The sequence below is a fragment of the Barbus barbus genome (genome assembly GCF_936440315.1).
Source record: "Barbus barbus genome assembly, chromosome: 25".
Taxonomy (NCBI): domain Eukaryota; kingdom Metazoa; phylum Chordata; class Actinopteri; order Cypriniformes; family Cyprinidae; genus Barbus; species Barbus barbus.
Window position 1 is genome coordinate 10,249,347 of NC_136753.1, and position 144,179 is coordinate 10,393,525.

A 144,179-nucleotide genomic window follows, 5' to 3' on the forward strand; every position below is an offset into this window, starting at 1 on the left:
AAACATGTAAAAAAATTACAAATAAATTAAAAAGAGTGCACATTTAATTTACCTATTTACATTTAATTTATCTATTTATATATACATTTATGTAGTTTTCTTCGCTTGGCTGTTCCCTTATAAAGGTCCAGAAATTTGTCAAGTTTTTCATCAGGTGTCTTTTTTTAATTATATGATGTCATTACGTTGCTGTCTTGCCGCCAGCCAATCACAGAATTGCTGATCGGGGTTTCGAGTATCGATACTTATTCGAGTATTTTCGGGGAACACGAGAACGCACAGTAATCTTAGACAACTTAATCCAGATATGTTAATCTAATCCGCAAATTCGTTTGAAGAACCAAATTAGCCAGAGATCAATTATCACAATTAGAAGATCTGGCATCTTTCAAATCATCTCAGATGCATTAAGTGAGGTACGAAGAACGGAACCCTGGGGCCCGTTCTTCGTATGTCGCTAACTCAGTTAACTGGATTTCATTTGATTGTTGTCGATTTCACTTGATCTTGGATCATTTGGTTCTTCAAAAGCGCATCCCGGAGTTGCTGTCAAAGCATCAGGTCTGTAAGTTTAAAGGTGCTGTATGTAGGATTGACAGCGGTTGAACTAGGTATTGGAGTCCAAACAATTGAGTAAACCGGCAGTGGGCGGGTTTTGCAAATCAAAACAGAGACCAGCATTCCGGCCCGGAATGCACATTTTCAAAGGAGAATAACTGACTGTAGCATTCTTTTTCAGATAAACAAGTATGTTAATTTAGCATGTTTCTTAAATATCTGCAAACATAGTGTGGTATTTTTATGCTTTAGTAGAGTCAAATACTTACATACAGCACCTTTAAACCTGCTCGGGAGCAGGCTTATTTCATGTAAACAGGATTAGATTGCATCTTTTTAAGCAGAATTGGTACTTAAAATCTGCCCCTGCCACCGCTACTTTATTACAAGACTAGCCTACTGGTCCAGGGACAATCATTTAAAATAATAATAATTTAAAAATTAATTTGAAAATAATATAATAATGTTGTGTAGTATATAATACTATCGACACAGGCAGTTCCCTATCAAAAGGGAACTCCCATTAATTTCATTGACGACTGCTAATGGGGGAAACTCCTGTTTACTCTTTTACTGAAGACAGATTGGTTAACGTTTGTGTACTGCACAAACCAATGGCGCTTGAGCCCGCCTAAGGGGGGGGGGGGGGGGGACTTGCTATATAAATCGGGCCAAAGCGCCATTTCATCAGAATCTTCTCTTTCAGCGACGAGACCATCTCTTCGCTGACTCTACAAGAAGCCGAAGAAAAAGCTATAAAAGCTTACCTGCTCTACGCTGCTCTTCACCACTCCCGCCGTTGAATCCAGCCATCGGCAGTGGACGATTTCCCCTGCGGCCATCCGGCGAGGAAATTTCCCCTGCACGACGCAGACGGGCACGACGAGTGCGTCGCATGTCTGGGCGTTGCCCACGCAGAGGCTGCACGCGCTGGCGCTTAGTGTCCTCACTGCGAGGATATGAACCTTGCTCGTCTTCGCTCGCGGATTGCCTTTTTCCACGAGGGCGATCCTCTCCGCTCCGTTCCCCCGTCTCCTCTTATGAAGAAGCAGCGGAACAGCGGGAGTTCTCTCTCAGGTACGAGCGGTGCTGCGTCGGCCCAGCGCCTGTGCGCTCCACTCTCCTGGCCCCGGAAGAGCCCGCCCCGGTCTCCTTGACAAGTGGTTCCTCAAGGATCGCCGTCAGCCTTCCCGTCGACAGCGACCAGCTCCCTTCATGCCGGAGGTCCACGAGGAGCTCACTAAAACCTGGCGAGCCCCTTATTCGGCGCATGTAAATCCTTCCACTTCAGCAGCTCTCACCACTGTTGATGACGCTCAGGAAAAAGGATATTGCAAGCTCCCCCCTCTCGAGGAGGCGGTGGCTGCACATCTGCTTCCGCCGACGAGCTGTGGGCTGAAGACGGCAACGCATCCTTCAAAGCCCTGCAGGATGAGGTCATCGCTCGCCAACAGAGCCTATGCAGTGGCTGGCCAGGCCGTTTCAGCCCTGCATACTATGTCCGTACTCCAAGTATTTCAGGCCAAACTTCTCCGTGATTTGGACGAGTCTGGCCAAGATCACGGCGCGTTCGCTGAGCTCCGAACGGCCACGGACTTGGCTCTGCGCACTACCAAGGCGACGATGCAGGCGGTGGGCAAGGCCATGGCCAACCTGGTGGTGCTGAAGCGTCACCTATGCTTGAACCTCACGGATATCAAGGACGCAGAGAAAATGGCCTTCCTTGATTCTCCGGTCTCGCCCAAAGGACTCTTCGGTCTAGCTGTGGATGGCTTTACGGAGCGCTTCTGTGAGGCACAGAAGACGTCGCAAGCGCTGCGTCATTTCCTGCCCAAGCGCTCCAGCACAGCGACTGTTTCAAGCCGCACTAAGCCAGCATCCACTCAGCAGCCTGATAAACCGGCGCAGCCTCAGCTCTCACAAAAGCCGGAGCCGGGGCTTCGACAGCGTTCCAGATCGGCGAAGAGGTATCCCTTCTCCAAGCGTCAGGGTCCCTGCCCTCGCGTAACGCTGGACCCTGGGCCTCAGAAGCCATCCTGATCTGCATGCGGAGAGGAAAAGGAGAGGGTTCATTCTTGTGGATGCCGGAATCCCCTCGAAGACAGCTCGCAGTTATTCCCCACCCCTTCAAATGCCTCTGAGAGGTGGAGGTATTGTAATAGGGCACATCCTGTCACGTCAGTATGTGCCCCAAACTATCGCTGTGATAGCGGACCCACATACAATAAAGAGCAAATTTCCTCTCCCTACACTCACACATGTCAGTTCTTCCCCTGTCGGCGATGAACTGTCAGTAATAAAGCCTCTCGTGCATGTCTGTTCTCCCCCTTCAGGCAGCGAACAGTCATTACTAAAGGCAAAATCACTCACGAGGGCCAGCTCCCCGCAAGGCGAGCTGCCCTCGATGAAAGTATCAACAAATGTAATTTCTCCCCCTACGGGCGGCGATATGTCATTAATAAAAATAGAACCTCTCGCCTCTCGGCTGTCGGCTTGGAAGGCCATCCCAGGTGTGTCGAGCTGGGTTCTAGGGAGCATAGAACAAGGCTACTCGCTCCAGTTCGCACGCAGGCCACCTGCATTCTGCGGCGTGGTGCAGACCTTTGTGCAGGACAATGAATCTCATGTTCTCCAAGCTGAGATACACACAATGCTTGCAAAGGTTGCCGTGGAAATGGTCCCCTTAGCGGACAGTGAGTCAGGCTTTTTCAAGCTTTTTCGCTACTTCCTTGTTCCCAAAAAAGACGGTGGGCTCAGACCGATCCTCAATCTCAGACTTCTGAATTGAGCCCTCATGCGACGGCCGTTCAGAATGTTAATGCTGAAGCAGATCCTCGTGCAGATTTGACCCGAGGACTGGCTCCTGTCTGTGGATCTGAAAGATGCTTACTTTCACATCCAAATAGTGCCCCGTCACAGACCGTTCTTGAGATTGGCGTTCGAGGGGATTGCCTATCAGTATGCAGTCCTCCCATTTGGACTGTCCCTGGCCCCCTGCACTTTTACGAAGTGCATAGACGCGGCTCTTTCCTCTCTGAAACAGATGGGAATCCGCATATTGAACTACCTCGATGACTGGCTGGTGCTGGCTGACTCCGAACGGCAACTGATCGCTCACAGGTCGTCGTTGCTCGACCACCTGGAGCGCTTAGGGTTGAAAATAAACCCTTCCAAGAGTTTTTTGTCTCCGAGACAGTGAGCATCCTTTCTGGGAGCAATCATAGACTCTGGGCTAATGCGGGCTTGGATTACGCCAGAATGCTTCCTGACAGTCCAGCGAGCGGCGGCATCTTTCAAACTGGGGACTTCACGTCCCCTCAAAGTCTTCCAGAGGTTGCTCAGCCTCATGGCCGCTGCCTCCTCAGTCATTCCTCTGGGCCTGCTGCATATGAGGCCTCTCCAATATTGGCTAAAAGCTCGTGTTCCGTCCCACGCCTGGCGCCTGGGCCGTGCTCGCATCAAGGTAACCCACCTCTGCCTCAAAGCTGTGGCCCCTTGGACAACTTCTCGCCCGTTTCAGTCAGGCATTCAATTGGGGGCGCAGCGGCTATGTACCAAAGGTGCTCACAACTCCGTTCAGAGCCCAGGTTATCTCCCTTCTGGCACTCTCCACATCAGACGGTGAGCAGGGACCTAACTTGCTATGCCCAGTCCAGGCAATGCGAGTGTACTTTGAGCATTCTAAGTCGTTTAGACAGTCCAAACAGCTCTTTGTGTGCTTTGGAAGCCGCTCTAAGGGGCTGCCGGTCACAAAGCAAAGGCTATCCTATTGGATAGTAGAGGCTATTGCCCTGCCCTAACCTCACCAGGCATACAGTGCCCTATAGGTGTGAGAGCCCACTCCACAAGAGGAATGACCTCTTCCTGGGTGTGGTCCAACGGAATCTCTATTGGGGAGATTTGTGCGGCCGCCGGATGGTTGTCGCCATTGACCTTTATTAGATTCTACAGTTTGGACAGCCCTGCCCTGCAGGCACGGGTGTTATCAGCTTAGTACTCTTTTCTCCCCCCTCAGGTGGATGAGGCTTATGATAAGCAGACCCTAGTTGTTTCTCGGGTCTCTTATAGCTTGGGACTCATGGGGCCCACTCTGAGTGTGCCTGAGCTGAGCTTGCGGAGCAGGCTTAGTTCTGCTTCTGCTTATAGCACGGCGCTACTTGATGCGCTCCCCATTATCAGTCGTCAATGAAATTTGACGACGCAACGCTCATTCCCTTATCTCAGGGAACTGAGGTTACGTGGGAAACCAGAGCGTTAATGCTGTCACGTAACAAATCTGTTTCAAAGATGCAATTAAATTCATTTTTAATTACAACATTTGAGTAAAAATGTAAAGCCTGTACAAATACTAGAAATTGTGAATATAAATAATTGGGAATCATGTAAAAAAAATAAAAATAAATTTTAAAAAGTGCACATTTCATTTATCTATTATAACATTTATGTAGTTTTGTTCGCTTGGCCGTTTCCTTATAAAAGTCCAGAAATTTGTCAAGACTTTCATCACATGTCTGTTTTAATTATATGATGTCATCACATAGCTGTCTTGCGGCTGCATTGCAGTTCATGGTTTCGATACATCTGCCCTTTTCGTTGAACACGAAAACGCATAGTAAATTTATGGCGCTGTTACCTGTTACTTTTTTTAGTACCACCTCGGTTGAGGTTCCAAGCGAACCGTACCATTACCAAAACATGATGTGTAAACTCTGCTGATCACTGATTGGCCGGAGAAAATCGTCACTGACTGCGTTTTTGACCTGCTAGATTTAAATCAGCACAGCCAGCGAAGGATCAAACGCAACTTTTTTGAATGAGCGCACCTGAGCGCAACCAAAAAATGGCTGTTTCGTTGTCTGTTGAGGAAGTACAGACTGTCCTCTTGTTGATAGCCGATGAGCGGATCCAGCAAGAGTTTGATGGAGCAATGCGGAATTAAAAAGTTTTTCAGGAGTCACGGCAGTAAAGGCGGCGCAACTATAATGACACAGGGATAATCCCACCCACTCTAAAGCGGTACTAAACTGCAGTGGAAACGCAAACCGAGCTGAACTCAGCCCTGCTGTGCTGAACCGTACCGAGCCGAGTCGTACCACGCAGTGGAAAAGCACCATTAGACAACTTAATCCAGATATTTTAATCAAATCCGCAAATTCGTTTGAAGACAAATTAGCCAGAGATCAGTTATTAGGATTAGAAGATCCGGCATCTTTCAAATCATCTCAGATGTACTAAGTGAGGTATGAAGAATGAGCCCCAGACATTGATAGTAATCCATACATACAAAGAAAATAAAACAAATAAGTTCAGATATTAAGTTATGTGTAATAAAATGGAATGTCACAGGGAAAAAGTATTGAAAACATAAAGAAAGGGAGCTGCAAAAAGGCATGGAAATCCAAGACGCCATCTGAAATCTGTCAGTAATTAGAAAGCAATCCTGCCCCTTGTCAGTGGAAATTAATATTTGCTGGTTCAGTCCCAACACCAGGGGCCTGTACCATGAAGCCAGTTTAGCTGGTTAGCCAGGTAAGTTTCAGTTTAGTTTGCATCAATCCTGGGTTTTAGGTACCATGAAAGTGGCTTGGCTTTTAGCTGCGCTCATTGCCATAGTGACTTACGCTGCACAGCTAACCTGCTCCGGGGCAAGTTATGGGTTGTGGCTAGAAGGGATACAGCTCTGACCAGAAATGAACAATGAAATTTGTCATGGTTCAGGGTGCCTTCTTGGCTCCTCTTGCTGTCTGTGTTGTCCTGTCATGTTCGGCAGCTCGTGGTCTGGGCAATCAGTTCTGATCGTGCAGTGGGAGTGCACGGATCACGAGCTGACTCTCCCCCACTTGTCGCTCATTCCCCCAATCCCTGTTTTTCTGTTCCTCGTAGATTGCTTTGTCCTTGCTCGTGTTCTGTGTAGGAATCACACATCATTATCTTACCGTCTGTTCCCTAGTGCTGCAAGACTCGTAGCACGGAGATCTGGTAGCTTGTGTGGTCCGCAGACACTGCTGGCCAGCTCTGGAATCTCTGCTTCCCTAAGCAGCAGATAAATATTGTTTATGTTATTTTGTGTTTTGTGGCGAGAATAAAATATGTCCTTTCTCTCAACTCTGCAACTCTGAGTCCTCTATCACCCACACCCTGACAGAATCTACTCATCAAATTATGGATTCAGCAGAGGAAACGGAGTTGCGCCAAGCCCGCTCGCAGCAGGGCGTTCTACTGGGTCGGCAGCAGGAAGAACTCGCGGCTTCTCGTCGCTCCTATTCATACGCCTTTTCCACCAAGGCAGTTCCAGTGCTGGTTCGGAGCCAGAGCCCAGTTTCAAACCGGTTCTTTGTTTTTCGACGCCCAAAGCACCAGCTCTGAACCAGGAAAAGCGGTTCGTAAGTAGCACCAAAACATTGCTGGGCTAGAAGGAAGAACCGCTTGCATCAAGGGCTGGGGGTGGGGTTACCGTGACCAACAAGATGAACAGAAACTTTGGACCGCCATATTTGAAATAGCAGCTAAACGCGAACACGTTTGATTCGCCGTGTTTGGATGCCGATGTAGGTTCGCAAAGCCCTGAACATCAATAGCAACGCAATGTCCGCCATTGTTGATAGTTTGTTTAGGCTTGTTCGGGATGGATCGGCGCTGCGCGGACCGGTCGGTATGAGGCATCGGGGTGCTGCGGGAGCGACTGAAAAGCAGACGGCTCTTTATGCTTTTGGATCGCGGTGCTTTAGTGTGTTGTGTGCCGATCGATCGATCGGTCTGCGTGGCACTGATGCACCTCGAACAAGCCTATTGTGCCGTGCTAGTGAACCGAAACATGAAACGTATTGTGACGTAAGACCTGGCTCTGTATTGGCTCTCTAGCCTGTGGAAAAGCAACCGGTCCTTAAAGGGCTCGCCAGTTGAACCAATTAAGAACCGGCTATAGCACTGGCTCTGAACTAGCACCTGGTTCCAGCTGATGGAAAAGGGGTATCAGAGGTTTCGCTCCAACTTAACCAGCTGGTGGATCGGCTGGACCAGCTGCAGGTCAGCCCTTCTGCAGCTCGGGCTGCAAGACCTGCTCCTGGCCCTGAAGGAGCAGTTGCTCGCCACGCGGAACCGCGGCTTAATCCGCCCGCTCCTTACTCAGGCGAGCCCAACTCATGTTGGTTATTTCTGTCCCAATGCTCGCTGATTTTTGCTCTCCAGCCTTCCTGTTTTCCCATGGAGCTTTTCAGGGTAGCGTACGTCATTACGCTCTTGGGTCAAGCGAGGGAGTGGGGCATGGCCATGTGGGATGGCGAGCATGCCTGCTGTGAGTCGTTTGAGGCATTCTTGGAGGAGCTGCGCAAGGTGTTTGATCACTCGGCTCAGAAATGCAATGAAGCAGTGAAACAGCTGAGCACTTGCAAAGACAACGAGGAGAGATTGATCGCATTTAAGCACTTGTAAGAATTACAGAACCTCAGACACTTTGAACTTCTGTATTAACATACAGACATCTGTCTCCACATCCCACTGAGAGAAAATGCAGGAAAACGCCTCTCTCACATATGCATCGGTTCCTTTTCATCCCCTTTCTTCCCCTCACCCATCCTTCCCTTCACTCAACTCACTCAGAATGGTCAATAGTAGAATGGAATGTTCTACATTAATGCAAGTGATATTTACAGTCATGTTTGGTATCATTTGAATTGTCTCAGGGCGACTGGTACAATGGTCTCATTCTTATAAGAAGTAAACTAAAAGGTAATACAGATCCTAAGAGTTCAGAGATATTTTGCACACTGTAGAGGGTGGGTCAGTTCCCAGTGGTTTTCATGCAAAATTACCTTTTGTCCCAAAAGGTGTTAACTCGATCAATGCAAATTACAATTGTTAGTTCCTGTTTCCATCTGTTGGTCTTGGTCTGAAGTACTTAAGGAAATGTTGCAAAAGGATCGGCGGGATTCTGTAGCCAGAAGCCCGTAGTGTGGTGTGTCTCTATACTTCACACTATGTATTTCTATAAAGTCAGGTATGCATCTTTTACTCGTAGATTTATCTTTGAGAATTCAATGTTTTCTATTGATAAGATTTGATCTTTATGAATTGGCTATGTAATTGGCATAATACAGTATTTACTTGACTGATAATAAATTGTTACATTTGATCTTATTCTGTTTTACTTTGTAATTATTGACTTTAGTAGATTATGTTGTATCCTTGACATGAGGACCCAAATGAATGAGTAAATATAAAGTAAAGAGTTAACCAGAATAATCAAATAGCAGAAGAATACTAATTAGAAATAGACAAACAACCAATTCGCATTTCAAACTAAATTCGAGGTCATAATAAAATGTCAGATTAGATTTGAATTTAAATTAAAGAATTTTGCGCGCTGAAGAGACCAAACATGCAGGAAACCTTCATCCACCATTGGATACCTTCTTTGGACACACTTGTAGAGGAACACGATTCTTCAAAGAGAAACAGGGGTGCTGACAAAAAGGAACAATATCAAAATCTGTTTTTCAACATTTTAGACACCATTGATTTGCATATGGAGAAGAGACTTTCTTCACTGGAGAAACTGGCATTTAGCCTGCTGGATTTTTCTAAATTTGCGGAGATAAAACCTTCCCAGACACTGCGTTTAACTCTTTGAGAGAAACATACGGATATTTTTTTCGACGATGTTCTTTTGTGTAGCGAGCTGAAAGTGTTATATGCGTCTCCTGAACTTGCATAGGCAAACGTCTCTGAGTTGACCTTGTTCATGCGTTCCACTGACCTTTGCAGAGGCATGACCCAACTTTACAAACTCTGCGAATTGTTTCTAAAGCTGGGGACACACTACACGATTGTGAGGCCGATTATGAATGAAATGTATTACTGGCAGCTGATCGTGGCCAGTTGGACCAGGTCTGTTCCAGTTGGGCTCAGTCGCTGTATGCAGTCGGCAGTAAAATCACATAGTGTGTGGTGTCTAAAGATGTACTTTAGACACTGGAGAGCCCTTGCGAGGAGCAGGCACTGGGCCCGGGACAGTAACGACCGGCGGGCTTGCCACATTCCTTGCAGGCGGGCTTGCCATACTCTCTGCCGGCGGGTTTGGGAGAGCCCCGGACGGCAGCGTGAACTTCCCCGCGAACGGCAGGCTTGCGTTTGCCGCGAACGGCGGCGGGCATGGGAAAGCCGCGGATGGCAGCGTGAACGTCGCCGCGGACAGCGGGCTTGTGTTGGCCGCGAACGGCAGCTGGCATGGGAAAACCGCGGACGGCGGCGGGCTCGGGAGAGCCATGGGTGGCTGACTTGCGTTGGCCGCTGACGGCGGCTGGCTAGCGTTGGCCTCTGGGCTGAGGACAGAGGCGGTGCTGGGAAGAGTTGGGTGGTCGGAACCTTTGGCTGGGTATGTGTAGGGTCCTGGTGAGGGGCGAGTTGGTGACGTCGGGTGGTTTTCAGGTGGGGTTGGATGACGATCGTTCTGATAAACTGCAACTTTGAGATATACGCCATTTACATAGAGAACATGATTAACCAGCTCGATCAGGGAAAAACTGGACGTGGGAAGATCGCAGCTGATTACATCATCATCCAGCCCCAACCGAAAACAGACACCGAGCGAGGCGTCAATCCAGCTCACCTGGTTGGTAAGCTCTAGGAACTCCTCTACATACCTCACCAACTCCCGACCATCCTGCCGCAGGCACCAAAGCCTGTCTTCAGCCGTTATCATGTTTATCGGTCCGGTCTTCTGTCACGTTACGTCAGAGGAAGAGAACGATGGGACAAGGAGTTCTTCACAAAAGTAATCTTTTAATGACCAACTTCAGGAACCGTGGAGCACAGGAAAGATAAACACTGAATGACAATTAGACCGGACACAGGGCTTATAAAGGACAGACTAAACTAGATAATTAACAACACACCTGGAACTAATGAACTGATAAATACATGGAACGAGGACAGGAACAGGAAAAACAAATATGGGCACGAGAGAAGGGGAAACACAAGACAAAGTCTGACAGTAGCCTAGCCTAAATTATGTCAGTGATTTCTCTCATTTGAAAGAATATCAAGAATTATTTTATTTCGATCTGCAGTCCAATAAAAGTTTTTTTTTCTTAACTTTGAACTTCTTAAATTTATGAAGATTTTTAAATCAACTTAATAACAAATATGTTAGGCTAACGAATTTTCTTCACAACCAATATACGAACAACGAATAGCCTATTTCTTCTATTCTTCAAAATGAAGTTTTCATTAAAAAAATCATTAAAAATTAATATGACGAAATTAAATTATTATATATTAATTATATATAATGCGTTTATTTGGAAAACCAACATAGCAGGAAAACCGTAATATTTCTGCCAAACGTGACACCTACTGGCAGAGAATGAATCAGTTAACACGTTAAACTAGTGCACGTAGGAGTTTCACTGCACCATTCAGTCTATTAAAATACATTTAGAATGATCACATAATTTAACATATGGGGGCAGAAAATGTATAGCCTATATTTATATATTTTCATATAGAAGAAATATGGCCTACTTCCTCTTTAAAACAGGAAATCATTGGAAAACTAAGGAAAACCCAAAACTAAGTAACAAAATAAAAGTCCTTGTTGAAACCGAAATTTAAAGTCCAGCACAAATATCACACGAAGAGTGCCATTTTTTCTCCAAAAATCAGCATGATTACAAATGTGATATTGATTTTATGCAACAGTTCTATAAACAAGAAGTTAATATTAAGAGACTTGTTTTAAACACCATATTTCCTGCTTTTGCTCTATTGTTCCAACAAAAATAATTCCAAACACAGTCACAGCACTGTTTTGTGTCTCTGAGCAACATGACGGTGATTCGTTCCTGAATGAATCAACCTTTTAAATGATTCGGTTCAATCGCAATGACTCCCTTATTAACAGTGACTCGCTGCCACCTGCTGGCGTTTTTAATTTCACATTTAAAGTATCTTCATTTAAAAAAAAAAATAATTTCAAACATCAGTTTTCAGTGTTTTAGGTTTCAAATATCAAAACATTATTTATGCATTTGTAACTGCAGGTTAGCATTCTATGTCCCTCTGAGCTGCATTAAACAGTGTGTAAATACATCTAAATGCCTCTTCAGATTTCAGATGCATTGCAAAGATACATTTTGTTGATATTGATTTCATTTGCTTGGTAACAGCCCAAATGCAAGAATTTGACTCAAAAAATGATGCACACTTTTAGAAAAAAATGGCTTAAAGGTAAAAATGCCCATAAAACTTGTTGGAAAAGATTAATTTCTATCACTGCTGTGAACTGACCACACAGAATATGAAGAATATCAAAAAAATTCAGGAGTCGGCTGTCCACGGTAATCTTTAAGATACCAGCACAATAACACTCTCAGCAAAGTATCGTCTAATTATCGTTATCGATAAAATCCCAGAAAATATCAAGATATAATTTTTTGTCAATTTCGCACCCCCCTAATTCATGTTATTTAATTTATATAATAATTTATTGATAATAATTGTTAAAATCAATAATACTAATACTTTTGACTTATCCATTTTCTTGAAAACGGTTTAAAGGCTGAAATGTAAAGTTTATAATTTTATAAATGTTTTTTTTTTTTTTTTAAACTTGTATCGGAATTATAAATTATGCTTTTTACAGTCATTTTACAGTTTAATATGTTACTATAGACATTGTCCTACCCCACTCATATGGTATTAATTTTATTTGTGCAGGTCTTAAACAGTCTTAAATTTGATCTTAAAAATCCTGCAGAAACCCTGCCTGGAGTGTGACGTATGAGGGGAACCCCAGTATTACAGCACAGCGTCACACAAGCCATGATACAAAGTTACAGAAACTAAGCAACCGAAAGCAATATATGTCTTCCTCAGATGTAATGTTATTTCTGTACTTCAGCGTTGGGTAAAAAAGCATTATAAGTGATCGACCGATATTGATTTTTTTTAACCGATACCAATTATTTGCACGTTTATATGCCCGATAACCGGTATGCAGAACCGATATTTATTTACTGTTATAAAGTAAATAAATGACTGCGTGAAGCAAGTCCATACTTCACTTTGGTTTTTCCTCTTTTCAGTCATCTTAACAAAAAATGTTTTGAGAATTAGCAGTCTTTCATGCAGGGCTCTAGACTCATTCTTCCCACTGATCTCACTTTTGCGACTAACTTTCTCAGTTGGTCGCACGAGCACATAATTTGGTTGCAATTTGTTTTTTGTTTTTGCACATTTGATTAATCAATGCATGCTGATGAACTTTTATCATAGTTTATAGTTATATGGTAACGAAAGTGTTCAACATTCAACTCGTTCTTTTTGCAGAGAATTTCCATAGAGTTGTATTAATTTAGATGTTTATAAACAAAATAATGGTTATATAGTAAGCGTTAAATACAATTTAGGGTGCTTCAAAAAGGTGAATCTTGTTAAAAGTTACATGCGGTGGCCGTGCTGAGCATTTCTTGAGCATCAACCGCTGAGTGAACTGCAATATGAAAGCAGCTTCACAAGACTAATGATGAGCATATAGACAACAGAGAGAGAATTAAATTCAATGCTTTTATTTCCAACATGCAATCATTCATGGCTGTACTATTTAATTCATGCAAAGTTACGTCTTTATTTGGAGAGGACTTGACGGATTATCTACATGACTCCGACTTCACGAGACTAATAGACCACAGAGAGAGAATTCAATTCAGTGCTTTTATTTCCAACATGCTCTAATTCATGGCTGTGTTATTTCAGGCAAAGTTATATCTTTATAGGGACAGGGCTTTACAGAGTATCTTATTTATCATATTTCTTAGAGCCAAGTTGCATAAACTATATATCAGGCATTTATGTAATACATCTAATTTGTGCATTAATGACTGTAATATTAAAGTTTACTAACTACAGCAAATCAAGTACCTGCACGCCGTTGTTGTTGCTCCCCTCAGATGCGCTGCAATTGCAATCCTGCGCGCAATTCTCAAAACGTCCACACGATGGCGGTGTTTATCGGTGAATCCGATATTACAAAACCGATATCCGATTATGGAAATGCTTAAATAAAGGGGAAAATATCGGTAAATCGATATATCAGTCGATCTCTAGTACTGTACATCTGTAAATAACTCATCAAACCTTCATCTGTACATAGGAAACATGCACATTCACAGTTCTGTCTATGGTCATGTCTCTTTTCTGTATATTTTTATTCTTTATTACTATTGTTATTCTTAATTATTGTCTATTCTCTTCATTATTAGTGTTCTTTATCACCTTAATTATATGTTGTCTGCACTATGTTTGTACTTTCTGTACTGGAAGCTCATAACACCAAGACAAATTCCTTGTGTGTGCAAACACACTTGGCAATAAAGCTCTTTCTGATTCTGATTTCTGATTCTGATGATATTTGTCCCTGATCTTATTCATGTCGCACCTCAATTGCAGCAAAAGTGGATTGCAATACCATAAATAAGCAATAAGCACATTATACCTATAATCAATCAATCAATTATGCATTATTGATTGACTGGGAATAATTCAAATTATGACAATGTTTCTTGTATGACAGGCGATCTGACCAATCAGAACCTGGATATTATGTGCCGATGCTGCTATCCGCCATCTTGCCCGACATCTACGGCTGGTCTCTATAGATATCCATGTTAAAATGGGGTAAAAAAGATTGACTGAATTGAAACTTTTTCAATATAACTAAGTATAAATAAATGCGGAGGGTGTGCTGTTGTTAGCTGCCACAGTAACGGATATGTTAAAACGTGCTCTTATCATTCTGTGGACAAAATCCCGTGAACTTCACCCCAAATGGGAGCTGTATATGCACATGTGCGCTCATTTGTTTTCAATGCAGCTCTGCTCACGTCGCTTCATGTCATCTTCCCACTCATTAAACCATGACAGGTCCTTTACTGCAAAAAGACGGTCACTGCGACACTCTGAAGTGATGAAACTATGGCACCATTTGCTTTTTAAAACCATTTTCATAGGTTTCACATTATATTTAGATTAACTTCGGTGGACTTAAACTTGAAAAATGGTGTTCCGGGATTGAAATAAAATACTTCTAATGTTTATTTCTGTTCATTTCGTGCTTTATGCAAATATGAAAAGACCATCAGTTCACATGTTTGAACTGAGGCAATACAGTGATCTGTCAAGACACAATAAAGAGCCACAAAATGGTATTTGTTTGAATTTCTTTAAAAATGACCAAATTTGAAAGCTGGGAGTCCTGAGACCTTGTTTCATAACAGAACTAACCTGCTCAGTATTGTCTGTCTGCATGTTGTCAAAACGCTCTGCGATGAAGTTCACGGGACTTTCTCCACAGAATGATAAGAGCACACATTTTAACATATCATTTTATTATTTCACACAGTATTTTAACTTAAGCGCCGTAAGCCATGCATACAGCACCAGCCATGACAGATTTTCTGGTATACAAAACAGGTACTTTAAAGGAATTCCTTAGCTTATTGCCGTTACTGTGGCCGCTAACAAAAGCACACCCTCCGCACTTATTTATACTTAGTTATATTGAAAAAGTTTCAATTCAGTCAAACTTTTTTCCCCATTTTAACATGGATTTCTGTGGAGACCAGCCATAGATGTCGGGCAAGATGGCGGATAGCAGCGGCAGCACGTAATATCCGCATTCTAATTGGCCAGATTGCCTGTCAATCAAGCTCCCTGCGAACAGTCAATATAAGATAACAAAATAACAGATAACAGATAACAAAATTAGCAAGATAAGGGTAACCTGGACCAGTCCCAATGCAAACGTCAGGAACAATGAAATAAGGAGCAGTTGGCTTAGGAGGGGGTAACTGTACTTGCAATGACTGTTAGTCAGATGTAATATAGCTCATAAACTGCTTTAAAGTGTTGTGTTAACCTTTAAACTATTAGGTCATCCTTTTATTGTCAGACTGACCTCCTCTTTTTTATGTTAAAATGTGTAAAGTAAAGGAATGTACAGGAAGCTCACTCAGGAAACAGGAAAGGTGTCTGCACACTCCTGTACAATGCAATAGTATCTTGAAGAGGTTGTTGGGGAGGTTTATGCTCAGAAGTATTGTAACGGCAATACAGAAAATAGCTGGAGCTGAATTATTATCTTTAAGAAAGGTATGTGCATTTTTAAAAATACTTTTCTTGATTTTCTGAAGAATTTAAAAAAAGAACATATTTTGTTACCTCAGACAATTTACTGGAACAATTGGTACTGTGATCTTTCTTATGTATTCTTTATTGACTTAACATTATAAAATGCAACTTCTGAAATGAAGTGATAGGTTAAGATTGTATTCAAAACATTTGCTATCTTACATTTAATGTATACACTGACAAAAAGTTAAACAACTATATCATTTATTTAAATAAAACTTTTGTATTGGTCTAATCAATAGTTATTGTGACGATTGTTATTAACTTATTTTTTATAGTAACAAACATTATGCATATTTAAAAAAATAAGTTGTCTTTATACTAAGTAAACTAAACATTGACCAAATGTATATAAAGTGAAAATTCTACTAATATAATATATTGACGTAGACTACATTAAGTAATAAATAATTTTTGATTTATATCTAAAGAAAAAAAATATATTTTCATACATACACTTATCATATTTATGATTACATGACAAAATTGTTTCTATTCTAAACTGATTGCTAAATATGATTGCTTTTAATTAATGTAATTTTCTATGTGCAGTCTATTAGATTGTAGGGCAAAACCAATCAAGAACTCAAAAATAATTTTTGAAGCTGACATAAATTGCATTTCCCAGCATGCTTTGCATGGGATTAACTGGGAGAAATTTTGAAATTACAGTGTTACACAGGGTTACCACTGTGGTGAACAGTGGAGCTTTTGCTTAGGGTGAAGGCAGGTACATAAACAGTGTGCTCCACTGTCAAAACAGTCATGGTGGATGATGTTGCAGGCAGCATAATGCTCCCCACGGCATCTCCAGACTTTTTCACGTCTGTAATCCTCAATACACACTGCACAATTTTATCAATCCTATAAAATCAAAGAAGGGTGAAAGTACACACACCCGGAAAATATCTTAGCCAGGTGCAAGATCAAATGGTATCATCAAAAAAGTGGAAAAAAGATCTGCACACTGTTATTCCCTTTATTCCAAATTTTTTAAAATAACATTTCGGTCCAAAGACCTTCGTCAGGCAAATACTGGCTATCACTGATTATTGGCTATGACGTGTGTAGACTGTAAGATGATGACACGTATTGACCTGTACGCTACAACGTACGTTACTATATAAGAATAAAATGTCTTCAGCATGCGCAAGTAAAATAAAGTAAATAAAGTAAAACAAGTAAATAAAGCATGTGCAATTAAATAAATCAAACATTAGCAGTTGTAATTTTTATGTTTGCTGAAAAAAAAGTGGAAGCGGTGAAAGAGGAAGGAATAAGAACTTGAGCTGTACAGTCCCACATGTGGGATTATTATTTCTGTGGCCCTGGGAGTACGGTCCCACATATGGGATTTAGAATGTTCAGTGACCTCACATAACTGCCAGATTCAACCTGCACTTTCATGATTTGGCAGGTGCTGAGCCAGAAACATATTAACTCAGCACTTGTCATATCACAACTATGCAGTGTTTTCAGCCACGTTAAATGCAGATAAGTACTAGTAAAACAGTACATTTAGATTTTGAATAATACACACTGATGTCTATCGGAGTAGCAGTAACAATCCATTCAAATATAATTTGCTGATGTGTTTCATACACATAAAGTAACATCTTAGGTTATGCATGTAACCATGGTTCCCTGAGAAGGGGAACGAGACACTGCGTCCCCTAGATCAGTGGTTCCCAACCTTTTTTTCAGGGGACCCCTATTTTAACATCCAATTTTTTCACCGACCCAAAAAATAGGTGATTATATTATTTTATCAGATTTTTAGAACATTAGGTAATTTTCATCAACCGGTTAAAACCGGTTTGAACAATAACGGGAGACAGGTCAAAGATAAAAATCTTTCTTATTAAAAACTAAGAACAAAGATACACATTACAAATACATTTAATATATAAAGAAAACAAACAGTGCTTTATTTCCAGGTGCAATAGGTGTATTTAGCAGGAGCATTCAAGAAATTGAATGAATAAACTACAGTATATAGACTGATTCCTAAATCAACTGTATTCAAGTTTTTCAGTCAAGAGTAGTGAGTGATTTTTCTCTTTGCGTTTTATTGTTTTATTAACGTTAAAGGAATAGTTCCCCCAAAAATGAAAATTCTGTCATCTGTCTGTCAATTCTGTCATGATGTTTTATTTTTATACCATCATTTACTCAAAAGTTGTTTTAAACCTGAGTGAGTTTCTTTGTTCTGCTGAACATAAATGCTATTGTGAAGAACGTGGAAAACCAAACAGTTGCTGGTCCACAGTGACTTCCATATGATTTTTTCCTACTATCAAATTCAATGTGGACCAGCAACTGTTTGGTTATCCTCATTCTTCAAAATATCTTCTTTTGTGTTCAGCACAAGAAAGAAATTAATACTGGTTTGGGACAACATGTGAGTGAGTAAATAATGACAGAATTTAATTGTAGGGTTAACTATCTCTTTAATGACTGTCGGCAGCATGTTTAGTACTGTCCCTTTAAGACCTGCACGCATCTACAGAAACGTATCCATTTTTCTCTCAACAGTTTACTTTCATTTTAGACATAACCGAGTCTATATGTAAACCTTGTGTGTTTTGACAGTATTAGGCAAGGCAAGGCAAGGCAAGTTTATTTATATAGCACATTTCATACACAGTGGTAATTCAAAGTGCTTTACATAAAAGAAAGTGAAATAGACATTAAAATCAATAAAAACATGGAAATAAGAATAATAAAAACAAGGAATTTTAAAATGATATAGAAAATGATTTAAAATAAATTTAAAGAAAATTATTATACATAAAATATATTGCAGTCAGTTCGGACATATAGCACAGTGCTCATTCAACAAATGCACAGTTAAACAGATGAGTTTTGAGTCTTGATTTAAATGTGGCTAATGTTTTAGCACATCTGATCTCTTCTGGAAGCTGGTTCCAACTGCGGGCCGCATAATAGCTAAACGCAGACTCCCCTTGTTTTGTGTGAACCCTTGGTATTTCTAACTGACTCGATCCTAATGATCTGAGTGGTCTGTTCGGTTTATATTCAGTGAGCATATCAGCAATATATTTAGGTCCTAGGCCATTGAGTGACTTATAAACGAGTAAAAGTACTTTAAAATCAATCCTAAATGTAACTGGAAGCCAGTGTAAGGACCTGAGGACTGGTGTGATATGCTCAGATTTTCTGGTTCTAGTCAGAATCCTGGCAGCAGCGTTCTGGATGAGCTGCAGTTGTCTAATGGTCTTCTTGGGAAGGCCGGTGAGGAGACCATTACAGTAATCCACCCTGCTGGTGATAAAGGCATGAACAAGTTTCTCCAAGTCTTGATTGGAAACAAAACATCTAATTCTTACAATATTTTTGAGATGATAGTATGCTGATTTAGTTATTGCTTTGACATGACTACTGAAACTAAGGTCTGTCTCCAGAATTACCCCAAGATTTCTGACTTGATTTTTCGTTGTTTGACCCCTAGAGTCAAGGTATGCATTCACCTTGAGAACTTCATCTTTGTTTCCAAATGCAATGATTTCAGTTTTCTCCTTGTTTAACTGAAGAAAGTTCTGGCACATCCAACTGTTAATTTCATCAATGCATTGGCAGAGGGAGTCAATGGGGCTGTAGTCACTTGGAGATAAGGCTAGGTAAATCTGGGTATCATCAGCATAGCTGTGATAGGCAATTTGGTTCTTCCTCATTATCTGACTTAGTGGGAGCATATACAGGTTAAACAAAAGCGGTGCAAGAATTGAGCCTTGTGGGACTCCACATGTCATGGCCGTCCACTTAGACTTATGCTCTCCTATACTCACATAATAACCTCTCCCTTCTAAGTATGACCTGAACCATTTGAGTGCCATCCCAGAAAGCCCGACCCAGTTTTCCAGTCTCTCTAAAAGTATGTTATGATCGACAGTGTCAAACGCAGCACTAAGATCTAGTAGTACCAGCACTGATATTTTGCCAGAATCAGAATTTACGCGAATATCATTTATTATCTTAATGAGTGCTGTCTCTGTGCTGTGATGTGCTCGGAAACCAGATTGAAAATTGTCCAGGTATCCATTTGACTTTAAGTAGTTGTTCAGCTGATTAGAAACTACCTTTTCAATAATCTTACCTATGAAAGGAAGATTTGATATGGGTCTATAGTTGCTCAACATGGTGTTATCAAGATTGCGCTTTTTCAGAAGGGGCTTAACAACTGCAGTTTTAAGGGAGTTTGGAAAAGTCCCAGAAAGAAGTGAGGCGTTCACCACTTCTAAGAGATCAGCTTCTAAACAGTTAAGCACATTTTTGAAAAAGGATGTGGGAAGTGTGTCAAGATAGCAGGTTGAAGATTTAAGGTGCTGTACTATTTCTTCCAAAATTTTGTTATCAATTTCTTTAAATACACACATAGTCACTTCTTTTTTAAATTGCGGTCGAATCTGTGTGACCTCTGCATAACTTGAGGATGTGCCAATCTCCTTTCTGATATTATTGATCTTCTCAGAAAAGAAGGAAGCAAACTCATTGCATTTGCTGTCGGAGAGCATTTCACTGGGAATCTGACTTGGGGGGTTTGTCAGTCTCTCAACAGTCGCAAAAAGAGTGTGGGTGTTGTTTAAGTTACTGTTTATAAGGTTTGAAAAGAAAGTCTGTCTAGCTGTGGCTAGTTCCACATTGAAAGCATGAAGGCTGTCTTTATAGATGCTATAGTGGATTTCGAGTTTCGTCTTCCGCCACATTCGCTCAGCTTTTCTGCATTGTCTTTTCATGCTCTGAACTGCTGTTGATTTTCTCCAAATTGATTTCTGTTTCCCCGTCTTCTTGCTGACCTTTATCGGGGCAATATCATCAATAACATTCTTAATTTTTGTGTTAAATGATTCAAGGAGAAGATCAACAGAGTCTGCAGAAATGCTTGGTGTTAATGATATTGCCTCCATAAATAGCGCACTAGTGTTCTCGTTAATGCATCTCTTTCTGATAGAGACAGATCTAGATTCAGTGGTGACCGAGATCAATATATCAAAGAAAATACAGAAGTGATCAGATAGTGCTACATCCTTAATTACAATGGATGAGATGTTTAGACCTCTACTGATGAGTAAATCTAAGGTGTGTCCACGATTGTGTGTGGGTCCGTGCACATGCTGACTCAGGTCAAAAGTGTTTAAAACAGTTATAATTTCTTTTGTAGTTTTGATTTCTGCATTATCTATGTGAATATTAAAATCCCCTGCAATAGCAAAACAGTCAAACTCTGAGGAAATCATTGATAACAGTTCAGTGAAATCATCAACAAAGGCTGGAGAATATTTTGGAGGCCTGTAAATAATGATAAACAGGGTGCGTGGAGCACCTTTCAGCACAATACCTAGGTATTCAAAAGATGAATACTGACCAAATGACATTTGCTTGCACTGATAAACATATTTAAACAGAGCAGCTACACCTCCACCTCTCCTAATAGTCCTGCAGACACTTATAAAATTAAAGTTAGGAGGGGCTGTTTCAGTTAGGACTGTTGAACTGCAGCTGTCTTCTAACCATGTTTCATTTAAAAACATAAAATCCAGGTTGTTTGTGGTTATTAAATCGTTGATCAGAAATGACTTATTTTTAAGTGAGCGAATGTTTAAAAATGCTAACTTGATGGAATTACATTTTGTCTCTACAGCAATCTTAGATTGATGCATTATAGGCCGCAGGTTAGATGGGTCAGCCGTACGGCTTGAGAAGGCCTTAGACTTTCTATTGCTTAATAAAACAGAAATAGAGGAGGCTACAGGCACACTGGGTTCCCGCTTGTTTTGTAAACATTTGTGAATGTTGCTGCTAATATAGCGGGGACCCGACACATATCACTGAGAGCTGTTATCAGTTGTTTTTGGTTCACCTACACCAGATGGAGAGGGGTTTGGGCCCTGGCGTTGTGGCAGCGGCCGGAGAGCTCTCGCAGGAGGAGGAGGGTGAGCTGGGCCTGCAGTCTTTGGTGGTTGTGGGGCCCGCCGTTTTTTAGTTGATATCTGGGGGCTTGAAGCGAAAGAGTGGGAGAGTTTGGTCCCAGCATACACCAGTTCCTCCATTTTCTGTGAGAAGCTTAGAAGTGGAGATTCAGGGGAGAGTGATAGTGTATCTGGTGAGCAGGGCTCTGGCTCTGGTGTTTCCGGTGGCTGTGAGATGTCGTTCTGGCTTCCCTGGCTGTTTTCCAGAAAGTCGTCCTTGGGTGCTGTGTCTTGGAGCTGTTGTAGTACGTCACAGTCTGCATGTGATGAGCTCTGTGGGCAGGGCTCAGCTGGGATGTCCATGAGCAGTGCTTGTTGTGGCTGCGTGGTGTTATCATGTTGACTCAGAAGCTGACATGAAGTCCTGTGGAAACTCATATACTGTCCAGGTGTGTGTGTGCCATTCAGGCCGAGTAGATTGGCACATACCGCTGAAGGATGACGGAGGGAGAAATAGATATTGTCCTTAAGCACTCTTGCACCGAGTCTGTTTAGGTGGAGGCCATCCGGTTTAAACAGTTGTCTGTGGCCCCAGAAAAGATTGAAGTTGTCGATGAAGTTGACTCCTTTTATACTGCAGGTCCTTTGTAGCCATGTATTCAGCCCAAGCAACCGTGAGAACATGTTAGTTCCCCTTGCTGGGAGTGGTCCACTGATGAACGACTGAACTTCAAGACTTTGAAGCGTTTCAAAGAGTTCACTGAAATCCTTCTTAAGGAGTTCTGACTGCTCCTTCCGAATATCATTCTTCCCCACATGGATGATGACTCGATTTGCAGTCTTGTGCTTCATCAGAATGTTCCGAAGTTCTTTGTTCACATCAGAGACATTTGCTTGAGGAAGGCAGTATGTTGTTGTAGTCCTGCTGCTGATGTTTCTGATAATAGCATCACCCACTATCAGAGTCCTGGGCTCGGCTGCGCTCTGAGCTGAAAGCCGCTGTCTGCTCGACCTTGAGCGCCTGTTAGTAGCGATGTTAGCTGCTGGCTGATCCGATCCGTGTTTAGTCACATTTGCAGATTTCTCACCCACATTCATTAATGCTTCAAATCTGTTCTCAAGATGTAAAGGGGGTGGTAAGATACCAGTGTTTACAAGTCTTGTCATAGCCGTATCTGGGGTAGAGGATGCTACGGCAGCAATACGAGATACTCGTGACAATCTGATGTCTCGATTGCCTTTGGGTCTCGCTCCCTGTTTGTGCCATCGATTTGTCTGTCGATCTATTTCGGCTTTTTTCTCTACACTTTGTATAAACTTTTGAGATTCAGAGGACTCACCAGCTGTATGCTGAGGGGGTCCCTGATGACCGTCTGCTGTGTGTTCCGCCTGTTTTGGAAGTCCAGTAAGTAACTTTGTTTCAAGAACCGCAATCCTTTGTAGAAGTTTGTGGCAGTTCATGCAGCAAGTAGATTCCACGAGAGGCATTTTCTCTAGTCTGTTTGAATGTAGACAGCTGTGTTTTTCCGTCTCTGGAATGTAAACTGCTGGGAGAAAGTCTTAAGTCTCCCCCAAAAATGTGTTGTCTGAGCACTGTGCTGATCTGCTGAAGTTAAAGTTAAAATCTTGGAGAGATATGAGAAAAATGCAAAAATAGGGAGCAAAGCGGAGAGCAATAAGCAAGAGCGTCCGAACAGTAGCAAAGCCGGAAGTGTGTATTAGCGCAAAAGACAAGTTCAGTAATCAGGTGCTGTTTGAAAGGGTTTTAGCGTGCGAATGAAACATTTAACCGGCAAGGCTTGTATGCAAATAATGTACTAAAATTAGCTTGGCGACGACCCTTTGTAAATCTTTAGCGACCCCCAGGTTGGGAACCACTGCCCTAGATGACACTGTGGGGAACGCCTTCAGCATAACCAGTGTCTGAAGTGCATGTGGAATCACGACAATGAACTTGACATTAGTTGGTGACAGCCTGTGACGTATTTCTGGTGTAACCGAGAGTATAAAAGGGCACCTGTGGAACACGTTATCAGCTTCCTTATCTGAAGGAGACATGCATAGGAATACCTGAAAGGAAAGGGAAAGGAAAGGGAAGTGGTGTGTGGCCAAGTATGGTGACCCATACTCGGAATTTGTGCTCTGCATTTAACCCATCCAAGTGTACACACAGTAGTGAACATACATCCGGAGTAGTGGGCAGCCATTGCTGCGGCGCCCGGGGAAGCATGGAAAAGGGACACCAGTGTTGGGGAAAATTACTTTTAAAAGTAATGCATTACAATATTGCATTAATTAATTTTGATGAATACTAAATCAGTTTTTTTGCGAGTGGGATGAATTAATGCACATTCACATTTAGTCTAGAACTAAATTAATAAGTAACTCAGATATTTTCTTGTAAATTAAAAAGTAATGCGTTACTTTACTAGTTACTTGAAAAAAGTTATATTATTACGTAACTCGCGTTATTTGTAATTGTTTACCCCCAATACTGGGGGACACAGTGTCTCATTCCCCTTCTCAGGGAAACATGCGTAACCTGAGACGTTCCCTTTTGATTGGGAACTCGCGCTACATCCCCTAGAGGACACTTTGAGGAACGAGTACCCACTCCACCATGCTGAAGGGTTGAGTGATGTGTTGGCTGGCATAAGTCAAAAAAGGCTCTAAAGGACGCCCCATCCCTAGGTACACATCAGCAGCTGTCACAGAAATCCATAACACTGTGAGGATCATAGCTGTAGAAGTGGGAATTGCCCAAATTCAACACATACATCTCACAGCATTAAGTGCAACACGGAGGGAAAAACTTCCCTGCATTATTGCACAACATAATATAAGAAGGGGGCAGGGATGGGCAGTATTTCAGATACATGTATTTAAAATAGTATTTGAATACAAAATACTATTTTGTGCTTTGTATTTTAAAGCCTTTGGGGAAAAAAGTAATTTATATTTAAATACATTAAAGATTAGTATTTTTTGTATATTTAAAATACATAAAATACTTTGTGCTAGTCAACCTGATTTTCTGCATCAACTAGTTCAGACTAATTCATGCACGTGAGCTGCAGCTGTACAATTCTATTCTTGATTGGGTGAGCGACTTTTCTGGAAAAACGTAAGGTGAGGATATCATGGTCAATTGTACTTGTCAATTAACAGGAAAGAATAAAAGAGCACCGGAAAGGGGAAAAATAGCATTAGCCAATCAGTTTTGATAGCTAATTGTTTTTTTTGTTTTTTTTTATCAGCTAGCTTGTCAAATGCGTTTAAAACATTACACCATGTTAGGAAATTCAAATTCACACTCGTACATTGGCAGGCAGTATTTTTGTGTGTGCCCTCTGAGACGGAGTGGAAAGCCAACAAGTAGGCCTATACTTTTGATTTAAAGGGATAGTTCACTAAAAGAGTCACATGGACTATTTTAATGATGTCCTTACTGCGTTTCTGGGCCTTTTTTGTCTATGACACCATAGGGAAAAAGTAGCCATTTGTGAGGCTCTCCGCGCTATTAGAATAAACATAGCCCTGAGTGAAAAGCAGCAGTCTGCCATTACTGGAGATATACACTGTAATCTCCAAAGAGACAATACAATACAATACTCCCTCCATCTGAGCCACTAAGGACACTGTGGTTAAGTTTAATTTTCCAAGGAAATGTACTAAAAAAATTTGATAAAGTCATGTAAATAATTTCACAAACGATGGTCATTTCAATGCTGGATTTTTGCAAAGTTTGATTCTGAAAGAGGGATCAGTACCGATGCTTCGTGTGTGAACATCAGATCCAGATTACAAAGTAAGAGCTTCATATTTTGTTTTTAAATTGCCTTTCTTAAGAGCTTCTTGGCACTCTGTAAGGCTAATGTTGCTAAAGCTACCATCGTCTCTGCCTGTTTTCACTGATGCTGTCTTCACGTGCTACTAGAACAATCATAAATAGGAATGTGGTAGTTAAAAAATGCATATGAAAGCAATATGAGTCAACCGTTTGAGAGTTTCTGACAGCTTCAGTGCGTGAGATTGTTGTGTGTTGCAAGTGTGCCGGCGGGAGCATTAGCTTATGAAGCTCCACCCTCTTCTGAAAAGGGGACTGAACAACCAAAAGAATTAGTAATTTAATTATTTATATTTTTTTATTCTTTATAATTCTTTATTACCTTATAAGTAATATAATGAATAATCACTGTCTGTCATCATCAGTTTAGTATAGTGATTGTGTGCATTTGTGAAGACACTGATGAATAGTACACCACAAAAAAAAAAAAACATGAAATAATGTTAAATGCTATCTTAATATTCTAATTTTACAATGTAAATTTTTGATAAACTTTCTAATTTGAATAAACTTTATACAACAATATATATATATATATATATATATATATATATATATATATATATATATATTAGGGGTGGCACAGTACATGCATTCGTACCGAACCTCATTCGGTGCATGAGGCCTTACAACGAATACAGGCAATTCACCCCCAGTCCAGAAGGGGGCGCCCGCAGTAATGCAACGCTGTTTGATAACCGCCAGCAGAAGAACAGCGAATGCCATGAGTTGCGCACTTTAAAACAAAGCCCACTAGACAGTGACCATGTGCTGATTCTGAACACGTCTCGCACATAGACTGACAAAGGAGTATATTTTAAAGGCTTGCGCTCTCAACTGTTTGCGAAATGGGGCTTTGTGCTTGTGTATCCTATTTCTCTCATTCGGCACAAATCCAAATATTCCATAATATTCCCATATTTGCGATGTAACGTATCTGAATGCTAAACTATTATTTATTATGTAAATTATAGCCATTGTACTTCAGTCGCGTTCCAACGGTGACACAGAGGCAGGTGCACTGATGTTTGGCTCAATGTATTTTATTTTGATAAAGTACCAATTGCGCTGTCAAGTTAGCAATGCTGGAAGTGATATGTTGTGTGTGTGTGCGTGTGCTCTGGCGCGATCACTTCAACTGTTTCCTTATACCAGCAGAATTAACTTTAAACACTTATCTTTTTTAGATTATTGTCTTATTAATAATCACTGTATAAAGGTCTGCTTTTATTTGTGTACACTCACAATGAAAACAAAACAGATTTTATATATATAACATGTAATAATATTTAGTATTTTCCCATCTAGATGGAAAAAAATTGTAATTTGCACTACTGTCTGTTCAAAATAAATGAAAAGAAACGGAGCATAGTAGATTTCTTTTTTCCCCTGTTGTACCGAAATCTTGTACAAAGTCGTTATTTTTGTTTTCTTTGCATACAAAAAGTATTCTCGTAGCTTCGTAAAATTACGGTTCAACCCCTGATGTCACATGGATTATTTTACCGATCTCCTTGCTATGTTTCTGGACCTTGATCGTGTATGGACACTTTTTGTAAGGATGGAGCTTTCAGATTCCATCAAAACGATCTTAATTTGTGTTCCGAAGATGAACGGAGGTCTCACGGGTTTGAAACGACACGAGGGTGCGTAATTAATGACAGAATTTTCATTTTTGGGTAAACTAACCCTTTAAGCATATTACTCTGAAAAATGTGTTGCTTATTGAATACTGTTTCACACACTATTCTTTAGAAAATAGTAGGCAGTATGCACTGTGTACTGGGCAGTAAGCAGTAAGCAAGTGTGCCATTTCGAACACAGCCACAGTCAAAAACTCTGGTTCAAACTTCAACTCTGGTTGTCTTCCGCTAAATCAGCTGGATTGTTTTTTGTTTTTTTTTCTGTTACAATATGACCACGATTCAGGATTTTTGAGATTCTGAATCTCAGCTACTCTGTTACCTACAGAGTTAATGTTACTATTGTCCACACTGTCATTAACAACAGACTGCTTGTCATTTTTCTCACAGATGGACAAAATGCTTATGTTCACACTTAGTGCAATTCCCTTTACCCTACAGAACTTTGCTATATGTTTAGGTCCCAAACAAACAAAACATTTTCTCAATTTTTTTCAGCTTGTCTTTTCGAGCAGACACTAACAATTCAGAGCAACTTTCAAACTTACGATTCAGATTCTCACGATCTGCACAAGCCTTGGGAACATGCCTTGCTGTGTGCAGGGCGGCTGCTGAGGACATTGTCAATTTTTTGAGCCTTGGGAATCCAGCGTGCTAGCTATCTCCCTCTTCAAATTGTCCATGGGAGTTTCATTTTCAGTGCCTCGATCAAGATCCACTAAACTGTCCTCCTTCGTTGATAATCAAACAACTCACACAATTTATCACAGTCTGGTGGTATTTTACCAATCTCCTCTTCTAAGTGCATCAGCAGTTTCTTTGCTGAGCTACGGATCATTCTCCTCTTCTTTTTCATCGGCTCTGAATGTTCCACCATCTTCATTCAATTCACTTTCACTTCCAAATTCCATCTAAGTTCAGAATTATTATGCAGCGACTATCCCGGGTTTCAGTACCAAAAAAAGTTACAGGAATTGAGATGCTTACATGGATGTCATGTTAGTAAACGTTAGTTTACTTCGGAGTAAAAGGGCTCGGAGGACTGAGGTGGAGCCATGGGGTTGACACCCCAGGATGGAGATGGAGACTGGAAGATCTGAGGCTCATCCACATTGCAAAGTGGAGAACATAGGCGGAACCAGTGGAGACACAAGAGATTCAGGGCAGGGCAGAAAGATGGTAGCAGTGTTGGGAGAAACAGATTTGGTGCAAGGAAATGACACTGGCAGAAGACACTCACTCTCCCAATCAATTAGCACTTAATTATTAGCCATTGTTGAGGGCAGGGGCGCAGATGGGATTTTTTAATTGGGGGAGACCAAGCTGTCAGCAGTTCAATATTTTCAGTCCAGAAAAATCACCAGCTCTGTCATAGACGATTGTTTATGATCATACAAATATTGTGAATCCATATTCAGAAAGGGACGGAAAACAAATAACGATTGCTAACGGTTGCCTGTTATTTACAGTACATAAAATTTAACTTACCATATAAACAGAGCAAGGAGAGATGACTGAGGACGATGGCAAACGATTTGCTGATCCTGAACAACACTGACAATCTAATCTGGTAAAATGTGTGGTAAGTAGTGCCGCTCCATAGTATAAACAGAGTATGTTCGATCGCGAATCTCGAAAGTGAAAGTGAAACTAAAAAGCGGTCTTGCATTCAAAAGCAGTTTCAATGCCAGGCATAATAGCGGCTCCCTGATGCCTGCAATTTATGTACAGTATAATATACATTTACAGTGCCCTCCAAAGGTATTGGAACAGTAAAGACAAAATTGCTCTGTTGGCTGTGGGGTCAAGACATTTACAAATATGATTAAAAGATGAATATGAGACAAAAATACAGAATGTCACATTTTATTATTAGCCGTTTCAACACATACATGTTTTACCAGCTAAGAAGTTCATCCCCCTATCTGAAGTGAGCATAAGTATTTGAACAGTTGCCTCACAGGTCTTTCTAAGTGATCTGCTGTGTCCTGTTGCATTAATTCCTCAGATATTAAAAGCAGGGAATGTGTCGTATCAGTTATATCCATTACTTCTGCATTCTGAATCCTGCAATCAATGATGACACACACAAACCAGGATGAAGATGAGGGAGCTGACTTTGAGAGAAAAGCAAGCAATTTGGATGCTAAAAGAAAAAAGGAAGTCAATTAGAGCTATAGCAAAATCAAAGGGCATGGAGAAATCAAGAGTTTGGAAACCACCAGCGACACCAGCAACCAACAGCTACCTGATCGGCTGAGAAAACAACAGTAGTTGATGATAGACAAATCATAAAAGCTGTGAAAATGAACCATAAAAGATGTGTCTGTAAAATCACCAACAACTTCCAGAAAGCTGGGGTGATGCTCTGACAATCTACTGTCCTCAGGAGACTTTGACACAGAATTACAGAAGCTAAACAGCAAGATGCAAACCTCTGACCAGCACCAAAAATAGAAAGGCAAGATTAGAGTTTGCAAAAAAGCACAAAGGTGAGCCAGAAGAGTTTTGGAACTGTGTTTATGGACTGATGAGACAAAGATGAACCTTTATCTATGTGATGGGAAAGCAAAAATGTGGAGAAAAAAAGGGAACTGCAAATGATCCCAAGCATACAGCCTCATCTGTAAAGCATGGTGGAGGTGGTGTCATGCCACGGGCATGCATGGCTGTCTCTGGAACAGGCCCTCTCAACTTTACTGATAACTTAATGTATGATGACAGTAGCAGAATGAATTTGGAAGGGTACAAATCCATCTTGCCTACCAATATTCAAGAAAATGCCACCAGATTCATTGGGAAGTGCTTCATATTGCATCAGGACAATGACCCAAAACACCCAGATTGCCTAAATCAGTCTCCAGATTTAAATCCGATTGAACATGAATTTCACCAGCTGAAGAGGAGATTAAAGGCAGAAACTCCCCAAAACAAGCAACATTTGGAATTGGCTGCATTAAAGGCTGGGAAAAGTATTTCAAAGGATGAGACCAAGAGTCTGGTGATGTCTGTGACCCAGACTCACTGCTGTGATTGTGCGCAAGGGATCTGCAACTAAATAATAGCTTTTAATCTTTTATATCTGCCTTATGTTCAACTGTCCCAATACATATGCTCACACCATTGAGTGGGATGAACTCTAAAAGTGCTGTTATTTTTATTTGGTAAAACATGTATGTGTTGAAACAGCTAATAATAAAATGTGACATTCTGTAGTTTTGTCTCATATTCATCATATTTGCAAATGTCTTGACTCCACAGCCAACAGAGCAATTATGTCTTACTGTTTCAATACTTATGGAGGGGACTGTATATACATTGGGGGAATCACAATTTTGAAATCTCCGCATCCACACGCAGGTACACAACCATGGCAACGACAATCGCGGAAACAAGCGAAGATGAAAAAGCAAAATCAACAGTACTCACCTAGGCTATCAAGAAGAAATAACGCAACCTCGGCATCCGAATCGAGCCCTTCCCGCTCCTTGAGTTCTCTTCACTGCTGGAAAGATGCTCCGATATTTACGAGGGTCCTACCTCTTGCCTGATCTTAACCCTCCTTTTTAATGTTTTGTTTCTCTGATATTTTCCTCTTTTTTTATCTGCCATCTCTCTCATTTGTCGATCTGCTAATATCCGTCCTGTGCACTCAAATTGATCTCTATCAGATCTCTATTGAGCTCTATCAGTACAAGACTGCTGCCGATTAGCTACAAGTGTGTTTTGGGACTTGGTCGGGCACTACGGTCAAAAGTGTTTTTCAAAAATAGCTTAGTGCACGTTTAAGGAGCGGCAGGCTAGGCCTAATGTACATAGCGGAAACCCTGATTAATCCTCTGTTTACCGATGCCGCCTTTCTTAGAGACAGTGAGGGAGTGCTATCTGTGTGCCTGGTTCAGGGGTTGGACTTCACAACATCCCCTCATACTCCATCAGGTACAAGCAGAGGTGGGGGCAAGTCACACTTTGTTCAAGTCTCAAGCAAGTCTCAAGTCCCTACCATCAATTCTCAAGCAAGTCTCAAGTCACCGTGCAAACAAATCAAGCAAGTCATGTCAAGTCAGTGGCTCACCTCAAGCAAGTCAAGTCCAGTCCTGCTAAAGATCAAATCAAGTTAAGTCAAGTCAAGTCACAGTACCAAACAGGAACAAGTATATAATATTTTTCCACACAACCTTATTTATTTTCTGCTAAGAAATGAACTTTCTAAATTATACATTTAAAATTATGTTTTAAAAATAAAATTTTGAATATAGGCAAAAACACCACTTGTATACCAATAAATTGTACATGTGAAATTGAGAAAATATTGCTAAAAGATACAAGACAAAATCTTTAACAGTTATTTGAAAATTATTTTACAGTAAACATTTCCACGTAACTCTTTTGCTGTGGGCTTAACGGAACTGTTGACAGCCGCGCTGGAAATATTACTAAATATCGTATGCTATAAATATAAAAACAAACTCATAGAGCCATTTTGTCAACATATCATAGATTCTGGGTGCAAGAGAAACATCACTAATCGATAAAACACTGGTTTACTTGCTACAATTCCATATATTGTTTTACAAAGAGGGATATTTCACATTAAAGCACTATGTTTTGAGAGGCAAACGCCAGCAAATTTAAAGTTGCTATTTTGACATTGCTATTTCCAAACATGAAATTAATCATTTATACTCACTCTAATTTAAAGACAGACTTAAGCTGAATTTTAAGACAAATTTATATAAAGACCAATACTGTTTTCCACTTTCTCTTATTAGTCAACGAACAAGTTAGCTTACAAACCTTTCCTTTCTGAAGTGGTGACATCCTGGCTTTGTAAATGCATACAGCAAATCTCCTTCTATGAATATGGTCAGTTTCAAGGTGTTTATATCCAAAAGAAAATATATTGGGAGATTCTTTCGCTCTCTGTATTTGGCGCATTGTATTCAATGACAAACTACAAAGGACTACAAATATGGCAACCAAGAATCATCATCATAAAAGTGTAACACAAGGGATACATATATATATATATATATATATATATATATATATATAACAGCATCACACTAGCACCATTATCATGGTTGTGATAACTGCATGGAAGGGGGTTTTTCCCCCTTCTTTTTCTTCGTCTTCTTAGGTGTTACTATGGTTCTGAACTCAGTAGCTTTAAAAGGTGAAATTGTCTGATCCCTGTATGTACACTGTATGTCACAGAAATTTTGGACACATAATGTGTGACTGTACAGTGACTGTATAAATACTAACACTTTATTTCGATAGTCCACTTTAGACATTCTACTAACAGTAAGTAACTTTGCAACTACATGTCAACTAGCAGTCATTAGAGTATTAGTAGACTGTCTGCTTAATATCTGCTAACATTTCATTTTGATGGGTCCACAACATACAACACACTGACTATGAGAAACTTTGCAAGTATATGTCAACTTATTCTACTAACCCTAAACCTACCCTACTGAGAGTTAGTAGACATGTATTTGCAAATGAATGAGAATTAGTTGACATGTAGTTACCAAAGTTACTTATAGTTAGTAGAATGTCTAAAGTGGACTATCGAAATAAAGTGTAACCACACATTCACTTTAATCTTTTCATCTTAACTACGGGAAAGCACTGCTTGAAAACAGACACAGGAAGCTGAAAGACACAAACCAGTTTTCACCTACTGTCCAGCTTTCCTGAGCATTGTCCAGATTTGACCTTGGTGGTCAAACACGCTTCCCCATAAACTCTCCCAGAGTCTGTTGATTATAGGAATCTTTGAGTAACTGATGAAGAATCTAATATGACATGTTAAATCCTAAACTAAATGAAAAAACAAACAAACATAAATTTTCATGACTCAAGACTAATTAAATTTAAAAAATAATATTTGTTAGGTGCGGTTAAAATTCAACTAAACTTCAAACAACAACTAAAGTAAAAAAAAAATAACAGTGATGAAATTCTGTTGGTCTTATTTAATCTTATTTAAACAATCAAGATGATTGTTTGCAAATGATCCACATTACACAAACATTGTTTGTCACATGAAACAAATGTCTATTTGTGTGGTATATATGGTCTCTCTCTCTCTTTATATATATATGTGTGTGTGTGTGTGTGTGTGTGTGAAAGTAAAGCAAACCTGAAAAACTAAACTATACTAAACTGGAGATAAAAATAAAACAATGAAATAGAAATAACTATATTAAAAATGCAAAACTAATAGGCTACAACTTTGTGATAAACTTCTTAGACTTGGTTCCCCGAGATTGGAACAAAACGCTGTGTTGATATATACAGCGGGCAAAATAATATTGAATGCGTCACCATTTTTCTCAGTAAATATATTTCTAAAGGTGCTGTTGATTTGAAATTTTCACCAGATATTGGTAACAACAAGTAATCCATACATACAAAGAAAACAAAACAAATAAGTTCAGAAATTAAGTTGTGTAATAAAATGGAATGACACAGGGAAAAAGTATTGAATACATGAATAAAGGGAAGTGCAAAAAGGCATGGAGAGCCAAGACACCAACTGAAATCTATCAGAATTAAAAAGCAATCCTGCCCCTAGTCAGTGGAAGTTGATATTAGCTGGTTCAGTCCCAACACCTACAGTACAAGGATGATCAAAATGAAACAATGGTGAACATTTCAGCAAGACAATGATCCCAAACAAAGCCAAGGAAACTCAATTGGTTTCAGAAAAAATAAAGTAAAGCTGCTAGAATAGCCCAGCCATTTTTGAATCCATGACTTGACTTTAATAGAAAATAAGAACTAAAGATCGGAGTTCATAGAAGAGGCCCACGCAACCTTCAAGATTTGAAGAATGGGCCAAAATCACACCTGAGCAATGCATGCGACTAGTTTCTCCATACAGGAGGCGTCTTGAAGCTGTCATTATCAACAAAGGCTTATACAAAGTATTTAATACATTTCAGTAGTTCAATACTTTTTCCCTGTGACATTCCATTTTATTACACATAACTTAATTTCTGAACTTTTTGTTTTGTCTTATTTGTATGTATGGAATACTTGGGTTGTTACAGACATCTGGTGAAAATTTCATGTCAACAGCACCTTTAGAAATATATTTACTGGGAAAAATGGTAACGTGTTTAATACTTATTTTACCCACTTTATACATAGGCTTATGTATATATATATATATATATATATATATACAGTATCTCACAGAAGTGAGTACACTCCTCACATTTTTGTAAATATTTTATTATATCTTTTCATGTGACAACACTGAAGATATGACACTTTTATGGAAGCAGAATAATGACAATAGTTTTTGAAACATAAAGCATGCTGAATTCCACAAATCGAAAAAAAGATGCATTGCAATTAATAGTTGAAATTATTTTAAAAAAACGAAGATACTTTAATGTGATATTAAAACGGCCAATAGGTGGCAGTAAGTCAGCGTTAATAAGGAAGTCATTGCGATTGAACCGAATCATTTAAACAGTTGATTCATTCAGGAACGAAACACCATCATGTTGCTCAGAGACACAAAACAGTGCTGTGACTGTGTTTGGAATTAATTTTGTTGGAGAAATAGAGCAAAAGCAGGAAATATGGTGTTTAAAACAAGTCTCTTAATATTAACTTCTTGTTTATTTAACTGTTGCATAAACTCAATATCACATTTGTAATCATGCTGATTTTTGGAGAAAAAAATGGCACTATTCGTGTGATATTAACTATATGAAATGATATAAATATAGGCTATACATTTTCTGCCCTCATATCTTAAATTATGTGATCATTCTAAATGTATTTTAATAGACTGAATGGTGCAGTGAAACTCGTACGTGCACTAGTTTAACCTGTTAACTGATTCATTCTCTGCCAGCAGGTGTCACGTTTGGCAGAAATATTACGGTTTTCCCGGTAAAGACAGTAGGCTACACAAAGCAGCACAGCACTGGACTTTGAATTTGCAGCGCTCATGTTTATTTAATGAAATCATAGCTTTTTGAAGTTTAATCGTCATATTCAGCCTTATCGCAATACTTGCCTTTCCGTCTCCAAATTTAAGACCTCTTGAAATCATAATTAAGACTTTCTTGTACAATTTAAGTCTTTTTAAGACCCCGCAGACACCCTGTCCAGGATTCCCCAATGACGCGTAACACGCCTAATACAGTGATATAAGACCTCAGATCACTTTACTGATGATTATGCGAACTATATAGAATATGAACGAAGGTTTCACGCTGTTCCCCTCAGAAATCGGTTAAAGAAAACACATTACAGTAGTGTAATGTGTAGTGCACTAAAGCAATGACAGATCAGTAGTGCACTAACGCAATGACAGCTGTTATTAAGCTTGTTTTAGATGCGCCTCGCCTCGTCTGAAGTGTAGGACGAAAGTAGGTGGCTACAGTGAGGGGAGGAGTTAAATAAGTGCAGTCAAGATGGACAGTTCTGACCTCTCGAAGTAGATACCTACAGATACCGACAAGATCAAAGGCGGATATCGCGATATTCTCACTCATGTGCTGTGCTGCTGATAAACGTGAGACAGCCGAGCGCAGTTGCTTTCCACCGGTGACAACTGCGCTCGACTGCACAATCCGATACAGCCGCCTCGCCGTCGCGAGAAAAACAAATAAATAATAAATAACATATTTTTAAATAAATAAATAAAAAGTGTCCGAGTTATGTCCGCCGTAATCTGATTTCATGTGATTGTGTATTTATTTTAAATTATGCTTGAATATTCCCAAACTATGACAGTGCGATCCCTGTGTGACATCATGGGAGTAAATTTCATTTAACAGTAGGGGGGGACAATAAATATACAATTTCTCATGAGCAATTTTTGAAGGGGACACAAATAATACAGTCAAATTGTACTTATAAAGATATGTCCCCACAGTGAAAAACTTTGCTTCTATCATTATTATTGTAGCATGAAGACTGCGTCATTATGGTTATTTTCAAAGTTTTTCCCAGGTTCAATGACAAAGCAGATTTTTCTTCAAAACTATTTATTGCATTGTTTATGTTGTTTACAGTCAAGCCATCAACATACAATAAAATTTAAACACGACTGTAGCCAGTTGTAGTGGAAAACTGTAGGTCCGAAACAGAGCAGAACCGAACTGAACCGAACCGGTACCAGTCAGTGGAAAACCCCCATAAGTTGCAGTGCACTATGCAACAAGCTATTGTAAACAAGCTAACGTTAACTAGATAAGTAATATTTTAATCGCTAATATAGCAGATTCAAGGAAAATTACATCGGTAATCAGCATTTTTGCCGCAACTAATTTATGAATGAGTCTGCATCAACTACATTAAAGAGAATCGCTTTATTTAAAGTGAATAAAGTACCCTACTTACTGGAGTTCAACATTAACTGAGCGGCAGCCACACACCTGACTCGTGTGTGGAGTAGGTGAGATGAACTTGGAAAGCAAGCAGTGGGCCAAACCACTGTGAGGAAGGGGAGCGGGGACTCAACTGTTTCTAAATGCTTTTTTTTTTTTTTGTACTTACACAATTATTTTAGGGATACATACATATATATTTTTTTCACAATAGAGAGTGCGATTTTTAAAAATAATTTGTATGGGGGGGCAACCCTCTGATGGGGGGGGGGCATATCCCCTCCGTCTCCCCCGGGATTTACGCCCATGTGTGACATATGTGATTGTTGTCATATATTATATTTCTTTAAAAATCTAAAATACATGTTCTGATGTACTGTCGTTATAGTTCGCATAATCATCAGTAAAGTGTGTTCTGAGATCTGAGGTCTTATATCTCTGTATTAGTTCACTGAGGCGCGTTACACGTCGTTTGGGAATCCTGGAGTGTGACGTATGAGGGGAACCCCAGTATTACAGCACAGGGTCACACAAGCCATGATACAAAGTTACAGAAACTAAGCAAACAAAAGCAATATATGTTCTCCTCAGATGTAATGTTATTTCTGTACTTCAGCGTTGGGTAAAAGAGCATTATAACCTCCTTTGTGGTAGAGAAAGCTGCTTACATGTAGGCTACTGGAAACAGCAAAGATGTTGAATTAAACATACATACAATCAGCTTTTCCACATGTTTATACTGGTCCCGATAATTAAAACTTCTGCTTAGCGCTTGCTCCATTTCTGCAAATCAGTTTTTGTAAATGAATGACTTGATCCACATACGGCCTTCATCAACAGCCGCTTGCGGCACCTGCTGGTGAGCGGCTGACATCAGCTGGAGATCATGCATCGGTGCTCTACTGCTATTCCTGCGGGTCCCAGATGTACAACGTTGAATTTTTTGCCGAATTTTAACCACTGAATTTGTGACAGTTAATTTGGAAAGTGAAATAAAATGACAGAAATTTGCCTGTCGAATATTATACATTGTATTTTTAAACAGACTGAATATTTTGGAAGTGAATTCTGGAAGGTGAATATGAATTATTGAATTTTTAATTCCGAAAATGTGTGTGAGATATTTTGAATTGAAATATTCACAGCTTAAATAAACAACTATGTTAAATTTCAGGACCTAAAAATGCAAGTCCTGGAAATACAAGGCATTAAAATGCAAGCACTGTTAATTACAATTCATCTTTTTTTTTTCGATTTGTGGAATTCAGCATGCTTTATGTTTCAAAAACTATTGTCATTATTCTGCTTCCATACACTTTGCTACAATTTAAAGTAGTGAGTGTACAGCTTGTATAACAGTGTAAATTTGCTGTCCCCTCAAAAGAACTGAACACACAGTCATTAATGTCTAAACCGCTGGCCACAAAAGTGAGAACACCCCTACGTGAAAATGTCCAAATTGGGCCCAAAGTGTCAATATTTTGTGTGGCCACCATTATTTTCCAGCACTGCCTTAACCTTCTTGGGCATGGAGTTCACCAGAGCTTCACAGGTTGCCACTGGAGTCCTCTTCCACTCCTCCATTACGACATCTCGGAGCTAGTGGATGTTAGAGACCTTGCGCTCCTCCACCTTCCATTTGAGGATGCCCCATGTTACCGTGTCTGAGCCGTGACGCACCGCAGACTTGTGCAGTGTAAAGCTGTGGTCACACTAGATTTTTCGTTCCATTGACTTCCATTCGTACGCATGCAAATGCATCAGACCGGAAACGCAAGCCCGTGCAAAGATATTTCACATTTCGCTGCATAGTGAAAATTCAAATTTGATGTACTCTGGCCTGCAAATTCACATGTAATATTGTGTGACCAACGGCAGATCGATACGTCACAGCATGACCTCCTATCTGAATTAAAAGAACATATATTTAAAACTGCAGCGCTGCAGGAAAGTGGAGTACATTGTATGATTTTACATTTTAGATGTATTATTTGTTTTGTGTTGAATTTAAAGGTGCAGTGTGTTATATTTAGGAGGCTCTATTGACATAAATGCAATATAATATACATAACTATGTTTTCAGAGGTGTATAAAGACCTTACATAATGAACCGTTATGTTTTTATTAACTTAGAATGAGCAATTTATATCTACATACATCGTGGGTCCTCTTACATGTCACCACCATGTTTGTACAGTAGCCCTTAAAGGACAAACAGTGCACGTTTCGTCACTATGTTGTTCTTGCGAATAAAACGATGACACAATGATGTACAAGTATTTGCAATAACATATTGATTTATTGAATAATTAAGTAAATATAATTCCTTAATTTACCTTTGTAAAGAAACCTCATTGCTGGCTACTCTCTGCTGTCTCAGACTACGACATCTTAGCCCTGTATCGGCAAATGAAAATGGTGCAACAGGAGCAGTGTAATGTTTATCTTATAAGATGTACAAACTTTGCAGACGCACACTAGGTGAACACACTTCCTTTTATTCGTCTTCCCATACACCTATACCGTTTTGGTTGTTTGAGCAGAACACAATCACCTGCTTGGATCATGCTGTCCACTGCTGCTCGTCTTTTGTCAGCCGCCTGTCTACCCTTTTCCTTTCGAACAAAATCGCTCTGTCTCACTGCAGCATCTCCCACTGCAGAGGAGCCGACACTGCTCACCTCTGGCAACTTAGTACGGAGTTGCCGACTGAACAATAACTCAGCAGGGCTGCAACCAGTAACAGAGTGTGGAGTGGAGCGATAGGCCAGTAAGAATGTGTACATTTCCTTACACATTCTGTGTAAGGAAATGTACACATTTGTGTACATTTGTGTCTGTGCTGAATTGCATTGAGTGCCAAGAATTCTTTGAATTCAGTCCCTGTAAACTGTGTGGCATTGTCGGAAACAATTGTCTCTGGCAATCCATGAGTGGCAAATATTCGAGTCAAACACTTGACAATGTTGCTAGCAGTGATGCGGTGAAGCACACTCACCTCCACCCATCTTGAGTAATAGTCGGTTATGACCAGCAAATGCTCGCCTGAAGGGAATGGCCCACATGCATCAATGGCAACAATTTGCCATGGTTTCTGTGGCAGTTCAGTACGTGTGACTGGAACAGCTCTGGGAGATGCCCCATTTATTTGACACGCAGCACAGGATCTAACAAATTGCTCTGCATCTTTATCAATTCCTGGCCACCATACCATACTTGATTTACTTTTAGTCCTGTTTTGGTATGGCAAACCGCTGCGAAGTGGCCCTCTTTGCCACAGGAGCGACACTGTTTCCCTTTTGCAACAGTACACACTTTCCCGTAATGTCCTACACGACCACAACGACGGCATGTTAGCATGTTTTGTGCTTTGTTGTGAAAATGCAGACGATTTGTAGCTTGATCGTGGCTTGCTCTCAGCAGACTGTGTGTTCACATGCAACATTTTGCCTTTTCCAACAGCATTAATGGTCAGTTTTTCCATTTTTGCAGCTTGTTGGTCTGCAGCTTCCATAGTTCTAGCAATATCTTGCAACATAGACAATGTGAGATCCTTCTCACGCAACAGTCTTCTCCTTAGAGCAGTAGAAGTACACTTGTCAATGACTTGATCACGAATGAAATCATCTTTGTGATCGCCGAAATCGCACGTCACAGCCAACTGCTTCAATCTGCTTACAAACGAGTCCACGGATTCACCTTGCTCTTGTACTGCTTGCCGAAAAATATGCCTCTCATATGGAACGTTTTTCTTTGGTGTGAAATAATCGTTCAACTTTGTCAATGCTACGTCATAATCTTTATCCTCACCGGTGTCTTCCATTGTCGCAAATATGTCTTGCACATCCGAGCCACCCAAGTGAAGCAGTAGCGCGCGGTTCTGAGCGGCATCTTTTATGCCGGAGGCCATCAAATAAAGTTTGAAACTGCTCACCCATTTTCCCCATCGCACTCCAATGCCGGCGGGGTCTGTGTGCACATCAAACGGGCCGAGAGGAGGTAGATTCAGCGCCATCGCCATCGTTGCAATATCGATGCTGATATTTTCCTTTTTGTATGTTTCAAAATCTCAAAGTTTGAAGTACAATCCACATTAAAGTGCCTTCATCAAGAGCTTTAATCCTCGTCGCCAGATGTAATGTTTATCTTATAAGATGTACAAACTTTGCAGACGCACACTAGGTGAACACACTTCCTTTTATTCGTCTTCCCATACACCTATACCTTGCTCTCCCTTTCCTCTAGCTCCCCCTACTGGTCACTACCCTACAAGCAGTGATATTAAGCAGTGCCTGAAAGTAGTCCCCAGCTATATCATAACTAGTTACCTAGCTGGGGACTACTTTCAGGCGCTGCGTAATATCACTGCGCCTGCTGCATCCATGGCACGGCAGCAAAGTTCCTTGATTATTACTCCGGAATGAGAGTATAGTTCCTGGTCATATCGGCCTAGAAAATTGCAACTTTTCATTTTCCGTCAGTCATAGTACACGATGTAACTACAGAAGAGTTAAGCTTTATATAGGAAAATTATCAAAACTCTTTTGGTCATTTTTGAGCGAGATGCTAATGGTCTAATAATCCGATTCAATAATCTATGCTAAACTAAACTAAAAGTGCTACTGCCAGACACAGAGTTTGGCTGAATGGATTCGAAAACGGTAAAACTCAACTGTTTAACTCTAGGGGAGCCTAGAAATGAGCCTATTTTCCAAAAAGTGGAGTGTTCCTTTAAAGAGGACCTATTATGCAGAATCACTTTTATAAGGTGTTTGAACACAATTGTGTGGCCGCAGTGTGTGAAAACAACCAGCCTATAATGGTAAAAATCCACCCACTCATTTTTTTATAAAATCAATAAATCATAAACAGTCTCTCGGAACGAGCTGTTTCAGATTATCCCTCTGTGCACATCACTGAGAGGAAAAAGTCCTGCCCATTTGTGATGCTCTCGGCTCTATTAGCATAAACACAGCACTGAGTGAGAAGCTGTGGTCTGCCATTACTGGAGATATATACAATATCAGCGCCAAGAAGGCTTTACAAGTGTTGTGTTTTGGGATGCACTAATGAACATAATCTCCCCTCATCTGAGCCAAGGGCACTGTGGTTAAATTTCATTTTCGAAGGAAATATCCTGGAAAAAATTGGTAATGTCCCCTAATGTTTAGGAATCTATATGAACACTTTGTGCGTGATTGTCAGCTCCAGACAAAGTAAGTATCACGCATTTGTTTTCAAAATTGCCTTTCTGAAAGAGCTTCTTGACACTCTGTAAGGCTAATTGCTTAAGATATCATCATCTCTGCCTGTTCTCACTGGTGCTGCCCATGAATGATTGTGAATATGAACGTGGTAGTTAAAAGTTGCATATGAAAGCAATGTGAGTCGATCGCTTGAGTTTGTTGAGCTTATAATCAGAAGTGGGGCTTATAAAGTTTGTGATAGCATGAGACCAGCTATGTTGTTTTTTTTTATCCCATCTGTGTAATTCATAAACACGAATTTATTATGCACAGTATAATCAGATGACTGACTTTGAATCCGAGTACGTTTTCTGTAAAGATAATAGGACTGTACTAATAGGGTAATGTTTATTTACAAAGACTAGCTCTTCTAATGCAGAGCTGGAGCTCTTGAAGCTCTGCCCTCTTCTCTGGGAGCAACAGCTCATTTGCATTAAAGCAACATACTCCAATTCAGAGCGTTTTGGCGTCTTTGGCAATTTTAACAAGCTATAAAAAATGTATCTGTGGTATTTTGAGCTAAAACTTCACATATACACTCTGGGGACATCAGAGACTTATTTTACATCTTATAAAAAGGGGAATAATAGGTCCCCTTTAACAAAACAAGCCAATGACAGTTGGCATGCGTGCTTTGCCACGCGCACCCCACCCTGCAGTATGGGTATAAAAGGAGAGCGCGTGCAGACACATCAGCTTTTCGCTTCGGAGCCGAGCCTTCTGCGAATCTCCGAGAGTTTCTGCAATACAGCGTTTGACAGTTCTCATTCTGCGGCCGCGCTGCGACCTTTCCTGGGCTCTTCAACACTTTTCCTTTCTAAAAGAGCAATATCTAAAAGAGCTCCACGAGTGACAGGCGTCTATTTAAAGATGGCTTCCCACTCATGTGTTTCTGGATGTGGTTGATTCCTGACTTCATCTGACGGTCACGATCGCTGTGTCTTGTGCTTGGGCTATCAGCACGCTGAAGCAGCGCTCGTGGATGAGTCATGTTCTCATTGCGGGAACATGACCATCGCAATGTTGCGGTCCAGATACCTCCTCTTCAAATGAAGGGGTATCCCCCTCGCCATGCCCCGTTCTAGTTCTTCCGTCTCTCGGAGGGCTACTTCGGCTCATGGTCAGGGTGATCTGAGGATCACGGTGAGAGCTTCCCCGTCGAGTGTGTCTCCGCGGGCCTCTCATTCCTCCAGCACATCGCACCATCTGGTGTTTCCGGACGAGCTCGCTGGATCCTCGGACAGGGCGGGGGCCAGCATCTTGTTCAGAGCGCCAGCAGATGACCGGATGTCGATCGCTGTATCGGAGGGTGAGCTAGGCTCTGGAGATGACAATTCGGCTGTGCTGCCTCCGTCAGGAAGAGTGGCGTTGCCCGAGTCAGAGGCAGAGGTGACTGCTATGTTTTCCCGGGCTGCACTGGAGGCCTCCTCCTTCTCCTGAACGCTCGAAGCTGGATGATTAGTTTCTGGGGGCGGAGGACGATCGCTGGCAGCCGTCTCCAGTTCCATTCTTCCCAGAGGTGCATCAGGAGGTGACTAGGTCTTGGAAGGCACCTTTTTCTGCCTGAAACAGGCCTAGCTCCTACTCCATTCCTCACCTCCCTCGATGGTGGGGCGGCCCAAGGGTATGTGGAGATCCCTCTTGTCAAGTGCGCTATTGCCAAGCAGCTCTGCCCGCAAAGCGCCACCGCCTGGAGGGGTAATCCACGCCTTCCGTCCAGGGCCTGTAAGTTATCTTCCACTGTAATGGCCAAGGCTTACAGTACTGCTGGACAGGCCGCATCCGCCCTGCACACCATGGCCCTCCTGCAAGTCCACCAGGCCAAGGAGTTAAAGCAGCTTCACGAGGGTTGTGCTGACCCAGGTGTTTTGCAGGAACTGCGCACAGTGACGGACCTCGCAACGAAAATCACAGCGTGGGCCCTGGGTCAGACGATGTCCACATTAGTTGTCCAGGAGCGCCACTTATGGCTGACCTTGGCGGGTATGAGTGAGACTGACAAGCATCGGGACTCCCCGATCTCCCAGGCCGGCCTATTCGGCGAAGCGGTGGAGGGCTTTGCCTCGGTGGTCCGCTGCTGTCTCCACCCCACCGCCGGCTGCAGTCCCTCCGTCTGCTCGTCGCCAAGGGCGCCCTCCTGTGTTGCAAGTGTCGCACCACGCACTCAGACCCCACTATGGGACGCACTGCCTTCCGGGTCGGGTTCCTGTATTCCACTTCGCTGCCCCACTGCGGGTACATCGGTGGTTCCCCTAGTCCCGCTTGTTCAGTTGCTTGGGGCCTGGCTAGAGAGACTGTCTTGCTGGCTCACGAGAACCATCAGACTCGGTTATGTGATTCAATTTGCCCGACACACTCCCAAGATCAGGGCATTCAGTTCACCTCTGTGCTGGACAAGGATGCTCCTGTCTTGTGTGCAGAGATCGCGGTCGTGCCTGCGAAGGACACGATACAGCCAATCCCTCCAGCCGAGATGAGGTCAGGGTTTTACAGCCCTTACTTCATCGAACCCAAGAAAGGTGGTGGGTTACGACCAATCTTGGAGCTGCGCATTCTGAACCGGGCCCTTCACAAGCTCCCGTTCAGGATGTTGACGCAGCGACGCATCTTTCAATGCATCCCTCCTTTCGATTGGTTTGCAGCGATCGACCTGAAGGATGCGTACTTCCATGTCTCGATCCTCCCTCTATACAGACCGTTTTGCGTTCGAAGGGCGAGCATATCAGTACAAGGTCCTCCCCTTTGGGCTATCCCTGTCGCCTCGTGTCTTCACCAAGGTCATGGAGGCAGCCCTTGTTCCATTAAGGGAAGCAGGCAGGCATTTACATTTTCAACTACCTCGACGACTGGCTCATACTGGCCCAGTCTCGAGCGCAGTTGTGCGAACACAAGGACATGGTGCTCAGCCACCTCAGCCGGTTGGGGCTTCGGGTCAACTGAGAAAAGAGCAAACTCTCCCCTGTGCAGAGGATCTCTTTCTTGGTATGGAGTTGGACTCGGTCAACCTCACTGCACGTCTCTCAGTAGAGTGTGCTCAGTCAATGCTGAACTGCCTGGAGTCTTTCCAGCACAAGAGAGCGGTTCCAAGAGGGCGGTTCCATGCCGCTCGGATTGCTTCATATGAGACCGCTTCAGCGTTGGCTCCATGGTCCCGAGATGTCCATTGGACGACGCGGCACGCCTTATCCGTCCTGCCATCAGATCTTCAGCCCATGGTCGGATCTTGCTTTTCTTCAGGCAGGAGTTCCCCTAGTGCAAGTGTCCAGGCATGTTGTTGTATCAACAGATGCCTCTACCATGGGCTGGGGTGCCATGTGCAACGGGCATTCAGCTGCGGGGCTCTGGACAGGGCCCCGACTGCAGTGGCATATTAACTGCCTTGAGTTGCTAGCAGTATGGCTTGCTCTGCAGCAGTATGGTGCCATTTTTGGTGGCACCATACTGACCCAATCGGACTTGGTTCCCAGAACTGATGCTCCTCGCGACAGCCCCTCCTTGGCAAATTCCTCCGAGGAGGGATCTCCTTTCTCAGAGAAACCCTCTGGCACCCGCATCCAGACTTGTGGAATCTCCACGTGTGGTCCCTGGATGGGACGCGTAGATTCTAGGTGGGCTACCTCCAGTGTTAGTAAGCATCATCACTTCAGCTAGAGCCCCGTCTACAAGACATGCTTACAGGCTGAAGTGGAACCTGTTTGTCTATTGGTGTTCTTCCTGCCGGGAAGATCCCTGTAGATGCCTGATCGCGGTCATGCTCTCTTTCCTGCAAGATGGGTTGGAGCGAAGGCTGTGAATACTGTAAAAGGGGTATAATGCAAGTTATGAAGGTGTGGTCTAATTTTAATGCCCATTCCATCCTAATTTACAGCCTTTGGTGTAGATGGGCTTGAGGGGAGCAGGGCTGAACATCCAGCAGTCTTGACCTGTCTTGGGAAAAACTGTGTCAGTTTTTAAACAAACTTGTCTGCCTCAGGTCTATCCTTCTTAGTCAAAAACACAAGACTTGCCGGACTGATTTTCTCTTGAAACTCACACAGCATTTGCACAGATCCATAAGTGCTATAAGTTGACCCTTCTTTAGTGGCACAAGCTCGCATTCAGAAACTTAATTATCTGCATTGCCTACACCCACAAGAAGCAAGGCATGTTGTGTTTTAATGTGCTCCTCAAAACATCAGTACACTTCTTCCATACCCTGTTTTAAAAGCAACTCTTCACAATACCTGCTGAAAGATCTTTTTAATGCCTCTTTTTTATGGCTCACTTACAGATCAACAAAACACAGAGGATATCAGCAGTTCTTACATTCTATGTAAGACTTGTAGTATCCACAGTAAAGTGTTGTTATAGAAAAAGCTCAAGTTCATTGAACTGAAAAATAGTTGACTATTACTTTTGTCCTCTTTTTAGAACTGTTTTACAGCAGAATTTAATTTTGTTTGCATCAGTAAAACGTTATTTTCATGTTTAAAACTGTAAAGCAGCTTTGACACAATCTGTATTACAGAGAAAGTGCTATATAAATAAAAGTGACTTGACTTGATTACAACTACTTACTATGTGACGATTGTCTGAAGCCTGTATAGCAGGTGTTACAGATCTGCCAGGTTCTGCTACCCAATCACAGCGCTCACCCTCACCAGAATACTGATCACGCACACCTGCCACTCATTCCCTTCTCATTACCCACGCAGCATAAAGACACACACCGCCCAACACCAGTCGTCCAGTCTCGTTTGTACGAAGAGGACTAACTCACTACGCTCAGTCATAGTGCAGTACCTACCTAAGAAACTTACCTGTTGATTACTTACCTGTTCTGCTCGCTCCTAGGCAATCTCCAGACCCAGCTCCAGTGACATCTGTTCCGAGATCGTTTCCGGATAAAACCCCAAGTCTGCGGTGTGTGTCTGTCACAGCTTCCTCATCCCTCTCTTCTCCTGCAAGAAGGAAAACCTAGATCATCAGCCTGTTCGTTCAGCGACCCCAGATTCTGTCATTCACTTACCTGATACCATTACCACTGTTGATCATTAAACCTACCTTCACTTGTGATTCTGTCGTCCTGCCCTCTCATTATAACAGAAGACTGGACCCTTACATCAACGATCAACAACATGAGCAATCCAGACGCATTCCAGGACCTGGTTGACATCTTAAAACAAACACTCACTCCAGCAGCGGTCTCTCCCAGCCCAGGTACTTCCGCAATCTCTTCTTCGCTGTCCACGAACCACTCGACAGTCCGACCAGCGCCCTACGCTGGTTCGGCGGAGGATTGCAATGGTTTCCTGCTACAATGCGACCTGGCGTTTGAGATGCAGCCCCACTTGTTTTCCACTGAGAAGGCCAAGATTGCGTTCATTATCCAGCATCTCCAGGGTAAAGCGCTGCAGTGGGCTAGCACCATATGGACACAAGGAGGCAGTGTTACCCAATCCTCCCAAGCCTTCGTCCAACACTTCAGAGATGTGTTCGGTAAACCCGCTTATGATTCCTCTGTCTGCGATCAACTTTATCAGTTACGCCAAGGCAATAACGATATCCAAGATTACTCCCTACAGTTCAGAACCCTAGCCGCGGCCAGCGGATGGAACGAGCGAGCCCTGTTAACCGCCTACCGGCAAGGTTTGGCACCTCACCTCCGTCTACAACTTGCCGCCTTTGATGATGCCCTGGGATTGGAGGGCTTAATTCAACACTCCATCCGATGTGCCACACGCATGAAGACGTGTCTGTCTGAATTCAACCCGGGTCATAGCGCCTATCTCCCTGTCATACCGAACCCACCAGAATCCATCCCTGAGCCTATGAATGTTGATAATTCTCGTCTCTCCTCCCAAGAAAGGGCACGCCGATATGCCCAAGGACTCTGCCTGTACTGTGGAGAGAAGGGGCACCTCCGAGTCACCTGCCCAGTAAGACCAACTCGCCTTTTGGTGAGTGCCTTGAATTCCGAGATCCCTAATCTCAAGCCTTTAACCACTGAGGCACTTCTTATGGGTACCACTTTCTCCATTCCAGTCGTTGCCCTCCTCGACTCCGGGTCGGCGGGGAACTTCATTTCGGGCAATCTCTGTAGACAACTCGGCCTCACAACCTCCATCACCCCAAAGAACTACCAGATCCAATCGGTGACGGGCAAGGCGGTAAGCCGTAAGTTAGTGAACAGATGGTCTACTCCCGTATGCCTTAAGTTAGGCTTACTCCATGTAGAGTATATCAGATTATTAGTGCTCGAAGATGCTACTACGGACATCATCTTAGGGCGACCCTGGTTAGTTCAACACAATCCCATCCTTTCATGGAAAACGGGCGAGATCCTTAAGTGGGGTGAGTCATGCTTTCCCGAGTGTTTTCCACATATCCCTAGACCAACAAGACCGGCCGCAGAGATCCTGAAATTACTTACCACCTCCGTAGAAAGTCCCCCAGAGAAACTATCCACCGAAATTCCTTCTGACTATGATGAATTCAAAGATGTCTTCTGTCCCCAGAAAGCCGCACAGTTACCACCTCACCGACCTTGGGATTGCGCCATTGACCTCCTTCCGGGTGAACCAGTGCCTCGTGGTAAGATATATCCTCTATCCATCCCAGAGCAGAAGGCCATGGAGGAGTACATCGAGGAAGCCTTAAAGCAGGGATACATTCGCCCTTCCACCTCTCCTTCCTCCTCCAGTTTCTTCTTTGTCGCCAAGAAGGATGGAGGACTCAGACCTTGCATTGATTACCGAGCCTTGAACCGAATCACTGTCAAGTTCAGATATCCGCTTCCCCTCGTCCCAGCTGCTCTGGAACATCTGCGAGGTGCCACCGTGTTCACTAAGTTAGACCTCCGCAGCGCCTACAATCTTGTCAGAATACGTGAGGGGGACGAATGGAAGACCGCCTTCGTCACGCCCACAGGGCACTATGAATATCTTGTTATGCCCTATGGGCTCGTCAACGCCCCCTCCGTATTCCAAGATTTCATGCACGAGGTGCTCCGGGAGTTTCTCCATAAGTTTGTACTAGTGTACATTGATGATATTCTGATTTACTCCCGGAGTATGGCCGAACATCGTCGCCACGTTGCGGAGGTCCTACAACGCCTGAGGAAGTTCAACCTGTTCCTTAAAGCGGAGAAGTGTCTGTTCCATCGACCCTCGGTACAATTCCTCGGCTATAACATCAGCCACGGTGGTATTCAGATGGACGAGGGGAAGGTTACGGCAATCCGAGAATGGCCCACTCCTGACACGGTAAAGAGACTTCAACGCTTTCTAGGCTTCGCCAATTTCTATCGCCGGTTTATTCACAATTACAGTTCCATAGCCAGTCCCCTAACCAACCTGTTGAAGGGAAAGCCCAAATCCCTCTCCTGGACAGTAGCCGCTACCAAGGCCTTCCATGAATTGAAGGATGCTTTCACCCGAGCTCCCATCCTCGTACATCCAGACCCAGAGAAACAGTTTGTGGTTGAGGTCGATGCCTCCACGTCAGGAGTGGGTGCCATATTGTCCCAGAGACAGGGGACTCCACCACGACTCCATCCATGTGCCTTCTTCTCCCGTAAACTCAGCCCGGCGGAGAGGAACTATGATGTTGGCAACCGAGAACTTCTAGCCATCAAGCTCGCTTTGGAGGAGTGGAGACATTGGTTGGAGGGAGCCCAACATCCGTTCCTAGTCCTCACCGATCACAAAAACCTCCAATATCTCAGAGAAGCCAAAAGATTAAACCCCCGGCAAGCCAGATGGGCTCTGTTTTTCACCCGTTTCCACTTTTCCATTTCCTATAGACCCGGTTCCAAGAATACAGCGGCAGACGCTCTTTCCCGACAATTCGAATCCCATGAAGAATACGATGAAGTTCCAGAATCAGTCCTTCCCGAACCTCTGTTTGTCTGCCCCATCCAGTGGACCTCTCCTAGCCTTACCTCCTCCAATGTCTCCTCCAACATTCCGCCGGGCTGCCCACCAGGTACACAATTTGTTCCCAGAAACCAACGCTCACAGATCATTCAATCAGTTCACTCTTCCCTTGGCACTGGTCACCCAGGGACCAACAACACCCTCTCGCTGCTACGAGAGCGCTTCTGGTGGCCCAACATGGCCAAGGATGTGAGCAGATTCGTCCAGGGATGTAAGGAATGTGCCATGTCCAAATCTCCCCGACATCTGCCAGCCGGTAAGCTACTTCCTCTGCCCGTTCCCAACCGACCGTGGTCACACCTAGGAGTTGACTTTGTCACGGACTTACCACCATCGGACGGGAACACCTGTATCTTGGTGATAGTAGACCGGTTCTCTAAGGCTTGCCGATTACTCCCACTTAAGGCCCTTCCGACAGCCATGGAAACTGCAGAACTAATGTTTAATCATGTGTTCAGATATTTTGGGATCCCGGAAGATATAGTCTCAGACAGAGGTCCACAGTTCGTGTCCCGTGTATGGAGAACTTTCTTCAAGCTCCTGGGTGTGACCATCAGTCTCTCTTCCGGCTACCATCCACAGACGAACGGGCAGACGGAGAGGAAGATCCAGGAAGTAGCCCGGTTCCTCCGAACCTTCTGCCATGGCCACCAGAACTCCTGGAACCAGTTCATCGGCTGGGCTGAGTATGCCCAGAATTCTCTGCGCCAGCCTACTACAGGTATGACCCCATTTCAGTGCATACTTGGTTTCCAACCTCCCATGTTCCCTTGGTCAGGCGAACCTTCAGACTTACCTGCCGTGGATCACTGGTTCCGGGAGAGCGAGAGGGTCTGGGACAACGCTCATCACCACCTCCAGCGCGCAGTGAGTAGACGTAAGTTGACAGCCGACCTCCGCCGCTCCAAGGCTCCCGTGTATCATCCAGGGCAGAAGGTCTGGCTGTCAACTAGGGACATCAGGTTACGTCTACCCTGCAAGAAACTCAGTCCCAGATTTGTTGGTCCCTTTCCCATAATCAGACAAATCAATCCAGTCACTTACCAGCTCCAGCTCCCCTCACAGTATAGAATTCACCCCGTCTTCCACGTGTCACTGCTGAAACCGTTTCACCCTCCTGTTTCTCCCCCTGCAGAACCTGGTCCCGAGGAAGAACCCCCTCTCCCGCTGGTATTGGAGGATGGAACGGTCTATCAGATCAAGGAGATCTTGAACTCCCGACGCCGAGGCGGCAGGTTAGAGTACCTCATAGACTGGGAAGGATATGGTCCTGAGGAGAGGTCCTGGATCCCCAGGGATGATGTGCTGGACCCAGTCCTACTCGAAGAATTCCACTCTAACCACCCAGATCGCCCTGCCCCTAGGGGAAGAGGTAGACCGCCACGGCGTCGGGGTTTTCGGCCCTCGGGAGCGGGCCGTGGAGAGGGGGGTAATGTTACAGATCTGCCAGGTTCTGCTACCCAATCACAGCGCTCACCCTCACCAGAATACTGATCACGCACACCTGCCACTCATTCCCTTCTCATTACCCACGCAGCATAAAGACACACACCGCCCAACACCAGTCGTCCAGTCTCGTTTGTACGAAGAGGACTAACTCACTACGCTCAGTCATAGTGCAGTACCTACCTAAGAAACTTACCTGTTGATTACTTACCTGTTCTGCTCGCTCCTAGGCAATCTCCAGACCCAGCTCCAGTGACATCTGTTCCGAGATCGTTTCCGGATAAAACCCCAAGTCTGCGGTGTGTGTCTGTCACAGCTTCCTCATCCCTCTCTTCTCCTGCAAGAAGGAAAACCTAGATCATCAGCCTGTTCGTTCAGCGACCCCAGATTCTGTCATTCACTTACCTGATACCATTACCACTGTTGATCATTAAACCTACCTTCACTTGTGATTCTGTCGTCCTGCCCTCTCATTATAACAGCAGGGGTCTCACACTGCACAAATAACAAACACCACGTTAGAAGGTTTTGGGGTGTGGTGCTTAAACTTTCAGTTCATTCAGAGTTCGATTATACTTTATTCAAATGCCTGCTTCATGCTGCAGTTGAAGGAAACGATGATAGCGATCTCAGCAGATTGTAAATCTCCGTGCCAGTTTCTCTGAGCTGTTGATCAAACACTCTTTTAAAACGCCCATTCAATTCACACTCAGACACACATGTGGTAACGCAAGCTATGCATCTTAACTTCACTTAGAACAGACACAAACAGGCAAGCATTATTCTCTAATGCTTAACCCAAGGAGTGGTTGAATTGGCAATGGGACATGCACTGTCAATCAAGCTATGAATAATAAGGTTTTGATAAATAGATTGAGGAACGCGCTCAAAACTATTCTTTATCCACCGATTTATTTATCTTTTAATTACTGCAGATTAGCTCTGTTCATCTAACGGTGACTGAGATTCCCTGGTGGGGAGTATAGCTACTGAATGACACTGGGACTTGCGATGACATCAATTCAGCTATAAATAAGGCATTATAGAAAATGACGAACACACTCAATTTTGAGCTTATTGTACGAACTCAGATCTTATCTTTAAGTTCACTTACTGCAGTTTAACAATGGAGAGGCATACTCAAGTTACAGCCTTCTCTGCATTCATTTATTCAAGTCATGCTGCTTACGTCACACACAGTCTCGACTCAGAAGCTTCTCGTCTTTCATCCGCAGCAATAGAAAAGATCAAATAACTTGGTTTATGCTTACAATTTAGATTAAAATGCCCAGGATTCTCCACCAATAGATGTAAAGGAAACAGGTCAATTTAGCTCAAAGGGAATTAATTATGGTATTTATAAGGAATTTGGGCAGAATCACTGTTTTACGGCTGCTCACTGAATCGGTCAGATATTCATTGAACATCCAAAATATAGTGAAATACTATTTATTAGCATGGAAACAAGATCGGCAGTTTAAGACATTAACTTGTAATCACAAAACACAAGATACTTCTCTTTTCAATATAAATAAGTATTTATTGGATAAATCTAAGACTAGTCTAACACATAAACACATGCACTCACACATTCACACAAGTTGAAGAAAGAGAGAAAGCGAGGGAGGAATGAGTCTAGGAGAGTTTTATAGCAATACATGCAATTGCTTAGACCTGAACAACCATCAATCATTAATTAGCCCTCACATTGAGTTCTCAATGAGGCTGTTAAACTTTATATTAAATGCACCAATTCAGCTAGAATCTGGAGGTACTTGTTACCAGTTTAGGGGGTTCCCTCTGTTGTCATTGTTGCAGAAAAGGGTTTTCCAAGGTTGGTGATTGGCTGGAAGTTCAGTAGTCATTCGGAGTGATGTCTTGGGCGTTGGCTGACAAATGGTGCGGAGTCAGTGGGTTGGTTGAAGTTTTGAGGTGAGCACAGTCGGAGGTGGACTCAGACACTTTGCAGCAAAAACTCAGAACGCGAAACACTCGATGGAAAAGTAAAGGAAATAAAAGTAGAAACTAGATGGCATTTCTCCTCATGGTGTGTAGAGGAGCAGCTGGCATGCAAGCCAGAGCAGTAGCAAAAGACAGTGGCAAAAATCTGTAGAGGCAAAAAGCATGGCTAAATGCAAAAAGAGAAAAGCATGGCTAAAAGCTGTGGCAAAAAGCATAACTTGTTGGTGTCCTGAGTTTTTAAACTTGGCTGTTGGACACATACAAAAATGTATCTTGACCTCTTAGCTCAGGGCATTGCTATGTTTCTCCTCCCAATACATAAATCAACGTGTTATCTTATTAGTCACATGGTGTGAATTTTCCCGCTCTTGCAGAATATAATTTGGACAAAGGTTTCTATAACAAGAACCTGTTAAGGTCCACGAATTGGCCCAATGAAAGTATCCAATTGTGGCTGAAGGTTTCTTGTTTGGTCTTTTCGGCACACAAAATTATTTAATTAAAGTTTTAAGTAATTTAAGTAACTTTAATCTGACTCCATTTTATTATTGTCACAAATCCGGTCTGTGGCCCTCCGCCCGATAGCCACCAGAGGTCGCCCTTCCATCGAATTGACTCTTGCACCACTATTGCACTGACGATACACACACAGCTGAATAATCACACGCTAACCTGAGAGCTATTACACACACCATATATAACACATCAGTTCCTGATCTGGTTGCCGAGTATTGTTCTGCGTATAGCACTCCCCTAGTATTAGCTGCCTTACCGAGACATTCTGTGTTTCTGTTTAGTTCCAGTATTGTTCTGCGTTTATTACTCACCTAGTTTTAGCTGCGATATGGAACACACTTAGTTGTCTTTGTCTTGCCTTGTCTGTTTTCTCGTGTTTTGATTCTTCCCGTGTTTTCTGGATTAACCCTTCGTCTTTCCGTTTGGACTCTGTTTGCCCCTGCTTGGACTATTGCTCGTGTTCTCGGATTACCCCTCTTGCCTAAACCCTTTGAATATTGTTTGCCGATCAACGACCCACGCATACCCTCGGAATACTCTTGTGTCTTGTCCTCAACATATCTGTTAACTGATGTTTGACCCTGCCTGTGTTTTGACCACGTCTCTATTTAATAAAATCTTGCACATGGATCCGTACGCCTCACGTCTCGTTGGCTCCATTACAATTGTGATCTCGAATTTAGGTTGAAATGCCAATTGGTTGTTTGTTCATTTCTAATTATTATTATTATTCTGACATTTGATTATTCTGTTTTGCTCTTTAATTTTATTGAATCTCATTAATGTTATTCCTATAACACTCGAGTCTTGTCCCGGCCGGTATATGGATCTCATATTCACAAACTCGTCAGTCTTGGTCATTAGACAGAGGCGATTGACTAATATTCTGGATGGCTTGTGCAATACTTAGCTCATTCTAGAATACTTTTATTTAGTCCCCGTAGATTTGTACACACTTAATTAAGGTAAGACTATATCTAACCAGAAGTCATGACCATTACTATAGAACCAAGTTGACCAACTTATCTTCTTAGTAACTTTATATAATATGACATGATTTCCCACGTTAGAATAATTTTACAATAATCAGAGGTTGACGCTGACCCAAATTTAGGTTGGTCAACAACACACTCTTGTTCTAAACGGAAAAACACAATAGCCTCTACAGTCTATGTATACATAACTAGTCCCAATGTGTTAGCCACTGTAACAGCACGGCCAGGCTCTCCACCCAGCCAACTACCACGATCCACGTCACCTGTATTCTAATTAAACGCACCTGCACCCCATCACCATCATCACCCAGAACCACATAAATGCACTCACCCCCAGTCACTCAGTGTCCGATCTCGTTATTCCAACGTGGACTCCAATTCCTGCATACCAAGATCGATGAGTATTATCTCCTACCCTTTACCTGTTGTACTTACCTCCTGTTCTCCGTCCCGTTGTCTCCCTGTATCCAGATTGTTCCTCTCCGTGGTCAGTTTCTCTGTCACCCAGATCCTCATCGGATGCTCTGCTCCTTATTCCTGGAAAGCACAAAGACAACACTGTTCCTTCCCATTGGCATTCAAAGACCTCTTCAAGGCGGACACTCACCTCTTATCACCAGCCGCACTTATCCACTGCACAATCTCTACAAATAAAGTCACTGTGTGTTACACTTACCCTTGTGTCTGGCAGCTTCTCTAACAGAAGATCGGACCTACACCGTTGACACAATGAGCGCACCGGATCCCTTCCAGGAGCTCGTGGACACACTGAAGAGGCTTCTCACACAGTCTGCGGTTCCATCTCCACTCTCCACTCCGCCAGTTCCGTCTACCGCCAGTTCTCCTTCGCCTGTGTTGTTCGCCAGTCCCATGGCCCGACCAGCGCCCTACTGTGGTGAGCCCGAGGAATGCAATGGTTTGCTTATGCAGTGTTCGCTCACGATCAATCTTCACCCTCAGATGTTCTCCACGGAGCAATCCAAGATAGCGTTCGTGATCACCTCCCTCTCCGGGCCAGCACTGAAATGGGCAGAGACTATCATGACTCAGGCCGGCCCGCTACTCAATCCTTCGCCCAGTTCACCACCCATTTCCGTGAAGTGTTTAGTCACTCTCCTGGGGATTCCTCTGTGGGCGAACAACTGTATCGGCTGCGACAGGGCTCGATGACCAACCATGAGTATTCCCTCAAATTCCGCACCCTCGCTGCCGCGAGCGGATGGAACGAGCCCTCTCTATTGACTGCCTTCTGCCAGGGCTTAGATCCTCCAGTCCGCCTCCAGCTCGCCGCCTATGATGACACCTATGGGCTTGAGAAATTCATCCAACTGGCCATTCGATGCTCTAATAGAATGCATGCCTGCCGCTCCGACTCCATGGCTTCCCCCATCTCAAGTCCGCCTTCCTTCATCCAACCTGCCACCAGGGACCAGCCCGAGCCCATGCTCACCGATTCCTACCGACTAACCCCTGCAGAAAGACGGAGACGCCTGCAGGGGGGTTTGTGCCTATATTGTGGAGACAGTAATCACAGGATCCAGGAATGCCCTACCCGTCCTTCTCGTCTCATGGTGAGTGGTATTCGGCCATCCTTCCCGAAGATGAAACCTTTAACCACTCAGGGCCTGCTAACCGTTGATACCAATTCCCATTCAGTCACCATCCTCCTCGACTCCGGGTCAGCGGGGAATTTCATCGCTGGGTCCTTCTGTAAACAGCTCCAGACCCTCGCCACTGAGACCGCCTACCAAGTACAAACCATAACAGGTAAATCCCTTTCACGTCGTCATGTGAGACGTTGCGTTGGGCCCCTGCAGTTGCGCATAGGGATGTTACACCAAGAAACTATTCACCTGTTGGTTTTGGAGGAGTCGAGTGTGGACATCATTCTCGGGCTCCCGTGGCTGGTCCAACATAACCCTATCCTGTCGTGGCGTACGGGAGACATCCTTAAGTGGGGTGACTGCTGTTTTCCTCTGTGCTTCCCTCAAATACCTCGACCCTCTCCAGAAAGACCCATGCTCTTACCTCTCCTCGCCACTTCCATCGAGAGTCCTGTTGCCCAGCAGTCAGTGGAGATTCCAGCCGAATACGCACAATTTCAAGATGTCTTCTGCCCAAGGAGAGCCTCCCAGCTACCACCACATCGGCCATGGGACTGTGCGATCGACCTACTTCCGGGTGAGCCAGTACCACGGGGCAAGATCTACCCTCTCTCACAGCCAGAGCAAAAGGCCATGGAGGAGTACATTGAGGAGGCTCTAAGACAAGGGTACATCACACCATCTACCTCCCCTGCTGCTTCCAGCTTTTTCTTCATGGCAAAGAAGGATGGCGGTCTCCGCCCTTGTATAGGTTACGTAAGCTCAACGAGATCACCGTTAAATGCCGCTATCCCCTTCCTCTTGTCCCAGCAGCCTTAGAGCAATTGCGCGGAGCCACCATCTTCACCAAGTTGGACCTCCGCAGCGCATATAATTCGAATCCGGGAGGGGGACGAATGGAAAACTGCTTTTGTCACGCCCACCGGACATTATGAATATAGGGTTATGCCCTATGGGCTCGTCAACGCCCCCTCCGTATTCCAAGGATTCATGAATGAGGTGCTCCGAGAGTTCCTCCACCGCTTCATCATCGTCTACATTGACGACATATTGATCTATTCTCAGAGCCGGGCCGAACATCGCCAACATGTTGCGGAGGTCCTCCAGCTACTTCGTCAACATCATCTCTACCTAAAAGCTGAAAAATGTACCTTCCACCAACCTACCGTCCACTTCCTCGGGTACGTCATCAACAGTGGTGGCATCCGCATGGACAAGGGGAAGGTGGAAGCCATCTCCTCCTGGCCACAACCCCAGTCCATCAAGGAACTCCAACGCTTCCTTGGATTCGCTAATTTCTATCGCCGCTTCATCTCCAATTTCAGTACCGTCACAAGCCCACTCACCGACCTGCTCAAGGGAGGAACCAAGACCCTATCCTGGACCCTCAACGCCACGAACGCTTTCCAAGGGCTAAAGGAAGCCTTCACTTCCACACCTCTCCTGTTCTACCCTGATCCAGAATTACCCTTCGTCGTGGAAGTGGATGCCTCGACCACAGGAGTAGGTGTGGTCCTATCACAGCAGCAGGGGACGCCTCCCAAACTCCATCCATCTGCCTTCTTTTCCCGTAAACTCAGCCCGGCGGAAAAAAACTATGACATAGGAAACAGGGAGTTACTTGCCATCAAACTCGCCCTGGAGGAATGGAGGCACTGGTTGGAGGGGGCCACACATCCCTTCCTAGTACTTACAGACCATAAGAACCGCCAGTACTTGCGGGATGCTAAGCGGCTAAACCCCCGTCAAGCCAGATGGGCCCTATTCTTTACCCGTTTCAATTTTAAAATCTCCTATCGCCCCGGGCCTCGCAATGTAAAGGCAGACGCCCTGTCACGAGTCCATGTATCCGTGGAGAGTCCGGAAGAACCAGAAAGTATCCTACCCACCGAAATGATCACTAGTCCCATCCAATGGTCCTCTCTGCCAGTAGCCTCAACCACTCCACCAGCCAATCCGCCGGGCTGTCCACCCGATCTGCAGTATGTACCCAGGACCCAACGAACCCCACTCATTTTCTCAACGCACACTTCCCTCTGTACTGGCCACCCAGGGGCCAACGCTACTCTCTCGTTGCTACAAGATCGCTTCTGGTGGCCCAACATGGCCAGGGACGTGAGGAGGTTCGTTCAGGGCTGTCCGGACTGTGCCATCTCTAAGAGCCCCCATCATCTCCCAACTGGCAAACTTCTTCCACTTCCCACACCCAACCGCCCCTGGTCACACCTAGGAGTCGACTTCATTACAGACCTACCCTCCTCGGATGACTGCACCTGTATTCTAGTCGTAGTGGACCGTTTCTCGAAGTCCTGCCGCCTTATTCCGCTCTCTGGTCTATCCACTGCCCTCCAAACCGCCGAGGTACTCTTCAACCATGTCTTCAGGTATTACGGCATCCCTGAGGATATTGTTTCCGACAGAGAACTGCAGTTCATCTCGAGAGTGTGGAAAGCCTTCTTCTCCCTCCTAGGTGTGACCGTGAGCTTAACCTCCGGATACCACGCACAGTCCAACAGACAGACTGAACGCAAGATCCAGGAGATTGGTCGATTCCTGAGAACCTTCTGCCATAGCCACCAGAACTCTTGGAACCAGTTTCTGGGCTGGGCCGAGTACGCACAAAACTCCTTACGACAAGGCTCCACTGGACTCACGCCCTTCCAGTGCGTACTCGGCTTCCAGCCCCCTCTATTTCCATGGTCAGGAGAACCTTCCGATGTTCCCACATTCGATTACTGGTTTCAAGAGAGCGAGAGAGTCTGGGACGCGGCGCACCATCAGCTGCGGCAGGCAGTGCACAGGCAGAGGATTACAGCGGATGCCCGACGCTCTGCCACACCCACTTAGCAACCTGGGCAGAAAGTATGGCTGTCCACCCGGGACATCAGACTGCGCCTGCCTTGCCGTAAGCTAAGTCCCAGATTCGTTGGCCCCTTCACCATCCTCGAACGCATCAACCCAGTCACATACAGACTTCAACTACCACCACAATACAAGATTCACCCGACTTTCCATGTCTCCCTACTAAAACCCTTCTCTCCTCCTGTCTCCCCAGAGCCTGGTCCGGTCGAGGAGCCCCCTCTCCCTCTCATCGTGGATGAAGGCGCCATCTACAGGGTCCAGGAGATCTTACATTCCCGGCGCCGTGGTGGTAAACTAGAATATTTGGTCGACTGGGAAGGCTACGGCCCCGAAGAACGCTCTTGGGTCCTTCGAGAGGATGTTCTTGACCCGACGCTCCTGGAGGAATTTCATGCTACTCACCCAGGACTCCCAGCTCCACGGGGTCGGGGCAGACCACCACGACGCCGGGGTTGGCCCTCAGAAGCGGGCCGTGGAGAGGGGGGTACTGTAACAGCACGGCCAGGCTCTCCACCCAGCCAACTACCACGATCCACGTCACCTGTATTCTAATTAAACGCACCTGCACCCCATCACCATCATCACCCAGAACCACATAAATGCACTCACCCCCAGTCACTCAGTGTCCGATCTCGTTATTCCAACGTGGACTCCAATTCCTGCATACCAAGATCGATGAATATTATCTCCTACCCTTTACCTGTTGTACTTACCTCCTGTTCTCCGTCCCGTTGTCTCCCTGTGTCCAGATTGTTCCTCTCCGTGGTCAGTTTCTCTGTCACCCAGATCCTCATCGGATGCTCTGCTCCTTATTCCTGGAAAGCACAAAGACAACACTGTTCCTTCCCATTGGCATTCAAAGACCTCTTCAAGGCGGACACTCACCTCTTATCACCAGCCGCACTCATCCACTGCACAATCTCTACAAATAAAGTCACTGTGTGTTACACTTACCCTTGTGTCCGGCAGCTTCTCTAACAGCCGGAGCTCTAAAACATTTTAGTCCCTTACTAACCTGAGCGTAGATTTGCAGTGTTATAGACTTAACACAATTAATTAGAGTCAATGATCTAAGAGTAAGTCAGAATAAATTAAAATGTAACGGTTTATTATCAGTGAGGTAAATATGTATTATGCCAATTGCATTGAATGCACAGAGACAAGTGACAACTGTGTCAAGATCCTGAGGCCCATTGTTGTGCCATTCATCCATGACCATCACCTCATGTTGCACCATGATAATGCACAGCACGATGTTGCAAGGATCTGTACACAATTCCTAGAAGCTGAAAACATTCTTGCATGGCCAGCATACTCACCATGTCACCCATTGAGCATGTTTGGGATGCTCTGGATCGGCGTATGCGACAGCGTGTTCCTGACAATATCCAGAAACTTTGCACAGTCATTGAAGAGGAGTGGACCAACATGCCACAGGCCACAATCAACAACCTGATGAACTCTATGCGAAGGAGATGTGTTGCACTGCGTGAGGAAAATGGTGATCACACCAGATACTGACTGGTTTTTGGACCCCCCCCCCCCCCCCCCCCCCATACCCCCCCAATACAGTAAAACTGCACATTTTAGAGTGGCCTTTTATTGTGGCCAGCCTAAGGCACACCTGTGCAATAATCATGCTGTCTAATCAGCATCTTGATATGCCACACCTGTGAGGTGGATGGATTATCTCAGCAAAGGAGAAGTGCTCACTAACACAGATTTAGACAGATTTGTGAACAATATTTGAGAGAAATAGGCCTTTTGTGTACATAGAAAAAGTCTTAGATCTTTGAGTTCAGCTCATGAAAACTAGGGGCAAAAACAAAAGTGTTGCGTTTATAATTTTGTTCAGTGTATATACAGGCTGTAATATCTACATGGTGAAACAAGACATGATTTTTAATAGTTTCAAATAGTTTTTACTATAGTTTTTATTAGTTTTAATTTTAAACTACTACTTAGATATTGATTTTTTGACTTTATTTACATATGTAACTAAAAAGAATCCAAAAGTAATCAGATTACATTACTTTCATATTGTGGTGCTTGGATTACGTTACTGAATATTGTTTTGATTTGTAACTGTAAAAAGTAATTTGTAACTGTAACGGAATACATTTTAAAAGTAACCCTCCCAACCCTGACCATACAAATAAATAACCGCTCCGATACTCCCGCGGATGGTTACCGCGCTTGCAGGTAACGTTACTGCGAGTGTGGATGAACAAATGATCAAGTTACAGTGGGCTTTATCATAATATCAAAAAAAAAATAAAAATAGCTGATTGCTTATTAATATGATAATGTTCTGTAATGGTGATTTCAGTCATTGATTTAATTATTATCAAAACGGTTAAATTAGATAAAATACAGCCTAAATATTTAGATGCCTTTATTGAGCTTGTATTTATCAAATATTTTTGTTGTATATATGTGAGATGTGTGGAATACTTTGTGTTTATGAATTGTTCAATGTGAGTTTACTTGTATAAGCCACTGTTTATGTGCCGTCATGCTCAGTAATGTTGTTTCATGTAGTTGTGTTTACTGATATAGTGCATCAACAATAAAATACGTTTAACCAAAAAAAAAAAAACCTCTTCTGTGTGTGCATTAATAATTAATAAATGATTTACTTTAAAGTTCACTTTCACAGATTAATGATGTTCATAACTCATTAATAAATGGTTCACAAGTATTCACTTTACATTAAGGTTTGCTTTCAAAGGTTACTAATGTTTATAACTCATTAATAAATGGTTCACAGTTGTTCACTTTACATTAAGGTTCGCTTTCACATGTTACTAACGTTTATAACTCATTAATAAATGGTTCACAGGTGTTCACTTTACATTAAGGTGCACTTTCACAGGTTATTAACATTTCTAAATCATTAATAAATGGTTCATTGCATTATAGTTCACAGGTAATATTTGAATTAAAATGTTCAATACTAATATCTCATGAAGTCATGGTTGTACTTTTATGATTTTTCCCCCAAAATAAAAATCAAGATAATTTTATCTTGATAAACAGAAGATATCAGTTTCTAATCATTGCTGTCGATAGGCATCATGAACGTTTGCTGAGAATCATGGGTAAGGTATAGAGTAGATTCTGGTAAGAGACATTGTAAGTGACACAAGTCAAGAGATATAAATGAGAAAACCATAAATACAACACCCTTCAGTCCCGCTATAATAGTCCATTTTTGCTGCATCATGAAAAAAAATCAGGGAACTGTTTTTTAGTGAAACAAGTATTAATAAATATATTTATTAAGCATTTATAACATGTGAATTAAAAATGGCTCACTATTTGGCCAGGTATTGCATTAAAATTACCCTTTTTATTCAAGCATTTATAACTAATCAATGATTTATAATGCATTTGTAAATAAGTTATTAGTAATTTATTAACACCTTTATAAACCCTTTATAAAGGGAACCTTAATGTAAAGTGTTACCCCTTTTTCTAATTTTGATGGCTGTCTGTCCTATTGTTAAGAGAATGAGACCTTTTACCAGACACACAGAGACCTTTCAAACAACATCAAACATGAACTGTTGCATTTTAGAAATTAGGGGAGACAGGGGGAGAGTGAGTAAAATAAGTGGATAGGTGAGAAGGGTCTTCTCTCACATCTTCTCTCCGTGAGATGTTGAAAAAGATGTCTGTATGTTAATGCACTGTGTGTATTGCCCGTCTCTGAAGATCAAAGCATCCGAGATTCTGTAAATCTTACAATCTGATACATTTGACAAAGAATTGGTTGATAGGAACGTTTCAAGAAAGCTGTTTCAAACTCATACCAAACACAACTATAAACCTCTAAGCTATTCAATAGTTATTCAAAAGACATTCATAATAAGTGATTAGGACATGATAGTCAAATTTGTGGGTTACATACATGATATGGATATGTGTATAGAAATGATAGTTGCTCATAAATCCTTTTTGCATTATTTTGGTGCATGCATACATGTAAAGGCAATCTCTGTGAACATGAGGACGTGTTCTGTGAGGAACAAAGGTAAAAAGTGTCTAGAAGGAATTTCAGTCTGGTTCCTGTCTGCTAGGTGGGGGAAATCAATTATGATTTCTATCATGAATTTACATGTGATGGTCATCCTTTGTGTCTCTTTGACCATTAATCTTGGTTACTTGCCCCAAATTTGACAATCTCCTTCCCGAGTTGGGATTATCAATAAGTGTTATTCTGTGTTAATGTGGCACACTGTTCAAAGCTGCTAGTTGGTTGGTTAGGCTCACTTCAGGCTGGCTGGCGCTAGGATCTGATTTAGATCATCCATGTTGTCTTGGGCCTCTTTGTGGAATTCATCTTGTAACGTAATAAAAACTTAATATTAATATGTAATTTAAAGAAATAGTTTAATTTAGTTTAAAGGGAGACTCACTGTTACGGCGATTCACTGAACGAGCCGTATAACACTCTGCACTGGATATTAAAATCCAAAATATAGTGAAAACACTATTTAATAGCACAGTAACAAGATCGACAGATTAAGACATTAACTTGTAAAAAACACAAGATACTTCTCTTTTCAAAATAAATAAAGCTTTATTTATATAAACCTAAGACATAAACTAATCTAACACATGAACACAAGCATTCACACATTCACACGTTGCAGAAAGAGAGAAAGTGAGGAAAGGAGGAGTTTAAGAGAATGAAAATGTGAAATCCCAAGTTTACAGCAATATGTGCTATTGCATAGACCTGAACAACCATCAATCAATTAATTAACCCTCGCATTGAGTTTCTCAGTGAGGCTAAAATTTATATTAACTGCACCGATTCAGTTAGAACCTGGAAGTACTTGCTTGCTTTGCTGACGGAATCCCTTTTGTCGTCGTCCTTGCAGGAAACGGGGTTCCCGAAGTGGTTGATTGGTTGAGAGTTCAGTAGTCATGAAGTGACGTCTTGGGAAGCCAATGGAGTTGTGGCTGATAGAAGTTTTGAGGTGGTCACAGACTCGAGGTGAACTCGGAGACGAGGCGTGGTGGCAAAACTTAACTGAGTACACGAAACTCACAACGGAAAATAAAATAAATTAAAGTAAAAGAATAAACGGATGTAAAGAGACTAGGTGGTTTTCTTGTCATTGTGGTAGCAGCTGACACGTAGGCCAGAGTACGCTCAAAGAGCAGCGTCAAAACGCCATGGCAAAAGAGAAGAAGAGGAGAGAGAAGAGGAGAGGACCAAAAGAGAGTTTGATGGTGTCCTGAGTTTTTAAACTCGGCTTCTGGACACATCCCCTCTGGTGTCTTGACCAATTAGATAGGCTATTATCTTAGCTAGGGGTGTTCCTTCCATCATAAATCAGCATGTTATCAGTCACATTTTACACACTCGTGCAAATTATAATTTTGGCACAGAATAAATTTTTATAAATTTGACAGAATCAATTGGAAGAAACGTTTCAAGCTAGAATTGTCAAACTCATACATACCAAACACGAATATGAATCCTTCAGCTATTCAATAATGCTTAAAAAGACATACATAATATTTGATTAAAACATGATAATCTAATGTGTGGGTTACAAACATAATATAGGTTATTTATATGCAGAGAAATAATTCATAAGTCCTTTTAACCCTTTCGCACGTACGATCACACCTGAAACCTAAAATAAGCATTATATGGTTGAAAACACTGAATATTTGTGATAATATGACAAGCGCTCAGCACGTCCAAGTGTTTTCAACCATATAATGCTTATTTTAGGTTTCAGACATTTAAATACACTTAAGTACTAGCAAAACCATACATTTAAAGCGCTGATGTCTATGGAAGCAACAATAATGATCCTTACAAATATAATCTGACGACAAGTTTTATTGATATCATATACAGATTGTGTAGATAACTTTAAAGTTTACTCTGCTCTTCTCCCAGTTTACCGGAGACTTACTGTAATGTGTTTCGGGAGGAGAGGATGAATTTACATGTTGCTAATCCCACAGCTCGGATTCAGCGCAAACTAACATGGCGGCGCCCATCACCCGGTACAAATCAACTAACACGGTCATTATAAAAGAGTTTAAACTACCAAATACATTTACTTGCACATATTTCAGAATCGGAATATCAGATATTTCATAATATAGTTGTCAGTCCTCTGTTGTGTGTGTCTTGTGTTTCCACGTGTGCCCTGTGTTTCTATGCCCACATTTGGTTTGTTTCCTGTCCTCGTTATGTCATTAGTAGTTTATTCATGTCCAGCCGTGTTTGTTAATTTACCTGTGTATTTATAGTCCTGTCTGTGCAGTATTATTTCGTCTGGTCTACTCGTTACCCCCGGTGTTTGATGTCTGTGAGTTTGCCTTGTCCTGCCCTGTCTCCAGTAAAGTCTGTTAATTTGAGTTTACCTCCTCGTATGCGTGTTCCTTGTTCCTCCCCGCTGTGTGCACCGTGACAATAGTGAGCATGTTTGTGAATATTTTGAATAAAAAAGGAAAAACAAAATAAAAGCAATCCATGTGTCATACAGCGCTATTAAAACTCACACTGGGGGCTCAGCTGGAAAATTTTAAACTCACGTGTGAAAGGGTTAAAATGATTTTTAGTGCATATGAACAGATTGTCTCTAGTGTGTAGTTCTATGGAGAATAAGAGGCATGTTCTGACGACCAGAGAGAGGTTAAAAGGTCTCCTAAGGAATTACAGTCTGTCTTTGTCTTGTATGGGGGAAGACCGATTCCTGCCCAAAGAGAGTCTGTAGCTCGTGATTTTCTATTACAGGTTTACATGTGACCATCAGTCTTGATTACTTGCCCCAAATTTGACAGTCTCCTTCCTGAACTGGAATTATCAATAAGTGTTCTTTTGTCTCAAGGTTGTAAGCTATTCTGTGAAAGAGGCTTGCTGGTTAGTTTGCTTGCTTCAGACTAGTTGGTGCTAGGATTTGGACAGATTTATGACGTTGTCCTGTTACAGCTGTCCTCTCATGATGTTCTGATTCGAACAGAGTCCATTTTCCTAAGGGGAAATGAAGTGAGTGTTGCTCTACCCGCATTGCTTTGAGCAATAAAACTGGTGTTATCAGATTAGTTGCCATGGAATCGGGGGTCGGGAGTCATCACAGACATATGGGCATCCAGTATGTGTATTGGGTGAGGGGTCTGTGATTATTTGTTAATCTACTAACTAATTGATTTGTTAAATCACATGCAAAATTGTGTGTCTGATTGGTCCAAATGCTACACTGATATCAACATGAATGCCCAATACATTGCAGTTCATCTTAGTTTTTCATGTCATGTTAATTGAGGACATATCTTAAACAGATTCTGAAATATGCAATCCCATCGTTCAAGTTCAATCAATGCATCAAAAACCCAACCAGTTAACATGCTCATATCACTACAAAGGGTTTGTCTTTTGAGGATATTTGTGGTGGCATGTTGACTTTGACCCCCTTCTTTTTTTTTTTTTCATTGTCGCTGTCAGACAGAAACCTTGTATGTCCAAAACCATTACTTTTCAGGAACACTGACAGACATAAAGGGTGACCAACTAAACACCAAGCAAAGAAATTGAGAGACAGATCCACGAAAACATAACTGAATGAAATACATGTGTACCAAGACTAATTACAATTTGATTAAGCTGGACAAGAGAGCACCATGTGGACCTATAGAGCAGAAGTCTTCAACCCTCCTCCTTTGGACCCACTCTCCTGGAAAGTTAATTTCCAACCTGCTTCAGCACACCTGCCTACAATTTTCAAGCAGACTTGAGGAGCTTGATTGGCCGCTTCAGGTGTGTTTGATTAGGGTTGTAGCTAAACTCTTCAAGAGAGTGGGTCCCCAGGAACAGGGTTGAAGACCTCTACTCTAGAGCATTGGTCTCAAACTCAATTCCTGGAGGGCCACAGCTCTGTACAGTTTAGCTACAACCCTAATCAAACACACCTGATCCAGCTAATCAAGCTCTTCATGATCACTAGAAACTTCCAAGCAGGTGTGATTTGGAGCTGGTTGCAGAGCTGCAGCCCTCCTGGAATTGAGTTTGAGGCCAATGCTCTAGAGCAGTGCTTCCCAAACCTGTCCTGGAGGCCCCCCTGCCCTGCACCTTTTGTATGTCTCCCTTATCGAACACACCTGATTCCACTCATCAACTCGTTAGTAGAGACTGCAAGAACTAAGGCCCCGTCCACACGAAGACGCATTTCTCTGTATACGCATACATTTTTTACCGTATAGGCGTTTCGTCCACACGAAACCGGCGTTTTCGAAGAGTGAAACCGATCATTTTTGAAACCGGGTCCCAGGGTGGATAAATTTGAAAACGCCGTTTTCATGTTTTCGTGTGGACGGCGAATCTGTATATTTTCTGAAACGATGATGTCATCAGCCCACGTCTCGCCCCTAATCAGACACCGCTACGTCACATAATAGCGACAACAACAACAACAATGTCAGACTACGTGCCTGTGTTTGTGCTGCAGAACCCACTGAGCTCATTAACTTTATTAAAGCAAAATCTTCTGCTTTGTGTGTTAGTTTGTATTCAGCGGGCAAGGTTTACGCACATGGTCCAATTCTTCTTCTCTGTTTTTTTTGTGTATCTCTGTGGCAGAATTACAGCGCCACATATTGGTCTGGCATGTGTACTACATCGTTTTCAGTCGGTTCCAGTGATTCCGTGTGGACGCAGATATTTCCTGAGACGACTCCGTTTTTACGGAATTTTTTTTAGAGCGAGGCAAAAAAAAGATTGGATACGGAGAAACCCGTCTTCGTGTGGACGTAGCCTAAATTGGGTGTGTCTGATTAGGGAGACATACAAAATGTGCAGGGCAGGAGGTCCTCCAGGACAGGTTTGGGAAGCACTGCTCTAGAGGCTAGAACACTACCACAAGCCAAAGTCCTGACACCTAGTTCAGTATTGAAATGTTTTTCACAGGTTGAAAAACTTTGGCATTTACAGTGTAGTATGGTGCTGTGTTATAGTGTTCCCATAGTGTCAGCTGCTAACATGGTCTCAAGTGAACATCTCGATTACTTATAACCCTGGTTTCATGAGTAGGAAGTAGGGAAACAAGAACTCTGTATACTCCTTTGCTATTGCTATGATTTCCTTTATTGAAATCTGAGTTGTAATGGTGCATTATTTTGAGGCACCAGTGAAGTGGGGCCAATGAATTGCCATGATTCTGTGATTCTATATGGGGTTCAAACAGTCGTCACATGGGTGTGTCTCCCTAATGAAACGCTTCACTAATGAGACGAGTTACATCTTTTATATGAAAATGTACTACAACAGTTACATCAAAACATGGCTATTCCACATATCTCCCACAATTTTTACATGCTCTCCCTTAGCCCTACCCCATCTCCAAAGAATTTCTAACAGGGATGTTTCAATCATCTTTCATTCATCTTAATTATATTATAGCAACCTACTGTAGGTCACAACCCTGTATTTTTATGCCAAATTTCGTTTTTTTTTATTTATTTTTTTTAGGTAGCATAATTCCTTCCCCCTTTTTAGGGGTTAAATAGTGTATTGTTGGTAACTCTCAAGCCAGCATTCACAAAGTGGCAATTTTAAACCCACTGACCAATGCCCTCTTTAAGACAGCATCCTAACAAGAAAACTAAACTTATAGTTTACATTTCCATTTTCTACACAAAGCATCCTGTTAGTTAAGTCATACTTCATAAAAGTTAAATACTGTACAGCTGGGACCAAAATACTCTATCCCCTAATCTGCTAAATCAACCATTAAACAGGGAATAAATGTAAGAGCAAAGTTGCTATGTAATATTTTAATCCAAATATTAAGGATAGCAAATACTGTGGAAGGAAAGGCTAAGAGCTGGCTATGTTATTTAAATAAATAACCACTCATTGTAAGCTTGGAGAGTAGTGGTGCTTTCCTTCAGAATTCATTCTGAGTTAAGGGAAGAAAATAAATGGGTCCCCCTTCCAGTTGGTCACTTTGATATTTTGTTGAAGTTCCGACACTAGGGGTCACACTTGGGAGCCCAGACACCTCTGATATCATTGAGAAAAAGCCAGTGAAATTGGCAAGCAAAATTTGCATAGCTTGTAATGCCTTGGATATCCATAAATAGGCCAGCATGGCATTTGCTTACTTGTTCAGTTCTTCAGAGCCGATTCAGCATCTCTTACTGAGAAGCAGGGCTTCATTCAACTCTCCAAAACCTCTTCGTTGGATCTATGGCACAGGCAGTGGTGGTAAGGCACTTTCTTGATGTCTCAATTTCACAGACTGGTCCCTTAGACTACACTGTCAAAGCTTTTGCTCAGCAATTCTCGACAGTTAAGAAGCATACGTGTGTTGCCTCGACAGGTCAGGTTCTATCCCAGGACCCCTGAAACAGCAACCTCCATCTGCTCATCATGTTCAAAGTGATCCTTTGAAGTATCACTTTGGCTGCCTGCCCTAGCTGAGGTGAAGAAGGGATTTTACAGCCCCTACTTCATTGTACCCAAGAAGGGTGGGGGGCTCAGTCCAAACCTGGATTTAAGGGTACTGAATTGGGCGCTTTACAGGCTCCCACTCAAGATGCACATGTTAATATGTGTCAGGTACTGGGATTGGATTGCAGCTATAGACCTGAAGGATGCGTAATTTCATGTCTCGATGCTTCCTGTGGTTTGCCTTTGAGGTATAGGCAGCTGGATAGGTCCTTGTCTGCACTGGCATATCAGTTGCCTAAAGTTGTTAGCTGTGTTTGAGCTTTGAGAGGGTTTCGACCTTGGATTCACTGCAAGCACGTGTTAGTCCGAATGGACAACACAGCAGCGGTAGCTTATATCAACTACCAGGGCGGTATCCATTCCCATTGCATGTCACAACTCGCCCGCCATCTCCTTTCTTGGAGTCAGCGGAGACTCGAGTCTCTGCGGGCCACTCACATCTTGGTTGACTTCAGTCGCGCGGCAGTTTTGCTCTTGCGACAGGTCACGTTCTGTAGTGGATAGATACCCCATACCCCAATGAGCCTCATTGCACAGTCAGGGAAGTTGCGGATCAGGTCTTTATGGTTGCACCATATTGGCCAAACAAGACCTGGGGCTCATGCTTATGGCATCAGCTTCTCCCTAGCAGATTACCCTGAGGACGGACCTCCTTTATCAGGGGCAGGACACAATTTGGCGCCCTTGCCCAGACCTCTGAAACCTCCATGCCTGGATGGGACGAAGTGGAATTCAGAGGCCTTTCACCTGCAGAGGTGAATACCATTACTCAGGCAAGGGCCCCCTCTACAAGGCGGCTATGCTACCTGAAATGGCACATTTTCAATAACTGGTGTTCTTCCCAAGTGGAGGACCCACGGAGATGTGGTATTGGGTCATGTGCCTAGAATTCAGGCCAGCAGACTGTTACGCTGTCCTGAGACCCCAGCCTGGATATGTGCCCAGAGTTTACACTACTTTGTTTAGGGATCAAGTGGTGACACTGCAAGCTATCCCTTCTGATGTGGGAGACCCTTCTTATTGTGGATGCTATTCTCATGACTTATCATGGCAGAGGCTTACCATGCCCCATGGGAGTGAGAGCACACACGAACAAGGGCATTGCTGCTTCTCACTAGCAGTCATTTGTAAAACTGCAGTCTGGGCTACACCTAATACATTCGCTAGTTTCTATAATCTGCGAATGTAACCAGTCTCATTGGAATTCTGGGTGCTACCACCTGAATTCGGATGCCTGGTAAGGTGTAGAGCAGGGTTCTGGCTGAGTTGACCTCTGCCATCATATGGCTTCTCTCCTAAGGTGAGAGAAAGGAAGTCATACTTCCTGGGCGTTGGAAAGTTACGAGGAGGAGAGGTGTGTTTGTTTGTGACACGCTGGACTTGTCAGCATCTGCACCACCATGAACTCGTAACGCAGTTCAGCCAGTTGTGGATCTTAGTATAGGGACCCCTAGTGTCAGAACTTCAACACAACGTCGAAATGACAGACTGAAAGGAATCCTCTCGGTTAAGTATGGTAACCCTCCTTCTTTGATGGAGGGAACGTGACCAGCTATGCAATTGTTGCTCGCCAGTTTCATTGGCCTTTTTTCAGTGATGTCAGAGGTGTCTGGGCTCCCAAGCGTGACCCCTAGTGTCAGAACTTTGACACAATGTCTCCATTCACTCTATTAGGGACCGAGTGTTACTATATGCAACCAAGACTTTTTTGGACTGCATTCAATTGCCTGCCATTCAGGTTAGTCTGGTGCTAGTCCAGCTAAGACACAGCTTTTATCCAAATAATGCAGTGTATTGATTTATACTTGAGTAATATAGTGTTTCTTATTGTAGTCTTTAATATATATATTTTTTTCCAAGCTACTCAAGCTGAAATATCTTCAAGATGCAATTTCCTGTTCTTCTCTTCATCTCATCTGTTTCAGCAGTAGTTGGTGAGTTATTCGTCTTATTGCTGAGTTATTCCTCCTCATCATAGTTGGATATGTAGTAGTTTGCAAGGCCTAAAGCTTAAAAAAATCACCAAAGACCCTAATTCTGCCAGTATTAGCTTGTTACTATGGTATTCCAGTCATGCATTTTATTTAGGTGTAAAATTAATGCAAATATTTGCATGTGTTTTTGTTTATTAACTGTGTTAAAATAAACTTTCACATTGGCATTATATTTTGTATGAATCATTACCCAGGAAAGTTAATGATTAACTCCCAGGTGTCTTTTATCTTATTTTCTTTTATTATATTCAGTGTGGCCATGGACAAAATAAAATTAGGCATTTAAAGAGGATATTGCAGATTTTTTATCCATCTGAATTACTGTCTTTCTTTTACACAGGCATGATGAGTGTACAAGTTACCAAACCTGTGGTTTCCTACTGCCACCAGGCTATCACTCTGCACTGCAATGTTTCTCTATTCGATGGAAAGGACCGTGAATTCCAGGTTACTCATCTGAGCTGGATTAAAGAATCAAATAAAACAATATGCTCAGAAAGCAAGACAGTAATGAAAGATTCCATCCACTGCCAATACATTCCAAACAAACAGCTGGTACTAACTATTTACCACCCAAAATCAGATGACATTGGACGCTATATCTGCAAACTCCGATCCTCCCATGGACATACAAGTGCTAATACCAATGTGACATTGGGTATGTAGTCTGAAATTGTATTATTGAGAGTGGAGAATAAACAAGAATAAACGGTAACACTTTATAATAACGTCCAGTTATAAGTCATTTATAAGTGATTAGTTAATGATTAACTAATCATTTACAAAACATTCATAAGCGATTAATAAGTGATATGCTAACAATTTGTGTATGTTTTGTTAATTCATTTAAAAGTCATTTACAAGTAATTAGCTAATGATGAACTAATCATTTACAAAACATAACTATACATTCACAAATGATTAAGTAATATGCTAACGATTTATAAATCTGTCATAAGTTATCTTTATAAATAGCATCATGAAATAATTAAACGCATCCTTAATGGTTAATAGTTACTAGTTAATATATTATTAATCACTTATAAATCATTGAAATGTCAACATTGTACTATTATCTCAATAAACATTATAAATCATTTACAAAGCTTTCTGCATCCCCTAATCTAAAGTGTAAACTACTCATCAGTTGTAAATGTTTTACAAACCTTCCAGGTTACAGGTTGTTTGTGAATATATATATATATATATATATATATATTTACGCACACACGACTGGAAACCATAAAGTTTGTAAAACATTTACAACTGATGATTAGTTTACACTTTAGATTAGGGGATGCAGAAAGCTTTGTAAATGATTTATAATGTTTATTGAGATAATAGTACAATGTTGACATTTCAATGATTTATAAGTGATTAATAATATATTAACTAGTAACTATTAACCATTAAGGATCTGTTTGATTATTTCATGATGCTATATTTAAAGATAACTTATGACAGATTTATAAATTGTTAGCATATACTTAATCATTTGTGAATGTATAGTTATGTTTTGTAAATGATTAGTTCATCATCATCTAATCACTTGTAAATGACTTTTAAATGAATTAACAAAACATACACAAATTGTTAGCATATCACTTATTAATCGCTTATGAATGTTTTGTAAACGATTAGTTAATCATTAACTAATCACTTATAAATTACTTATAACTGGACGTTATTATAAAGTGTTACCGAATAAACTTATATAGGAAATGTACATTATAAATAAAACGTACAACCCAACTGGAATGTAAAAGGAGTTGTCACTATAAACAGTAATCTAATGAAACTTGATTTCCCACTGTTAAAATTTCATAGTAAAAATACAGCTAAAATATAGCTTAGCCTTTGATGCACAAGCTATGAAAACCCCTTCTAATGCACAACATGGGTCTAAAATGACCCCTGCTCATTTCTTATGTTACTTCATACTTCTCTGGATATTTTTTTGTTTTATCTTTTGAAATTAGTTTATTTCCGCATTTAATATTCCCTGATCTATAAGTTCCATGATCCGCAAATATTCAAAATCTTTTTACAGTGACCATAAATTAATATTTTATTTTTTCCCTAGGTTTTTTGTTACTACATCAAGTTTACACACATGGGTCAAAAATGACCAATCTGTGCAAGCATGATAAAAGAAAAGAATAAAGACATTTTGTTAAAATAATTATTTTTAGCAGTTATTTAGACCAACACATTTAACTTGAAATATGTTTATTTGCCACTTTGTCACATATAACATGCACATATCACTGATAACCAATAACACTGAAATTGAACTGTCTATAGCGCAACTGTAGTGAATTGTAGTGAATGTGACCGAACAGATGAAAATAAAACTAACAAAATAAAATCACACAGGTACAGCACCACCTCAAATTGCCATCTATGTGCTTACATGTCTCACAAATGACAACTACAGGTTTGTGCTCCTTGCAAACAGGCCTGACACTGGGAACACCGGATCCTGCACCTCTTCCTCTTCGATTGGCCCTTCTGTCTGATATATACCTGTGGCTGGGTGGTGGTTGTGTTTTGTTTTTATCCCGCATCTTCCCATTACCTCTGTAATATGGTTTTGTAGATGGGGTGTGCCCTCCAAGCATCTCTTCATATGTGGCATGACAAGCTCTTTGACCAGCTCCTTGATGAATAACCATCATGCATTGGTAACACCACCCATGTAATCAGGGTGTTGCGCAGTAAAGTTGGTGTAGGCCAGGGGTGGCCAACGTCTGTTCTGGAGAGCCACAGTCCTGCAGAGTTTTGCTCCAACCTTGATAAAAACGCACCTGCCTGTAGCTTTCTAGTAACCCTTAGACACTGATAAGCTTGTTCAGATGGGTTTCATTAGGGTTGGAGCAGGACTGTGGCTGTCCAGGACCAACACTGGCCAACCCTGGTGTAGACAATGAGGGTGTCAACTAGGGTTGTGCAATTAATCGCATCCGGTTTTACTGATGAGATGCACATGACAATCGCATGCAATTAATTGCACAGCCCTAGTGTCAACATCCAGCACATTGCACCATAGCACCATAGGCCACCTGCGTGGTGCCATGCTTTCTCAGCTTACATGAGTAGATGCAAACTATTTTTACTCAATCTATTGGACTGAGTCTGAGTTTCCTCTTCAGAGGACTCATCAGGCAAGTCTTCAATGTCATCAAATGGGCCTTCTTCATCTAGGAGAGCTGGATTTACACCCACAACCCCAGACTGCCCCTGTGGCACCTAGTCTAGGTAATCAGCATCAGATATTTCAGACTCTGAATCAGGACTAAGAATTGCTTCATCTTCCTCATCATGCAGCATCTCCACAAACATTTCAGCCATGAATCTAGAATGCCTGGGATCAGCCATACTAACACTCTAGATAAAGTGCACAACAAGCAGTTGATCATGTATATACTGATTATCCATCGTCGCTGCCAGACAGAAACCTTGTATGTCCAAAACCATTACTTTTCAGGAACACTGACAGACATAAAGGGTGACCAATAGTATTGATTTATGACAAAAAATAAAAAAATAAAAAAAATAAAAATGATGAAATGTGGAGATACAAGGTTTCCACCTGACAGCAATGATATATACTTGTATATAATAACGTATTATTTTGACTTTTTATTTTGTTGACCTAGCTAACATTAGCTAGCTAAAACAGAATATGTCAGCAACAAGCTAGCTAATAGTACTTGACATGTGTCTCACTAGTAATAGATTTCAAGGTCAAGGTAACCTTAGCCTAACATTCATATATTATATTCAGTTATCTTTCACAATATATCAAATATTTTCTGTGGTAACAAATTATAATATAAGAGTAAATGCATCAATTATACAAAAGCAGCCATGTTGAGTTGTGAAATGTGGGGCAGGTGAATAACTTTCTGCCGTAAATATGTTCCTAGTTGAAAAAAAAAAAAAAGCAAATATCAAAGGTTTCTATATGGGCCATTTTGACCCATGTGTGTAAAATTGATGTAGAAATACAAAAACAGTATTTGTTATTTGCATTTACATGTATGGTTAGTCAATTAGCAGACACTTTTATCCAAAGCGACTATGGAAGCAATCAAAATCAACAAAAGAGCAATGATATGCAAGTGCTATAACAAGTCTCAGTTAGCTTAACGCAGTACATGTAGCAAGGTATTTTTTTATATATTAAATAAACAGAAAACAGATAGAATAGAATATATATATATATATATGTATATATATATTCTAGAATATATATATATATATATAAGAAAACAAGCAGTAAATGAATAGAGTGCAAATCTAAAAGGGACAAGTTTTTTTTTTAAGAATAGAATTATGTAGCAAATTAGCTCAAAAGGGAATTTTATATAAAACATTACAATTAATTATGATTAATTACAATTATTTATATTGGCTGACAGTAATAACTGTAGCAGAATTAAATTGCCATCAACTGATCTGTTCGTCCAGCGAACATTCAGTGTAAGTTCATATCAACTCTAAGAAAGGATATTTCCTTGGCCACAGAAAATTATTTCCTATTAATGCACTAGAGCATGTAGCGAGGGTCAAAATCGTAAAGAGACATTACTTTGCAAGACAGAACCAGAAACCCATGTAATTTGTGCACACAACTTTTATTAACTTAACACTAACGCAAACTAGTCTAACAAACAAACAAACATACAATCATTCATACTTGGGGAAAGGGCAAATGAGAGTTGATGGATGAAACCATCAGGAAACCAGAAAATGAAGCTATGAAAAGAGTCAGTTAACCACCTGAATAAAACCATCAGCGCTGTTTATAATGGGGTCTATAATTTGTACTAAACCTCTGTTTCGTCTAGGTAAATGTACGATACTTGCATTGCCTTTGGTCATTGAACGAGTGTCCGGATGCAGTCTCAGATGAAAGATCTGGTGGTTTGAAGGTTTGGTGGTGTTGGAGTTCTTCAAGTTCTTCCAGGTGATGAACTCCAAAAGATGTTATTCTGGCTTGGTGGTAATTGGGAGTTTCTTCCCAGGTAGAAAGGGAAAAAGAGCTAAGAAAGAGATCTGCTGAGATCCGAGGATCCTTGGTTGAATGGAAAGTCAAGGCCGCAAGGCCTAGCGGAAAACTTAAGGGTTGCTGAGGAGCTCACATCCTTCTCATCCTCTTAGAATCTAACAGAACCACAGACTGGAGGGGCGTCACTGATGTGAGAGCTTTATCTGCTATAGAGGTCACACCTCTGGGGTGTCAAAGAGCCAATGGTGTCTTGAACTTTTGGAGGGAAAGTTTTACGACTCTTTGTCTCTGAACATGGTAATTTGCATAGGTAATTCACCTGGCGTTAATGCACAAACTACTAAAGATTCTTAGGACACTAATATGTTGCATAGGTATCAACGTGTAATATTCACTCTCAATTAGATCATCCGAAGACGAATTGATAGAGACCAAACATGGTATGAGTAAGGTGATCTTAACTAGTGATCTATCGTAAGCATGCATAAAACAGTATACAATACACAAGAACATATACAAGAACAGTAATAATATACACAATGACCTGAAGATATGTGTGTTCATTCAAAGAAAGGTTTTCCCATGAATTAATTAGAGAAGAGTCCATTTTTATGGCATAATGTCTTTACTATAGGAAAAAGGTAGTGAGAGTTGCTCACGAACCAAGAACTGAGCCTGCATTCCCTTGAGCAATAAGACTAGTGTTATCAGATCGGTTGCCATGGAACCAGAGGCCTGTTCTGCCTTTCCTAGGTGTCAGATGCATTTCGGGGCAAGGGTCCACAGACCCTCATAGTTGGCCCTTTGGTTGGGTTAGGGGGCATAAGAGATTATTTGTTGAATATAACAAATAGTTGTGTGTTTGATCGGTCCAAAAGCTACAATTATAATAGAGAGTGCTAGAGTTAGATGGTCAAATAAAGATGTGTGTTTTTAGCCGATTCTTGAAGATGGCTAAGGACTCAGCTGCTCGGATGAGTTGGGCAGGTCATTCCAAGTCCGTGAAAGGGATTTTGTGCCTCTTTGGGATGGCACGATAAAGCAACGTTCACTTGCAGAACGCAAGTTTCTAGAGGGCACGTAAGTTTGAAGTAATGAATTTAGGTAAAGGGGTACAGAGCCAGAGGTGGTTTTGTAAGCAAACATCAATGCCTTGAATTTTATGCGAGCAGCTATTGGTAGCAGTGCAAATTGATAAACAGAGGTGTGACATGCATTCCTTTTGGCTCATTAAAAATTAATCTGGATTAACTGTAAAGGTTTGAAAGTTGTGAAGCATATTCGGAAAGATAGGGCCTGATCTTCTTGATGTTGAATAAAGCAAATCTGCAGGACCAGGCAGTTTTAGCAATGTGATCTGAGAAAGTCAGTTGATCATCAATCATAACTCCAAGGTTTCTGGCTGTTTTTGAAGGAGTTATGGTTGATGTGCCTAACTGGATGGTGAAATTGTAATGAAATGATGGGTTTGATGGAACCATCTGTCTCTTGGCAGTTCTGTCTCTTGGCAAGGTTGATTTGAAGGTGATGGTCATTCATCCAGCAAGAAATGTCTGTTAGACAAGCTGAGATGCAAGCAGCTATCGTCGGATCATGAGGATGGAATTAGAGGTAGAGTTGATTGTCATCAGCATAGCAGTGGCATGAAAAGTCATGTTTCTGAATGACAGAACCTAATGATGCCATGTAGACAGAGAAGAGAAGTGGTCCAAGAACTGAGCCCTGAGGCACCCCAGTAGTTAGATGTTGCAACTTGGACACCTCACCTCTGCAAGATACCTTGAAGGATCTATCTGAGAGGTAAGACTAAAACCACTGGAGTGTGGTTCCTAATATGCCCTTTGCCAATAGGGTTGACTGGAGGATCTGGTGGTTAACTATGTCAAAAGCAGCGGATAGATCCAGCAAGATAAATATAGAAGATTTGGAATCCGCTCTTGACAGTCTTAGGGCTTCAACAACTGAGAGCAATGCAGTCTCGGTTGAATGTCCACTTCTGAAACCAGAATGGATGCTGTCGAGGAGGTTGCTCTGTGTGAGAAAGGCAGAGACTTTCGTTCAAGTGTTTTTGCAATGAAAGGAAGAAGGGAAATCTGTCTGTAGTTCTCTAAAAGAGATGGGTTAAGGGTGGGTTTCTTAAGTAGTGGGGTTATACGAGCCTGTCTAAATGCTAAGGGAAAAACACCAGTGTGAAGGGATGTGTTAAAGGGGTCACCGGATGCCCATTTTCCACAAGTTGATATGATTCTTTAGGGTCTTAATGAAAAGTCTGTAACATAGTTTGCTTAAAAAGTAAATCACTCGCATATGCGACTAAATCTTCACTCTGGGCAACTAAATGATGACTAATATCTCAGATATTCTCAGATTTTACTTGCCAGTGTGTGAGTTGGAGTCTAAGTATATAAGTTTAGCACAGATATATTTTAACTCGCCGAACACTATGACTGAGTGCTTCAGAGCTTCACTCTCAGTCAAGCAATCTGTGCTATTTTTTGTAAAAAAAAATTCAGTTCATCTGAATGGATGCGCAGCACACCTGTGTTTGATGTACCGTAAACTCTAGTGTGAAGGCGCATGTCTCGTCATCGCACAAGGAAAGAAAGAAAGAGTGAGAGAGTCTTATGTAACATGCAGAATTGATGCGCTACATGTAAACTATATTCTGTATCTCAAAATAACAGCGTTCCTTTTGGAATTCTTCAGCTTTTAAGAACTGCCCGATTTTCCGGTAGTGGGCGGAACTAATGCGCAAACAACAATCTCATTGGCTGGCGCTCACATATTATCGTCACTGTTTGATTTCAGCAAATCAGTTCGAGTGAACGCAGACAACCTGATTCATGAATATTATTATCATCATTATTATTATATTATCAGTATAATTGTTAGTTTTTTCCCCTTTTTTTATTTTTTACAGAAACACTGAATGACCAAAAAAGCACCACCACCAGTCCTAAGTTCAGTTAAAATGACTAATATGCATCCATACATGGTTACCAAGTTAATTCTAATTACTAAAGTTCTATCATTAAATAATAGGTCTACTTGATTATCATATTATAATGCTTGAATGACTGATGTTAAGAGTATACTTTCAGATATTTAAAAAGCTATATATATATATATATATATATATATATATATATTAGGGCCGGGACTCGATTAAAAAAATTAATCTAATTAATTAGAGGCTTTGTAATTAATTAATCGAAATTAATCGCATTTTAATCGCATATAAATATTTGACCTGAGAACAGTGAGAAGTAAGTTTTTTTATATGGATTTTTAAATTTCCCATCCACAGGGCCAACCAAAGCGGTCTCATCAGCTTCTTTGTCCATGTTCACTGTGGTTTGTTTTTGGCTGTTTCTCAATATGCGTTCTTCAGCGATCTTGCGTCCTTGTGTTCTCGTTCTACGTCATCATTAACCGTCGAAGTTCAGTTCCAATTCTCAAGTACGCAAGTACAGAGGATGCATGAAAGTGCCCGGATATGTTCTTGAAACTGAGGATGCATCGAGTGCAGACTTGAGAGAATCGAGCCGTTAGAAATCCCAGAAAACGCTGTGGGCGGCCGTGTACGGAAGCCTGTAAGCTTTAAACTCACTCTTGCAAATACTTAACGGCTCTTCAAGTTGAAAGTAAACATTTATCGTTTTGTTTTGGTTAATTTTAATAAAGTTATAATACCCGGAGAAAGTCTGCATTTTTATTGGCATATTAAAATGAATCTTAACAGTAAAACATATAACCCTAACGCTCTAAAATAAAACAATACAATTATATGAAAGTAATATCTATAATAGTATGAAATGTTTTAATAAGTTATGACATTTTGTAATATTTATTGTTCATTGGCCGTTTCTTATGCTGAGACTATGCGGTCAGTTAAGCAGGAATGCAGTACATCTCAGTTCTCATAAGTGTGCGTTCTGTGTTCTCGCGTCCTTCCGAGTTCGTTCTTCCAAGGAAGCTTGGCAAGACCGGTCTCCACGAGAACGCAAGTCCGTTCTTTGCGCTAGTTGGTGCTCCAGTATAATCGGTCCGCCGAAACTCATCCAGTGAGAAACGTTCCGCGGTGCAAAAATAAGTGCGATTAAAATGCGTTAAAAAAATTTAACGCGTTATTTTTGTGTAATTAATTAATCTAAATTAACGCGTTAAAGTCCCGGCCCTAATATATATATATATATATATATATATTTACAGTGGTGTGAAAAAGTGTTGGCCCCCTTCCTGATTTTTTTTTTTTTAAATGTTTGTCACATTTTAATATTTCAGATCATCAAACAAATTAAAATATTAATAAAAAATAACACAACATGCAGTTTTTGAATGAAGTTTTTTATTATGAAGGGAAAACAAAATCCAAACCCACATGGCCCTGTGTGAAAAAGTGCTTGCCCCCTAAACCTAATAACTGGTTGGGCCACCCTTAGCAGCAACAACTGCAATCAAGCGTTTGTGATAACTTACAATGAGTCTGTTACAGCGCTGTGGAGGAATTTTGGCCCAATCATTTTGGCAGAATTGTTGTAATTCAACCACATTGGAGGGTTTTCGAGCATGAGCCGCCTTTTTAAGGTCATGCCACAGCATCTCAATAGGATTCAGGTCAGGACTTTGACTAGGCCACTCCAAAGTCTTCATTTTGTTTTTCTTCAGCCATTCAGAGGTGGATTTGCTAGTGTGTTTTGGATCATTGTCCTGCTGCAAAACCCAAGTTCGCTTCAGCTTGAGGTCACGAACAGATGGCCGGACATTGTCCTTTCAGGATTTTTTGGTAGACAGCTGAATTCATGGTTCCATTTATCACAGCAAGTCTTCCAGGTCCTGAAGCAGCAAAACAGCCCCAGACCATCACACAACCACCACCATGTTTTACTGTTGGTATGATGTTCTGTTACTTTTACTTTTAAGATGCTGTGTTACTTTTACGCCAGATGTAATGGGACAGTTCAACTTTTGTCTGGTCAGTCCACAGAGTATTTTCCCAAAACTCTTGGGGATCATCAAGATTTTTTCTGGCAAAACTGAGATGAGCCTTTATGTTCTTTTTTCTCAGCAGCGGTTTTCGTCTTGGAACTCTGCCATGTGGGCCATTTTTGCCCAGTCTCTTTCTTATGGTGGAGTCATGAACACTGACCTTAACTGAGGCAAGTGAGGAATGAAGTTCTTTAGATGTTGTTGTGGTGTCTTTTGTGACCTCTTGGATGAGTCGTTGCTGTGCTCTTGGGGTAATTTTGGTCGGCCAGCCACTCCTGGGAAGGTTCACTACTGTTCCATGTTTTCGCCATTTGTGGATAATGGCTCTCACTGTGGTTCGCTGGAGTCCCAAAGCTTTAGAAATGGCTTTATAACCTTTTCCAGACTGATAGATCTCAATTACATTCTTTCTCATTTGATCCTGAATTTCTTTGGATCTTAACATGATGTGTAGCTTTTGAGGTTCTTTGGTCTACTTCACTTTGTCAGGCAGGTCCTATTTAAGTGATTTCTTGATTGCGAACAGGTGTGGCAGTAATCAGGCCTGGGTGTGGCTAGAGAAACTGAACTCAGGTGTGATAAACCACAGTTATGTTTTAACAGGGGAAAACTCTTCATTTAAAAACTGCATGTTGTGTTTTCTTGTGTTATCTTTGATTAATATTTACATTTGTTTGATGATCTGAAACGTTAAAGTGTGACAAACATGCAATAAAATAAATAATCAGGAAGGGGGCCAACACTTTTTCACACCACTGTGTGTGTATATATATATATATATATATATATATATATATATATATATAATATTTTTAATGTTTGTGAAATGGTGCATATGCATATATATATATATACACACACACACACACACACACACACACACACATATATAGTATATTAGTCTGGCGAGTAAACAGAAAAAAATGACTAGCCAAAGGCGATTCAGTAGCCAAGGTGTCCATAGAGGGTTGATAGGAAATGAATATGGGTCATTTTAGACCAATGTGTGTAAAATTGATATAGAAACTGTGTTTGTTTATAAAGTAAGGAAGGAAAAATAAACAAAATGATGTGTGGAAGTCAAAAACAACATTTAAAGACTATCTTGAATAAAAAATAATAGAAAAACATTTATTTCAGAGATTCAGCAAATAAACACTCATCCATAACTGAAATAACATAGGGAATGAATACGGACCATTTTAGACCCATCTTGTGCATTAGAGGGGTAGTGACACAAAAACGATTTTTATTCAAAAAGAAAGAATAAAAATAAGGATTTGTGATGATCAAAAACAAGTTAACTGAGAAATTCCTGGAACTCTGAATGATGAAATTAATTAACTTTCAAAGATATAGAAAAAATAAACTTAGTTGGGTCACTTTAGACCCATGTTGTGAATCAAAGGGTTAAAATAATAATTAATACACAATTGGGGTCCTGGTGATAAGATAGCCAATACAACAGTGCATTTGAGGACAGATAATTCCTTCATCATGAAATTAGAATTCTTTTATTCACTAAATTTTTTAATTTAATTAGTTTGTTTGTTTGAGGTTAAGGGCAAATTTAGCAAACTCCATTTACCTTGTTTAAAGGCTTAATTAAGCATTTTAGCTTCTCAGAATAACATCTATCATAGCCTCTCTTTCTTCTTCCTGCAGAGTGTCCTCAGAAAGTTGTCCAGATAAATGAAGATGGAACAAACAGCACTGGTTTCGGCAGTGACAGTTGCACTGGTCTCATCTTCTGTTTGTTTCTCCTTTGGAATCTCATTCAGCAATAATGGAAACAATTGTAGCAATAACTCCAAAAAGCTAATTTTGAACTTTAATTCAAATGATCAAATACATTAACACACCACTCAAACTTACACATCAAAGATACCTATTCCATGCCGAAGACTTGGCCTGCTTAGTCACAGTGAGGTAATCAGGAGGAAGAAGGATACACAGGCCTATTATTTCTACACACCAAAAGAACTAACAGTAAAATTAAAATGTCTGGAAAACCAACCTTTGTGCTGTTCCTGGGTACAAATAGCACCTGTCCTGTGTGTTTATGATGACTACTATGGTGAGAAAAAAAAGTGCTGATATCAACACATTTACAATGTAATTTTAACTTGTAGTCATTATGGACACTGTGTGAACATTATTACACAAATTATGCATGTTAATTGGCAAAATGGTGTGGTCAAGTACTGTATTTATGTATGTGTGTGCTCTTTATTAGCAATTTAGTGCGTTAATTATTACATAAAAATAAGATCTCCCTGTGGCAATGTCTGACAAATTGAAAATATCAAGACAAGACAGAATTTTACTTGTAAGACCGGGCCATGCAAAAAAACCCAATAAAACTCAGTAATCTGGAGAGAAGATCTCAAAGAAAGACCAAAGAACACCACCTTGCCCAAATGTCTCTCCTTGCTGTATGACCTTTCCAACCAACCAGATTGAAAATTTTGAAGAATGTTGTGCTGCTGAGGGGGTGTGTCCTCCTCAGGGTCTCTGGTGAGAATGTTTTCCCATCCCAGGGCCAGGCGTGACTCCTCAGGTCAGATCCTGACTAATCTTTCATGTTTTTACAACTAATTTGAAGATCTCTTTGTTCTGGTCTGGGAATATAAATGTAACCCTGTTACTAGAAAAATATATATATTTTTTTTTGGTGTGTGAATAAAGACATGTATTTTGTAATATGTGTTGTTTCTTTAAGAGACTCACTAAACAGGGAGTTTAGTTGTAATGCACTTGGTTGAACATGTGCTTAACAGCATGTTTGTGTGTTACTGTTATCACCATAGACATATAGACGTATCATATAGACATATAGACATTCGACCGCTCCAGGCACGTAGATGCGGCCACCATCTTGGAATGGTGTTTTTGACGTCATTCACCATACTGTAAATGGGTCATTCCTGTTATACAGTGACTTTTATGTCTCTATGATTTACTTACTCATATTTTCTCTAAAATAGTCAGTCACATATTTATAAGAAATAGCTTAAATTATACATAATAGGTCTACTTTATCACTTAAACAGAGATAATAGACATTAAAAATATTATTTAGTTTTTTTAAACACCTTTTTATTGATACAGGCATTCTGTTTTATCATGTCCTCAGTGCAAAGTAGTCAAGTCAAGTCACCTTTATTTATATAGCGCTTTTAACAATACGGATTGTGTCAAAGCACTTATCAGTATCAAATTGAAGGATAGAGTGTCAGTAATGTATAATGATACGATTAAACACTCAATTTTCAGTTAAAAGCATTTCATTATCGAATTCAGTGATGTCATTGTCTAGCTCAGTTTAGTTTAAATAGTATTTGTGAAATCAAATTGATGATAATCGTTAGAAATCAAGTGTCCCCAACTGAGCAAGCCAGAGGCGACAGTGGCAAGGAACCAAAACTCCCTCTGTGACAGAATGGAGAAAAAAAACCTTGGGAGAAACCAGGGTCAGTCGGGGGGCCAGTTCTCCTCTGGCCAGGATATTATTTATTTATTGTTTAATTATTGATTTAATTAAAATTTTAAATGTATAAATGTATTGTATTTCTATTTTTATATTGTTGCAATTTCTAACAACTGAGCAAGCCAGAGGCGACAGTGGCAAAATAATCAACTTACACTAGAAATATAAACCATGAAATTATAAAAACTTCAAAATATTTTTAAATTATGTTATGGACTAGGCTAAACTTCATCCAATCATACATATACATCATGTGAAACTGTATATATATATATATATATATATATATATATATATATATTTATTTTTTTACAATTTTCTTCATTTACCGTGTCCCTAAAGTCATCTTCCACCCTGTTAGTATGTACTCCCTCGCCTTCCAAAATAGACTACAATTCCACTGAGATCATTTTCAGGAAGTGATATTGTTTTTTTCCACTGGACAAATGGAGGTAAGTGTCAACTCTCACTCCAACCTTTTTTTTAAGTTTTTGAAATGTTCTCTTGCTTGTCACACTCTTAAAGTTCCACCCTGTTAGGCTATATTATGGAGAATGTTTGTCCGCTCAAAGAAAAATAAAAAACATATCTGACATAGTTATAAAAGTTATGTTCATCTATAGAATGTTAGAGAGCTAAATGTTGATCACTCAAAAAACTACAGCTAATTTAGCTCAAAATTGCCCACCCTGTTACAATCCACCCTGTTAGGTCTATAAATCTAAAAGGGTGGAATGTGAAACTAACAGGGTGAAAATTCTAATAGAATAACTAGTATTTATTGTATACTGCAAATTAATCTACCTCCATGAAACTTTTGAGTGTTAATGTACATGAATACCATTGTATTTATGTACACTCCCGCTCAAAAGTTTTAGATCAGCAAGAATTTTAATGTTGCTTCTGCTCACCAAGTCTTCATTTATTTGATCAAAAATACAGCAAAACAGTAATATTGTGAAATATTTTTACAGTTTAAAATAACTGTTTTCTATTTGAATACATTTAAAATGCAATTTATTTCTGTTGGCAAACCTGAATTTTCAGCATCATTACTTCAGTCTTCAGTGTTACATGATCCTACAGATATTATTCTAATATGTTGATTTGATGATATCAATGTTGAAAACAGTTGTGTACTTTTTTTTCAGGATTATTTCATGAATAGAAAGTTAAAAAGAAAAGCATTTATCTGAAATAGAAAGCTTTTGCAACATTATAAAGTCACTTTTGATCACTTTAATGCATCCTTGCTGAATAAAAGTATTCATTTCTTTCCAAAGAAAGAAAGAAATTCTTACTGACCCCAAAACTTTTGAACGGTAGTGATAATGTCACAAAAGCTTTCTATTTCAGATAAATGCTGGTCTTTTGAACTTTATATTCATCAATCCTGAAAAAATAGGGTAAACGTACCTATTAAGCTCACCAAAATCTACATTGAGACATTTTTAGTGCACAAGATATCGGTTTCAATACAAAAAGTTATGTTAAAATAAAATATTAATCTCTCACACAATTTTTTTTTAATTTTATTTCAAATGACAAAAGCATTTAAATTAAGATATACATCAGGGGTACTCAACAGGCAGACTCCGGTCCGTATCTGGACCCAGACACTGTTAAATCTGAACCGACGCCAAAACCAACATGCTATTTTAATCATAATCCAAATGAGTTTTCAGTGCAGTGCGCAATTGTGATTCCGCACTATATATCTTTGAGGCTTCTACTCGGTTTGGCTGCTTCATCTATGTCCGATCACAGCAGCTGTAACAGCATCGCTATAGCAACGTCATTCACTCACTCACTCGAGGCAGCCAGATTTATCCACCGGTCAAGTGCTCTGGGCCTGGCAGGTGAACAGGCAGTCTCTGTTACGTAAACTGCCGGACACGGATGTAGGTGTAAAACACAGTGAGTTTATTACAGGTTCAGTGCATCAGTGACGATAGACAAGGTGATAAGAGGTGAGTTTGTGATCTTCAGATATCTTGCTGGTAACGTGTCGGGATTCTGATTGTGGCTTTGTTGTTAACAGGAGCGTGACGTAGAGAGAGCTTGGTGCACCGGGGGGCAGGCGTATCCACCACAGCGTTGGACGATCTGGAGACGAGGAAGACAACGAGGAGGAGAACAGGAGGTAAGTATAAACAGGTAAGAATTCAGAGGTAATACTCAACATACAGAGTCCGTTGAGAGAGAGTCCACGTTGTATGAACGAGATCGGACACTGAGTGAACTGAGGTGAGTGCTCTTATGTGGTTCTTGATGACAGTGGTGATGGGGTGCAGGTACGCGTGATTAGAATTCAGGTGAAGTGGATCGTGGTAGTTGGCTGAGGGAAGAACCTGGCCGTTCTGTGACAGTACCCCCCTCTCCACGGCCCGCTCCTGAGGGCCGACCCTGGCGTCGTGGGGGTCTGCCTCGGTTTTGTGGGGCTGGACGATCAGGATGGTTGGCATGGAATTCTTCCAGAAGTGCAGGGTCTAGAATGTCCTCCCTGGAGACCCATGAGCGTTCTTCGGGACCGTAGCCTTCCCAGTCGACTAGGTACTCCAGTTTTCCACCACGGCGCCGGGAATTCAAGATTTCCTGGACCCTGTAGATGGCACCTTCGTCCACCATCAGAGGGAGAGGGGGTTCCTCGACCGGGCCAGGCTCTGGGGACACAGAAGGAAAAAACGGTTTTAATAATGAGACATGGAATGTAGGATGAATCTTGTATTGTGAGGGTAGCTGGAGTTTATATGTGACCGGGTTGACCTGTTCCAGAATGGTGAAGGGACCAACGAATCTGGGACTTAGTTTCTTGCAAGGCAGGCGCAGCCTGATGTCCTGTGTGGATAGCCATACCTTCTGCCCGGGATGGTAAGTGGGTGTGGTAGAGCGGCGGGCATCCGCTGTAATCCGCTGTCTGCGCACTGCCTGCTGCAGCTGATGGTGTGCTGCGTCCGAGACTCCCTCGCTCTCTCGGAACCAGTGATCGACTGCGGGGACGTCGGATGGTTCTCCGGACCATGGGAATAGTGGCGGCTGGAAACCGAGTACGCACTGAAAGGGAGTGAGTCCAGTGGAGCCCCGGCGTAGGGAATTTTGTGCGTACTCGGCCCAGCCTAGGAACTGGTTCCAAGAGTTCTGGCGGCTGTGGCAGAAGGTTCTCAGGAATCGCCCGATTTCCTGGATCTTGCGTTCAGTCTGCCCATTGGACTGTGGATGGTAGCCGGAGGATAGACTTATGGTCACACCTTGGAGTGAGAAGAAGGCCTTCCAAACCCGAGAGATAAATTGGGGTCCTCTATCTGATACAATGTCTTCTGGAATACCGTAATATCTGAAGACGTGGTTGAAAAGTAGATCAGCCGTTTGGAGGGCAGTGGGTAATCCGGGCAGAGGGAGGAGTCGACAGAATTTGGAGATTACAATTACCAGGATGCATGTGTTCTTATCTGAGGGAGGTAGATCGGTGATGAAATCTACTCCCAGGTGTGACCAAGGGCGGTTGGGTATGGGTAGAGGGAAAAGCTTGCCGGAAGGAAGGTGACGGGGACTCTTGGATATGGCACAGTCCGGGCAGCCCTGAACGAACCTTCACACGTCCCTGGCCATGTTGGGCCACCACAAGCGATCTCTTAGCAGCGAGAGAGTGGCGTTGGCCCTGGGTGGCCAGTACAGAGAGAAGTGTACGTGGAGTGAATGAGTGGCGTGCGTTGGGTTCTGGGTACATACTGACGCTTAGGGAGGCAGCCCAGCGGATTCGCTGGCGGAGTGGCGGAGACAACTGGTGGAGAGGTCCACTTAATGGGGCTCGACATGATTCCAGCCGGTAAGATTCCTTCCGGATCCTCCTGATTCTCCTCGGAGGTATGGATACGTGACAGAGCATCTGCCTTGACATTTCTAGGCCCAGGGCGATAGGAGATCTTGAACTGGAATCTAGTAAAGAATAAGGCCCATCGGGCCTGACGAGGGTTGAGTCGTTTCGCATCACGTAGATATTCAAGATTTTTGTGATCCGTGAGCACCAGGAAGGGATGTGCAGCCCCCTCCAACCAGTGTCTCCATTCCTCTAGGGCGAGCTTGATTGCGAGCAGTTCACGGTTGCTGATGTCATAATTTTGTTCCGCCGGGCTGAGCTTCCGAGAGAAGAAGGCACATGGATGAAGTTTGGGAGGCGTCCCCTGCTGCTGCGATAGAACCGCACCTACTCCCGTGGTGGAGGCATCTACCTCTACGACGAAGGGTAACCCAGGATTGGGATGTACGAGGAGAGGTGCGGTGGTGAATGCTTTCTTCAGCTGATTGAAAGCCTTCGTGGCACAGGTGTTCCAGGACAGAGACTTAGTTCCTCCCTTAAGAAGATCGGTGAGTGGACTGGTTATGGAACTGTAATTGACGATGAAGCGGCGGTAGAAATTGGAAAAGCCTAGGAAGCGTTCGAGTTCTTTGATTGTGTTCAGGGGTGACCAGGAGGTGATAGCTTCCACCTTCCTCTTATCCATGTGAATGCCACCACTATGGATAATGTAACCGAGGAAATGGACCGAGGGTTGATGGAAGATGCATTTCTCAGCCTTGAGGTATAGCTGGTATTTCCGGAGTTGTTGGAGGACCTCCGCAACGTGGTGGCGATGTTCGGCCAAGCTCCGGGAGTTATAAATATATCGTCTATATAGACGATCACGAATCGATGTAAAAACTCCTAGAGCACCTCATGCATGAACCCCTGAAAAACGGAGGGGGCGTTGGCGAGCCCATAGGGCATGACCGATATTCGTAGTGGCCAGTAGGTGTCACAAAAGCCGTCTTCCATTCGTCTCCCTCCCGAATGCGAATGAGGTTGTATGCACTGCGGAGGTCCAACTTGGTGAATATGGTGGCACCGCGGCGTTGTTCCAATGCAGCTGGGACAAGAGGAAGGGGATATCTAAATTTGACTGTGATTTCGTTGAGTTTCCGGTAGTCGATGCAGGGTCGCAAGCCCCCGTCCTTCTTGGCCACGAAGAAGAAGCTGGAAGCAGCAGTGGAGGTAGATGGTACAATATATCCTTGTTTATGTTCCTCCTCAATATATTCCTCCATGGCCTTCTGTTCAGGTAATGAAAGGGGATAGATCTTACCCCGCGGTACTGGCTCACCCGGAACTAGGTCGATGGCACAGTCCCATGGCCGATGAGGTGGAAGTTGGGAGGCCCTTTTGGGGCAGAAGAAGGCATAATCGGAAGGGATGTCTATTGATTGCTTCTCTACCGGGCTCTCTATGGAGGTGGCTTGGAGTGGTAATGGAGTAGAGACTCTGGGAACAGGTCGAGGCAGATTGGGGAAGCACTGAGGGAAGCAATTATTACCCCACTTCAGGACGTCTCCAGACCTCCAGGACAATACTGGATCATGCTTCACCAGCCAGGGCAGGCCTAAGATGATGTGTACCATCGAACCCTCCAGGACCAGCAAATGGATTGACTCGTGATGGAGTTGGCCTATACGGAGCTGTAGGGGTCCCAAACAAAGCTTAACATGGCGTCGAGTGAGAGGTGTACCTGTTATGGTCTGGATCTGATAGATGGTTTCCGTGGCGGTGGTCGGGAGGTGGAGCCGCTGGCAGAGACTTCCGGCGATGAAAAAAAGTTCCCCGCGGAGCCGGAGTCGAGGAGAACGGTAACTGGTAGGGTAGTGGTATCCGTAATCAGTTGAGCACAGGTGGTTAAGGGATTCATTTTAGGAATGTTTGGCCGGATTCCACTCACCATCGGCCGAGGAGGGCGAAGAGGACAAGTCTGGATCATGTGACCATCACCTCCACAATATAGACACAAACCTCTCATTATTCGTCTTCGTCTCTCCGAGGGCTCGAGGCGATACATATCTGTCTGCATGGTCTCTGGAGGGTCTCTGGTCTCTGGCTGGTGGCTAGGAGGAGTGACAATGGCGGTAGTTGTAGCTGGATCTGACGGGCATGCTCGCATCCGATTAGAGCATCTTATGGCTAGCTGAATGAACTTCTCGAGCCCATAAGTGTCATCATATGCCGCGAGATGTAGTCTTAACCGAGGGTTCAGCCCTTGGCGAAATGCAGTGAGTAAGGAGGTGTAGGATATCAGAGACTGAATCAGACAATTTTAAGATGCATCAGAACACTGAAACCTGAGGAGCTGGAATGCAGAGAGGCCTCAAAGCTGTAACAGGACAACGCCATAAATCGGATTCCTGCCTCCTAACCAGCGAGCCTCTTTCACCAAACAGCTTGCAACACTGAGACAAACGAACACTTATTGATAATTCCAATTCAAGAAGGAGACTGTCAAAATTGTTGCAAGTAATCAAGACTGATGTTCACATGTAAACCTGTGATAGGAAATCACTAACTACAGACTCTCTCTGGGGAGGGTCTCCACACATAGAAGACAGTCCAACCCAACATTCCTTTGTCTAAAGAACATGTCGTCGTTCTCCTTAGAACTGCACAAAGACTTTCTTCTCCATATGCACATAAAATCATCCTAAAAGGACATTTTCATGCAGAACCCCATATTATGTTTTAATCAAATATTATGTATGTCTTTTTAATCATTATCGAATAGCTGAGGGATTCCAATTCATGTTTAGTATCTATGAGTTTGAAAATCCATGCTTTAAATGTTTCTTCCAATCAATTCTTTGTCAAATGTATCATAGTCTTGTTATAAAAATCAATGTTGAAAAGGTATACTTTGCACGAGCCTGTAAAGTTTGGACCTCTGACTGAACAGATAACAAGTTGATTTATGATTTGGTGGAGAAACAGAGCAACACCCCAAGCAAGGACAGTATCTAATTGGTCAAGACATCCAGATGGGATGTGTCCAGAAGCGAGTTTAAAACTGTTGTCCCTCCTTCTTTCTTGCTCTTTTGTTCTCTCTCTTGCTCTCGTACTCTCGTCCCTCTCACCGCGTGCTGCTCTTTGAGTGTGCTCTGGCCCACGTGCCATAATGAGAAGGAAAACAACTTAGTCTCGTTACATCCTTTTATTTTTATTCTTTTACTTTAGTTCCTTTTCTTTCCGTGGAGTTTCATGTTCTAATGTAAGTTTGCTACAAAGTCCAGCTCCGACTGCACTCTTCAAACTTCCAGCAAGCCAAGGCCCAAGACCTCACTTCAAAGACTACTGAACTTCCAGCCAATCAGACACTTCGGGAAACCCCCCTGTCTGCAAAGACGACACAAAGGAAACCCCCTAACAAGGCAAAGCACGCAAGCTACACCTCCAAATTCTAACTGAATCAGGTGCAGTTAATATAAATCTTAGCCTCATTGAGAAACTCAAAACGAGGGTTAAATAAGTGATTGATGGTTGTTCAGGTCTATGCAATTGAACATATTGCTGTAAACTTGGGATATCACATTTCCATTCTCTTAAACTCATCCTTTCCTTACTTTCTCTCTTTCTGCAACCTGTGAATGTGTGAATGCTTGTGTTCATGTGTTAGATTAGTTTATGTCTTAGGTTTATATAAATAAAATCTGATTTATATTGAAAATAGAAGTATCTTGTGTTTTCCGCTCATAAGTTAATGTCTTAATCTGCCGATCTTGTTACAATGCTGTTTAATAGTGTTTTCACTATATTTGGATTTTAATATCCAGTGCAGAGTTTGTTATACGGCTCGTTCAGTGAATCGCCGCAACACTGATTCTGTTCAAATCCCTATAAAATCATAAATGATTCCCTTTGAGCTAAATTAAACTATTTCTTTAAAATTACATATTAATATTATAAAATGTATAACCCCTACATTTTTATTGGTGGAGGATGCTTGGGCAGATTAATCTAAATTGTGAGCATAAACCAAGTTATTTAATCTTTTTCTATTGCCGCGGATGAGAGACGAGACTAGTGTGTGTGTGTGTGTGTGTGTGTGTGTGTGTGTGCGTGCGTGCGCGTGAGTGACGTCAGCTGCGCGCGCCCCGCTTGAAGGAATGAAGACAGCAAAAGAGCTTCTCAAACTGCAGTAAGTGAACTTAAAGTTAGCATCTGAGATCGTACAATAAGGTCGAAATGGAGCGTGTTCCTCTCTTTCTGTAATGCCACATTTTATAGCTGAAGTGATGTCCTGCGGGTTCCAGGTCAGTAACTTAGCTATTCTCCTGAATCTCAGTCTGTTAGCAGAATGAAGCTAAACTGCAGTGATTCAAAGGGAAATAAATCGGTGGATAAAGAATAGTTTGAGCGTGTTCCGCAATCCTATTCATCAGAGCCATTATTATTCATAGTTTGATTAGCAGTGCGTGTTCCATTGTTAAATAATCTATGACTCCCTCAGTTAAACATTAGACAATAACGCTTGTCTGTTTGTGTAACTGTTCACTAAGTGAAGTTAATCTCGCTCAACACTGCGTGTGATTTTAATGGGAGTTTTAAAAGCTTTATCAAGTAAAGTTTAACTTAAAAAAAGTAAAGTAAAACCTGTTGTGTTTATGTGTCCAGAGAAACTGGCACGGCTTCTGATACAGCACTGCTTCCCTGCAGTACCAAGCTGCTATTAAATAAAGTTTAAATCTGAACGAACTGAGAGTTTAAGCGCCACATCGCAGAACAACTAAAAGCGGTGTTGTTTATTTGTACAGTGTTGAAATGCGCTGACATTTCATGTAACAGGCTTAACTGTACTGGCAATGCAACGTTTGTTTTGGTTTCCACAGTTACGATCGTGACAGGGAAGGCTTAACCTACTTCCGGAGCAACTTTGTACTGCGCACGTGCAGCACATCGATGCTGATGTAAACAAACTCATGCTGTTGCTAAGTTAACGAAATGGTTGTTTACATTGAAGTCTATGCTAAAGCCATTAGCCTCAAAGGGTAGCAGTTAGCATTAACATCCAGTGGTTTAATACAGTGTGTGTGTTTGAAAATATAAAGTGGTTTAACCCTTTAAACACCTCTCAACTAATAGACTTGTTGGTCTTTCTTATTTCTCTAATTTCTCACTTCTTACCACTTATTTGCATTTTACTAGAAAGGGAAATACCAGTTCACAATTATTAATTGTGCCAAATTCAAAATTTAAGTAAAACATTAAATTTATTTGGAATCATTCAAATTTCCCTCAGATCATTTCATATGATCAATACTTCTAGTATTCTCTTCTGGGCCTAATCATTTTAGATACAAATAAGTCTTGAACTTGGAAAGTTTAAGTAAACTTATTCTATCTAATTGATTTATTACCCATATTAATAGATTCTATTCAGACTTATACTCACTTATTACCTTATTGCGTTTTATTTCCTCATTCTTCCTGTTTTGGTTATACACTTACCCACTATTTTTATTTACTGATTTCCTCCTTTAATTTCAATTTTTGTTTATTTTTGACATTTATTAATTTTCATTTTACTTTGTCTCACCTGAGCCTTAATAGGAGACAGTGTTATCCCTCACTACGAGTTCAAATAAATTAAAGAGACAAATCTCTTTGTAGTGCCTGATCAGGATACCACACATCTAGGTTCAACACATTCCTGATGCAAGGATGGATCAAAGCTCGCATTCCAGCGGAACCTATCGCTCCGAACTCCCCTTCCCGGAGCCTAAACTTTACTGGCGCCATATTCCCTAAATCTCTATCCATTAAGTCGCAGTAAAGGATGACGTTTTTACGAGCGACTCGAACTAAAGACAATTCCCAGACTTTTCGAACCAAAGACCTTATGACCCGGCTATCACGCGCATTCCTGAAAATGCGCGCCTTTTCTCTGTTGCGCTCTCGAAAACAGACAAAGGAATTCAACTGGTCCATGTTCGCTCATCTAACAAAGAGAAAGAAAGAGCCACACCCGGAAAGATGTTGTTTTAAAAGAACAAAGTTATACTGGCTTCTGCGACTGAAATTATACCCTGAAACAAAACACTATAGACAATGTAGTTTATACATTAAAGGGTGGTTTTGTTTGTGACATTTATAAGCTGTTGCATTATTTTAAATATATGGTAAATCTGTTTCCAGAATTTATAATCTTCCTGAGTACTAGTTGTTCATTATCACATGCTCTGATTATTTAGGATCGTTTAATCAATGCCTTAACTACGAAATCGAATATAAAGGATATTTGTATTTTGGTGCCTGTTAAACGGCTACTGTTTGGTCTCGGATGAAAGCTGATTTAATGAATAATAATATTGTGGTATGAATTAAATCTTATCTGTTTTTCATTAACGCTTATTTACAAGATGAATGGAAGTCTGCTGTTATAAGTTTTTATGTGATAAAATACTTGCGCAGATAATGTATGCAACACGAAACTCTGCAGGGCGGGGCTCCGCCCACAGAGACGCTTGCGATTGGGCCACGCGCCAAAAAGGCGGACCCCAAATCGTCCCGTTAAAAACGGATACTCAACCATGAGAGTTGAGTTGGAGTTTGAAAACAACAGGAGGCCACGCACGCCTGCGAGTCTCTCGTTCTGCTCACGCTGCAAGCGCTTCAGGCCTCGAACATCACGGCGAAGCAAAGCAACTAACACCAAGTCTCAGTTAAACTTTGAAAGAACTTTAACATTGGAAGCTAAGACCTGAATCGGCTTCCTGAGCGCCATTACGTCAGAACGAGACGACCAACCACTGAAGAGCAACCGCGTCACACGACCAATCCGCACGCGATCCGTCTCAAGCTGAGCAAAGAACGGACTTCACCTTTGAAGAAAGCCTGAACTGAGTTCGATCGAAACAACTGAAAGACCAAGTAAGGCAAATCTCTTTATTGACTGAAACCAGGATATCTCTCCGTTGAGAGTAAAGATAAAATACTTCTTTGTCTATGAGTTTCCTCAGGTTGAAAAGCTAGCATCAAAACCTAAGTCTCTCTCTCTTCAGATATAAATAACTCGCTCCCATTGCAACGTATGTTAAATTGTCTGTTTGTGTTGTCAGTAGTGTATTAGAGTTAGTGAATAAAACTTTGACTTTATTAAGAACTCTTTTGTCTGTGTTATGTGATTTAACATGTCGTAACTATTTGCCAAAAAGATCGCGTTTTACCTACGCTGAGGAGCTAACTAAGTTGACTCAATTTAACTATTTGATTTATTTTAATCGTTGGCCACGAATGAAATAAACAACGTGTTAAAGACAACTTGCCGTTATTAATGCTTGCTGGACAAGTCGTTAACAAGGCATAAGTTGTACATTATGATTGATAACAATTAATCATATGAAGATCAACTCTTAAGAGTGATTCCCTAAAAGCTAAATAATAAAATAAATATATTTTTGTAGGATTCATTTTCTACATATTAATGGTGGAGATAGAAGCTGGCATTAGTTTGATTTGAAAAATTCATAACATATTGATAATTTGTATATTGTTCTATTTTTAACCGGAAAGAAATAGAGACACAGAGAGTCAAAGTTGGTTTCACTATTCTGTACTTACTTGTGGCAATGTGTTTGTGGAATGGAAGTGCAATGTGTATTTGTGTTGGTTAAAGATATAGCTTAAAACTGCAGTAAGATTAAAAGATGTCCGTGAGACATGTAAGTCGCTCATAGCGCAGAAAAAGAAAGGAGAGAACCTAAGCGTGTTCCTTTTGTTATCTCTCATAAAGGCCTTGTTCATAGAGTGATAGTCAAAGTGCGTGTCCCACTTTCTAGGCACTTATGAAAACTAAATCTCCCTTGGCGAAAACATTAACGTAGCTACTTATTATTTTCTGCCATTTTTGTAAATTCACTAAAGAAGTGAAGTCAGCGCGTGGCACTCAGAAGGAGTGGCCAGATCGCGTCTGTGAGGGAGTATTTTATTGGATCTGATTTTGGTAGTGTGATAAAATAATCCACTGTGTTTTGTTTCCTGTGAAGTCACGTGAAGTGATACAGAGAAATACGGCCCGCCGTGGTCAAACTATTAGATTGATAATTAATCTGTGGGTTAATTTGATTCGGTCTAAATAAATTGAGATTGCAGTGCTAGAAAGAAACTAATCTAAAACAGTGCTGTGTGGCTGTTGAAACCTGAGATACCCTGAAACTAGGTGTGTCACCATGGTAACGGCCTGAACCGGAGGTGGTCAGAAGACTTTCCCGGAAATGTTCTAGTGCGCACGCGCAGCCGCGAGCGCCATTTTGAAGCTATTGTAAACAAATAGCATAGCATTTGAAGCTAGTAGGTAGCATTAAAGCTTAGCCGAGCTGGTAGCATTGAAGGCTAGCGATTAGCACCTAGCATTTTGTGGGTTTGAATGCAGTGTGCTATGCCGTGTGTGTGTGTGTGTGTGTGTAAACGGTTAACTCTTTCACTGCTGAACTCTAACTCACTTCACGTGTTCACTTTTGAATGTTCACGTCATTCCTCCCTCTCTTGTGCATTATTAATGCTTTCTCTCCTCCCTTTTGAAAAGATTTTAACAAATACAGATGTCGATAAACTATTGTTAAGCAAAGCAGTTAATTCTATAGGAATAGAGGCATTTGGTTAGGATTGTTCTTCTCCTTTGGAGTTAGACACAGTTAATATCAGACCTTAACTTCATTCAACTTGATAAAAGATAATTAATTCAATTATAAGTGCGCTCATGATTTTAGGATATCAGTGGGTGAATCGCTATGAAATATTTGAAACTGATAATTTGATTTCATCCCAGATTTGAAATTAAACTCATTTGAAAATAATTTCAGCTCCGGATTCCATATAGACTGATTGAGATAATTATGTGTGCTCTGATAATTTAACAATAACATTAAGATCGTAGTTATTAACTATCAATGTGTTTGATTTTCAGGCCCTGAAAATTTTAAAATTTCCTTTTATAAATTGAGATTAATTTGTTCTGAAGGTTCTGATGGCACAAGGAATTAGTAACCTGTCAAATTTAGGGATGTGGAAGTTGTAAATTAATTTCATAATTAATTACGAATTGGAAAATTCTAATTAATTTAATTAATTACAGTTCCTGTTTCATATTGGTTTCAGTTGCAATTGTGCTTGTAATTTTAATGACAAACCTCATTAAGATCTTGATACTTAACTGCAACTAGGAAGACTATTATAATATTTTAATATTATAATCAAATATATATATCCCTCTGAAAAGTTAATCTGAATCGATCCTATCAATTTTAATGATGACATCATGAAAAATTTAATTAGGAATCTCTATTTATAATTTGAAATTCTAAATTCAAATGGCAATTAAGTTTGTTCTGTCTACCTTATTCTCAATCCTTTAGTTACTTAATTAACACGGGAGATAATTTAAATATACTTTTGCTTAGGTCAAATGAGAACTTAAACTTCTAATTAGCCAAACCCTTAGGTGTATCGACTCAACAGCACCACCGTGCGGCCATACTTGTTATTAATCTTGATATTGGGAGTAAATTCTAAAGCTCATTTTTCTCTTTTCTCTCTGCCACTATCTTCTGATTTGACTACTGCTACTAGTTGCTGGGATTTTGCCTGAGGGAAATCATAAACAGAACTATAAAGCTATCAAACAGGTATTTGGAAACTTGAGAACGGCATTTCACATTGTTTTCATTTTACCTTCCTCTTTGTGAAATCCTACCCCACTAGGTCGAAGCAGGTCAACGAAAAGGTAGGCGTCAGCGGGATTTCCAACACACACGAGGAACACGCTAACAGGCGTTGCGGTGTCAATCTTGCCATTACGGGACCAGTGCTGTCACTGTTATTATTTTCCTTCACCCCGGAGAAAAATATTAGCAATCACAGACTTACAAAAAAAAAAAGGGAAAATCTAATATCAGAAAGATATATTTTGTTTGAGTCCCTCTCCCTCATTTTGGCTTAGCTTAACCTTCGCCCTTGAAAAAAAAAAAGAGAAGGGCTTTCTTTTACAGAAAACGGTGAAACATCCGATTATCACCCTGTTCCTCGCTCTGTTGGGATTTTTTATTCTCTTTATCTGTTCTCTAGCTGTTCTACCTGTGTGTGTGTGTGTTCAATTTCTCCCACAGAGGCAACGAATTAGAAGCAAGCACACCCCCCCAGAGGATCACAGTCACAGAGAACCACACTCACCTGTCCTAGTACACACTCAACACTAGTATACACTCAACAGTGCATATCTACACTCCTTTGTGTGTTGATTTGTTTTGTTTGGTTTCTTTTGTTTTGGTTTGTTTTGTTTTTCTCTTCAAGGTCTGTGTCAGTTGCGGTTGGAAACTTCCCTCACCCGTCAGAACATGTCTCGCGCAACGGAACATGTCGGTCACTGGGAGGATCTGGAAACATGGCTAAGTGCTGCAACCGACAGCCTCCTGCCTAAAGCCGCTGAAACACTGAAACACCAGACACAAGACCAGCTAGATGAAAACATCACAAGTCTCATGGCACAAGACCCAAGTCAAAGCTACAGTCACAAAGAATTAGCCAAGATTACCGGCTCCTTAAGTCACACACTCATCGCGACCCTCAAGTTGAGCGACAAGAACGCTGCACAGCTCCAGCGGGAGTTGACACGCGCACAACGGCGCATCGAGCAGCTACAACTGGAAGCTCAAGAACGACGGGAAAAACCCGATGAGGTGAACCAAGGCGCTGAGGAGGAAATCAAAAGGCTAAAAGAAACCCTAGCAGCTACTAACAAAGAAATGCAACAAGTCAAGGCAGACTACGCTAATCGGTCCGAAAAGCTACAGTACGCGGAACAGCTGCTGGCGAAAGCAAAGGCCGACTTCAGGGACAAGAACAGCAGAATCAAAGCCCTTGAAGCTCACCTGGATGAGTCAAGAAACGAGGTTAGCCGTCTAACATATCAGCTAGACTATGTCAAAGAAGAAGCTGATAGTTTCCAAGAGGAACTCAAGCATGCTTATGAACTGCGCCGTGAGCCATCAAGGACACGAGACGCACCGACCTCACCCCTGCCAAGCAGGACTGGGTCACCTGTTCCTGGACTGACACGTGAGAAAAGGATGGAGGGCGTGGAACGGAAACCTTCACCACCTGCCTCTAGAGAACTTTACCTCACTCTACCTCAGCCAAAGGAATCTGCGGCAGCCAGCCACAGATCATCGCACGGCTTGGACCTAAAGGACCTCGACAAGCTCGCCAGGAACATTGGCAAATTCACTCCGAGTGTGCCAAACAGCCAAAATGTCCAAGTGTATCTCCAAGACATCGATTTCCATCTGGAAATGCGACCTAACGTTACGGACAAAGATAGACTCTATTTGCTCCGAACAACATCCAGCTCTGAAGTTCGCAGCTTCCTGGACAGGCAGCCTGCTTACACAAAGACTGATTACCAACTGCTCCGAGAAGCCCTCATTAAAGAGTTCTCCGACCCTGAGTCCGAACAAGGCCTAGTGGCTGCCCTGGAGACAAGACAAGGACGTCACGAACCTCCTCAAGCCTACTACAGCCGACTCAGACGAGCATACTTCGGAACTCGTAACGAACCTGACATGGAAGATGAACTAAACTTCAAAACTCTCTTCCTAAGGAACCTTCACCCCGGCGTAAGCCACCATCTTGGCGTTCTCGCATGTCCACGAACAATGACTGCTCAACAGTTGCGAGACTTGGCGCAGAAAGCCTACGGCAAACAGAAAATGGCCTCGGAAAAGAGCGGCAAAAGCCCAGCAGTTCTTGACTTCAACACTAACAGTCAAGGCCTGGCTCTAGAGGGCGCCCAACGCCAAGACAGTGCCAAGCCGCCACCCAGAGAGTGGAATGCACCCTCGTCCAACAAAGAACGAGACTCCCACGCCGGTACCAGAGCTAAACAGAGATATGAACGCTGGGATGGACCGCGTGGACGTCAACGCTCACCTGGACGGCATTGGGAAAAGACATGGGACCAGCCAAGGCCTCATGAGAGTCAATGGGAAAGATCGTGGAACCAGCCAAGCTCGTTTGGAAACTCAAGAGGAAAAAACTCATGGGAATCCAACGGAAACGCCAAGGGAAAACGACAAAGTCACCCTGGAGCGACTAGCCCAAGGAATCGACAAAAGAATTCACAACGATTCCAAGCTGACCGAGCTCAAACTGAATCCACGTAAGAACAAAAGTCACCACCGTGTTTCGACTCACAAAAACTGATGGAAATGATGATGAAAGAATTCTTCCAACGGAAAGAGGAAGATTGGAGATGGGAAAAGAAAGAGAAACCAGATTCAGCCTGACTAGCGGCCGGACGAGAAGGCAGCGACCAGCTGGCCCAACCAGCCATGGAGAACAGCACTCCTTCATCTCACTCTCAGAGAACTGCAATCACAATAACTTCAGATGGACACAAAACCCCATCTGAAAACCCAGCAACAGAGTTAGACATTAACTCAACACTCAAACCTCTAGATCACAGCAGCGTCCAGCAAACACCTGCTGATGAAACCACTCAAGTTCCTGAAAGTGCTGTCTTGGTCGTCTGCCACTCCTCCGAAGAACACCACATCAGCCCTGATATCCTAACCGTTTCCTCCCAAAATCCAGTCCCTCAACTCCTAGGCGATCTCATTGAGAAAGGTATAGCGAAAAAGTTTTACCTCTCCATCATCATTGAACGACACATCAGAGTCGAAGCCCTTCTTGACACGGGAGCCGACATCACTCTAATGTCCACCGAGCTCCTCGAAAAGGTCCAAGAAAGAACAAAGGGGACTAACAGAACTCTCAGACTCCAGAGATGTGAGCTGGACCTCCAAGCATATTCCCACACGGGCCTCCAACTGAAACATGTGGCCCCAATCCACCTAACGGTTGGATCAATGGATCTCGTCCATCCAGTATACGTCTCACCACTCAAGACGTATCCACTTCTCATTGGGAAAGATCTGCTTAATCGCTTCGAACCGCTGATAGACTTCAAGCACCTAAAGATGTGGACACAAGTCCGCGAGCCTCTGCCCTGCCAGTGATTAGACTCCAACGAGTCGCAGTGTCAAGTCACAGACACCACCCTCAATCCAGCGACTGATGATGCAGTAGCAAAGCCTGTACCTGGATCAAGCACAAGCAACAAAGACCAGGACCCACTCCTATGCTCACTGCAAGAGCCTGAATCAAACACAGGCCCCCATCGAGTCATGACTGCAATAGACGTTCAAGGCACATCAGTGTCCGACGCAGCACTAGCCCTGTGGGCAGAGAACTCAGCCATCAGCCTGAAGCTATTCAGCACAGTGAAGCAAAGACATCAGAGCCTACCACATGTCGCTAAGCACAGCCGCTTCCCTCTCAGCCCCTGGGCAACAACCATGGCCACCTCCAAGATCATCTGCGCTCTGGACATACGATGGAACAACAGACAGCTGAGTCACTACTTCCTCGTCATTCCAGATCTACCGCACGACATCTATATTGGAGCGGATATCATGGTCCGGCTCAATGCTTACATTGACACTGTGAACGACATCATATGGGCTCCTCTGTCACACCAACTGACAACTGCAGTCAACCTCAAGAACCTCCAATCTGGTCAAACCATGCCCGATGCATGCGCTATGATCACTGAGCAAGAAGCCATAATCCCTGCCTACAGCAAGAGTGTCAGCGTCCGCCTCAACATGCGACCTGGCCAAACTCTCAACAGTAAGCTAAGCTTCTTCCAACCTTCCAGGACCTGCCTGAAACTAGGACTGACCCTGGAAGCCACACCTCTCATCGAAGTGTCATCTCGTGCTGTGTATGTGTTATTCAACAACTGTACGGCCCAAGACATCCACGTTCCCAAAGCCAATCACCTGGGATGGCTCATCAGCCAGACATTCCACGACTTTGAACTGATGGTACCTGTCATAGGCCCTATACCAGCACATCTAATGCCAGACGAACACGAATACGACGACACCGTAATGTTCACAAAACCTCATGGAATCATTGCCATCACTTCCATTCTGCCGGTGTCCAGAGAAAGCGTCTGTCGATCAGAACTAACAGATGACACTCATCTCGCTGTCTATGCTGTCTCAACACAGCCTGCGATGGAATCACCTCCACAGGTGAACACCGGGGTCCAACGCCCCTCAGAAGATTTAACTGCCCCGATATGGCCAGTCCTAAAACCTAACGGCAAATGGCGGCCCACCATCGACTATCGCAAGTTGAATCAACAAGTACCACTGTCACGATGGCCTATGACCCAATTGGATCAAGAAATTCCAAAAATCAAAGGCTCGACGATCCTGTCAACACTGGACGTCGCCTCCGGGTTCTGGACGATCCCTGTCCACCCCGATGACCAACACAAGTTAGCATTCACCTTTGGCAATCGACAGTACACCTTCACATGGTGCCCCTTCGGCTATGCCAACTCACCAGCTGAATTCAACATCTTTCTAAACAAAGCATGCCCTGACGCCAGAGCTAGGGGCAACCTTGTCTATGTCGATGATATTTTGATGAAAAGTTCAAATATTCAAGATCACCTCAAGGAAATTGATCACGTCCTAAACCAGCTGACAACGGCAGGAGCCAAAATCGCTCTTCACAAAGGACAGTGGTGCAAAACCAAGGTGAACTATGTCGGACTGCTTGTCGGAAGAAACGGCATCGAGCCACAGTCTAACCGCACTCAAGCCATCCAAAGCATAAAAGCGCTGACTAACATCTCTGAACTGCGGAGCTTTCTGGGAGTGTGCAATTACTCGCGACAGTTCATCGAAGACTACGCTGACATTGCCCGACCACTAACCTCCCTCCTGAAAAAGGATGAAACCTTCGTCTGGACGGAAGCCCAGGACACCGCGATGAGCCAGCTCAAACAGCGCCTGTGCTCTGCCCCGTGTCTAGCTTACCCAGACCCCGGAAAAGAATTTTACTTGGATGCTGGATTCTCCAATCATTGCCTTAGCGCAGGCCTATACCAGCTCCATGACAAAGACAAGCGAGTGGTCGCTTATGCCAGCAAAACGCTGCTTTCCCCAGAATGCAAGTACTCAGACTGCGAAAAAGCTTTACTTTGCACTGTGTGGGCTATCCAGCGTTTCTCGAATTACATCGGTGCACAGAAAGTCATCATCGAGACTTGTCACCAACCTGTCACCTTCCTCAACAGTCAACGCATCAGAGATGGCGTGGTGACCAACGCACGCATAGCTACCTGGCTAATGACACTCCAAGGACGGGACGTTGAGGCACGATACGCCCAAAACTACAAATCATCATTGGGCAACGGGCTAGCAGCCTGCCAAAACTGTTCAACGGACACGCTGCACACACCAGCGGAACCCAAAGAACCACCACAACCTCAAATGACGAATCACAGGTACTGCGAGGAGAATGTGTGTGAAGGAATGCCCACAGCATATGTCGATGGCTGCTCCTACAACCACAAGGGCAACTTACAAGCTGGAGCGGGAGTGGTCTGGCTCAACAACGACCCTTGCCCACCGCAACAATTCAACTTAGGCCCTCGCTCATCACAATATGCTGAAATAGCAGCCATCCTCATTACACTGCAAATGGCCGCATCCCACAACATCAAAGAATTCCTCATCTGTACCGATTCAAACTACGCCCCTCTCATCTTCACCTGCCATTTAGCTGGATGGAAACAGAATGGATTCAAGACAGCTAACAACAAATCTGTCAAGCACCAGGAACTCTTCCAAGCAAGCGATGCCATTGTCACTGAACACGACATTATCATTTATTGGAAAAAGGTTCGAGGTCATTCACGTCAACCAGGACAAGACAAAGACTTCAATGACCAAGCCGATGCCCTCGCCAAAGCAGGAGCATTACACGGAGAGTCCTGGACATTTCAATCCCTCCCACCCAACCCAACGGTGGCAGCCATAATCCGCCGCCAGCACGCCACTGGCGTTCATACCCCCACCTCCTCCCTCGTTACCCTATCACCTCAGTTCGCTACTGACGATCTGCTCACCCTCCAAACAGCGGACCCCACTCTGCGAACTATTGCGGCTCACATAGCCGACCCATTATCTCATCCTATTTCCACTTCCGACCTAACTGCTTCCTCTGAGCTCCGCACGCTCCACTCAATCAAGCACATGCTGCATCTGAGAGACGGTGTTCTCACATATGTCCCTGAGCCTCTCACTGCGCCAAAGCTCGTAGTGCCTCACGGCCAAAGGGGGATTTTGCTGACACACGCACACGATGCACCATGCGCTGGACACCACGGTGCCAAGGCCACATACGAAACCCTCAAGCAAGTAGCATACTGGCCCGGCATGCAGCAGGACGTAGCGGAATACGTAAAAGGATGCCTGGTGTGTTGCCAGTTCCAACCGGCAAACCCAAACCACCGAGCCCCACTGCAAAGAAAGGGAATGACCTTCCCATGGTCGGACCTCCAAATAGACTGGGTAGGACCCCTGCCACGGTCAACACGGGGTAACAAATACTTCCTCACCGTGGTCTGCGAATTCACAAAGTGGATAGAATGTCTCCCAGCTCCCAACGATACAGCAGAAACAACAGCCTGCCTGTTAATGAACCACATCTTCTCAAGATTTGGACTGCCTTTAAGGGTCAACTCTGACCGTGGAACCCACTTCACCGCTGCAATCATGCAGGAAGTGTGGAAACTCCTGGGCATACAGGCCAAGCTCCACATAAGTTTCCAACCAATGTCCTCAGGGCAAGTCGAACGTTGTAACCGAACAGTGGTCAGCATGTTAAAGAAGTATGTGTCCGCTAATCAAAAGGATTGGGATATCAAACTTCCACTGGTATTGATGGCCGCTCGAGCCACCCCTCACCGGTCCACCGGAGTACCCCCATTCACATTGATGACAGGGAGAAACATGACGCTACCGCTGCATCTGCTGTACCAACCCGGTGACCTGAACCTTGTCACTGCCTACACCTCTCACCAGTACCTGGAAGAGTTGCATCAGCACCTGAGAGCGACTTTCGCCTTCGCGCAACAGCAACTGCAGCGAAGCGCAGAAGGTCGTAAAGCCTACTACGACCAAAAGGCCTCTCACCATGAGCTCAGTGTCGGAGACAAAGTGTGGTACTACCGCTTTGCCCAACCAGAGCAGAACACTTCCCATCGCCTGGCAAAAAAGTTCTTACCTCGCTGGACAGGACCCCATGAGATAGTAGACAAGCTCTCACCTGTCGCCTACCGAATCAAAATCAGCCAAGGGCGCAGCGAGCCAATACTTCGATGGGTCCATCGAAACCAGATAAAGAGGCACCAGAGCTCCAGCCGACTGGCAAAGGGGGAAGATCAAGCCCACTGACACAGACGACACCCATACGCTCTACATCATACTAACATAATTTCTGTTGTTTAGGAAACACATAGCGACCTCGCTCAACACTACACATACACTCTCTCCTCAGCTGCACTACTAGGGCCAACCTCTAGTAGAGAGGAGTTACTCCACACATGTGACACTCGTTTGTGGCCTCACCTCATTCGGTGTCCTTGTGTCTCTTTGTGTATCTTTTTGTTTGTCGTGTCTCTTTTATGTTTTTCCCATTTTCCTTTTCTCAATCCAATCTCTCTTCTCCTCTAGTACCCTCATCAGGAAACTCCCTTTCCAAATTCCTTAAATCCAGGTCCCGAAATTGAGATTGACTCCCTTTAATAAGTCGTTGTAACTCGTTGCGAGAACCGTGGTCAACCGATCCAGGTGACCGGGCCATTCTCCTCAGTTTAACCATTATCGACGCTAATAACATTTACCGGCTCAAAGATGTAGTGAATGTGGGATTTTGGCAAAGGAACACCTATGTCAAAATCCACACTCCTGAAGTCGTTGCGTATCACGATAACAACGAACAGTTGTATCTGGCCCCAAACCTAAAGATGTGTACGCTCACGAAGGACATTCACTTCCTTTGCCCAAGTAAGCCTTTTATCCGCGATAATACTGAGGGCGTCTGCGGCCTAGAATCCATAAGGCCCGACACTAGCTGCCCCGCCGAAGCGACACCACATTCTCAAGTTGAGGTAACGCAAGCCGAAATTATCGGAAACCGATGGCTGGTCAACACCCCAGCGCGAACGGCTACCCTCACATACGATCAACACGACACCGCCACACGCATTATCCTACCTAACCAAACTCTATGGATCACGGTCCCTAAGGGCTCGATCCTCCATATTGACGATTTGGCGTTGTACCACCTTACCGACGACGAGTATCAGGCTGAAATCGAAATCTCACCTTTCTTCAAACAGCACTCCTTCACCCTTGATCCAGAATTGGAAGAAAGGATCAGGGAGGAAGGAACACAACTGATCGATTTAACTCCCGTTGATACAGCTTTAGAAGCTATCGCTCGCCTTCCGCCCGCTGGCGCGTCAATTATTCGGTCTTGGTCTGCCGCTGACACAGCGCTTTGCATCTCTACTATTGTAGGATATGTTGTGACTTTGACCCTGGCCTTCCTCCTACACAAACGAGTGAACGCCGTTCAAGGGTCTTGCAACAAATGCACGTCAGGCGTCCCGCGCATTTTCCGACGTGATAAAACTGACCAAGAACCCGAACCGGAGAACTCACTTAACCTGATTGAGATCATGCCTATACCGCCTCGTCGAACCCCGGACAACTAAACCAATCAAAATAACCCCACCTCTAGTAATCCAGTTGTCTTCTCAAGTTTCTAACCTGTACATTCCAAAATTACCCTGCACCAGGATTCAGTCAGTGATGGAGATGTTGTTGTGCCTTGTGTGTGTCTGTTCTCCCTGATTCTTGTTCCAGTGCCCGCCGATGTTCGCAAACGGGAACCTCACCGAGCCAAGGGGGAATATGTAGTGCCTGATCAGGATACCACACATCTAGGTTCAACACATTCCTGATGCAAGGATGGATCAAAGCTCGCATTCCAGCGGAACCTATCGCTCCGAACTCCCCTTCCCGGAGCCTAAACTTTACTGGCGCCATATTCCCTAAATCTCTATCCATTAAGTCGCAGTAAAGGATGACGTTTTTACGAGCGACTCGAACTAAAGACAATTCCCAGACTTTTCGAACCAAAGACCTTATGACCCGGCTATCACGCGCATTCCTGAAAACGCGCGCCTTTTCTCTGTTGCGCTCTCGAAAACAGACAAAGGAATTCAACTGGTCCATGTTCGCTCATCTAACAAAGAGAAAGAAAGAGCCACACCCGGAAAGATGTTGTTTTAAAAGAACAAAGTTATACTGGCTTCTGCGACTGAAATTATACCCTGAAACAAAACACTATAGACAATGTAGTTTATACATTAAAGGGTGGTTTTGTTTGTGACATTTATAAGCTGTTGCATTATTTTAAATATATGGTAAATCTGTTTCCAGAATTTATAATCTTCCTGAGTACTAGTTGTTCATTATCACATGCTCTGATTATTTAGGATCGTTTAATCAATGCCTTAACTACGAAATCGAATATAAAGGATATTTGTATTTTGGTGCCTGTTAAACGGCTACTGTTTGGTCTCGGATGAAAGCTGATTTAATGAATAATAATATTGTGGTATGAATTAAATCTTATCTGTTTTTCATTAACGCCTATTTACAAGATGAATGGAAGTCTGCTGTTATAAGTTTTTATGTGATAAAATACTTGCGCAGATAATGTATGCAACACGAAACTCTGCAGGGCGGGGCTCCGCCCACAGAGACGCTTGCGATTGGGCCACGCGCCAAAAAGGCGGACCCCAAATCGTCCCGTTAAAAACGGATACTCAACCATGAGAGTTGAGTTGGAGTTTGAAAACAACAGGAGGCCACGCACGCCTGCGAGTCTCTCGTTCTGCTCACGCTGCAAGCGCTTCAGGCCTCGAACATCACGGCGAAGCAAAGCAACTAACACCAAGTCTCAGTTAAACTTTGAAAGAACTTTAACATTGGAAGCTAAGACCTGAATCGGCTTCCTGAGCGCCATTACGTCAGAACGAGACGACCAACCACTGAAGAGCAACCGCGTCACACGACCAATCCGCACGCGATCCATCTCAAGCTGAGCAAAGAACGGACTTCACCTTTGAAGAAAGCCTGAACTGAGTTCGATCGAAACAACTGAAAGACCAAGTAAGGCAAATCTCTTTATTGACTGAAACCAGGATATCTCTCCGTTGAGAGTAAAGATAAAATACTTCTTTGTCTATGAGTTTCCTCAGGTTGAAAAGCTAGCATCAAAACCTAAGTCTCTCTCTCTTCAGATATAAATAACTCGCTCCCATTGCAACGTATGTATGTTAAATTGTCTGTTTGTGTTGTCAGTAGTGTATTAGAGTTAGTGAATAAAACTTTGACTTTATTAAGAACTCTTTTGTCTGTGTTATGTGATTTAACATGTCGTAACTATTTGCCAAAAAGATCGCGTTTTACCTACGCTCAGGAGCTAACTAAGTTGACTCAATTTAACTATTTGATTTATTTTAATCGTTGGCCACGAATGAAATAAACAACGTGTTAAAGACAACTTGCCGTTATTAATGCTTGCTGGACAAGTCGTTAACAAGGCATAAGTTGTACATTACGATTGATAACAATTAATCATATGAAGATCAACTCTTAAGAGTGATTCCCTAAAAGCTAAATAATAAAATAAATATATTTTTGTAGGATTCATTTTCTACATCTTGCACCCAAAATTTTATTTTTGTTGATTAGTTGTGGAGCAACTGACAACAACTCGTAGTCGGCATAACTGCTTGCTAGTGGACCCGATCCACTCGATTTACTGTCTCTTTCTCTTCTCTCCTGTTCTCTCCTGCTTTCTTTCCTCTTCACTTTTCACATTTGTGGGGACCTGTAAGAACCATCAATCAATTCTAAGTGAATGAGATACACAATCTTGTCAAAAAGGACTAATCATCTTTACGAATTTGATTGTAATTGTTCTTCCTAACCTCCCTACATTAAAACGCAATCAAAATTTTAACATCTCATGCAACGCTGAGATCAATTTTAATAGAGACGTTTTGAGCAACCGTTGCCTTCGCAGCCTCCCTGGTGAGCGGTCCACTGTAAGGTGTACGTGGTCAATCCTGTCAGACTAAAAAAGAGATATCAGAATTATTATTATATTCGTCTGTCTAGAACAGAGATTTAATAATATTGTTTGCCTTCTTGATAATATTTAATTGAAAGAAAAAAAAAAAAAAGTTTATAAATTTTCCTCATTTGAAAAAAAAAGGAATTGTTTATTTGAATTGAATTTGTTTTTCACCTTTTTCTCTCTTTTCCCTCTTCCTCATTAGAGTGACGAAGTCTTCACATCTTTAATCTACCACCTAGACACCCTGCGACCAACACAGTCATCACCACACTACACTAGTGGTTCAAAATCACTGACACAACACTTAGTGGCCTCACCACACATAGGCTTTTACTCCACACAGATCTGTGTCAGTCTCTCTTCTCCCTTGCGTGTCAACATGCCGCAGACTGCAAACCCCTTTGCACAAGGGGAAGATGGGAACACTTGGCTGAGAGGCACGACAGACAGCCTCACCCCCAAGACCCTTGAACTGTTATTATTTTTAATAATAATCCTAATCCTGAGAAGATTCCTGACACAAGATTCAAGCCAGAACAACAACCACGAGGAGCTAGTCAAAATCGCCAGCTCTCTAAGCTATGCCTTCACAACCCAGCTGAAACTGAGCGACAAGCACGTCACCCACCTTCAAGAGGAGCTGACACGTGCTCAACGCCGCATAGACAAGCTGGAAGTGAAAGTTCAAGATCATCTCAAAGCACCCAATGAGAGGGAGCAGGAAACAACGGAACAAGTTAAGGAGCTCCAAGCAGCCCTGACAGCAGCTCAGCTCGACCAACAACATGCAAAGGCTGCCCAGAAAGACCTGGTAAACAGACTCCAGTATGCTGAACAGCTCCTAGAGAAAGCCAAGAATGACATCAGCGACAAGAATGCTGAAATCAGTGCCTTGAAAGACCACCTTGAAAGGTACAGTTCTAAAATAGACAATCTGACCCAACAAATAGACGATACCAACGATCAGCTCTACATGGTCAGAAAAGAACTTAAACATGCTAATGAGCAGAAAAAAGAGCCAAGGCGAGAGAAACAGCTCTCAGCCTCACCTCTGCTGAGCAGAGCAGAGTCCCACATTCAAGAACTGGTATACAGCAAAAGAAGCGAAGAGCCACAACCCAAAAACTCACCTGCCTTCGTCACAGAACTCTTTCCTGTCAACGAAAGAAAACCTCCCATCCAAGCAGACCTCGGAGCTGCACATGGGATGACCATCAAAGACCTCGACAAGCTGTCTAAAAACATCAGCAAGTTCAACCCGAACTCCACAGAGGGCCACACCATCCAGGCCCATCTTCAAGATATCGACTTCTATCTGGAAATGAGACCTCATGTGACTGACAGAGACAGGTTATACCTCCTTAGAGCCACGTCCAGTTCCGAGGTACGAAACTTTCTAGATCGACAGCCCAGTCGAACGAAGTCAGACTACCAGCTACTTCGTGAAGTCCTGATTAAAGAGTTTACAGACTCTGAATCTGAACATGGACTGTTAACTGCCTTAGAAACCAAACAAGGTCGACAAGAGGCTCCACAAGCTTACTACAACCGACTCCGACAAGCCTACTTTGGTGCACACAATGAACCTGACCTTGAAGAGGATGTGAACTTCAAAAGCCTCTTCCTAAGAAATCTGCACCCTGGAGTCAGCCTCCATCTAGACGTCATGGTCTGTCCACGCTCCATGACCATCCAACAGTTGCGTGACCTAACACAGAAGGCCTACAACAAGCAGAAGATGGCCTCAAAGAAAGGTAACACAACCTCCACACTCTTGAACTCTGTCAACAAAGACTCAAGCTTTGCACTGGACGACACCCAGTTGCATCACAACACCAGAGTCCTCCATCAAGAGCACAGAGAACGTGACCCCCATGTCCACGACAGCTATCAGCCCAACCGCTGGAAAAATCCATGGGACCAGCCACGCTTCTCAAGAAACCACAACAACTGGAAACCTAACCAGACATCCAAAGGTAATCGCCTGACTCATCCAAGAGCAACTCGTGTGGGTAAGCGACAACGAAACCCACCTCAGCACCACTCAGACATGCACAGTGCTGAGATTGCACAAGAACAAGACAGCTTACCATCAGAAGACATGGAACAAGTCATGAAACAACTGAACGAGTTCCTTCAAGATAAGCTGAACACGGATGACTACAAAATTGAATCATGCTCGTTGTGACCAGCGATAGAACGGAAGGCCGGTGATCACATGGCTCACCACCATATCAGGGATGACAAGCACCTGTTCAACAACCACCCAGAATAAACAAGTCTCTCACGGCCAACCATTGATGAAAACCGAAGTACCAGAGAACATCACCTCAGTCACCCATCACTCACTAACAAACTGCTAAATGAACTCAAACTTCAAGAACCACATTCACGTCTGTGCAACAGCAACCACCAAAGCACAGAAGGTCAGAAAGTCTGCCACATCCACAAGGCAGCACAAGAGGAATGCAACATAGGAGACGAAGTTTGCATCCCAGCTTCACACAGCCATGCCAAACTACCTCCGACTGTCTGCTAAAGAACTTCCTGCCTTGCTGGACTGACCCCATTAGATCATGAACACGCCCTCATCCAAGCCAAGGATGCAGAGAGCCAGTCTTCACTGACATACCAGAAAAGGGGGGAGACAACACAGACTGAAACAGATCTGACCACACCTACACTACACCATTAACACGCATAACATTACCTACACCCAGAGGTAACCACACCTACTGATAACACATTCCACAAACATATTCTTCTCACAAGTAGAATATACAAATTGGAGCATAACAAAGTTACATACACCACCATGAAGAAACATGCAGCTATCCTCACAATAGGTAGAGCACCTGACACTAAGTTAAGGTACATGACTCCCTAGCTGCACATGACATCCTAGCTCAACAGAAGTTGCAAATCACACTAGGAAAACCCACAGCAGCTTTGTTTTGTTTTTCTTTCACCTATCCTTTTCCTTCCCCTCTTTCTTTAGTAGGTGAAACACCTAGACACCCTGCAAGGGTCAAAGGTCTGATATTAGGATTGACTCGTCACACCTAATATCCGCAAGCCACTCTAAACTGAATGGAAGCCAGAGAGCTCCATGCACGATAGGTCAATTTATTTTACCACAAATGATGCCACCAGAAACTAAAGGTGAACATTCTTAAGTCCAGACAACTTAGAAGGAACAAACAAATTTAATCACAAAACTTGATCGAAGAATCAAAGTATTCAACCGAATTAGAACAACAATTTCCAAATTGAACTGTTCAAATTACTAAACTATATTGACTAATTGAATATAACCGTCTGTACCTCAAATAACCTGAGGACCTGCACCAATAGAGTAACTGTCATGGAGGTGTTGTCTTGTTGTTTGCTGTGTTCTTGTCTGCTTCTTCTGCCTTTGTTTTTCCAGCGCTCGACGACGTCTTCAACTAAACACCTCGCCGATCGAAGGGGGGAGATGTAGGATATCAGAGACTGAATCAGACAATTTTAAGATGCATCAGAACACTGAAACCTGAGGAGCTGGAATGCAGAGAGGCCTCAAAGCTGTAACAGGACAACGCCATAAATCGGATTCCTGCCTCCTAACCAGCGAGCCTCTTTCACCAAACAGCTTGCAACACTGAGACAAACGAACACTTATTGATAATTCCAATTCAAGAAGAAGACTGTCAAAATTGTTGCAAGTAATCAAGACTGATGTTCACATGTAAACCTGTGATAGGAAATCCCTAACTACAGACTCTCTCTGGGGAGGGTCTCCACACATAGAAGACAGTCCAACCCAACATTCCTTTGTCTAAAGAACATGTCGTCGTTCTCCTTAGAACTGCACAAAGACTTTCTTCTCCATATGCACATAAAATCATCCTAAAAGGACATTTTCATGCAGAACCCCATATTATGTTTTAATCAAATATTATGTATGTCTTTTTAACCATTATCGAATAGCTGAGGGATTCCAATTCATGTTTAGTATCTATGAGTTTGAAAATCCATGCTTTAACTGTTTCTTCCAATCAATTCTTTGTCAAATGTATCATAGTCTTGTTATAAAAATCAATGTTGAAAAGGTATACTTTGCACGAGCCTGTAAAGTTTGGACCTCTGACTGAACAGATAACAAGTTGATTTATGATTTGGTGGAGAAACAGAGCAACACCCCAAGCAAGGACAGCATCTAATTGGTCAAGACAACCAGATGGGATGTGTCCAGAAGCGAGTTTAAAACTGTTGTCCCTCCTTCTTTCTTGCTCTTTTGTTCTCTCTCTTGCTCTCGTACTCTCGTCCCTCTCACCGCGTGCTGCTCTTTGAGTGTGCTCTGGCCCACGTGCCATAATGAGAAGGAAAACAACTTAGTCTCGTTACATCCTTTTATTTTTATTCTTTTACTTTAGTTCCTTTTCTTTCCGTGGAGTTTCATGTTCTAATGTAAGTTTGCTACAAAGTCCAGCTCCGACTGCACTCTTCAAACTTCCAGCAAGCCAACGCCCAAGACCTCACTTCATAGACTACTGAACTTCCAGCCAATCAGACACTTCGGGAAACCCCCCTGTCTGCAACGACGACACAAAGGAAACCCCCTAACAAGGCAAAGCACGCAAGCTACACCTCCAAATTCTAACTGAATCAGGTGCAGTTAATATAAATCTTAGCCTCATTGAGAAACTCAAAACGAGGGTTAAATAAGTGATTGATGGTTGTTCAGGTCTATGCAATTGAACACATTGCTGTAAACTTGGGATATCACATTTCCATTCTCTTAAACTCATCCTTTCCTTACTTTCTCTCTTTCTGCAACGTGTGAATGTGTGAATGCTTGTGTTCATGTGTTAAATTAGTTTATGTCTTAGGTTTATATAAATAAAATCTGATTTATATTGAAAAGAGAAGTATCTTGTGTTTTCTGCTCATAAGTTAATGTCTTAATCTGCTGATCTTGTTACAATGCTGTTTAATAGTGTTTTCACTATATTTGGATTTTAATATCCAGTGCAGAGTTTGTTATACGGCTCGTTCAGTGAATCGCCGTAACACTGATTCTGTTCAAATCCCTATAAAATCATAAATGATTCCCTTTGAGCTAAATTAAACAATTTCTTTAAAATTACATATTAATATTATAAAATGTATAACCCCTACAGAGGGCTCGTTCCAACCGCTCGCGGCCGCGAGGGTGCGGAATTTCAGCGAATATTGGTGGATGGTCATCGAGTCCTGCCGTAGCTGATACAATTGTTCTCCCACTGAAGAATCACCCGGTGAACTACCAAAAACCTCACGAAAATTGGTCAGAAATTGAGCGAAGGATTGTGTAGCGGGGCCAGCTTGACTCAGGACAGTTTCTGCCCACTTAAGAGCGGGACCCGTGTGAGGAGTTACAACGAAGGCAATCTTGGCTTGGTCTGTGACAAACATCTGCGGATGCAAATCAATGGTGAGTGAACATTGCAAAATAAAGCCATTGCACTCCTCCGGATCACCTGAGTAGGGCGCTGGTCGGGCCATGGGACTGGCGAACATAACAGGTGAAGAAGAGCCGGTGGTTGTGTTGACGTGGAAGCCGGGGATGATGGTGATGAGGGACATGTGAGGATTCTCTTGAGGGTGTCGACAAGTTCCTGAAATGGGTCTGAGGCACTCATCCTGTATCCGTGATGGTCCGATCTTCTGTTACGTAAACTGACGGACACGGAGGTAGGTGTAAAACACAGTGAGTTTATTACAGTTTCAGTGCGTCAGTGAAGATAGACAAGGTGATAAGAGGTGAGTTCGTGATCTTCAGATATCTTGCTGGTAACGTGTCGGGATTCTGATTGTGGCTTTGTTGTTAACAGGAGCGTGACGTAGAGAGAGCATGGAGCACCGGGGGGCAGGCGTATCCACCACAGCGTTGGACGATCTGGAGACGAGGAAGACAACGAGGAGGAGAACAGGAGGTAAGTATAAACAGGTAAGCAATTCAGAGGTAATACTCAACATACGGAGTCCGCTGAGAGAGAGTCCACGTTGTATGAACGAGATCGGACACTGAGTGAACTGAGGTGAGTGCTCTTATGTGGTTCTTGATGACAGTGGTGATGGGGTGCAGGTGCGCGTGATTAGAATTCAGGTGAAGTGGATCGTGGTAGTTGGCTGAGGGAAGAGCCTGGCCGTTCTGTGACAGTCTCATCATTTGCAAGCAGTGCGTAGCAGTGCAAATATCGGTAACTGACTTTTTTTTCTTTTTCTTTTGCTGACTAAAAGTGAAAATGGTGTGCTCAAAGCTGCCCGTTGATAAGAAAAGTTGATTTTGAAAACCGCAAGTTTAAAAGTGAGTGGACAGAAAAATATGCATTCGAAACCCTTCTCTGATGCTGAAATAGTCAAGGAGTTTATGAGTGAAGTGGTGACTGCTCTGTTGAGTCTCTGAAGGGACTCAAAATGATGACATAATCAAGAAAATAAGCCAAATACCCTGTTCTGATTCCACTGCTGCAAGACGAACTGAAATACTTGCTGATGATTTGCTTGAACAACTTAGCTCTGCTATAAAAAAGCCAAATTTGTTTCATTGGCTGTGGATGAATCTACATACAACACAGACAATGCACAACTCATGGTCTTTGTCAGATTTTTTTATGAAGAAAAGGGAGAACTTCATGAAGATGTTTTGGGTCTCACAAACCTCCATGGACACACAAGGGGGGGATGACATTTATGAAGCAGTGACACAGATGCTGAGTGACAGAGAAATAGTGACAGAGAAATAGACCTGAAGCATGTTGTTTCCATTGCTACTGATGGAGCGCCATGTGTGATTGGGAGAGAGAGGGGATTAGTGTCACGCTTGAGAGCTCACCACCTTGACCTCATGGCATACCACTGCATAATTCACCGGATGGTTTTGTGTGCCAGCCTTGGAGAAAGGTACTCGGAAGCCATGGCAACAATCATGAAACTGGTCAACTATCTGAGAGCATCCTCTGCTCTGCAACATCGTTTGTTACGTTCATTTCTAATAGAGGTGAAGCTCAAGTTCAAGTTGAGCTTTATTGTCATTCCGCTACATGTGGGGACATACAGTGGAACGAAATGTCGTGCCTCGCAGGACCACGGTGCTACATAAATACAGACATACAACAATGAAGTAAAACAAAAACCCACTATAAACCTATACACAACTAACCTACTGACAGATTTAACTATAAGTATACTATATATAAGTATTTGCCCTATACAGACTAAAAAATAGAAGATAAAAAATACAAACTATATGAATGCTTCACATAAATATTTACCATATACAAACTAAAAAATAGAAGATAAAAAATACAAACTATACGAATGCTTCACAGATACTGTACATGTGCAAAGAGAGACATTTTGAGTCAAGCAGCTGGTTGGGGAACAGAGCAGGATGATTTGTAGTGCTTGAGCATGTAAACACATATATTGCTGAGTCTTTTGTGGGATTGTGTACACGCAGCAGTGTGTGAAAAGTGTCTAGTGCACATAGAGGTGAGTGTGTTACTACAGGTGGTTTGTACAGGCCCATTCACCTGTGTGTAGCACACTTCAAATTGCACAAAAAAAGTTCCATACAGTTTTTTCTTTGGTGTGGTAAGGTTGGGGGGGGGGGGGGGTGTTTGGGGTGGGGTGTGGTCCATGTTTCAGCAGGTAGGGGTTTGCATGGGGTTTCAGAGGAGGGCGGGGTGGTTTGAGTTCAGGGCTCTCACAGCCTGGGGGAAAAGACTGTTGAGCAGTCTGGCGGAGCGGGCTCTGATGCTCCGGTACCGTCTTCCTGATGGTAGGAGCTGGAAGAAACTGTGGGAGGGATGGGTGGAGTCCTTCACGATGCTGTTGGTTTTGCTGGAGCATCGTGTAAGGAAAATGTCCAGGATGGAGGGGAGAGGGGCACCGATGATCTTTGCAGCTGTGTTCACTGTCCGCTGGAGGGTCTTGCGGTCAGCAGCACTGCAGTTCCCGTACCAGACATTGATGCAGCTGGTCAGCACACTCTCAATGGTGCCTCTGTAGAATGTGGTGAGGATGGGTGGAGGGAGACTTGCTCTTTTCAGCCGGCGGAGAAAGTGTAGGGACTGTTGTGCCTTTTTGGAGAGTGACATGGTGTTGGTGGTCCAGGTGAGATCCTCTGTGATGTGCACCCCCAGGAATTTAGTGCTGCTGACTTTCCACAGTCGAGCTGTCGATGGTCAGTGGGGGGTGGTCAACAGAGTTTCTTCTGAAGTCCATCACAACCTCCTTTGTCTTCGCCACATTGAGGGACAGATTGTTAGTGCCACACCATTCAGCCAGCTGTGCCACTTCTTCTCTGTAGTGCGTTTCATCGTTGTTGCTGATGAGACCTACCACTGTTGTGTCATCAGCAAACTTGATGATGTGGTTGGAGCTGAACTTGGCAGTGCAGTCGCGGGTCAGCAGTGTGAAGAGCAGCGGGCTGAGCACACAGCCTTGTGGGGCCCCTGTGCTCAGTGTGGTAGAGCTCGAGGTGTTGTGGCCGACACGGACTGACTGAGGTCTTCCGGTTAGAAAGTCCAGGATCCAATTACACAGGGAATTGTTAAGGCCCAGCAGGTTTAGTTTATTTATGAGCTGTTGTGGGATTATTGTGTTGAATGCCGAGCTGAAGTCAATGAACAGCATTCTAATATAGGAGTCTTTATTTTCTAGGTGGGTAAGAGCCAGGTGGAGGGTGGAGGAAATTGCATTGTCCGTAGAGCGGTTTGGACGGTATGCAAACTGGAGCGGGTCGAGTTTGTTGGGGAGGCTGGTTTTGATGTTGTGCATGACTAACCTCTCAAAGCACTTCATCATGATTGGAGTCAGTGCTATGGGACGGTAGTCATTTAGACAGCACACAGGTGATTTCTTTGGTACCGGTATGATTGTTGTGGATTTGAGACATGTGGGGACGACTGCCTGGCTCAGCGAGGTGTTGAAGATATCCGTTAGGACATCTGTCAGCTGTGCAGCACAGTCTCTCAGAACACGGCCAGGTATGTTGTCAGGTCCCGCAGCCTTGCGTGGGTTAATCCTAGATAGGGTCTTCCTTACGTCGGCTGGAGACAGACAGAGGTTGGGAGGTGTGGGAAGTTTTTGTGCAGGTGTGTCATTCTGCATTTCAAACCGTGAATAAAAGTGGTTGAGTGCATCGGGGAGGGATGTGTCCTCATCACAGGCCTGTGGCGTGGGCTTGTAGTCAGTGATGGTCTGAATGGCTTGCCACAGGCTCCGTGTGTCTCTGCTGTCTGTGAAGTGATTGTTGATTTTTTGAGCGTATGACCGTTTTGCATTTTTGATGCCACAGGACAGACTGGCTCTTGCTGTTTTGAGGTCTGCTTTATCTCCTGATCTGAATGCTTTATCTCTGGTCTTTAGCAGCCCACGAACCTCTGCTGTCATCCATGGCTTCTGGTTCGCACGTGTGGTGATGGTCTTGGTGACTGTCACATCATCAGTGCACTTTTTGATGTAAGCAGTCACAGTTTCAGTGTACTCATGCAGGTCTGTGTGGTTGTTGTAGGTGGCTGCCTCTTTAAACATGTTCCAGTCTGTGTCCTGGAAGCAGTCCTGCAGTGCTGAGGTGGCATTGTCTGGCAATACTATTATCTGCTTTTGAACCGGTTTGGCGAGTTTGAGAAGTGGTCTATATGCTGGGATTAGCATAACAGTGATGTGGTCAGAGTACCCGAGGTGGGGGCGGGGTACAGCCTTGTAAGAGTTCTTTACTGTTGTGTAAACAAAGTCCAGTGTGTTGTTTCCCCTTGTTGCAAAGTTCACATGTTGGTAGAACTTTGGCAAAACTGTCTTTAAGTTTGCGTGGTTGAAGTCACCGGCTATGATGAAAAAGCCGTCAGGGTTATTTGTTTGTTGTTCGCTGATGGTGCTATACAGTTCACGAAGCGCGTCCTTAGCGTTTGCACACGGGGGGATGTAAACTGCAACAATAACAATGACTGTGAACTCCTGCGGCAGATAGAACGGTCGACACTTCACAAACATAAACTCCACCAGCGATGAACAGTGTTTTGATAATACCGCAGCATTGTTACACCAGTCTTTGTTGATATACACACACAAGCCACCTCCGCAGGTCTTACCAGACAGTAATGAATCTCTATCCGCTCGGAAGGTGGTTAGCCCGTGCTGCTGAATGGCGGAGTCCGGGATGTTGTCGTTTAGCCATGTTTTGGTGAAAACAAACACACAACAATCCCTTGCCTCATGCTGTGTAGACCGACTGAGTTGAATTAAGTCCAGTTTGTTTTCCAGAGAGCGAACGTTTAGGCTCGCTCTCTTTAGGCTCGCTCTCGCTCTACATAGGCTTTCCTGTAGCTCAAATAGTAGAGCATGGTGCTAGCAACACCAAGGTCATGGGTTCGATTCCCAGGGAAAGCAAGAGCTGATAAAATGTAAAAACTGTAACTTGAATGCAATGTAAGTCGCTTTGGATAAAAGTGTCTGCTAAATGCATAAATGTAAAATGTAAACGTTTGAGAGCATGAGTGTTGGAAGAGCCGGTCTTGTGGGGTTAGCTCTTAGCCTAGCTCGTATACCTCCGCGCTTACCACACTTCCGTCCTCTCTCACACCGCTTGCGACGCTGCCTTGTGTGGGTAGCATTAGTAGGCGAGGCCGCGGTCTCGAAGTCCGGCTCCAGTAGTAAACAAAGGCCTCGTAGCTTCTCAGTAGCTGCCGGCGAGAGTTCTTGTTTGTATGCGTTGCCGATATCCAAAAGACTGGTGATCATAGATGAGTTTTGGGGTGATTTCCTTATGAGTTAGCGGTAAACTGACACTATTTGGAGACGAACAGACGACATTAAAAGACATAAAAGTAGCTGCTGCGTCTGATCGCGCCGCCATCTTGAATGCAACATTTGATGATTTGCTCCTTTACAACCATGTCCGGTGGCTTAGTAAAGGCAAGGTACTGGAGCGGTTTTGGGCACTGCGGAAATAGCTGGAGACATTTCTGTTGGATCAGAAGAGTGCAAAGCCAAACCGTTTGTGGATTTCATGAAGAATGAAGGGGAAATGGAAATTGTTGCTTTTCTAACTGACATTACTTCCCATCTCAATGACCTTAATATGAAGCTCCAGGGCAAAAACAGAACAGTGTGTGGCCTCATGTCAGCTGTCAGCACAATTAAAGTGGCTGAATTGTATTTATTTTATTGTATTTTTTACTAAATGTCAGTAGAAAATTGGGTAGAAATGCATGAGTGTTGGAATCATAGACTGTAAAAAAGGAGGGGAATTTTTAGATTTTGAATAAATTAAGTAATCCAAGTGTCAAAACAACAACAAAAATAATTTTCAGACACATATGTGCACTATAAATCCATGTAATCATCCTATATGGGATTAATTATGTTTGCACTTGTATATTTGATAAAACAAATAGGATCCCATGTGTAGCCCATTTTGAGCCCATGCACACATTTCCCATTAATTACCCATCTGGGAAACACATGGGGAGCCCACCTGGGTTCACCCATGTGGGTCCTAGCTGGGTCACCCAAGTGGGCCCCAGATAAAACCCTGACAGCAACAGACTCCGGGGCGGATCCGCCCTCAAGTCGGCAGCTCAGCTGTATAGTCAGACTCTGTTTGGTCATTCGCCCAGAATATGCCCCGCCTCCGGACCGCGCTCTGTCATTTTGCGGACTCAATATGGACACTGAGCTAACACAGGTTTTTTTTTCTACCGGCGGCGGTGCCGTCAGTCAGAGAAATCCTCCTCAGAGTGGAGAAGCTGCGGCCAGGTTGAAGAGGACTGAACACTGTAAAAATGCTGTTAAAATATTCTTTATTTGTACAGTTGTCAGTAACATTAACATTAATAAAGCAGATAATTGCTTTGTTGGCGTTTTAAATTTTTGAAATTGCTTTGTGGAATGTCCAGTTAAGGTTAGCTCTTTAGCATTATTAGCATTATAGTAGATTTGAGTAAAAACAAGCCTATTTTGACGGGATCTCCTCCTTTCTGTGAGACGGGTAACTGTTAGTTTAGTTGGCTAATTTATCCAGATTTTAATCCAGTCTTGATCGTGTATGTAACGGTAGGTAATTTTTCAACCCTCTTCAGGAATAACTGCAGGTGAAAATAAACATTTTTCACTTAAATTTGGTTCTAGAATATTATTTCAAGTATTTTTTTGCTTGTATTTCGTCAAACATATTCCCCACCTCTCCTCCTAATGTTGTTTTAGTACATATGAAATAAACTAGCGGACTCATTACAGAGCTGCGGGGATTCGCGATCCGAACACGCTTTTTTTCTAAAGCCAAGTTCACACTACACGACTTTACACGTCGGCAGATCGCTGTGCCGTTCAGACTACATGGCTTGATTGTCTGTCTTTTAGTCATTGTGGCATTCACACTACATAACTTTATGTAAATGATCCGCAACCAGGGATTACACACTACAGGAGCTGACAACAACTCTGTCACCCAACTACTGGATTCGGTCCCTAAACCACGTTTTGTCATGAAAACACGTGAGAATTGACCGTTCGCAAAGAGCTTGATTGAAAGGTGATCTGACCAATTAGAACATGTATATTATGTGCTGCCGCTGCTATCCATCTTGCCTGACAGCTGGCCAGTCTTCATAGAAATACATGTTAAAATGGGGTGAAAAAAATCGACTGAATTTAAACTTTTTCAATATAACTAAATATAAATATGTGAGGAGGGTTAAGCTGTGCTGTTGTTGGCTGCCATGGTAACGGCAATAAGCTGAGGTATTTAAAAGTGCTTGTTTTGCTTACCAGAAAATCTGGTGTTGCACACGTCAGTAAAGATAGTTTGCGGTTCGATATTCAGATTTCTTTTGGCTATAAATACGCAGCGCGCTGTCATAGACATGCAAATAATACTGCATATCATTCTCCATGATTTGTGAATTCATATGACAGTGTCCTCCGGCCCGAAATCGGGTGTTTTTTCATAGGGACCCTTCATTTTATAATGGCTATAGCTCCAAAAAATGGACACTTGGAAGACTGAAACCGGTGTCATCTTCACCAGCTTGATCTGTGAATTTTTTCACAGAAAAGTTTTTGTCCACAGACCCGCTATATAAGTCCGCTATAAGGAAAGTGAAAGATAGGCGTTCTTCATGTTTAAACTTCTACTGCCACTAAACACGAGTTCAAATTGTGAAAACTTTACCTAAATATAGGTAAATACTGTATATGTTATTTAAGGAAATATAGCAATTGTTCTTTTTACATTTTTTGTATATTTTTTAAAATGTATCTAAAATGTACAAATATATTTTCAAACAAATTTGGGTCAGCTGACCCTTCTCTGAGTCATGTACATCACTATTCTGATCTGTGAAAACTTTCACAGTTCAGTATGGGTCAGCTGACCCTTCCCTGGGTCACTAACACCACGATTCTGATCTGTGAAACTTTCAGAGGTAAGTACGGGTCAGCTGACCCTTCCCTGGATCACTAACATCACTATTCTGATCTGTGAAAACTTTCACAGTTCAGTATGAGTCAGCTGATCCTTCCCCGGGTCACTAACACCACGATTCTGATCTGTGAAAACTTTCAGAGGTAGGTACAGGTCAGCTGACCCTTCCCTGGGTAACTAACATCACTATTCTGATCTGTGAAAACTTTCAGAGGTAAGTACGGGTCAGCTAACCCTTCCCTGGGTCACTAACATCACTATTGGAAGTCGTGGCCTAATGGTTAGAGAATTGGACTCGTAATCGAAAGGTTGCGGGTTCGAGTCCCCGGCCGGCAGGGATTGTAGGTGGGGGGGAGTGAATGTCCAGCGCTCTCTCCACCCTCAATTCCACGACTGAGGTGCCCTTGAGCAAGGCACCGAACCCCCAACTGCTCCCCGGGCGCCGTAGCATAAATGGCTGCACACTGCTCCGGGTGTGTGTTCACGGTGTGTGTGTGAGTGTGTGTGTGTGTGTGCATTTGTTCACTACTCACTGCTGTGTGTGTGCACTTGGATGGGTTAAACGCAGAGCACCAATTTCGAGTATGGGACACCATACTTGACAATACATCACGACTTAACTTAACTTAACTTATTCTGATCTGTAAAAACTTCCACAGTTCAGTATGGGTCAACTGACCCTTCCCTGGGTCACTAACACCACGATTCTGATCTGTGAAAACTTTCAGAGGTAAGTACGGGTCAGCTAACCCTTCCCTGGGTCACTAACATCCCTATTCTGATCTGTAAAAACTTCCACAGTTCAGTATGGGTCAACTGACCCTTCCCTGGGTCACTAACACCACGATTCTGATCTGTGAAAACTTTCAGAGGTAAGTACGGGTCAGCTAACCCTTCCCTGGGTCACTAACACCACTATTCTGATCTGTAAAAACTTCCACAGTTCAGTATGGGTCAACTGACCCTTCCCTGGGTCACTAACACCACGATTCTGATCTGTGAAAACTTTCACAGTTCAGTATGGGTCACAGGGGCTACAGCAGAGACTGGATAGTATTGAATGTAGACATTGTATGTTATTTTATGTTTATATTATTTTAATTAAGATCATGTTGGATTGGTTATGGCTTACGGTTTCATCAATTGCCATAGCCCTTCTCACAGCCGAGTGAAAAAATAAGCTTTTTCCGTGATAGAAAGCTGAAAAAGCAGAGGTATTCATGCAGACATAGTCAAGGGCTATGGCAATTAATGATACAGTAAGAGTTCCAATCATTTCAACGCGATCTGTTGAGTCATATAAACATAAAATATTATAAAAATGTCTACATTCACTACAGAACTTGGATGAAAATTAAACTGAAATTCAGTATGGTAAATAACTAAAATAAAATGTGGCCTTATGATTGATATCTGGAGATTTATTATATTATAGATACAGTGATTTGCATTAAACCGTGAGCGCTCACACCACAAATAAAGAAAGAAATCATATATGGAAAAGCTATCTGCGGCAGGCGGCAGCTTGTTGATACCTGGCCACTTGTTTGTACGTATTAAGCTTATTCATTTATTTTTCTTTTACATCCTACATTTAACAGTAATCTTTGCTATGAGATGTCATGAAATTTATATGAAAATGTGCTTGTGTGATTACAGGTGCTGTGAGAAAAAGTCAACACTGATACTTACTTATTTCAATGTTTCTGTCTCACTCTTGTCCTAAGGTTATCATACTCAGCCGGATGTGGTCCGTATCCAGACCAGATGATGGACCTGCACCCGGAGATTACCACAACGCAGCCCTGAATGTCAGCGAAGACCACGACAAGTGAACATCACGACTGGACAGACATCAGCACAGATCCTCAGAAAAAGACCACGAGATACGGACAAGTCCTCTGCACAAACCCGTACAGCCAGCAGTGAACGTGTCTGGCCAGGAGCTGCTAGGACCACGATGCAGTTTTATCATGCTTACAGTCACTGTTAAACCAGTCGTCTACTACTGGCTAAACGGCAGCCCTGCTGAACTGACTACAACTCCTCTGATCAAATGAGAGCGTGACGTATCCTGATCTTCCAGCAGTAGGAGCTGGATGAAATAATCTGAATGACATCAGTCTCACTAGTGATGCAACCTGAAATCATAATCGCACTATCTTTGTTCATTTTACCAGAGGAGAGAATTTTTCTTCGTTTTAGTCAGTTTGGGTTCCACTGTCACCTCTGGATTGCTGGGGTTTAAAAGACACTGAATATTCAGGAATAATACTGATTTCATTTTATTGCATAATGACAAAACTTGAACTGAATTGTTGGATTATGATATCACTGTTTTCTCCAGAGCTGCTTTATTGCCGAATCGACTTTGTTTCATAATGTATTAATTTTGCAACATTTTTACTGATATTGAGTTTTATTAAATCAACATCAAGCTGACACAAAGTGAATAATGAAACTTTTGTATGCTATAAAATTCCTTATAGCTGAATTGAGCTAATTCATTGGTAAAGATTAACTTTACCAAGTTATCGAGCTGAATTTTCTTTTTAGAGGTAAAGTTTTTCATTAAATAAAACAATGTTTTTGTACAATTTGTGGTTGCATTTAATTTTTTTTATTTATCTTTATGTAATACCTACATTTTATATAGTGTTTCATTGTTATTGGCCAAGAAAAGTTTAGATTTTTTCCAAGTTTTGAACGATTTTCTGGTTTATTAATATTAATAAAGGGAGACATATGGAATATTTAAGCTTTTATAGAGCAATCTAGTCTACATAATGTTTGTCAGCTCTATTCTAGGAGCTATTTTTCCATAGCTAGTTTTGGCCAGATTACCCATTTTAAAAAAGGTATAAATCCACTTAATGAACGGATCCAGTTCGGATCTGGGCCGGATGAGCTACTTCATTAACGGGTCCGGATCGGATCCGGGCCGGATGAACCGCTTTATTATTATATACGGATCCGTAGCGGAACCGGTCCAGACCCTATCCGTATCCGTAATCCTTATCTGTTCCGGATCCGCTGCGCTATGCAAGTGGACTCCGTTACGGACCCGTTCCGGATCTTGTGGTACCTCTGGGGCGGATCCGCTCCGGAGTCATTTTGCTATCTGGGTACTAATAAAGTGGGGGTAGCTATATATGCTTTCATCAGTGTTTTATGATAAACGTGACTCAATATAACATTGTGACTACAGTAAAAAAGCTTTTACTGTTCTAAAAACAGATTTGTGAGCAGTATTCCCTTACAAAAAAATACTGCAGTACAATGAAGTACAACTGGACATTTGCAGTAAATTGAAGTATATAATTTCAGTTCATTAAAGTTCAACAGCAGTAACACTGAAGTACAATGAAGTGCAACCGTAGATTTGCAGTATAATAAAGTACAGATACACTATAACTGCAGTTCAGTGATACGCTGAAATGCAGGTGAAGATTTCAGATGCAAAAACTTCTTAGTCTGTCTGATTAAATTTATTTTACCTATTTATTTTTTATGAGCATTTAAAAAAAAAAATAAAGCTCATATGATTAGGTCCAGTAATTTAACTTTAATGGCAAAGAGGTTCTTTTCATTGCCAATAAAGTCTTCATGTATAGGCTCTGTACTGCAGTTATGCTGTATTGTGCAACATGTAGCAAATGCCATGGTTACAGTAGACTTGGCAAGTGTTTATTTTTTATTTTATTTTTTTGTAATGTAGACTTCCTATAAAATATTCGTACAAAAATATTTTTGTACAAAAAATATTTGCCTATGGAATATTTCACCCGCTTAATCATGTAGATTAATAGCCCGCACGTGAGATCTTCCTTCGCGCCAACAGCCGATGTCCTGACAACGAGTCTTGCCAGCAGCTGATTACTCGTCTTTTCCGTAGTGTCTACTGCAGGATGGATATAAAAGTATAAAATACGTTTTGGTTTGACAACATCGTTCATATGTGAACTATCACAATTAAAGCACAAAGGCATAACAACATTACACCCCGAGGCCATTCACAAAGTGAGACAAAAGTGAAGAAACTCTTTCCGGAAGAGAAGTTCATCACGACTAGTCGAGTCATCCAGTTTAGCGGTGAGTATACCGTCTAATGTCCTCATATATCTTTAGTTATGATTTTAGAGAGATGTAAAAAGACTTCACGGATATCGTATTCAACCCGTTGAGATTAGGAAAATGAGAGGAAAAGCCGAGAGGTGCTGATCTGTAGTGCGCGAGGTGCTTATGATACACACAGAACACACAGAACTGAAGTCTGATAGAGAGACAAAACAACTGCTGTAATGCTGTTTTACTACACTTTTACTATAATAAAACAAATCATAATTATATTATAAAATCTTAAAATCTAACCTAATAAAACATCAACATCTCAATCCAACTAGTGACAACCCTTGTATAGATGCATTTAATTATTCTATGGCTCAGCAATTTGTTATAAGCAGATCTGTAGAAATTAGTCATGTCATTGTCCAGCTCACTTTCGTTATCAATAGCATCAGTACATCATTTATAATAATGGAATGAACAAAATTGTACTGAATACTGTGTGTTTGTTTCTAGGAGAGTTTCAACCCCTAATTGACATGAGGAAAAAATAATTGAAAAGTGTTCAGCGTACAGTATACCCCTCTTTGCAACAGAGGAAGCATCAGGAAAGAGGAGAAGAGAGAAAGTGAAAAGGCACTCAACAGATGTTGGTGAGACTTGATTTCTGGAAATGCATTAAAGGTCACTCACATTCTGCCACAAATGTAAACCTGATTTTAGATAGTATTTAAATGAGATTAATAACTCCAGCTACTTACAGTCTACAGTCCTGTATATTTCACTCTAAACTGTGATGCAGCCTGAATCATAATCACACCATGTTCATTTGTTGGCCAGATGAGAACTGATCCCTAAACTAAACATAATTTCTCCCAAGGGTTTTTTCTCTATTCGGTCATCTGATGGAGTTTGGGTTCCTTGCCACTGTCGACTTTTGGCTTGCTTATTTGGGGACACAATATTCAGCAATATTATTGATCTGACTCCACTGATACTACTGGATGAGGACTGAACTGAGCTAGATGATGACACCACTGTGTTCTGCACAACTGCATTGAAATTATTATATTTGATAATTTTTATACAGTTATTGAAATTAACTGAGTCTACACTGATTTCAACTGAACAATGACACTTTTTACTGTTTAGAGCTGCTTCACAGTAGAAGTGAATTCGGTTTGCATCATTGTTTGACTTTTTATCACTGTAAAGCAGCTTTGAAACAATCTGTTTTGTATAAAGCACTATATAAATAATGGTGACTTGACTTAAATTGGTTCAGATCTTCAAAAAAAAAGTGCATGAAACAGGCAACCTGAATAAACACAAACACTGTGCAGTTTATTAATGATAACTGTATTGCCTTTGTTTTATGTTAATTTTCTTAGTAATATCGGACAATATTTAGTACTGGATACCCCAAAAAAGAATAAATCAGGATTTTTTTTTTTTTTCACAGCACTGTACACCAGCATTTACTGTATATTCAGTAGTGTGACATTAATGTGTGGAAATGGGCATTTTTTAGTGTGTGATTGCTATTTTCAGAAAAATGCACTGTTAACAACTAAAAAAGACCCAAAATATAATTCAACAGAAGATGATGGCTGTGGTGAAACAAGCACTCAAATAATGGTAAGTAGTAATCTACTTTATTTATTTTATCTTTTATAAAGTATTATATTTATAGTTTAGAATGCATAATAACTGCTATTGTATTTCAGGAACTAAGACCTGTGGGAGTGCTGGAGAAATCCAGTGTACCAAGTCCTCTGTCTCCTCAGCCATGGAAGAGATCTTCAGACATGAAGAGATTGAGGAGTTAAATGAAATCAAGGAGTGAAAAGAAGATTTACAATATTAGTGCCGATTCAGTATGGAAACAGAGAGAGAGCTGAGGGAGTGGAAAGGTAATACATTTCTAGTTATGTCAGCAATTATTCTCAATGCTTAACATCAGCTCTCAACAGTTTTTTATTCTGGATTTTGATTCTCTCTGATTGACTGGAAGGTGTGCATTAAAACAATGAGTGCAGATAACCCTCTGGGGTCTGAGGTAATTTTGGGGCCCTTGAGATGTGTTTACATGGCCTGATATTTGTGCTTATTTCAGCTATTTATAATATACTATTGACTAACATGTATTTTTTTTGTATTCAGCACAAACTATGCTACAATAATATGTGACCAAGGTGGATGTACATGTTTGCATTTGTTAGAAAAAAAATATTATGCGTGGTTAGTAAGTTTTGGGGGAAAAAAAGTAGCTGAAATAAGGCATAAAAGCCACACTAAATCGTCCTGAATAAGACTTTTGTGTAATCAGTCTTCTAGGCTAGAATATTTACTTCACAATTATGTGAAAATCATTCAGCTTACTCATTCACAGAAAACAATATATTGATTTAAATTTTTAAAGACATGTTTTGTGATAGAAAGCGTATATGCGAGGGAGTGGTAATGGGCTTGAATATTAAGTGGTTCTCACCTGAGAGACAAAGGGCCCTCCCCTAAAGCTATTTTTGAACAGAGTAGGCTAAATAATAAACATGTTGTAAACATACTTAGACTCGTAGCATTCATCATTACAATGTACTCTCGTATTACTTTTATTGTTTTATATAGAGCATGAAAACAACAGTTTGGGGAAAAAAACCAAAAAAAAAACAACTATGATTTTGCAGTCATATAGTCTCTCTCATATACTCTCATATTATTGCTTTATATAGGGCATGAAAACATCATCGTGCCGTAAGAAATTTAAATACAATGAATTGTCCATCATATTCAAACACTGTAGTCTGGAATTACAGTTTGGGAGAAGAACAACTATGATTTTGCAGTCATATAGTCTAGTATGTATGATTTTATAGTAGCTGTTATGATTCTGCAGCTATAGACTCACTCACGTATGCTGTGAACTACAAATGGATGTACGTTGTACCATTAAAAAAAAGGATATTTTATATCTGAGAAACTAATTGTTATTGTTTAGGACGATATTAAATATATTTGTGAACATTAAACATTTTTAGATGCGTAGCATTCATCATGTTGTCGTTTGGGGAAAACCCAACTAAACGCGTTCAGGTTTGGCACAATAACACGCTAACTAATGCAAAAAAGAAGCATTACTTACTTATCAGATCGATCGATGTATTCTGGACTCTGTAACTCTCCTCTCATTCTGAGGTAAATCCAGCCTTTACTCAGCGCGTCTTCTTCCAGAAACTAACACCAGCAGAGATGAACGGAGTCTCGTAACTGTGTGTTTGTTGTTGGGCGTCTCCAAGCGCGCGCGCGTCACGTGGTTATTTACATGTGAACACGAGGGGGCGGGATCACATTAGAAATAATGGCTGTGTCCAAATTCAGGGTCTGCATCCTTCGGAGTACTCATTTGAAGGATGTCCAAATTCGTAGGATCCTTCAAATGCAGCCCACAAATACGTCCTCCTTTTCCCCGAATTGGAAGGATGGGTGTGGTGGATCCTTTCCCGTCCTACCTATCCCATAATTCTTTTCGGCAGAGCGTAATGGCGGACGAAGCGAGCGGTAGCGGAGTGGGAGAGGAGTTTCTCTGACAAAACAAGCTAAAGTTTATGCTTCGGCTCAATGAATTTGTAGGAGAAATTAGTAGAATACTTAAAAACAAATAAAAATAGGCTATAATGGCTTACCTGGATGTGACTGTCTTGTAGTCTGATATAAAAAACTCTCCGACAACGAGCAAAGAAAGTATTTAATTTATTTAATTGCTTTATTTCTTCCAAAATAATTAAAATGAGGAGAATAACTCTTTGTTTGTCAATTTTCCCGCTTCTTGCTTGGCGCTGTCACGGTTGCTAGGCGACAGGATATGAGCAACGGGTAAGGGAGGGAACTGAAAGAAGGGTAGGCTGTCCAAATTCACAAACACCGACTTCCGGGTTTTGCGGACGTCGGAGGATCCCTCCTCCTTCAACCGGGTAGGAAGGATTCTAAGGAGGATGCAGACCCTGAATTTGGACACAGCCAATGAGTTAGACTGGACAGACTGAACATCGTGTCGGTTTCATACGGATTACTTTATCACAGAACATTTGTTTTCGGCAACACTTACTTCAGTTGAAAGCAGACACTTTAGGCTTTCTATAGATATAACTCTCATGTTTCTGTGTTGAGTATTTGCTGAGTTACACTTCATTTTAGTGACGCGTTACTATAAACATATCGCGGAGAAGGAGAAGACCGAGAGCGCATCCTGTTTGTTTTCTTTTTTCCCCAAAACCACAAAGTTTTGTTGTAATCGTGAGTGTACTGAAAAAAAGTAGACACTTAACAGTTTCAATTGATGTATAACACTTATTTGTGTGACCAAAATCAACAGAGCATTTTTAGTGTCTTTTGCACTTATCGTAAAAAAACCGAGTTCGTATCGCCGGCGATACAGCCGACCCCAAAGGAATTAACTTCGGTTTACCCTTCCAGTCAAACTGTACTTCACAAACATTAAAGAGATAGTTCTCCCAAAAAAAAAACAAAAAAAAATTCTGTCATTAATTACTCACCCTCATGTCGGTCCAAACCCGTAAGACCTTTGTTCATCTTCAAAACACAAATTAAGATATTTTTTATGAAATCCGAGAAGTTTCTGACTCCTCTATAGGCAACGCAACTTACTCATTTAAGTTCCAGAACAGTAAGACATTATGAAAGTAATCCATGTGACTCCAGTGGTTTAACCTTAATTTTGTCTTCTGTGGCATGAACACAACACTCATGCGTTGCGATGCTCTCGTGAATGCACATTATAGATCAATATTTTTGTAAATAAGTGGTAAATTCGTTTTTTTTTTTTTTTGGACACAAACACTCGTGTTGCTTCATCAAATTTAGTTACTGGAGTCACGTGAATTACTTTAATGATGTCTTTCCTACCATTCTGGAAGTTGAAGGTGTAAGTTGCCTTGCTATCTATGCAGGGTCAGAAAGCTCTCTGATATCTTTAAAAATATCCTTGTTTGTGTTCCAAAAAGGAATGAAGGTCTTATGGGTGTGAAACCACACAAGGGTAACTAATTAATGACAGATTTTTTAATTTGTGGGTTAGCTGTCTCTTTGAGGGCAGCTTTAACTTAACTTTTTAACCTAGCTTTAACAGGTGTGTATTACACTATTTAAATTGACTTCAATGGAGGAGGCAACCCGTTTCATGTCGGGTGGTTCTTTGCCTCCACCTCATGCATTAAAATCATGTAGCCATGCATTAGCCCTTATGTGTGAAGAAGGTTATAGGTTACACAAAGTATTAAATGAAGGGGGCACAATAACTGTGGAAAACATATATTCTATATACTGTATTCTAATAGTATATTTACATATATTTGTAAATTATATATATTTTTTTCAATTATTAATTTATTTCAATTTAAGTTTAGAATTTTGACCAAAAAAAGCAAAATGATAAAGAGGGCAAATAATTGTGTAGGACTTGTGTAGGTACAGTACGTCTGCTTTTTTCCAGAAATGCATGTTATTGTGCAAGGGGTAGTTGCATGGACTATCAGTGGAGGAACAGAAAGCTCTGAGATTTCATTATAAAAATCTTAATTTGTGTTCTGAAGATGAACAAAAGACTTGCGGGTTTGGAACGACACGAGGGTGAGTAATTGATGACAGAATTTTCATTTCTGGGTGAACCAACCTTTTAACTTCTTTTACCTGGAGTGTTCAAAGACATTGTTAATGCTGACCAATGTAATAAGAAATGAACTGGGAGTAGTATGAATACTTTTCACAAACACGTGGTGACATTACAATTCAAGATTTATTTTAAGCATACTAAATATGCCTGTAGTGAAAAGTGTAACTGAAACTAGTTTTTGTTTGTTTGTTTTTCCAGACTACATCCAAAATAGTGTTTCCTCATCTGAGATAAAGGCAGTCATAAGAACCAAGCGGAACGATGAGGACAAGCTCTTCAAAAAATGAAACCTGCCTGAATAACGAGGGAAGAAATGTGCATGATTGCGTGATGTGTAAATAAACATTAAATACATTTAGTGTAACTCTCAGCCTGTTAATTTAAGTTAAAAGAAAAGTAAAATCATTTATTGTTGCATTGCTGTTTGAGACATTCACTGTTATTTTTACCTTAATTCATTATATTGCAGATGTGTGCAAATAAAATTTGTTATTCTGAATATTCTGGTTGTATTTCAGTGTTACTGTACAGCATTTTATTAGTATTGCACTTCGGTAGTATTGAATTGTATATAACAAAAACTGCAGTATTAGTTTTTAAAGACTGCAGTAATTTTTTGTAAGGGTTGGATTTGAAGATGTTAGAAACACACGTCATTGTTGTCATGTGGTGAATTTGGCCAATTGTGAAACAGCTGTGTGGTCATCGGCGCTCCTGCAGTCGCTCTGGAGAAACTACGGCGGCTGAGTGAGCCGGGTGCTCTCGAGACGCTCTCGCGGTACTTTGATGCCACACGTGACAGTGACGTAGCGTCGGCACCGGTTCAAGTCGGACAAATTTTCTAACCAGGTTTTCTACGGTGGCCGAGAGATTTGCATGTTTGCAGCGTTTCTTAATTTGCATGTGTTGTGAGGATTTGCAGCGTTTCTGAATTTGCATGTGTTGTGAGGATTTGCAGCGTTTCTTAATTTGCATGTGTTGTGAGGATTTGCAACGTTTCTGAATTTGCATGTGTTGTGAGGATTTGCAGCTTTTCTTCATTTGCATGTGTTGTGAGGATTTGCAGCGTTTCTTAATCTGCATGTGTTGTGAGCATTTGCAGCGTTTCTTAATTTGCATGTGTTGTGAGGATTTGCAGCGTTTCTGAATTTGCATGTGTTGTGAGGATTTGCAGCGTTTCTTAATCTGCATGTGTTGTGAGCATTTGCAGCGTTTCTTAATTTGCATGTGTTGTGAGGATTTGCAGCGTTTCTTAATCTGCATGTGTTGTGAGCATTTGCAGCGTTTCTTAATTTGCATGTGTTGTGAGGATTTGCAGCGTTTCTTAATTTGCATGTGTTGTGAGCATTTGCAGTGTTTCTCAATTTGCATGTGTTGTGAGGATTTGCAGCGTTTCTTAATTTGCATGTGTTGTGAGGATTTGCAGCGTTTCTTAATTTGCATGTGTTGTGAGGATTTGCAGCGTTTCTTAATTTGCATGTTCTGAGGATTTGCAGCACATGTGCTGTCAAAATGATGAAGATGTTTTCTTGATTTGCTGGTGTTTTTTTCTATTTGCATGTGTTTTCTGAAGTTGCAGCGCGTTGAGCTCTCTCGGCCACCGTAGTTTTCCAAGATGGTGACCTGACCGTTCATGTTTTATCGAGCGCTTGCACTGAAATAATAAAATTGATGATAAGACTGTAATTACGAGGACTTCCGGTGGTAAGCTGAAGCGTATGGCTGCTTAATTGACCACTCCCGTTCGGTCGGAGTTTATTTCCCCATTTTCAATAAGAGTAAGACTTATATTTTGATCGAATTGACGATGGAAGGGGAGAAATACAGAAAGGGCAAGGGAAAACAGCCCGGGAAAGCGGAGAAAAGTGATAAAATAACGATTGAGGGCGCCATGGCCGAGGAACAAGACGAGAGTAATGGCGGACAAGGAGAAAATGAAAAGCTAACAACGAGGGATATGGAAGATAACGTTGCTGTCATCCGCGCAGACATAAAGATGATGGCCATGGATATGAAGTCTGAACTGAATAACTTTCGAGACAGAATCAGGGATGATTTTAAACGGGAGTTAGCGGAAACACGACAGGAAATCTACCAGAAGTTAAACGAAATTACCGCCGATCTAAAAACTACAACTGATAGAATGAGCGAGGCCGAGGCCCGGATCGCCAACGTTGAAGAATGGTCCGCGGATTTCAGAGAGGCTCTGAGCCAGTCGCTACAAGCGCAGGAAAGTTTGCAGATGAAGTTAACGGACTTGGAAGCCCGCTCAAGGCGCAACACTGTCCGTATCTATGGCATTGCGGAGGACGCTGAGAAAGACAATATCCATCAATTTATTGAGAACTTCGTCAAAAAAGAGCTGGAACTCGCTGAAGTTGAACTTGGACTACAAAGATGCCACAGATCGCTTGGCCCTAGACCGCCCAGTGAGGCGCAGCCAAGGTCGGTGATCGTGTACTTTCAAGAGTTCAAAGTTAAAGAGATGTTTCTGCACTCTGCGTGGAAGAAAAAGGAAATTTTCCATGGCGACAGAAGGATTTACTTCGATCATGACTATCCAGCAGAAACACTGGCAAAAAGAAAGGCGTACTCGCAGATTAGGAGGATTCTCAGAGAAAAGGGAATACGGTTTCAAACACCGCCGCCAGCGAAGCTGCGAGTCTTTTTTGAGAGTGGGCCGGTCACCTATGGAAGCGCAGATGAAGCGGCAGAGGATCTGAAGAAAAGAGGGTTCCAGTTTGGCCACGAGAAGACTGCTGAAGTTCAGGCTTTTGAAAAAGCGCGGAAGACCCCCTGGCAGCATTCAACGAGTACGGCAAATCGGCAGACCCGTCAGGAACTGATTAAAGAGAAGCTCCGGAGCTTTCGCCGACCAAGATAGACTTGGAGGTAAAGGCATTGGGAGATAAAAGGCTGATTAATGACTTTATACTGTTAAGTCAGAGAAATGGGCTAACGAGAGTTATCGGTTATGGACCTTAATGTCTTGATTTATACCAAAGGATAATGTTTGCCGTGAGTAAAGACTGTTTCTGCTATTTAGGTTGATTCTTTCTCTTTTTCTTTTTAAACTAAGATTGTTATTATATTATTATTGTCTCCTAAATTGAATGTAAAGAACAACAAGTTTTTACTTCTATTAGAGTTTTAATACCTGATTTGCGAATGGACAGAATCGCCCGTAAGAATGGAGTTGACCGACAAATACGGGAAAAATATATCAAAATATATAAATATATATATATAATTTTTGACGTTTGTAAGTGCATACAGAACACCCTATTGGGAATAACAGGCTGCACTGTAGAGGGGCCCTGGTGTTTAGCTGGATTGTTCCCCCACATTTAGAAGTGCTCATTACTTCAGAATGGAGGTCCTCTTATGTTTTTTGTTTTGTTATTACATTTTTGTGTATGTTACTCGGATTTTGTTTTTTAGTTCGGAGGTAGTTCAGGCTTGGTCACCAATAGCATGTCATTTATGCTTAGTGTTTCACTACAAGCTTAAATGCAATTTCAGGAGTACAGGGTGATTACCCTTAATGTAAATGGTTTACACAATCCAATAAAGAGAAGCAAGGCCATTGCAAAGATGAAAAGGGAAAAGTTGCATGTCATATTTTGGCAGGAGACCCATCTTAATAGTGTAGAACACGAAAAACTTAAACAAAGGGGATTTAAGAATGTATTTTACTCATCTTACAGGAAAGGGAATAGAAGAGGGGTAGCAATACTAATTTCAAATAGTGTGAACTTCCGTCTGATTTCTGAGTTTTCCGATAAAGAGGGCCGCTATGTTTTAGTGAAGGGATTCCTACATCAAAAGGAAGTTACTTTAGTTAATGTGTATATACCCCCTGATCAGGATAATTCATGTATTAGGGAAATTTTCCAATTAATAGCTTCTGAAGCATCTGGAGTTCTAATATGCGGAGGAGACTGGAATACCCAAATGCAGCCTAAGCTTGATTCTTCTAACACACTAAAGAAGTTAACTCCTAGAGCAAGGGTAACTAAAAAACTGCTGATGGAGCTGGGTTTGGTTGATGTATGGAGGGTTCTCCATCCAACAGACAAACAATTCACATTTTACTCTGCGAGCCAAGTGGCATACTCAAGAATTGACTATTTTTTCGTTCATAATTCAGACAGACATAGACTTACAGACTGCAAAATAGGTGCAAGAGATATCTCTGATCATTCTCCTATCTACTTGACTATGCATTTAGATAATAAAAAGAAGGACTCATTGTGGCGCCTTAATACAAGCATTCTGAATGATAGTGCATGCAAAGAATATATTCAAAAAGAACTAAGGGATTATACTGACAACAACAATAACGGGGAAGTATCGCCAAGTGTTTTATGGGATGCGTCAAAGTCAGTGATAAGGGGTAAACTAATAGCTCTTACTTCGCATAGAAAAAAGGAAAAACGTAAAAAACTGGTTGATTTGCAGGAGAATCTGAAGATCTTAGAGAGGGAACATAGTGAGAAAAAGAAACCTCATATTCTAAATCACTTAAATAATGTTAAGAAGGAAATAAACAAATTGTATGAGGAAGAATTAGAGAAAAAAGCTACATTTACTAGACAACGAAATTATGAAAATGGCTCAAAGGCTTTGAAGCTGTTGGCATGGAAGCTAAGGAAGCAACAGGCAGAGAGTACTATATTTGAAATTAGAGACCCTAAACCCAAAAAAGTTTGCCACAAACAAGAAGATATTCACAAAATTTTTGAAACCTACTATAGAAATCTATATAGTGAAACGAATAAGACTAGCTCCAAAGAAATAAATACTTTTTTAGAATCACTGGACTTACCGTCTATAGGCATAATAAAAAATAAAGCCCTTATGGCAGAGATTACTAAGGACGAGATAGGGAAAGCAATTTCAAGATTAAAAGTTAATAAAACACCAGGATCTGATGGCTTCCCTGCTGAGTGGTATAAGGCCTTTAAAGACCAGTTAATTCCCATGATTTTTGACTGTTTTAATTATATGCTTAAAGGAGGCGAACCACCAAGAACATGGAGTGAGGCAATAATCTCGATTATTCCTAAAGAGGGTAAAGATAAGAAGGAGTGTAGTGCATTTAGGCCAATTTCTGTTTTAAACGTGGATTATAAACTGTATGCAGCAATATTAGCTAAAAGACTGGAAGATATAATACCAGAATTAGTGGATTTAGATCAAGCGGGATTTGTGCGTGATAGGCAGACACAAGATAATATTAGACGGGTGCTGCATGTAATTGATCATATCACCAAAGAAAATTCCAGAGCAGTAGGTATTAGTTTAGATGCTGAAAAAGCATTTGACTCAGTCCGCTGGGAATATCTTTACCTGACATTAAGAAGATTTGGCTTTAAAGATGAGTTCATTAGCTGTATTAAAACTTTGTATTCTTCTCCAAATGCTAGAATTAAGATCAACGGTCATCTTACTCAGAGTTTTAACTTGGAAAGAAGCTGCCGTCAAGGCTGCCCCCTCAGCCCTGCTCTGTTTGCTTTATTTATTGAGCCCATAGCTCAGTTAATTAGAGATGATCAGGGAATCAAAGGAATAAGAGTTAGAGGTTTAGAGCAAAAGATTTGTCTATATGCAGATGATGTACTGTTGTTTGTCGCATCGCCAGAGGTTAGTATTCCTAGATTGATGTCCATTTAAAAAAAAATTCGGCATCTACTCTGGATATAAACTAAATGTTCAAAAAACACAAATTTTAAGTTTTAATTATACTCCTCAGAGAAATATGTTGAATAGATTTAAATTTAAATGGAACTCAACAGGTATTAAGTACCTGGGAATCTTAATAACTAAAGACACTACAAAACTATTTGATAGTAATTATGGTCCTATAAATAAGATTATTAAATCAGATATAGATAGGTGGTCCCAGCTCCCCTTAGAGATTTATAATAGAATAGATACAATAAAAATGAACATACTTCCCCGTCTCTTATACCTCTTCCAATCCCTACCAGTTGAAGTTCCTCTAAAACAATTTAGAGAATGGGACAAGTGGATTTCAAGATTTATTTGGAGGGGTAGGAGGCCAAGAATTAAATTTAAAACACTGCAACTGTCTAAAGAGAAAGGAGGTAGAGCACTTCCTTGCTTGTTAGACTATTGCAAGTCAGCTCAGTTAAGATCATTAGTGTGCTGCTGTAACCCAGATTATACAGCAAAGTGGAAAGATCTGGAAATTTCACAGCTAGCTATACCATTGCAATCACTATTAGGTAGTAAAACTTTATATAAACGGTATTTAAATAGTTTAAATCAATGGACTAAAGTTCCTTTTAGAATCTGGTTTAAAGAATGTAAATCACCTTTACTTGAAAGACAGTCAAGACTACTGAGATGGGTCTCCTTTGACCCTGAATTTAAACCAGCAATGTCTGATGGGAGGTTTCAATCTTGGTATAGACTTGACATCACTACTTTTGGTTCAATTTCCTCAAAGGGTGAATTAGATAGTTATCAGGATATCTCTAATATGTATGGCCTGGAAAAATGTGATTTTTTTAGGTATCTACAAACCAGAACTTATTTCAACAGTGAAATAAGATATTTGGAGAAACATAAACCTAATTTAGTATATTTATTTATTGATGTTTATAAAAATAAGGATAATAGGAAACTTGTCTCGAAACTTTATTTATGTATTCAATCCAATAAAGAACACTCAACTAGGGAGGTAAGATTAAAATGGGAGAGAGAAGCCAGTCTTGCTATTTCAGAGGAAGAGTGGTTAAATATCTGTTCTGTTCAAGCTACTTCTACTAGTTCCGGTATGTGGAGAGAATTTTGCTGGAGGAATCTTATTAGATACTTTATAACCCCCAAGTTAAAGTCTATTCAGAATGGTGAGACGGGTAGTGGTTTGTGCTGGAGGAAATGTGGGGAACAACTAGCAGATCACTTTCATGTATTTTGGAACTGCCCAATCATTCAGCCATACTGGCGGGAGGTAACACAAGTAATATACAATATTTTTGATGATGCAATTGATTATTCCTTTTCTACAATTTACTTGGGGAACTTACCGGCTCATTTGACGGTGAGAGACAAGTACTTATTAAAGATATTATTAGCAACCAGCAAGAAAGCTGTAACACGAAAGTGGCTCCAGTCTGATCCCCCAACAAAGTCTGAATGGTTGGACATTGTAACCAGTGTTCAAAATATGGAGAGAATCACTTTCGCATTAAATTTACGGATGGACACATACTCTCAATACTGGGACAAATGGATTGTGTTTATCTCTTTGTTTTGTAATTTGACCTCTGTATGTACCTGTTAACAAGACCTATGTAAAGATGCAAAGGTGACCAGTCAACTGTTTACCAAGTTCTGCTGTTATCCTTATCCTTTAAAAAAAAAAAGAATAAAAAAAAGAAAAAAAAAAAAAGACTGTAATTACTGGGCAGAGACTGAATGTGATCTGTAAGCCATATTTTATCATCCATATGTCTACACGGGAAAAAAAGAGGACACCAAGCGACACCATGCAAGCCTCCTGCTTCTAAAAAAAGCTCTCCTTAAAGATGAATGTGCAGTTTCCCCATCCAATTCGGACATTGTTGATTCTCTCTCGACACTGATCAACGCGAGATCAGATGCCATCGAAAAGATGGTAGGTGAAAACTCCATGAAAATAGAGGGCTTAAAGCTGACAATTGATTTTGCATGCAAAGAAATAAAGGATGCGAAGAAACAGATCGAGAAGGTTGAAAAATGTTTGAAGAAAGAAGAGGAGGTGGTTGCTCAGCTTAAAGACAGAGTAACAGAGCTGGAAAATTACTCAAGAAGGTGGAATTTGAAATTACATGGGTTACCAGAGTCAGTCGAAAATGTTCAAATGGAGACCATCAAGATCTGCCAGACCATTTTGCCTCAAGAACAAAGCAAGCTGACGGAGGTGACATCGTACACCGTCTGGGAAAGAGGAAGCCAGGGGTTGTGAGACCAAGAGGGATCATACTTCGCTTTCTGTCGAGAACACACCGTGATTCTATCTGGGCTGCAGCGAAGAACAACCCGTTCCTACGTGAAAAGGGCCTAAGGTTCGCTGAAGATTTACCTCAAGCTGTTGAGGAAATTAGAGCCAAGTTTTGGCCTACAATTCAAAAGTCACGTAGTGAGGGGAAATCACGTTCGGTCCTTTAGTGGATACATCTTTGCACAAGTGACATTCGGTTCTTTCTTTTGTTTTTCGTTTTTTAAAATTGACTGTATATGTATTTATCTGTATTGTCCTTAAATGTCAGGGGATTTTTGCTTTTTTCAAGAATCGCACTCTGTACCTGGAGACTCCAAGTTTTGGAGATCCCAATGGGGGAACGATATTTGGTTTTCCAATTGTTCTGAGCATTCTGCTGGTGTTATTACTTTGTTAAATCATTTTAATGGCAATGTCTTACACTCAGAAGGTGATAGTAATGGCCACTTTCTCATTCACGTGATATCTATAATTAACATAGCATTTTTGATTATCAATATTTATGGGTACAACTCCAATGCACAGAATGCCTGGCTGCTTGATTTGATAGAACATAGAATTAAACACTGGTTGACTAAATTTCCTAGTGCACACAATTTAATTGGAGGAGATTTTAATATTACTCTTAATAGTCAAATTGATCGCTGGCCTCCTGGTAGAAATTCCTCAGTAACTAAGATAAAATCATTAATGGATAGGTATGGATTAGTAGATACTTGGAGGCAAAAATTTCCCGATGATCCGGGTTTTACTTGGTCTACCAAGAATCTTAGTAATTATTCATGCATCGATTACTGGTTAGTATCAAAGGATTTTAATCAAGAGGACATTTCTATTTCTACTCATCCCACCCCGTTGACCGATCATAAAACAATTTTAATATGAATTATTATATGTGCAATTGAGCTCACTTCTAAAAATCGAACGTTAAAACCGAAATTAATCATTTACTTAAATATTTTTTAAAGAAAGCAACTATAGAACAGTCTTTCTGTAAAAACTGGGAGTTATTTAAATACGAATGTGCAAAATATTTGAGATCTTATGGTAATATGTGTGTAAGGGCTAGGAGGGTAGAGGAAGACAATATAATAGCGCACATTTCCTCCATTATAGAGAAGGGCGTAGATAATTTTACAGAAGAAGATCAGCTAAAATGAACAGATTCACAGAACAAATTAGACAAGATTTATAGAAGGAAAGCTGGGGGTGCATTCGTTCGCTCTAGGAAGAAGTGGCTTGAGGAGGGCGAGCAAAATTTCTCTTATTTCTTCCGATTGGAAAAACAGAGTGCAAATCACAATACTATACATCAACTTAATATTGATGGTACAATTACCTCTGACTCGAAGTTGATTTCCAAATGTTGCTCTGTTTTACAGTAAGTTATACACTTCAAATTACTCAGAACAATTTACATCCTCATTTTTTTCCTTTTTAAAAGACTCTAAGAATATTTTAACAGAAGAAAAGATTTTGCGACAAACCCATAACTATTAAAGAAATACTGGACTCCATTAACCACTTAAAAAATAAGTCACCTGGAACAGATGGGTTAATAGTAGAGTTTTATAAATCCTTCGCCCAGCAGATGGCGCCTTTCTTACTGCATGTATTCAATGAGAGTATTTCCAATGGTCAGCTGCCATCTAGTATGAATCAAGGTCTTAACACACTTATTCCAAAGTCAAAGAAAGATTAGCTATTTATTGATAATTGGCTACCAATATGTCTATTAAATAGTGATTATAAAATACTGGCTACGGTTTTTTCTGAGAGATTTAAAACTGTTCTAGGCTCAATTATTGATCCAACACAGTCAGGATTCATGAAGGATAGACACATTGCCAATAATATTAGACTAGTTTTGGATATTCTTGATTATTCCCATCTGATTTCTGATCAAAGCTTTATTTTATTTTTGGATTTCTACAAAGCATTTGACACTCTTGAACATAATTTTATTTTTCTTAGTCTTTTTTTTTGTAATGTAATTAGAACTTTATATTGTAATGCTAACAGCTCAATTAAACTGAAGCATGGCACTTCATCTACAGGTGCTGGTCATAAAATTAGAATATCATGAAAAAGTTGATTTATTTCAGTAATACCATTCAAAAAGTGAAACTTGTATATTAGATTCATTCATTACACACAGACTGATATATTTCAAATGTTTATTTCCTTTAATTTTGATGATTATAACTGACAACTAATGAAAGTCCCACATTCAGTATCTCAGAAAATTAGAATATTGTGAAAATGTTCAATATTGAAGACCCCTGGTGCCACACTCTAATCAGCTAATTAACTCAGAAACACCTTCAAAAGCCTTTAAATGGTCTCTCAGTCTAGTTCTGTAGGCTACACAATCATGGGGAAGACTGCTGACTTGACAGTTGTCCAAAAGACGACCATTGACACCTTGCACAAGGAGGGCAAGACACAAAAGGTCATTGCTAAAGAGGCTTGCTGTTCACAGAGCTCTGTGTCCAAGCATATTAATAGAGAGGCGAAGGGAAGGACAAGATGTGGCAGAAAAAAGTGAACAAGCAATAGGGATAACCGCACCCTGGAGAGGATTGTGAAACAAAACCCATTCAAAAATGTGGGGGAGATTCATAAAGAGTGGACTGCAGCTGGAGTCAGTGCTTCAAGAACCACCACGCACAGACGTATGCAAGACATGGGTTTCAGCTGTCGCATTCCTTGTGTCAAGCCACTCTTGAACAAGAGACAGCGTCAGAAGCGTCTTGCCTGGACTGCTGCTGAGTGGTCCAAAGTTATGTTCTCTGATGAAAGTAAATTTAGCATTTCCTTTGGAAATCAAGGTCCCAGAGTCTGGAGGAAGAGAGGAGAGGCACATAATCCACGTTGCTTGAGGTCCAGTGTAAAGTTTCCACAGTTATTGATGGTTTGGAGTGCCATGTCATCTGCTGGTGTTGGTCCATTGTGTTTTCTGAGGTCCAAGGTCAACACAGCTGTTT

General features: G+C 41.8%; 1 long non-coding RNA gene across 1 annotated transcript; it reads left to right on the forward strand.

Annotated features, from left to right (window-relative positions):
• The first annotated feature begins 15,599 nt into the window (after window positions 1–15,599).
• On the forward strand, window positions 15,600–84,257 carry LOC306844465. The gene is made up of 4 exons (XR_013781918.1): window positions 15,600–15,705; window positions 71,420–71,493; window positions 71,894–72,211; window positions 83,222–84,257. It is a non-coding gene; the product is annotated as an uncharacterized lncRNA (long non-coding RNA).
• The last annotated feature ends 59,922 nt before the right edge of the window (window positions 84,258–144,179 follow it).